General features: G+C 55.9%; 5 protein-coding genes across 8 annotated transcripts in view; 4 read left to right on the plus strand and 1 right to left on the minus strand.

Moving 5' to 3' along the window:
* Positions 1 to 4,397, minus strand: part of CCDC102A (coiled-coil domain containing 102A) — a 12,286-nt gene extending 7,889 nt beyond the window's left edge. Inside the window, exons 1-2 of the mRNA XM_054570264.1 lie at positions 3,804 to 4,397; positions 1,483 to 1,709 (exon numbers count right to left, since the gene is read on the minus strand). Coding sequence (XP_054426239.1) covers positions 1,483 to 1,709; positions 3,804 to 4,397 — 821 coding nt within the window. The remainder of the gene's footprint in view (positions 1 to 1,482; positions 1,710 to 3,803) is intronic.
* A 17,206-nt stretch (positions 4,398 to 21,603) lies between these two features.
* On the plus strand, positions 21,604 to 30,828 carry ADGRG5 (adhesion G protein-coupled receptor G5). Its single transcript, XM_054570277.1, has 11 exons — positions 21,604 to 21,667; positions 21,880 to 21,958; positions 22,593 to 22,761; positions 23,340 to 23,474; positions 24,207 to 24,323; positions 25,729 to 25,881; positions 26,536 to 26,657; positions 26,880 to 27,148; positions 27,817 to 27,934; positions 30,083 to 30,360; positions 30,716 to 30,828. The coding sequence occupies exons 1-11, from the start codon at positions 21,604 to 21,606 to the stop codon at positions 30,826 to 30,828; spliced, it is 1,617 nt and encodes a 538-aa protein (XP_054426252.1).
* A 27,180-nt stretch (positions 30,829 to 58,008) lies between these two features.
* ADGRG1 (adhesion G protein-coupled receptor G1) lies at positions 58,009 to 96,420 on the plus strand. Of its 4 annotated transcripts, none has more exons than XM_054570373.1 (14): positions 58,009 to 58,078; positions 83,273 to 83,371; positions 83,890 to 84,312; positions 85,885 to 86,020; positions 86,652 to 86,799; positions 87,393 to 87,524; positions 87,834 to 87,950; positions 88,177 to 88,222; positions 88,471 to 88,574; positions 89,344 to 89,462; positions 91,260 to 91,528; positions 92,606 to 92,714; positions 93,182 to 93,450; positions 94,872 to 96,420. In XM_054570373.1, the coding sequence occupies exons 2-14, from the start codon at positions 83,308 to 83,310 to the stop codon at positions 95,000 to 95,002; spliced, it is 2,067 nt and encodes a 688-aa protein (XP_054426348.1). In that variant the 5' UTR covers positions 58,009 to 58,078; positions 83,273 to 83,307; the 3' UTR covers positions 95,003 to 96,420. The 4 variants fall into 4 exon arrangements, with proteins under 4 accessions (XP_054426348.1, XP_054426346.1, XP_054426344.1 ...); XM_054570371.1 differs by lacking the exon at positions 58,009 to 58,078 and adding an exon at positions 65,575 to 65,682; XM_054570369.1 differs by lacking the exon at positions 58,009 to 58,078 and adding an exon at positions 65,926 to 66,140.
* A 2,967-nt stretch (positions 96,421 to 99,387) lies between these two features.
* ADGRG3 (adhesion G protein-coupled receptor G3) lies at positions 99,388 to 115,600 on the plus strand. Its single transcript, XM_054570278.1, has 12 exons — positions 99,388 to 99,457; positions 103,487 to 103,667; positions 107,383 to 107,521; positions 108,994 to 109,140; positions 109,914 to 110,048; positions 110,556 to 110,598; positions 110,808 to 110,905; positions 111,065 to 111,177; positions 112,350 to 112,630; positions 112,820 to 112,913; positions 114,023 to 114,297; positions 115,491 to 115,600. The coding sequence occupies exons 1-12, from the start codon at positions 99,388 to 99,390 to the stop codon at positions 115,598 to 115,600; spliced, it is 1,686 nt and encodes a 561-aa protein (XP_054426253.1).
* Positions 115,601 to 123,363: 7,763 nt separating this feature from the next.
* The window catches only part of DRC7 (dynein regulatory complex subunit 7), a 16,788-nt gene continuing 2,025 nt past the window's right edge, over positions 123,364 to 138,126 (plus strand). The window contains exons 1-14 of the mRNA XM_054570265.1: positions 123,364 to 123,560; positions 123,938 to 124,112; positions 125,079 to 125,204; positions 125,874 to 126,068; positions 127,740 to 127,898; positions 128,982 to 129,200; positions 131,565 to 131,693; positions 133,383 to 133,455; positions 134,318 to 134,446; positions 134,624 to 134,752; positions 135,805 to 136,025; positions 136,849 to 137,064; positions 137,616 to 137,726; positions 137,812 to 137,922. Of these exons, the coding sequence (XP_054426240.1) occupies positions 123,364 to 123,560; positions 123,938 to 124,112; positions 125,079 to 125,204; positions 125,874 to 126,068; positions 127,740 to 127,898; positions 128,982 to 129,200; positions 131,565 to 131,693; positions 133,383 to 133,455; positions 134,318 to 134,446; positions 134,624 to 134,752; positions 135,805 to 136,025; positions 136,849 to 137,064; positions 137,616 to 137,726; positions 137,812 to 137,922 (2,190 nt within the window). The remainder of the gene's footprint in view (positions 123,561 to 123,937; positions 124,113 to 125,078; positions 125,205 to 125,873; positions 126,069 to 127,739; positions 127,899 to 128,981; positions 129,201 to 131,564; positions 131,694 to 133,382; positions 133,456 to 134,317; positions 134,447 to 134,623; positions 134,753 to 135,804; positions 136,026 to 136,848; positions 137,065 to 137,615; positions 137,727 to 137,811; positions 137,923 to 138,126) is intronic.

The raw sequence follows: 138,126 nt of genomic DNA on the forward strand, positions 1-138,126 counted from the left end.
AGTTGACCCATCAGCAACATGGGTTTGAACTGAGCAGGTCCACTTATATGCAAGTTTTTTTTTTCAGTAAATACCAAGTCAGCCCTCTGTATTCCCGGGTTTTGCAGGATTTTTGATCTGTGGTTGGGAACCTGGATCCAAAGGGCCAACTCCACGTAGAACCTCAGTGTCCGAACTTAATTCGTTCCAGAGGCTGTTTGAGAACTGAATTGTTTGAGCCGGGAGATGTTCAAGAACAGACGTTTGACGGTATACGCGTTGTTCTATGACATTTTATATAAGGGACTCGAGCACCCACGAATATGGAGGGACAGCCATGGTTAGGTTTTAGGGAGTCAAATCCCATACATGGATTTTCAATTGCAAGGGGCTCGGCATGTCTAACCCCTGTGTTGTTCAAGGGTCAATTGTACATATATTTTATAAATTCTTTTCCTTCCTACTTTACATTTCAGTTAGTATGTTAGGTTGATTTTTGTTTGTTTAAATAGAAATCTGTTGCCTCATGGTTCTGTAGGCTAGAAGTCCAAGATCAAGGTGCTGGCAGGCCGGCTCCCCCTGAAGGCTGTGAGGGTCTGCCCCATGCTCCCCCCCGGCTCCTGGTGGTGTGCTGGCCTTCTTTGGTGTCCCCGATGCTGCCCGGTAGGAGCATCACCTTGATATTTGCCTTCATGGTTATATGGCATTATGTTGATTTTTTAAGAAAACCATGTGTAGCTAGGTTATCCTATCTATGCATCAAATATCTAGATGGGAAAGGGGGCGCTACAACATACTCATTATAATCTAGTGTGTGCCCTGATCAAGGTCACTGGTGGCCTCTGTGTTCTTTATTTCAATTATTTTTGTATTTTTTAACTACTGATTTTAGAGAGGCCCATCTCACCGACTGCAGGCCCATTCCCGGACCCAGCCGCCACCCTGCCATCTCAGACTCAACACGTCCAAAATCAACTTCGCGGCCCCTCAACCTCTCTGTCCCTCCTTCCCTGGTTAAACGTTTGCCCATGGCCCTTTCTCCCCACCAAAAGGCACTGTATTTTGCCATGTATAATGTGCACCTTTTTGCCCAAATTTCTCAGGGAAAAATAAAGATGCACATTATACATGGGCATAACGATTACACGTGATGGGTGTATAATAGTCCCGAGTATAATGCGCACCAAACCGTGGGTGCGCATTGAACACAGCGAATATGGTAAGTGCCACAAGGGCGAGGACTTCTGGCCTCATTTATGGCTGTAGCCTCACAGCCGAGCACAGTGCCTGACGCAGAGCAGATGCCCACATGTATTATCGGAATTAATACAAATGAAACGTGCATGGGGTCCTCGGGTAGAGCACTAATGTTGCACGACTCGAGCCCCAACAGTACCATTCCCCGTCAGCGTGTCTCATGTTCTGCGACAACCGACTTTCATTCTGTGATGCTAAGGGTCCCCTGGCCTGCCCCCTGGCCCCTGCCTGCCTCCCAGGACTCACTCGCGTTCCTTGAGCAGCACCTTCTGGGACTCATCCAGCCGCAGCCGTAGGGCCGTCAACTTGGAGGCATCCTCCTCGATGGCGGCCGTGTCCTCCCAGGGCAGCCGGCTGCGCTCCTGGCGGCCTGAGCTGCCCCGTGGGCCCCCGGCCCCTACGCTGCGTGCCTCCCAGCAGCCCTCGGGCTCCTCTGGTCTGCTCTTCAGCAGGTTCTCCACCAGCTCCAGCTCCTGCGGGGACCAAGGTGGAAGATGGACCAGAGCCTGCTGAGCCCTCTTGGCCTTTCCCAGGACCTGGGTCTGGAATCATCTCGGTGGGTAACCTTGGGCAGGTCGCACAGCCCTTCTGGGTCCTGGCTCCCTTTTTTTGTAGCCTTTCTCTCCATCCTAGAAAGGGAAGGACACAGCCTCCTCTGGGCCTCCCTGTTCTTGTCCTGGAACGGCACGCCGAGTCTGCCACCAAGGTTCCCTGTATCCTGGAAGATTTCTTAGGACAGGTGGTGAGTTCCCTAGCGCTTTAAGTATGCAAACATATGGTGAGACACTGGTGTGAATCAATGTGGAAGCAGAGAATTCCTACAGTGAATAAAAACGAGATTCCTTCCAAAAGAATTCCGGCTCTAAGACCCCATTTTTTCCAGGGCAAACGCTAAGACACCAGAGCTAAGCGACAAGATGAAGGGTAGGGCGGCCCTGCAAGTAGAACTGGCTCCCAGACAGGAAGCTGTGGGGGGTTATTAACCCAGTGCCAAGCCCCCTTCCCTTCCTGAACCCCCTTCCCCTCCACCCCAACCCTGCGCGCCCTGAAGGCCTGCCTTGACCACAAACCCCAGACACCCAAGGCCTCTGTTGCAGCCTGGTTTTCCCATGTGAGTGGGCCAGCCCCTTGCCCGGCTGGCTCCTGGTTTCCCTGGAACAGTGGCTCTGATGACTCCCCAAGGAGTGAGATTCTATTCCTCCTGTAACTCAGAGTCTGGGTGGGGGCCTCAGGTGCTACCTGGTCCAAAGCTCTGTTTCTTAAACAGGAAAACAGGGAGGGGAGGGATTTATTCTGGGCCACAGAGCAGACAGTGGCTGGGCTGGAGAGCAAACTCAGACCGCAAGCCCAGGGCCCTCACTGCCGCGCCTGCCACCTCCTGGACTGTGGCAGACAACCAGAACAAGGACAGGACAGGAAGAGACCGCGGGGCTGGCTGACAGGGGCTGTCGTGGTCTGCCCCAAAGAAGAGCAATGAATGCCACCTCCAAACACCAGGCAAACCTGAGGAAGAGGGGGCGTCCGCTACCAGGAGGTAGCGGTGCCCACTCTAGCCTACAGGGGTGAAGGGAGCAGGGCAGGGGAGGGGTGGGGCAACCAAGAATCTTACCTAGAGTCTGGGGATGGAGCTAGGAGCAACCTGAACTTGGACTCTGTCCCTAGACTGCCTTCTGCTGACAGGCCTGCGGGTTCACGGGAGGCTGCCCTCCACACCCACCATCGGTGCTCCAGCCACACTGATCATTACCATGGACTCTGGAGTTCCCCTGGGTTCAGCTCCCCAGCAACTTGTCACCAGCTGGGAGACATTGTTCCTTAACCTGTCTATGCCTCAGTGTCCTTCTCCATAAAGCAAACCCCTCCTGGGGTCACTGTGAGAATGACCTAGAAGATGCCCATGCAGAGCTTAGCGCTCTGTGTAGGTGCCCACTGAATCATGGGAGCCGCTATTGCCAGTTCCCAGACTCCCCGGGCGCCCTCTGCCTCAGCGCTTTTGCACAGGCCATTTCCATGCCTGGAGTGCCATGTGCACTTTTCACAGCTAATTCCTGTGCATCCTCCTAGTCTCTGTTTAAACGGGACCTCTTTAAAAGGAGAGCTTCTGTGCAGCCCCCTCCCTAAAAGCTGGATCTGTGCTCCCAGTGCCCTCACAGGCCCCTCCACCCCGACCTCTCTTAACTGATGCTTGCTATAAATGTTTACCTCCCCACCCTCAATTCAAGTTGATCCAATGGATGGATTCAGCGCTGCTACTAATAGATACTTGCCAGGGCAGGTGCTTAGATAGATCCCACTCCTGCTCAAAATGAATGATTCCCTGGTTCTGTTGACTGCTCAGGTGTGAGAGTGGAGGGACCACCAGAACCCAGGACTCTCTAGAAGCGAGGTGACCTGGAGCCCCACCAGGTCGACCCACAGGAGTAAAGCCTCCTAGGGCACCAAGCCCTTACCATCCTCTTGCTGAGCCCGGCAGCCACCACCTCTGTGCGTAATCAATCAGCCCGGTCCACTTTCAGACCGAAGGGCTAAGGCCCTCCCTGCCCAGCAGCCCCGCCTCCTCCACACACCTGGCTGCTCGGGGGCCTCTCTGACCCGACATCGCGCACGGGCTCGTGCTCCCGCTCAGGCTCCGTCTCGGGTCCATCGGGCGTCGGGTCAGTGCCTCCTCGGGCACCACGGAGCCGCGCCAGCTCTCGGCCCCGCGCCTCGCACTCGCCCTGCACCTCCTGGCGCTCGCGGCGGGCGCCCGCCAGCTCCTTGGTGAGCGCGTCCAGGCGCTGGCGCAGCTGGCGCACTTCTTCGCGCGCGCGGTTGCGCTCTGCGCGCACCTTGCTCCACTTCTCACGCCAGTTGGCAGTGCAGTCCGACCACCAGCGCATGGTCTTCTCCATCTGCGCTGCCCGCGCGCGTGCCTCCTCCAGCTCCCGCAGCCTCAGCTCCTCGCGGCTCTCCCAGTCCCCGTCCGCAAGCAGCGCCGAGGGTGCCGGCGGCAACGGCATGGCTGGGGGCGGCCCTGGGGAGGGCGTGCCGCTGGGCGGCGTGGGAGGCAGCGAGTCTGCTGGCCCCATGCGCTCTGGCGACGGGCTGCCTAGGATGGTCAGGAGGCTCCCTTTGGACAGCTGCGGGGACTCGGCCAGCCGGGGGCTCGGTCCGTGGCTCATGGTGCAAGGAAGTTCACGGGCTCTGGACTTGAACTTGGGCTGGACTCAGGGGCGGCGCCAGGAACTTTTGGCGTATGTGATACCACTGTGCATGATGGCCACCTCTACCCACTGCTCTCCCGGCCACAGGATGGGGGATGCCTCTGGCACCTGTAGGAGAGCACATCATTATTAGACCGTGGCCACCGTCTGTCTGTATCCATACGATCAGCAATGGGAAGGGCATAACCGGCAGAGCGGACAGCATGGCCAAAGGCGGTGGGAGACAACGGCCTGCTCCAGGAGGACCCCTGTGCCGCTGGAATGGTGAGCTAGGGTCTGAAATCACTTCCTCACTGGCCACCAGACTCCCCACTTTAGTGGCTTCAGTCTGCAGCAGCTGACCTGCAACCTTGATCTGCTGTCCCTGACCTTCAGGCCCCATCTCCAGCCTGAACACAGCATGCTTCCATGCTGGCCCTCCTGCCTCTTCCTAAGTGGGCCTAAAAGCATTTCTGAGACGTCACTGCCTCCTAGAAGTCCTCCCGGGCCATCTCAGGCCAGGGGGTCAAACCCTGACCTGTCCCTATCACTACACTAACTAACCTTGTTGTACCATTAATGGGAGTCCCTGTGTGCTCCCCACTCTCACTGCTGTGAGTTTGCTCACTGCTTTAGTCTTAGCACATGATGACAATGACAATGGCATTTGTGGAGGGCGGGTTACAGACCGGGTACCATGCCTTATGTGAATAATTTCATTTATTTGTCTCAACAGACTCAAGGGAAATTAGAGACATTTACTAGAGAGGAGAGGAAGGCTCAGCAAGGGGAAGACTCAGAGCAGGTCCAGATACGGTGCCTTCCAAAGGTAAACCCTGGGGAGGGCTTGGTGAGCACGCAGGCACCGGTGGTACGGTGGCAATAAATCAGCGTCTATTAGACGGCGGGGCTGCGGTGACGTGTCAAGCTGTTACTCATGGGATGCATCCCACTTAAAATAAATGAGTCACATGTCCCTCTCTGTCCCTAACCTGCCACATTCTCCCTCCATGCGGCCTCATTTTGACCACCTTCATCAGCCCCTTGAGACATTCTGAACTCCATTCCCCACTCCGCTAACTGTCCTTCCCACCAGCACCTAAGGCCCTGCCCTGACCTCTCTCTTCCTTTTCTGAGTGACCAACCAGAGTACTGTCTCATCGCTGCCTGGCCAGCCCTCTGCGGCAGCCTTTCCAGTCTCTAACCCCCTCGCTCTTGGCAGGTCATCTGACGCCAGAATTGGCTGTGGAAAGTAAGCCCTGAGGCTGGCACTGCCTCCCTGCCCTGCCCCCAGCCCCAAGGTCCCCTCTGCTCTGCCCCTAAGAGGAGAGTTGCTTTAAAGGCAGTCTCTGGCTTAGTAGACATGATGCTGGGAATTATAATTTAATAGTTCAAGTTTAGGACATTGGGGTATTTGGTGATGCCTGGTCTCCCCCCGGAAGTCCCCAGACACAAATGTGTGTGTCTCAACTCCACTAACACCTGCCCAAAGTTACGCACCCAGACGTCTGTTCCAGTTCCCAGAATACCACCAACTCCCCAAAGGACCCCGTGCAGGCTGAGCACCCTCTCTGTGACTCAGTCTCTCGACCTGTGCAGGGAGGTCGCTGGCCTTGATGCCATGTGCCCTCACAGACATCAGTGCGCACCTAGGCACACTGCAGACACACACCCACCTTCACATAAACACAAAGAGACACAGGCAGGAATGTGCATACTCGGAGGTCAACCCAATGCACGCAGGACTGTACCGATGCATGGGAAGATGCTCACCAGCAGATACAGAGTCCCAGACACACCTGACACCTGAAGACACACACATGCCAACACATGGATGGGCACACACAGAGAAATGCAAAGATACTCACTGCTACGCAGACGCGCACTCATACACACACAAACATACAAACGGACGGGACGTGCACTCTCCTCTTCCCATTTTCCTGGCCAGGCTCCACGTGGAGAAGCTCTTGGAAAAGAAAAACAATGTGAGAGCCTGCGGGGGAGGGGAAGGAGGCAGGAAATCCTTGTGCCAGCCTGGCAGCCGGGGCTGTGCTAGGAATGAGGGCTGCTGAGGGGGTCCTGTCTGCCGGGCCCTTCCTGTAGCCCCTAAACTGAGGGTGGCGGGAGGGGGCCACCGCCACATCCTCTCTGCCTCTGGGAGCTGCCAGGCCTGGCATGGGCTTGGCAGGAAGGGGGCGGCCTGCTCCTTGCAGGAATCCAAGCCTGTCGCGCAGGGGCAGAGCGGGCGCCACCCAGGCCCCTAATGGCTTCCAGGCGCCCATGCTAAAGGCCGGGGTAGGCTCCAGGCTCAGCTCCTGTTCCCCTTCTCAGCAGCCTGGCCGGCCCTTCCTGGGGGCTGGGTAAAAGGAACGACGGCAGAAAGGACAGACAGGCTGTGAACGGCCCTCCTGCTTGTCCTTCTGCAGACCCAGGGTCCCTTGGAGGGTGTGTATGCACATTTGTGGGAAGGAGTGGGAGTGGGAGGGTCCCCAAGGTTGGTTTTTCTGGAAAGCTCATCCCCCGGCCCACCAGGAGCCCTACACACCCACGTAGATTCTACCGGGGGCTGCCAAGCACTGCACACCCCGCCTCCCCCCCCCCCACCCCTCTCACATAACACAGCCTTGGGGACAAAAGCTCACACACAGCCCTGGTCACGCACCACGAGCCCGATGCATCCGGCTCCAGCTGTCCTGCCCTGCTGCCCTTGCCCAGCAAGTTCAGTGCCTTCTTCTTCTAGGCTGTGCCTATATATGTGCAGGGTGGCCTCCTGATTCCCGCAGGGTGTCACCACCCCTCAAGGAGCAGGTCCACGAGGGTCCAGACCCCCAGGTCCCAGGGACACTTCCTCCCCCAGCCTCCTCTCTCCTGCCTTCCACCGGCCACAGGGGTCTATTCCTGCTCTAACCTTCGGGAGTTTCTGCTCCAGCTGCACCCCTCCCCCGCTCTGGAACACTGACCCCCCCCAACCCATCCTTCAAGCTCAGTTCCAGCACCTCCAGGAAGTGCCTTGATCTCCCCAGCCGCACGCCCTGCCCAGGAGCACAGCCCTGCAGCCCTCTTCTTGCAGCTCAGGCGCCCGCCCGCCCGCCCGCGCAGGCGGGACTCATGCCACCCAGAGCTTCTCGGACAGGCCCTGAGTTGAGGATTTGCTTCTGTCCGACAGGTGGGGTGCAGAACGGAGGCTGAACTGAGACGTGCACCCCCTTAGCTGGGCGGCAGGGCTGAGTGGGGCACAGAGCTGCTGAACCTCAGCCCCGCAGCCATCCCCACTGCCCCAGACAGCTGCTGGCCCACCCCAGGACAGAAACGAGAATGTTCCGATAAAATACTCGCCTCTGGCTACGCCCTCATCAGGTTTGCCCACAGGAAGTGACCGGTGGTTCCTGCTGCTTGTGGACCAGTCTGGAATATCTCTCCCCTCTTTGTCCATCAGCAAACTCCTACACATCCTTCCAGAGCCACCTTCAGTTTCCCCTCCCCTGGGATGCCTTCCCTGACCCCTTACACAGATTACGTTAGTGCTCCCAAGGCACTGGCACCTCCCTGTTCTTCAGCAATGGCCACACTGTGACATTCACAGGGCACCATGGTCTTGCTGGCTGTCAGCATAGGGCCCAGCATACAGCAGATGCTGCATAAATGCTTCCCCGGCTACGGGTGAAAGATGGACAGTTAGGGGTTCCTTTGCATCCAGGGAGGGTTGACCATCCTAAGGATCAGGAGTCACTTTGTGGCCATGCTCTGAGCCAGGTAAGTTTTTGAGCCTGTCTGTGGCCAAGGTCAGGGTCAGAGGTCATCTCATGGACAGGTCAGGGGTCAGGCCTCTCATCATAGGAAACATAATGGGTCCATAAGGGCACAACTTTGTGTTTTGTCCTAAGCGTGTTTAGATGACTTTCAATATCCAGTGAAAGACGCGATGCTGAGGCTGGATGGGGGCCAGGTGAGGGGACAGGGGTGCGCCTGGAGGCCCACCTCCTCCCTCCAGCTCAGAAACCCCCTCTGTCCTTCCAGAGCCTTTCAGGTGGGGATCTGGGGCCGGCCTATGGCCACAGGCTGGCTGCGGGCAGGGAGCGGAGCCCAGCAGGAAACCGCAGAGGACAGCCTGATTGGATAAGTGCAGGGTCCAAGGCTGGTCAGCCCACAAACTGTGGGCACCTGTCTCTCTGACCTGCTGCCTGGGCTCCAGCCACTGGACCTCCAGGAGAGGACTGAGGGGATGGAGGAGGGCGAACTGCGTCCACAGGCTGGACCTGAGCCCTGGGGGTCGCCACCCCTGGACTGTCCCAGATACTCCCATGGCAGACGGAGGAACCACAAAGAGAGCCTAGATCACTGATTAGAACTCCTTTCTTTACAAATGGCCCAACTGAGTTCCCAGGGACCAGCCACTTGCCCACATCCACATAAAGGACAAGCAGCAAAGTCTGTGTTGGAGGGGAGGGGGCGGGGTTTGAGGAAGCTGGAGTGCTGCGATTGGATGTTTCTCCTCCTAGGTGACGTCTGCTTCTGGGGCACCACCACAATGGTGTCCTCAGGCATCTGGCCAAGTGGCCAAGTGGCCAACAGGGCTGGTATGGGAAAGGGTGGAAGCTCCTCGTGGGGACCGACCTCAGCTCTGGGTCTCTCAACCACTTCTTGATCTATTCCTTCTTGCACAGCAGGCACCCACTAGTGCCAGCTCTGCCACTGTTATGCTGTGTGGTATCTGCAAGTCTCTGTCCTCCCTGGGCCTATTTCCTTACCTGTACGTTGGGAAGAGGCACTAACAAGATTCCTAAAAGTGGTTGGACCTTGTGCCAACCTGAATCAATCGAACGCCACAGACCTAACAACCCCCACTTATAATAGAGAAATTGAAGCCCCCGGTGGGGGAGTGGGCTTGGCCAGGGATCACCCGTTGGCATCATGAGAACGGTGGGCAGCTGGGGCCCACTCCTCTCTCCTTGCACTTGGCCATCACTCCACCTGCCCCAACACCTTCCAGAAATTCGCTTTCTGTCCTTTCCAAGGCCTGAGTCCCCTTAGTCCGAACTTCCTAGCCCCCCTTCCAGGGCTGCCCGCGTCCAGCCACCGGCCCCGCACCCCCTAGCGGCGGGCGGAGGGCTGCGGGGGCTCCCGGGCTCTCGAGGCTCTGTCCCGCCCACCATACCGCGCGGTCCCCATTGGCAGCCTAGAGGGCCTGGGGAGGTGGCCCCGTACCCCCATTGGCCCACGCCGCCCGTCCATCACGCACTCGCCATGGTGACCACGTTGGGTCCCCCGGGAGAGTTCCAAATTCCGCCCCCGCCCGATGCCCCCTCCCGCCTCGCCGAGCCCACGGCATTCCGCAGGCGGCCTTATTTCCCCCACCCCCCAACCCCGCAGCCCCTCCACACCTGAGGCCCAGGGGCCCAGGAGCTGGGGGAGCCTGGGGAGAGGGATAGGAAGTTCTGCTCTGAGTTAGGGGTTGCTGCGGACGCGGGAACCCCCGCTGCCCCCCTCTCTCCAGCTCGTCCCCAACTTAACTCCTTCCCTCCCGCGGAAGATTCGCGGCCTGGAGGGGGTTCCCGGGACGCGGTGGCTTTCCGTCCTGGCACTACCGCCCCAGCTCACCTCGGCCGGGGACCCTCAGGCTCCGGACGTCCGACCCGCCGCGGCTGGGCGGAGCGGGCACGGGGCTGGCTGCGGCCGCCGCCGGGAGGGCCGAGGGAGGGCCGCAGAGTCTCCTCCTCCCTCCCGGGGGGAGGGGAGGGAAAGGAGACGGCCGCGGGGTGGGGGCGGTGGGGCGCCCGGCAAACTGCGGCCCGGCTGCGACCCCGAGTTAGATGGGGGCACCCGTCTAACTTGGGGGTGAGGGGCGAGGGCCTGGGCACCGGGCTCTGCTGCGGAGCGGGCGGGACCCCGACAGAGGCCCCACCCCTGCATGGGGGGCCGAGCAGGGGGGAACTGGAGGCAGGGGCTGGAGACCCCGCGGGGCTCGGCTTTCCCGCCTCAGACTTCCCGCAGCAGAAGTGGGCACCGCCTGTGTCGGCTCGGCACATGGAGCGTGCTTACCGACTGTTCACTTTTGTTAACTGCTTTTTGCCTAGTGCCAGCTCTGCTACCTAGTGGACGGGGAGCAGCAAGTCTCTCCCGCCAGCGCCCAGAAGCTTTGGGGTTTCCTGCCTCACTTAGCAGTGGGGGTGGGGGTTGCGAGGGAGTGTTTTCTGAGGTTTTGGCAGGAGGGGCTGCAGACGCTGGGAGGGCCTCTTACCACATCCTGTATCCCGGAGGGCAGATTGAGGTGAAAAGACAGAGAGGATCAAAAATCCAGAGAAAGAAGGTGAGAGGGAACCTGGTCGAATTGGGACTTTACGTCAAAGATAAAAAATGCTGAAGATAAGTTAGTTTTCACCTATGGTGAACAATATTTAGATTATGAGTGCAATCATGCACCCATCAGAATGACCGAAGAGGCCGCTCTTTGTGACGAAAGGGTCTTTTTTTTTTTTTTTGCAAAAATATTTGAGGGTTTCACACACACGCAAGGGTCATTCTGAATCCTTTAATGGTCAAACAGTTCTCCGAAAGGGCGTGGTCATTTTTCTTGCAGAAGTTCTCTTTCTGTGTGGTTAGCTGCTGCTCCATTTCTATGGCTTTACTTCCATCAACTTCATGAAACCCCACACTTTTTTGGAAGATTTGCAGCTTCACTCTTTTTCATTTGCTTTGTATTTGTATGGTTAAATATTGATAGCACCAGACACCTAGAGACAGATTTGGGTGGGGATATGTGATGTCTGAGAAGGAAGCTTAGGGTAAGTCTGGGACCTATGAGGTTGAGATGTAGACTACCCAGAGGACTGGGAAGTCCCCATTTTAATGCTCAGGGAGCCTGTTGGCTCAGACATAGCCAAAATCCCATAGCCACTAAAGACAGCCGTGGACCAAGGGCCCAGAGCTCCCTACGGTTTCCAGAGGCCAAGTACAGAGGAGGAGGAGGAGGCTGAGTTGATGATGAACAGAAACTCCAATTATAATACCATCACAGTTGGGTCTTCCTTCCTTTTTTTTTTTTTTTTTTTTAAAGATTTTTATCTATTTATTTTTAGAGAAGAGGCAAGGGAGGAAGAGAGGGAAAGAAACATTGATGGATTACATCTCCCACGCCCCCAGCTGGGGACCCGATGGGCATCCCAGGCATGGGGCCTGACTGGGAATCGAACCAGCAACCTTTTGGTTCACAGGCCACTGCTCAATCCACTGAGCCACCCCAGCTAGGATGGGCCTTCCCCCTTAAGACAGAGGAAGCAAAATAATTGTCCTAGGGGTGTCTCTTTCAGGGTGTGGTGTGTTAGGGAGCCACCTTTTCTTAGAACTAAGACAGCTGATGGTAGCCTTGACAGTTCTGCTTTATATGCAGCCTGTGAGCTGGGTGTTGTTAACATGTCAAAATGAGATAGTAAACATCGGAAAGTCAAATGAAAGGCTCAGGGTCACACAGCTGGGAGGGCTCAGAGCCCAGATCTGACTCAGTTTACCACGATCGCTCTTTTTCCTAAAACCAAGCCTTCAGGCAGCCCTCAGGATGAAGTGTTGATCTGGTGCCAGCCTCCCAGTGCCCACCCCCAGCTCCACTGTGGGGCTCCCTCCCCAGCTCAGCACAGCGGGGTTTGTAACCGGGGCCTGTGCCAACATTTCCTACACTTCTGTAGTTGTCTGTCCTGTACCTCTGCCACCATTTTTGCCATCAACACATAACACTTGTGCCATTATTTACTTAGTGGGGTTTTTTTTTAAGTCATTTTACTTTTTAGAATGTTCATGTATTTTAGGAATAGGCCATTTGTATTGGTTGGCATAGATGGGAGAAAATCATAAAATAAATACCACGTCAACAAATATCTTCGATCCGGCGCGAAACTTTTTCTTTGTTAAAAAGGGACATGACATGAATGCCCATCCACGTGCAGAGCTGTGTTACTCACAGTTGCCGAAAGCTAGAAGCAACCCAAGTGTCTGTCGGTGGACAGATGGATAACTAAAGCGAGGTCCATACCTTTAAAGAAATATTATTCAGTCTTAAAAAGGTAGGGAATCATGACTCATGCTAAAGCATTGATTAACCATAGAGATTCTGCTAAGTGAAAGCCAGCCACAGAAGGACAAATACTATGTGATTTATAGGCAGTCCCCAGAGTAGTTAAATCTGTAGAGACAGAAAGTAGACTGGCGGTGGCTGGGGGCTGGCGGAGGGGAAGGGGGACAGAGCTGCAGTGTGGGAAGATGGAAAGTTCTGCAGGTGGATGGTGGTGATGGTCGCGCAGCAGTGTGAGTGTGCTTAATGCTGCTGAGCTGGAGGCTTAAAAAATGGTTAAGCTGATAAACTTTATGTTCTCGTGTATTTTGCCACAATTAAAAAAAATCATTAAAAATAAAATACATTGTAGCGCTGACCAGCGCGGCTTGGTTGGGCATCATCCTGCAAAGGGAAAGGACACAGGTTTGATTCCTGGTTGGGGCACATGCTTCGGGTGCAGGTTCCATCCCTGGTCGGGGCACGTGCAAGAGGCAACCGATTGATGTTTCTCTCTCATGTCGATGTTTCTTTCCCTCTCTTTCTCCCTCCTTTCCCCTTTCTCTCAAAATAAATAAATAAAATCTTTTAAAAAATATGTTGTTTTCTATGTCCAATAAGATTTGAAGAGTGGGGCGAGGGAAGGACGTAAGGTCGTAGTAGAGAGGGTTAGAAACAACTTACGTCTCAACAGAGGCTTCGCCTGGATGTAAGCAGGATTAGGAAAAGTATATGAGTTTTCCAAGGTGTGACTCAGTTTATCTAATGTCCTGTCAGGGATCCCGCCTACTGTCCTCTCACAGATCCCCAGGGCGAGGAGCCCCCGCGTGGAGGGACTCTTCACTGGGGATGGTGTGTGGTTCTCTGAGGGCGGGGAGTCGGTGGTGGCTTGCCCTCTTCCTGCCCCAGGCGCTGAACTAGGAACTGGTATGCCTCCTAAAGCTGAAGCATCTGGATTGTTTTACAGAGGAGCTGGAGGTGGGGGAGCCTTCCCAGAGGAGGCAGGAGCCCTGCAGGACAGATAGGAGCCAAGGTACTGCCTAGGTACTTGGGAGTGTCAAGGCTGCGACAGAGCCGGGAGGTGGGTCTGAATACAGCAAGCCCATCCAGAACTCGGTGGCAGTAGAAGTTAGATGGGGCTGGACCATGAAGGCAGTAGGGAGCCACTGCTGGCTTTTGAGCTGGGGGGAGTCCCGGGACCTGGAGCGCAGGGCCAGGGAAGAAGCACCCCCAGCGGAGGCGGCCGGCGCTGCTGGCACAGATCCCGGATGGAGGAGAGACGGGCTTTGGGGGGAGCCTCCTCCCTGGCCCTGGAAGCAGCCGCCTGGGCTCTCAGACAGCCCGGGAGGAAGGCTGCTGGGGCTGCAACCCTGGAGGTGGCAGGGAGACCTCAGAAAGGAAGGGCCTGGAGGTCAACGCCAGGGTGGTCATCGCAGAAAACCAATGTGCGGACCCAGCGGGAGTGTGTCCGAAGGGTCCGGACACAGGTGCACGGGGGTCCTGCAAAGCCTTTGCACCGCAGCTGCTGTTGGAGGGCCTGTGCTGCCCCGAAACCGCCCTGCTCTCCAAGCAGCAGCAGGCTCCCCTCTCCCTTCTCAGAGAGGACTGCTGAGCTACCTGCAGGCTGCGCTTGAACTGATCCTGCAAAGCCCCGGGGCGGAGGCAGAGCAGGGCCAGCTCTTGGGGCTGTGCTTGGGCTGACGTCGGAAGGTCCCCAAGCTGGGGACAGAGGAGAGACCATGTTGGGACCTACCTTCTTTCTCCTTGTTGCTACACCCACATCCCACCCCTCCACCCCCAGCGAGGGAGGGGAAGCACGCTCCTAAGTCAGAATTCTCCCAGGAGGTCTGGATGGGGCCCAGACAAACAAGAGCACTGTCTCGCCACAGGCACGCACAGACGCCTCTCCCTGTTCCTTAGGGTCCTCTGGAGGAAGTGGCTGGTGCAGGACAGGCTTGTCCAGACCCCTGGCTCAAGGAGAAGCTGGCCAGCCGTTTAGCCGCACTGTTCTGGCCGCGTTTTCTGAGCTCTGCTCCCAGCGAGTCCCGTCCCCGGAGGGCTCTGCTGCTGGGTCAACCTGGGCCCAGCCCTTGTCCACGCCAGGCCTAGGGCTCCCCATCTGTGAGGAGTGCTCCCCATCTGGAGCCCTTCTGGTGGCTTTGCAGCACTGCCTTCTCTAAGCCCCACAGTTCCCTGTGAGGTGGCGCTGTCATGATCTGCACTTTACAGAGGGGGAACTGAGGTTCCAGTGCTGGTTGGGTGCCCGTAGCCACCCATCCTATGAATGGTGGGCTGGGCGTTTGAACCCAGGCAGCCCGACCTGGTCCTTGCCTTGCCCTCCGACGCACGGCAGCAGAGTGGCAGGCAGACGGCGGCGGCTCCTCAGGGCACCCCCGGGCCTCTGTCCCTCACTCTCCCCCGCTCTCTGCCTTCCTCCGGCTGTTCCCCAGCAGGCCCTGGGTGTGCCCCTACCCGGTCCTTGCCACTATCAATCTCATCAATTGGCGGGTCAGGCCGGGGTCATTCTCTCTTTCCTACAGATGGGGAAACTGAGGTCCAGAGAAGTGAAATACCTTGCCCAAGGGTGCGGAGCTGAGGTGGGCCTTGGACTCGGTAGGGTGCCATGTTGGCCAGCCTTCTTCCCTCTCCCCACGGACTCCCGGTGCCTGTTCGCCTGTTGTCAGCTCTGGGCTTGGAGATCAAGGGGTGAGCTGGGCGTTGCTATCACTGCAGAGGAAGCAAGAGGCTTCTGTCAGTGAAAGAAGAAGTGGAGTGAGAGTGTGGTGGGCAGGCGTGCAGTGAAGGGAGCAGAGAGGCTGCCCCAGCACAGAGGTCCCTGGCTCGCCCTCCTTCCCCTTCCGCCAGCGCGCAGCAGCAGCCCGGCAGGCAGGCAGCCGCAGCTTCGCAGGTCAGCCCCTCTGGGTCTCTCTATTCCCCGCTTCCCTCAGCTCTCTGTCCCCCTTTGGAGGTTCCCCAGCAGGCACTGGGCACGCCCCTGCCCAGGTGGCAGGCCCCTGCCCCGGGGGCACCAGGCTGGGGACTTCCCCGAGAGCAGCAAGCTGTGTGCCCACTTTCATTCCGTTCACCAGTTTCAGGGCTCTTAGAAGCAGCTTCAGATGTAGGGGAATGCAGAGATCTATGATTTTTAAAAAAGGCAGTTTAAATTCAGGGGTGGTTAGGAACTGGGTTCAAATCTTAACTCCCCCTCTGTGGCCTGGAACAAGTTATTGGACCTTTCTTTTTTGGATCTCAGTTTTCTCATCTGTAAAGTGGGGCTAGTCCAGTAACCTGCACCTTAGGTGACAGGAGTGAAGGTCTCGCACAGAGTTTGTACGGGGGAAATTGGAGAAGGGGCAGTTCCTCTCAGGGTGACCTGGACTAGAGCCTGGGGACAGAGCGTGCCAGGGAAACGGCTCTGGTGCTGGCTTGGTCTCAGACTCCCTGTTGGGCTTTGGCGAGGCCTCGCTTTCTCTACCTGTGAAATGGGCTAATAATAGCACCTGCCAGGGCTTTTCCTGCAGAGACCCCGGGGCCAACCTTCACCCAGGCCAGGGCGAGGCTGGAGGTGGGGCTCTGGGGCTCGGAGGCTCCAGCCTGCAGCTGGCAGGGTCAGCTGTTTGGAAGGGGCAGGTGGGGCCACAGACAGGAGCCTGGCTGGCTCCTCAGGCCCCGGTGCTGGTGGGGAGAGGGTGGGCTGTGGGGGTGTGTGATCGGCTCCAGGAGGAAGACAGGAGTTCCCAAGTCTGGAGCTCAGGTGCCTTCCTGGCCGGGGATTTTGGGTCAGGCCTCGATTCCTGGGCATGCGGATCATGGAAATGGTTGCTTGAGTCTCTCTTCCTGGGAAATAGGTCTTCTTGGCCTCTTCTCACAGATGAAAAAACCCCAGGCACAGAGAGGTCACGTTCCCTCCCCAAGGTCACACCCCAGGCACTGAACACCAGAAGTGGTTATCAAATTTGCATCCTCCAAAGGCTCTGTGCTGTGCTCCGAAGTTCTCCTAATCTCTCCATGGGCTAAATAGGGTTTGAGGCGTCCACACGGCAGTTCAGCCACCCAGCCACCTTTGGGAGGCTGCCACGCAGCGGGGACAGCATCTGACTTGGAGTCCGGAGCCCCGGGCTGGAGTCCCAGCTGGACCGCTGGGCTGCCACAGGACCCCAGGCGCACTCCTGTGTGCTCTTCTGTTTTCCCACGGCCACTTGGAACCGTTTTGGAAGTCAGGGCAGGGGTTCCTTTTTCCTGAGGGCACTGCACTGTGAATTGCAGGGTGATGGGTTGATGGGAACGGTGAGCGGTGAGCGGTGGCCTCTGGAGGGATGGAGATGGGATGTGGGGCGCTGCAGGCAGGAGGGAAGACTGCGGCTTGCTCCCGGGAAGCGGAGTGGAAGTCACGTGTTCTATCTGGAGTGCCTGGAAGGGCGTCACTTCTGCTTTGGCCTGCTTTCCCCAGCAGGGCAGTGAGGTCAGCCTCCTCTTCCCTCTGTGTCTGCCTGGCACCCGGCCTTAAGGTCCAGGCCCTGGAGGTCAAATCCACACCACTGTCTGGACCCCAGTTTTCTATTCGCACTGTGAGAGGATGGATAAGGCGGCCCAAGCGTGCACATCTGCACTGTCGGGTCCTCAGCTTTCTCACCCGAAACATTTCGAGTGGTTTCATTCAGTGGCTCCTTTTCAAACCTTTTCCCTCCCTCTCTTCTCTGAGGTTCTGAGAGGGGGAGTGACTAGCCCAAGGTGACACAACCAAAGAAATAACAATCCAACACTCCATGGCTCCAAAGATTCTGTTCTTTTTTTAAAAATAAACACGTGTTAATAAGTGATGTGAAGACAAATGGGTGCTCACCGGGAAAAATAAAACGGAACCGATGTCTTCCACTGCACTTACTCCAGGATGATGGGAACGGACTGGAGATTGCAATGCAAATAACGAAACCTGAAACGTAGTAGAAGACCCTTAGAGTTCCTTCATAAGGCCAGTGCGGGGAAGGCCTTCCCCGCTGCTACTCAAAATACAGAAGCTGAAACAGAAAATACTGGTAATTTTCATTACGTAAAAACTATACCTACTTCCACATGGCTAAAGGACCCCTTGTAAGGTCAAAAGGCAAACGACAAACTAGGAAAAAATATTTGCAAGTCACACAATAGACAAAGAGCTAATTTTCCTATTACGTAAAGATTTTCTAGGAGATGATACGGAAGAGTCTAACCCAACATGAAAATGGGCAGATGAACCCGGACATACTAGCAATTATTCAAGCACAGCCGCGCTGTCTGTTAGAGCAAAAGACTGGAACCCGCACACATGGCTCTCAACAGGGGACTGGTTAAATAAACGGTGGTTTGTCCCTGCAACACTCGTCTGGGTATGGGTATGGAAAGCTCTCCACGTTGTGTTTTCACGTGAAAAAAAACCAAAGTGCAGAACAGTGTATAGAATATGTTACTAAAAAAAGTAAAATTGTCTTAATTGTTTATAAGTATTAACCAGTGAAGCCAGTTAGAACAAATGTTTTCTTGGTGAGAAGGTTTATTGTTATTTTTCCATCACAGTTGACATTAAATATTATGTTAGTTTCAGGTGTACATCATAGTGGTTAGATATTTGCATAATTTAGGAAGGGTTCCTCCCCGTAAGTTGAACACCCATGTGCACCGCACATTGTTACTATGGTGTATTGACTGTGCTTCCTATGCGGTGCTTTGTATTCCTGTGTGGGAAGGTGTTTAAACTACAAATTCAATTTCTTTCATAAATAAATAGTTATTAATATTATCTATTTCTTCTTGAGTAAGCTTTAGTAGTTTGTATCTCCTAAGGAATTTTTCCATTTCACCTAAGTTATATAATTTATTAGCATAAGGCGTTAATATTATTCCCTTATCGTTTTTGATGTCAGTTGGTCCTGCAGGAACAGCCTCTCTTTCATTGTTGATATTGGTAACTGTGCCTTCTTTCTTTTTTTCCTCGATCATTCTGGCTAGAGATTTATCAGCCTTTTAGTTCCAACATTTTGGCCATTTCTGGGCCCGCTTTTGTTGTCTCTTTCATCTCCTTACGAAGAGCCTTTTTTCTTTTTCTTGATTTTATCTGTGGGTGACAATCTTTGAATATGAGGCATTGTGTGTAAAAGAACAGTAGTGAGTGAGGTAAAATGTATTTATACCCAGAAATGGATGCAGTTCTTATGTTATGGCTTCAGTATAGGCCACTGGGTCAGTCTAGTCTGCAGTAGATTTGGGTTTAGGTTCTGTTGTTGCTTCTGTGCACCAGAGGCTCCAAATTTCTCCAGGGCTGGCCTGCCACTGCTTTGTGCTTAGCATGAGGCCTTGAGCACCACCAGGGTATCCTCAGTATCTGTGTCCACTGTCAGTTTTGTGTGTATGCAACACAGAAGTTATCACGTTTCACGTTCGAGCCCCTCTGGCAGCGGTACTGCTGTTGCTTGTTACCTGGTGCAAGGCTTGCGGTAGAGGCTGGGGATTCTTGGTTCTCTCGCTCCAGCCTCAGTCTTAGGCAGCCTTGTACCTGAGCCCCAGGCCTGGGACTAGCTTAGCTTTTCTGATTCTCCTTCAGTGACTGACAACCTCTGCCTTTTCTTCAGAGCTGGTGCTAGACGCAGGCAGACTTCCTGTCTTTCACCTCCGGGGGCACCAGACTCTGTCACACCAGAGGAGTCTTGGGTGTGAGTGAGGTTCCTGCCTCTCTCCTAGCAGCAGCCACCCTCTGTGTTTTATCAGTGGACACTAGCGGGTTTCACGCTCCTTGCCAGTGGCAGATGGCTTTTGCCTAGTGTCACTGCAGGGTCTGGGATAGGTAGGTTTTTCATTTTCTGTATATAACGGGTTTTTCTCCACCAGAGGCAGCAGACCTTTGCATGGTAGCAGGTCAGGGACCTGTGGGACGAGGATCTCCCACCCTAAGAACACCAGGGTGCAGATGTCTCTCTCTAGCGGCAGCCAATCACCACCTGTACTCATGCATGGCTCAGAGCTCAGATAGCTTGTCCAGGTACTCGTGCTCCACCCTTAAGCCTTGGCAGGTCCTCCTGCCTGTCCCCCTGGGGCTCTCTCAGGTCTCTGCCCTACCCCAGTCATTCTTGTGAACATCCTGTAGAAAACTGTGGGAAGAAAATTGTGGGAGTCCCTTTGTATCTGGGACTCCCAGGGTTCTGAACTGCCATGCTAGTTCACAGTCTTTAAGAATTCATTAAGGTATCAGTTGTTTTCTTCTGCTTTTGTGGCAACTTCCTCTCCCTTCTTTGTTATGTAAAAGGTGAAACAGTTCATCCTTGAGGGGTTTATTGGCCTCTGGAAATCAGTTTACTTGGTTACCTCGTGACTGCAGCTCTCTAAAGGGCTCCAAAATTAATTTTGTACATTATTTGCCTTTTTCCATCATCATGATGGGAGTGATGTTCTCTTGTGGCTTTTCTACATCGTAAATGGAAGTCAAAAAATTTTAATATGGTTTTTACTCAGTTAAAAAAAATCTCCCATTCCATGTTTTCATTTTGACTATATAAATTGTGTCCCCGATTAAATAATTTGTGAAGCAAGATGACGTTTTCTTTCTTGTACAACTTGGGTTTTTTGAAATTAATGGCTTGTTTTTATTTTTTCACTTGCAAGCTTTTTATAGGGCATTTCTTCAAATAATTTTCTTCGCTGTTCAAAGCTGTCAGATAGCCTGTCTATTCTATTCCTCCTTTTATTTTTTGAGACCTTCTTTCTGGAGCCCACTTTCTGGACTAGTGTCCCCTCATCCTGCTGTGCAGCCATCAACTTGGGCCTTCTTTCCACCCATTCTCTGAGAAGTAACTTCACTGCTCCTCTGGTACTCTATGTCTTCTTTCATGATTTACTCCCTCATTTTGTTGGAGCAGATCCTGCAGCAGCTTCCTGAGAGAGTAGGTATGTGTTTTAAAATATCTAGTGATCCTTGGCTGACCATTCATCTTTAAAAGTGAAGCTTCGCCATAAGTTTGGCCCTGACCATTTTATTGAGGATCGTCGAAATGTCAGTAGCTACGTATTATACCGTTCTTGGAATGGTCAGTCCTTCAGAGAGGAATTTTCTCCTGCCTTGGGGCATCATCAGCAGAGCCGCTGTGGTCTTCTGGAAGCTAAGTGGAAGGGGAGGTAGAGAGGGGATCTGCCTTCCTTTTTCCTGTCCCAGAAGGGCACGCCACCCTTGCCCTCAGATTCTTTATCTATGTGCACCAGGAAGTGAGCTTATTTTGGGGTGGCGTTGCGAAGGGCAGTGTGGCAAGAACGGTGCCAGAGGAGATCTGGGGACCGAGGTGGTCATTTTAAAGTCTCACAACCAATAATCCCCTTTTCAGCCACACCCTCCATCCCCGCCTTGAGAGGTGCCCGCTGCCTCTACTTCTCAGGGGCTTCAAAGTTGTGAGGCTCGAGCCAGCTGGCTTCTCACTGTCCCTTCTCCCACGCCCACAGCAGGCACTTGGAATCAACATTTTAGGGCTTGCTACGTTTATCACCTGCTTTGTGGTCTCCCGAGTTTTGCTGACGTCGCTCACCCACCATTGCCTTCCCTCCCGTTGTTGTGTCTTTGTGGTTTGGCATCTATTTTATTCACTCACTCTCATTTTGTTGGAGCTTCAGGGGCTATAACCATAAATCTGCTGCCTTTAAGCAGAAGCCTTTATTAGTTCATTTTAAAACTGAGGAAAATGAAGGCAGAGAGGGCAAGATCCTTGCCCAGAGCTCACAGTGAGTTAATGACAGAGTTGGACAGGGTTGCGTGTTGCTTGCTCCCAAGCAACCTTCCCCTGGGTGAGGTCAGGGCCATGGGGAAAGCCCCCAGAAGGAGCATCTTGGGGGAGGTTGGAGGGGCTCAAGCAGAACTGCTCGTGGCCGGTGATACCAGCCAACGGGTCAAGGATTCTAGATTCACAGGGACCTGGCTCTGGGCTGCCTCAAGCAAAGCAAGACTGAGCCTCAGCCTCCTCATCTGTAAAATGCAGGAGTAATGAGGACCAAGTAAGGTGCCGTTTGTCCTACCCTTGGGGCATGCCAGACACCAAGAAGTTAGAGGTCACTCTTGGACCTTGACGATGACAGCGGGTCCCTTTTCCAGGGTGGGAGCTGGTTGCTGGAGAAGACCTGGCTCAGGACATGAGTTCCCATGCGGCCCTTTTCCTCTGCCTATGTCTCGTGACTTCTCAGAGTAGGGCAGAAGGTAAGAGGGCTCTGCTGAGCCACGGGGGCAATCCTAGCCCAGACCCGGGAAAGGGAGTGACCTCAAACCAAGGGAGGTTGGAAGGGCCCCTTGGGGCAGCAGCTAGGTGGGCTAGCGGTCTCAGGCTGGGGTGGAAGGCCCATAGGCCGTGGTGAGGGAGAAGCAGCTGTGGATAGAGGCTGAGGTGGGGACACTTGACTCGCTCCCCACAGAGAGAGAGCAAGAAGCCTTGAACTGGATGAAGACAATGGAGACGTCCATGGAATTGATCATGCTCACTGATACTCCTGAGTGAGTTGCGGGTCCTACCTTGCCTACTGAGAGGCAGCTGTGTCTCCCAGTCCCAGCTTGCCCTGGAATCAGTGGTTCAAAGTTGGTCTAGTGTAGACCATTACTTCATTTATTCAATGTTCATTTACTGAGCACCTATTATGTGCCTGACACTAGGCTCTGGAGATGCAGGATAGATGCGTCTCTCTGCCCTCACCAAGTTTACTGCCTGGTTGGGGACCTTTAACCATGGACATCATAGAACCAGGTGCAGAATCATGGGTCTCTCTACATATTTCTTGGAAGGGGCTCTAAAACTTGGGCTGGACTCTCAGAGCCTGGGACACAGAGGCCGAGTAGCTCTGGGTAGAGGTCAATGCTGATGACTGGCCAGGGAAGCCTGGGGACTATGGGGCACTTCAGTCAGTCAACAGGGAGCAGCCAAGAAAGGCTTCCTGGAGGAGGTGTCAACAAACTGGGACATGAACGAGAGTTAATCAAGAGCAGGGGTGAGTGAGGTGGGGAAGGAGGAGTGTGCCAGGGACACCGAGTGTGCAAAGGTCCAGAGGTGGAAGTGACAGGAGTGTGGGGTCGGGGAAGCCCTGCCCACTCAGTCTGTCTGGGACCCTTCTCATCCTCCCCCCCCCGACTCCAGGTCACCTTACAGGCTTGTCCGTGGTCTGGAGCAGAGACTGCTGGATGTCAGCTTGAAGGACCACAGTTTGAGCTTGCAGACAGACACCATTCAGGCGCTGGCATTCAAGCTGGGCTGCAACTTTACTGGCCTCTCACTGAACAGTGAGAGCCAGGTCAGAGATGGCCAGGTGGTGAGGGGGCTGGTGTCTCCATCCCAAAAATCCTCCAGAGGTGTAAGACCTGAACCTTCCCCAGGATCCATCCATCCCGCTCCCGACCAACTGGGGCCCTGTTCTAATAGCTATGAGTTACCTTTTCTGTAAAATGGAACTGATGCTCCTCATGTGAATGAAGAAATGAGGGCACTTTATGGCCCTTCTAAGGCAGTGCCCCCTTCCTGCTTTTGCAGGTCTGGGGGGAGGGGTCAGGGGCAGCAGCGGGAGAGGCCAGAGAATCTGAGCAGCTTGGAAGACGCTGGTGCAATTCCTGCTGAATGCAAGGGTGCTGGGTATGCGTGGGGGGAAGGCGGTGGAGGGGCCCCGTCCTCCCCGGGGCCCGCTGCGCGGGGCCTGAGCAGCCTGGAGAGAAGGCCTGGGACTCGGGACGTTTGGGAGAAGGTGCGGCCTGTGAGGAAGGTTCTGCAGGGGGAGGCTCTGGGGAAGGAAATGCTGGGAGAAGGTGGAGAGAGCTTCGCAAGGGGCAGGGAGAGGGAAGGTGCTGGGGCCAGGCTTGACACCAGGCTCAGCAAATCGTTGGACCTCTGCAGGCCTGGGCCAGGCCCCCGCACGCCATGCAGTTCCCGAAGGAGCTGACCCAGAACGCCTGCAAGTCTCGCCGCCCCAGGGAGCTGCGCCTCATCTGCATCTATTTCTTCACCAACCGCTTCTTCCACTTCTTCCGGGTTAGCACCATGCTGGGCCCGGGGGGATGAGGGCGGGGGGGGGGGGGGGGGGGGGTTGGCGCTGGCCCTCTCCCAGGGGTTCTGCAGGTACCCAGGCCACCGCCTGCGCTCCAGGGGGGACCGGCATCAGTGGGACCCGCCCACTGTGCCACCGGAGCCACCGCTGCCCCTCTCTGGGCCTCAACCTTAGCTGAATGGTGGGAGGCGCACTTATAATGTGCAAATGAGACCTAAGGAACCTACTTCTGTACGTGCATGTCCCTGGGCCAGAGACAGACAACAGGGCCACAGGGCCCTGTCCTCAGAGATCTCTCAACCTTGACAATTAGACTAGGATCTTAGAGACTTAATTTTAGCTCAAGGTTGGTTATAACCATAGAGATACAAAGCAATGGGTGAGCCAGGGGAGGCTGTGGATATTCCCTGTGAGCAGTCCAGGAGGGCGTCTGGAGAAGGTGCCTTTTAACCTTGGCTGTGGGAGCAATTAGGATAGTGGTGAAGCGGAAGGTGCATTAAGCAGAGAGGAGGTGGAGCAGGAGGGTGGCGAGAGGACAGCTTTCCGAGTGGAGGGGCAGCGTGTGCAAAGGCAGGGGCTCGGCCCACGTGGTACACAGGAGAGGCGTGGTGCTCGTCTCGGCCAGGAAGGATGGCCTGGAGAAGTGGGGGCTCTGCGACCCTGTCCAGGTCTCCTCCTGTCCCCTCCAGGCACACCTTTTTCTTTTGCCCTTCCAGGATGACAACAAATCATTTCTGCTCCATAATTATGTCTTTGGGGCCCAGCTGAACAACGAATCCGTGAACAACCTCAGGGAGCCAATCAACATCAGCTTCTGGCACAACCAAAGTCTGGTACTTTGAGGACGCCACCATTTCTACCCCATCCCTGCCCCCCTAAGTCTGTCCTGCTGAACATTGGTTCAACCAAACTCAAACTTGTGGGACCCTCTTGAAAATGAACTGTTTTAAATCCATCATACTTTGAAAGTTTGTGCCAAAGAAATAAGGGAGAAGCTTTTACTCACGGCATTAGTCAGGATTCTTTGAATTGCACATGATAGAAAATGAACTCCAGCCAACTTAAGCACAAAAGGGAATTTATTGGCTCATGTAAATGAAATGTCCTGGGCTGGTCTCTCGCTTCGGGCACGGCTGGATGCAGGGGCAGATAGGATGCCACGATAGCTCAGTCTCTCTCCATCTCTCAGCAATGGTTTCTTGCCTTGGCTCTGCACTCTGTGGCAAGATGGGAGCTGAAGTGCTGGACTTTCTTTCCCTCTTCTCAGTGGGCTCTTTCTCATGAGTGCAAACCAGGGTCCCAGAATGGAGCCCTAAAGGCCCGCCTGTGACTGATAGGAAGCCTGGATCATCGCTGTCCAGGAGGATGGAATGTGTGCATCGGCCGGGCCTGGGTCACATGGCCCAGGGACCAAGCTGGATTTATCTGACCTGCCCTTGTGGGAAGGTCCCCAAGAGAAGTGCAGAGGCTGATAGGGGAAGCAGGCAGCTGGGCCGCCGGGTGGGCAACCCTGCAGCCCCCTCCCCTCTGCCCCCAGCCTCCCTGACAAGGCCGGGGCCTTTATGCTCCGGCCCTGTCTTCCCATCAGCCTCTTCTCTGCACTCTCAATTTCACCTTCATCCTTTCCTTTCACTCCTCTGGGCCTTTGCCCCTGTAGTTTCCTCCATCTAGAATGTTCTTTCTCCACCTCAGCTGCAATCCAGCGTGTCCTCCCAGGCCTCAGCGCCCCGGTTGTCCCTGCCCTCCTCAGCGCTTCTCTGCCCCTTCTTCTGTGGGTTTCCATGGCACTACCCCACCCCTCCTCCCTCATGGCTTGGTGTCAGGGTTGTCTGTGGATGAATCCTACTGGAAAGGGTCTCGCCCACCATCGCTCGTCACAGGGCGGCGGAGGAAGGGGACCGCTGACTCTAGGCACCTACTGAATAGGCCGGAACTGGGCCCTCAAGATGCCTCATTGCCTTGCATTTTTCCACTATCCTACAACTTGGTATAAACAATCCCATTTTGCAGATAAATAAACCGAGGCTCAGAGAAACTGTGTGACTTGCTCACATCACCCCCAGGGTCCACGGTGGAGGTGGGGCTAGACTCTGGGTCTGCTTGAGGGCAAAGCCCAGCCACTGCCTAGTAAACTGTCTACAACGGTGCCATTGAGTCACCTTTGGCTCCCACAATTTCCAGCCCCTGATCCCTCCCCTGAATCCCTTGGAGGCATCCAACTCCGACATCTCCCCTTAGGAAGGCTACACGATGACCTGTGTCTTCTGGAAGGAGGGAGCCAGCAAGCACTACTGGGGTGTCTGGAGCCCTGAGGGCTGTCGCACGGAGAAGCCCTCAAATTCCCAGGTGATCTGCCGCTGCAACCACCTCAGCTACTTTGCTGTTCTCATGGTACGTGTGCATGCAGCCTGGGGCCGGCGGTCAGAGCTGCAGAAGGCCCTGTGCTCAGGACAGAGAAACAGGGCCAAGGCTAGTGTAGGGAACAGAAAACCCAACCTGAAACAGGCTCACAGGGACAAAAAAGAAACTTACGTGTTTATGTTCCCGAAAAGGCTGGGTTAGGCTTCAGGCATGGCTTGATTCGGGGGCTCCATATCAGCTAGACAGGCCTCCTTTCCTACTAGCTTTTAGGCCAGTAGAATGAGAGCTTCTCTGACCCAATCCCGTCCGCCAGAATCTTGCAATTGAGTCCCACCAAGCCTAGAGTGTGTCACATATGTACCCCTTAACCAATCACTGTGGGCGGGACATGGGAGGGCTCTGGCAGGCCGGGAGGGGTACCCCTGTGCACACACAGTGGGAGGCGTGGTGGGCCCACCCTTGTGTACAGACAGTGAGGGAAGACGGGCTCTCACAGAGGAAGGGAAGTTGGGAGTTGGGAGGAAGGAAAAGCCACTGTGTCTGCCATGTCTATTTGAGCCAGGGCCATGGTGAGGATTGTGGGGCAGGGGGGCTTGGAACTGGGGGCTTGGAAGGTCTCTCCCGATTGAGCCTGGGGGAGGCATTTCCATGCGTCTGGCCTCCAGCCCCCCTTCCCTCCCGCAGCAACTGTCCACAGCCCCGCTCCCTGCAGAGCTGCTGGAGCCTCTCACGTACATCTCCTTCGTGGGCTGCACTATCTCCATCATTGCTTCCCTGCTCACTATTCTGCTGTACTTATACACCAGGTACCCCCCGCCCTGCCCCGGTGCCAGGCCCGCCCGCCCGCGGCTGCTCAGCGCTCCTTTTTCCTTCCCACTTTGTCCGCCAGAGTGGGAAGGGCTTCTCAAGGGGGCAGGGGCTGCGAGGCAGGAGATGTGTGTCCCCGTCCACGTGTGTCTGTGAGCCCAGTGGGTGGTGCTGCCTGGGTGATGTCCCCAGGCCACCAAGGGCAATGCTCCCCACCTCAGGAAGAAGGGTGACTCCCTAACATGCATCCACATGAACCTGCAAGCCTCCGTGCTGCTCCTGAATGTCGCCTTCCTGCTGAGCCCCACAATGGCCGTGCCTTCGGTGCCCGGGGCCGCATGCATAGGCCTGGCCGCCATCCTGCACTACGCGCTGCTTAGCTGCCTCACCTGGACGGCCATCGAGGGCTTCAACCTCTACCTTCTCCTGGTGCGTGTCTACAACATCTACATCCGAAGATACGTGCTCAAGCTCTGCGCCGTGGGCTGGGGTAAGCCCGTCTCCCTCTTCTCTTGCTCCCTGAGACTTCCAGCTGGACGGGGCGCCTGCCCCTGCCTGGCCTTCCCTTTCTCTTCCTCCTCCTCTCAGTGACCACTGCCACGGCCACGGGTCATCGTCTCTGCCAACGACCACCACCGCTTCCTACATTACTGTTACTGCTGCCACCTCCTCACTCTCTACCACCGTCACCTCCACCGCCACCACCTTTGCCCCCATAACCGCCTCTGCCTCCACCACCATCGCCTCTGCCACCACCTCCTGGTCACCACCGTCCTCTCATCCTTGTCTTCACCGCTACCTGTGGCACCACTGTCATTGTTGTCCCCAGGGCCCCCCTCACCCCCTCTCTCTGTTCCTCATCTGTTCTCCAGCCCTCTCTCCCATTAGCTCCCAGCCACCACCTCCCCAGTGTGACCACTACTGCTGCCACTAGGGTCCCATCCCAGAGATGTCACTCACATCACCTTGGAGAACAGCCTTCTCAAAGGCTAATCGCTCTGAGGTTGGACCACGTGACAGGGCCTGGGGGCTCAGAACAGTCTCTTTTCCCACCCTGTCCCTTTGCCCAATGGAATTCTGTTTCAGAGCCCTAGGGACCCACAACTGGCCTGTCCCTGGGGTCTCCTGACAGATGCCGGGCCTCTGTCCCCTCCGCAGGGGTCCCAGCCTTCCTGGTCCTGCTCCTCCTGGCCGTGAAGAAGTCAGTTTACGGGCGTCACACGATCCAGCTCTCTGGCAGCCTGGGGAACAGCACGGGCTCCCTGAACGTGTCCATGTGAGTGCACGCCTGGCGGCGGGCTCCCGGCCCTGGCAAGGGTGGCTTCCGGGGGGGCTTTGTCACAGCCCTTTCTGCTGGGCCCGATAGTCTCCTGCGGGGCAGGCTGGAGTTCCATGTCAGCTGATTTTAGGAAGCCGTGGCCTGGACTCCGGCGCCCATTCACGGGCCTCCAAGGCCTTAGCCTCCTGGTAACACGCCGCTGCCGGCCGGCCTCCACCAGCTCTCGGGCTCTGTGGTGGGGCTGGGCCTGACCCTGAGCGTGCTCCTGTCCCACCGCTGCGCATCAGGCCCCTCTGACCTGTGCCTGCCCTGGCAGGGACAGAGCCCAAGTCCCACTCAGAGCGAGGGGGCTGGGCCGGCCCAGGGATGGGGCTTAGGCACATGTAGGGGGAGGGGCAAGGAGAGGCGGTGGACTCCGAGGGCCTGGGGGACAGACTCTGTGGCCCCTTTCTGTGCCCTAGGACACCAACCCTCTGCGTCTCTAACAGCCGATGCAGAGAGAAAGCTTCCCAAACCTCTGTTGACCCCTTTTCCTTGCTCAGCTGACACAAGGTCGCTGAGGGCTGACTCTGGCGGACCTTGTGTATTTGCATTTAATCCTCAGGACAAAAAGCAGGGTTCTACTGCCAGCCCTTGTTTACAGAGGGGGAAAGTGAGGCACAGGCAGCTTAAGAACCTTGTCCAAGGAGACCCAGCTGATCAATGGCAGAGCTGGCCCCCAACCACTGTCCCCCTTGGCTTCCTGAAGCGAGGGCTCTAGGCCGAGTGGGGCCGAGGAGAGGCTGATTCCTCTACTTGTGACGGCCGGGCTGGCTGTTCAGAGGACATGTGACTTAGGACTCTTAATACCTGTATTTTATGATATGTGATTTGGACAAAAGAGCCACTTCTATGGGACAGGGGGCCCCTTAACACTGGGCTGTCAGAGAACCTCACCCTAAGAACCAGCTTCTCACAATCTTCATCGCCTCTCCCTCTCACCGCTTACCCTGGACTTTGTGACTTTCACTCCGCTGCATTTAAAAAACTCTCCCTACATACATATGTGTTCTTTAAATTATTTTTAAATGTTAATGTCTTTTTTAATTGAGATATGAGTGACATATGACATCATATTAGTTTCAGCTATACAGAATAATGATTCTATATTTGCATATATTGCGAAATGATCGTGACAATAAGTCTAGTTAATATTCATCACCGTACTTAGTTATTGAATTTTTTTTTCTTGTGATGAGAACTTTTAAGATCTATTCTCTCAGCAACTTTCTTTTTTTTTTTTTTTAAGATTTTATTCCTTTATTTTCAGAGAGAGGGGTAAGTGAGAGAGATGGAGAGGGAGACAAACATCAATGTGTGGTTTCCTTTTGCACGCTCCCCACCGGGGACCCAGCCTGCAACCCAGGCATGCGTCCTGACTGGGAACTGAACAGGCGACACTTTGCTTCGCAGGCCGGTGCTCAATCCACTGAGCCACACCAGCCAGGGCTAAAAAACTCTTGAAAATAACTCCAGTGCCCACGGACCAGACACTGGGTTAATAAATGTGGTTACCGGGCCATGAGAGGGAATGATCCATGACCACACTCATGAACTTGGATGAAGCCCCAAAATAATGTTCAAGGACCCTTGTGACTGCAGTGGCAGGAGCCTGAGCAGGTGACTGTGACCGTTAGGGGCACAGGCTCTGGACTGTGGGGCTTCAAGTCCCACTTTTGCCTTTTGCTGGTGTGTGTTCCTAAGCCAGAGCCTCAGTTTCCTCATCTGTAGGATGGGGAGGATCACGTACCAGCCCCACAGGGTCATCATGAGAACTGAATGGACTAATCTGCCCAAAGCATGTGACACAGTGTCCGTCAGGGTAGAAGGCAACACCGGTCATGAAGGTGTCTTGGGGAGGCAAAGGGCTGGAAAGGAGGCTTATGGGGGCTGCAGATAGGGGGGCCGAGGTGGCAGGTGGGTCCTATCATGGTGGCCTGGCTGGAAAGCTGGGCCCAGGACTTCGCCCCTTGTCCAGTCAGACAAGACATAAGAGGTCTGGGCTGGGAGACCAAACCAGGCTCGAGAGGCGGTCCCCAGGCCCAGGGCCTGCAGCTTCCCCCAGTCTGGCCCCCCGAACCCTGACCCTTCGCCCCTCCCCTGCAGGTGCTGGGTGCAGAGCCCTGTGGTACACAGGGCCCTGGTCTTAGGCTATGGTGGCCTCACGTCCCTTTTCAACCTGGTGGTGCTGGCCTGGGCACTGCGGGTCCTGCACACACTGAAGGCTCGATCGAAGGCACCAGGCACCCGAGCCTGCAGGGACACTGTCACCGTGCTGGGCCTCACCATGCTACTGGGCACCACCTGGACCTTGGCCTTCTTCTCCTTCAGCATCTTCCGGCTGCCTCAGCACTTCCTCTTCACCATCTTCAACTCACTCTACGGTGGGTCTTGTGGGTGGTCTGGAGGAAGCCCTGGGGGGTCGTGCACACCTGCTGAGAAGCTCAGGCCGGGGGTGGGGTCAGGAGCTGACAGCTAGCCCCCTGACCAGCTGGGTAGGGGCTGCCTCCTCCTGGAGGATGAGGGGCTGCCTTGTAATCTGCACCCTCTGGGCTCTCAGTGGCCGGGTCCTCCTGCCTCTACGCTCTGCCCCTTCTGGCCTCCAACAGTAGGGCATTCTGAGAATTACTCCTGGGCTTCAGAGAAGCCCAACTCTCTCTGACAAGGAGGCCCCCCAATTCTGGGAAAGGCCCCAGGATGCCCCCATGACGCTCTCACGGACCAGCCTTTTGCTCGCAGGTTTCTTCCTCTTCCTGTGGTTCTGCTTCCAGAGGTGTTACTCCAGAGAGGAGGCGGAGGCAGGGGCAGAGGCGGAGATGGAGGGGTTCAGCTCCTCCAAGATGACACAGTAGCCTGGACCTCTCGGCCTGGAGCCCCCAGCCTCTCTGGCTGCGTGCACCCCGAGGCCCTGGCTTCCACCAGAGAAGATGGCAGGCCAGCTGCTGTACTCCAGGGATGCGGTGCCCTCTAGGGGGCGTTTCACCACCATGGCTTCCCCGGGGCCATAGGGAAATGCCCAGAATGCCCTTGGCATTCTACTCTGGGGCAGGTCTACCCCCACCAGGGGACAGCAAACTCGGCCCTGGTGCTTGGGCCCAGCTGGCCAGGCCGATGGACAGAGCGCTGGCCTGGGATCAGGAGGCCACGTTTCGAGGCCTGGCTCTGAGGATGACTGTAGGACTTGGGGCTTGTCAGTTCTCATAGACCGTCAGTTTCCACATCCGACATGAGTCACATGGCTCTGGTCCTGCATAGCCTAAGAGTTTTGTGAAGACTGGATAAGGCTGGAAGGAAGAGGGCCATAGTGAGCCCCATTAACGCCACCTGCCTGCTGGGGTCAGGGTCCCAGGCAGCCTGCTGGGCCCTACCACCTTCCTCCTGGCCACGTCCTGGCCCAGGGCCAGGGCTTAGGGACCCACTCACTGTCTGAGACCTTACTTGCCTATGCCCAAAGACTTTCTTCCTTTAACCGCCCCCCCAAAGCTGTGGTGACCCCAACGCCATGCCCACTCTCCTCAACGATCAGACAGCCCGGTCCTTCCCAGAGGCTCCTTCTCCCTCCAGTGCTCTCAAGTCTCCCTAGGCCATTTAGACAGGGGCCGGAGCCACAGGGCTTCCAGGGGTTAGGAGGGGAATGTCTCTTTCCCCTACACCTGAGCCAGATGGGCCCCAATGACTCGGTTATTGGACGATTGGGTAGAACTGAGTTTCCCTTTAGGCGTGAGGGTATGGATTCTAAATCCAAGCCCTGGCCGCAGTTGCCCAGAATCACCATTGCCCTCGACCTGTATGTCAGACCAAGCGGGAAAATCATGAAGCCAGAGCCTTTCCCAGGATGCACACCAGGGGGCGCTGTTGGCTTTTGCTCAGAGGCGATTGGCAACAAAACTGCACCGCGTCTGGAAATGCTGAGATCACCTGTCTGTGAAGATGACACACCAGAGGGGAGAGGTCCTGCTTCCAGGATTGCGCCTGCTGAGTGACCAGGAGGAGGAATGTCCGCACTGTTCACACAGCTATTTGTCTCTTTACCAAACACAGCGGCCCGCTCTGGCTCTTGGGGTCTTGTGCTCTGGGCTTTCCTGGCCCTAGCGCAGTGAGCCGGTATAGGCTCCAAGCTGCCAGACAAACTGTAATGACCTTGAATGGCACAGGGAAGGAATTAGAGCTGGAGCCAGACTGCACAGGCTCAAAGGCCAGCTCTGCCACTTGCTAACTCAGTGACTGTGGATAAGCCACTCAATCTTTTTGTACCTTAACTTTCCCACCTGTAAATAGGGGTACAGTAGGACTCACTTTGGAGGTTAAATAAAATAATCTATATGAAGATTAAGTGCTCAACAAATGGTTATTATTGTTATCGTGGTATTTTTGCTATTATTACTAACAGCGTCAGAGGAGCCTCTGAGGCCAGCCTGTCTAAGCCCCGGGCCCAGGTCTGCGCATCCTCACAGGCCCAGCCGCCCGCTGGGCACCTGGCCACCTCCTCCGCCTCTCCCCAGAGCGGCCTATGCTCTATAGTCTAGCTGGCCTTTTGTTATTTTAGGAACATTCCCCACACAACGCTGCCTGCGTGCTGTTGCCACATGTCCCGCACCCTTCGATCCCCTGACTCCTGCTCTATTTAAATACCCGATGGCTCCTGTATCGCTTCTTCCGTGGAACCTCTCCAAGTGCCCCGCAGAGAAGGTGTCTTTCCCACTCCGACTCCAAGCAGAGCGTACCCCCACTTCTATCAGAGTGATGGGAGTCCCCCAGTTTAGGTTTAGCCCAGCCTTGACTTGGTCCAGGCTCCCCAGACCTTGGAGTGGTTCCTATTCCAATCAGGGTGCGAAGGGATCATGGGAACTTCCAGCCCCTCTCTAGGGCGGTACCGGGGCACAGTGACCCAGGCACCTGGGCAGCCCAGTGAAACAGGACCTTGCCTGGGACCTCCCTTTTCACCCCCAGTCGGGGCCTGGCTTCCTAGACCCTGCCAAGGGCTACTCAAGAGAGGATGTGGCCGTGGCGGCTCAGAGTGGGTCCGGTGGTTCCAGGAAATGGTCCCAGGCATGTGGTCCTGAGACCCACTGGGGTCCGGGCTCTGGGATGCGGCCACTTCCTGGAAATTCTCCACCGGATGCGGGGGCAGGGATGAGTGAATTTTATTGTGTGTAAATTTACTTCAATAAAACTGACTTTAAAAAATGATAGAATAAAGAAAAACCGACAAATCTACCATCAACATGGGATATTTCAAATGCTTCTCAATTACTGATAGCAAAGCTGGAAAATGTTGACCCGTATATAGATTTGAACAACGTGAGTACAAAGCTTGATCTAATGGACATTAATTGAATTCTGTGTCCTGCAGTCAGATTGTTCTCAAGCACTTATGGACCATTTAAAAAAATTGATTGCATACTGGCTTTGAAAGCAAGCTTCCAAAAATTTCAACAATAGATATTATACAGAATACGTTTTTTGATCTCAATGCAATGAAGTTAGATAGGAATAACAAAAATATAATTAAACCCCCCCTGTATATTTAGAAATATGTCACAGGGATAAACCAATTGACCAAAGAACAGAAAGGAGAGTCTGGAAACAGACAGAGGAATATCTGAGAGTGGAGCTTGCAGACCAGCAGGCCGGCGGGACACTTGGGTACATGAAGCAGGTCAAGTCCTCTCCTACGAGGGAAAAAATGTGCAGTTGAATCACTGCTTTACAGTGTATTCACGAAGCAGGCAGTGAAAGCATAGTGCAATGTATGAACAAACTTGGGGGTGCAAACATGGCACATTTCATTATTAATTTTTATATCACATTAGACTCTCACACCTTTCACCCCCTGCAGGAGCAGGACGTTCAGTTTGTCATTTGCAGAGGAGGCCCTTGAGTTAAATGACCATCTGGGAGACTTAAATTTCTCCTGGAAGGAATCCGGGGAAAGGGCCTTCGGTTCAGCCTCAGCCCTTCACGGTCACTGCTGCTGCCCTTGTTCTCAAACCCATGGGGTCTCTGATGCTGGCTCTGGCTCTTGCCCTACCCCTCCCAAGGCTTCCTGGTTTCGGGGGAAGCTTCGCTGAGACACCTCAGGCTTTCCTTCCAGCTGTCCCCAACAGTGGGAACCTCTGGTCTCAGGCAAGTCCTGGCTCTGTCCCCACAGCCCAGGCCCCCCGGGCTGCAGAAACAAAAACTTCCCCAGAGCAGGCGCCCGGAGCCCAGAGCCTGGAGCCCGGAGTCTGTGGGTTGGTGATTTCCTTAGGCGGAGGTGTTAAGTCAGGGTGAGGGGTGTAACCCTGCCCAGCAGGAAGGTTTCTTCCCCCAAGGGGCTTCTAGCTGAGACCTCGTGTTGCACAGGGTTGGACAGGGGAACAGGGAGGGGAAAAGTGTTTGGGGTGGAAGCTTGGGGTTGGGAGGTGAAGAGAGAGAAAGAGAGAGAGAGAGAGCAAGAGCAAGCTAGTGGGCTCGGTGGGCAGGGTGGCGGTGGGAGGGACAAGTGAGAGAACCGCAGGGTAAGGGGGGTGGAGGGAGGGGGGCGACTCTGAGAGGTGCCGGGAGGGGGACCCTCCACAGGCGGGATGCCAGACTGAACATCAGGTTGGAGGGGGGAGTCATCAAAGCCGGTACTTGGGGTCTTGGGTAGGTGGGGTGACTTGTCTCTAACTTGGGTGGGGAGCCCAAGAAGAAAGGACAAGTGGCGTGTGTGTGTGTGTGTGTCAGTTTTACTTATGTAATTGTTGACTATTACACATTAAAAAGATTGTGAACTATAGAGAACATACAGGATATACACACAATTTAACAACAATTAGAAAGCAAATCCCCAAGTGACCACCACCCAGAAGTCTCCAGGCCTCCGCGCCACGCCTCCCCGCGCTGGAGAGGGAAGCGTCCTGGCTTGTAGAGGAACCGCTTCCTCACTTTTGATAGTTTTACCACTTGAAGCTGCATCACTACACAATAGAGGTCTGGTTTTGCCTGTTTTGGAAGATGGTACAATATGAACAGAACCCCCTCCTTTCAACTCACCGTTCTGTGTGCTGGAGTCATCTGGGTTGTTGCATGTAGATACCGTGTATCTGTGTTCATTGCTCTATGCTCTTCCCGGCAGGACCGCCCTGCAAGCTGCGAGCCCATTTTCCTGCTGAGGGCCGTTTGGGACATTCTGCAAGTTGGGCTGCTCTTGTCAGCAATGCTCCAGCAGTACTCACCTATGTAAGGCGTGGTGCATATGTATATATATGGTTCTCTCCAAGCTATATGTGCAGGAGATTTTCTGGGCTATAGGTGGTAGGTATCTTCAACTTTCCTGGATGTTGCCAGTTCTCTGAAGCAGTTAAATAAAGCTGGAGTCCCACCCAGACTGGGCAACTGTTCCCATGACTCCCTGGTTCCACACTTGGCACTGCTAATTTTTAGTAATCTGTTGAGTGTGCAGTGGGATCTCATTGTTGCATTTGTAAGTTGCATTTCCAAGGCAATTGACGAGATCGAGCCCCTCTTCGTGTATATATATTGGCCAGTTGGATTTCCTCTTATTTTTTTTTTGAAAGTGCCTATTCAAATCTTTTGCCTGTTTTCTATTGGGTTGTTTGTCTTTGTGACAGATGCTTCTGGTGCCAGTGTCGCTCTGAGTTCAGCCACTGTGTAGGACAAACCACCAGTGTCAGAGAGCCTGGTTTTCCTCATCCTACCCCCGGGGCTTCCCCAACATTGTGGAAAAGACCCGAACGGGGGTGCTGGCTGATGGGAAGTCGGCAATCCAGCTTCCCGTCCTTCAGGGCAACAATTCTGGAGCCCCTGAGGTCATGGAGACCTCACTGCCTTCAGCGGCAACCTTGATAACGCCCTTCTATTGGGGCATCTGCTTACCTGTCCCGCTGTCCCCACCACTCACTGCTGCCTCTGGCAGTTTCTTCTACACACACTGCCCTACTCAAGGGCTCATCCTAGGCTCCCTTCTCATCTTTTTCTTATTGATGTGTAGCCGATATTTACATATTCTGGGTACTACTCCTTTGTTATATTACTGCAAATTTATTCTCCCTCTCAGTTTTTTTTTATTTTTTTCTCATGAGCCTTTGATAAACAGAAATTTTTCCATTTAATTTATTCTCATTGATTTAACTTTCTTTTTACAGAAAAGATTTTGTGTTTAAGAAATTCTTCCTTACTTCAAAATCAGGAAGACACTCTTCTATGTTGCCCAAAAGTTTTATAACTTTTCACAGTTAGAGCTGTCATTTACCCACAACTGATTTTCATGAATAGTACGTGCTAGGGTCAAATATTGTTTTTCCCACATGGATACTCAACTGTCCTAGCACCATTTATTGAAAAGTCAGCTCTTTCCTTAATGCTCAGAAATGCCACCTTGGCCATAAGCCAGGCAGCCACATATGTGTGGGACTGTTGGTGGCTGCTCTAGTTTACTTCTGCACATCCCAATTAAGTTTTAGAATTTTTTTCTGAGTTTTGCACATTTCTGGTTAGATTTATTTTTAGTGACCGGACATATTTTGAAGTATTGTCAATGGTAGTCGTAATAGTTATCTATTGGCATGTAATGAATCACCGCTAAACTTAGCGTCTAAAACAACAAACATTTACTGTCTCCAGTGTTTCTGGGTCAGGCACCTCGTTGGGCGGCTCCAGCTTAAGGTCTTTCATCAGATTGCAGTCAAGTTGATGGCTAGGGCTGCGGTCTCACCTGGAGGCTTGACTTGTGGAGGGGACTCACAGGGCTGCCCAAGGACGTGGCAGCCAGCTTCCCCAGGAGCAGAGGAGCCGAGAGAGAAGGGGACGTGGAAGCCACGGTCTTTTAGTAACCGAATGTCAGAAATGACATCATGTGTTTTCTGCCATATTCTATTCATTAGAAATGAGTTACTAAATGTAGCCCGTGCAAGGGGAGGGGACTACCTCGAAGCATGGCTACCTGGACGCAGGGGCATATGGGACCAGCTTGTCAGGACTTTTCAATGATTTTTAAAAAAATTTATTGTCTAATTGTGGCTACTATATAGTATTGTATAACGATGTTTTAATATTGATTTTTGTATCCAACCTTAGTAAACTCTAATTAATTCTAATAGTTTATCTGTAAATATTTTAATGAACTCATCATATTATCCATGAATGATGACGCTTTGTTTTTTCTTTCCAATTCCTGTATGTTTTATTTCTTCTCCTTTCCTTACTGTACAGGCTATGTCTTACATAACAATATTGAAGCGCTGTAGTAAAAGCATGCTTCTTTATCTCGCTACCAATTTCGAAGAAAAAAATTTTTGACAGTTTCACCTTAAAATATACTTGCTATAGGGTTTTTTGGTTTTGTTTTTTTAAAAACACACCCGTGGTGCGGCACCCGGGGCCCGGAGCGGGAGCTTCAGGGCGACCAGGTAACACCACCGCCGGCAGGGTGTGAGCGTGGGGGCTGCGAGCAGGTGAGCAGGGGACTGGACCAATGCGGCACTTCTCTCTCGGGGTTACGGGAGGTCTCCAGGAGGTCCGCCCCAGCCAGCGCGTTGGCCAATGGGAGCACGGTCCTTCGAGGGAGCAGCCAATGGCGAGCGCTCTCGAAGCGCACCTGGAGCGCTTCTTCCGGGTGGCCCATCACTGGGCTCCGACAAGCGGTAGCTCAGGGGAGTCCGCGTTCGCCTTTGATGTTTATGTATCCACCTACTGCTTCCAAGTTTTGATGATTATGAAAAAAGTTGCTATAAATATCTGTGACTTTTGATAACCTGCTGTCTCCCGTACGGCTGGAGTTCAACAAGGCATTAGACTTCATCCCATCTGTTTTCTTTACTCGGCAAAAAGGGACTGAAACCCTGAACTTTTCTCCAAAGGGTAAAGAAAGGGGAGGAAGGAAGGTAAAAACGAAGGATGACATTACAGGACATGGCCAAAGGGACTTTGCAGGTGTAATTAGGGACACAGACTTCAACATAGGACTATTACCAGGGATTACCTGTGTGTGCCCAGTCTAATCACACGAGCACTTTAAAAGCACATTTTCTCCAGCTGGACTCAGAGATGCAAGGTGTGTGAGGGATTTCGCCTGCTACTGCTGGAGAGAGCGCAAGAAAAGCATGAGAAAGGAGACCCGCAGCCTCTAGGAGCAAAAATCAACCTTGGCGGAGAGCCAGGAAGAGAGTCGAGCTTAGTCCTGCGATAAACCGCACAGAATTGAGTTCAGCCAAGAGCTTGGATGTAGACTAGTTCCCAGAGCCTCCAGAAGCCCTGCAGACCTGCGAAGTACCACGATTTCTAGCCAGGCAGAGAGCCAGCTGAGCCATTCTGAGCTCACTCGACCTACACAGCTGTGAGATAATAGACGGGCTTTGTCTGATGCCATGAAGCCATGGTCATTCCTAGGGCAACAGAAGAAAATGAAAGTGTAAGTGTGAAATAAACAGACTTGTACCCACTCATAAAACGAAACGAGACACACCCGTTATCAGATTGAGAAAGTCCTTCCCCATTTCTAGTTTGCTCAGGGTTTTCTTTTTTTTAATCATGAGTGGATACTGGGTTTTGTTGAGCATCTATTTTGTGTATGTTTCAATGATCATTAGAATATTTGCCTTTGATCTGTTAATGTTGTGAATTACGTTGTTTTTTCTAATGTTAAATCTACCTCACAAAAGACAATTTTGATTTGTTGCTTTTCTTAATTGTATGTTTGCTTTCTGTTTTGTTAATTTGTGCTATTACATTTATAATTTTTTGCTCCTTTTTTTAGGTTTAATTTACTCTTCTTTCTCTAACTCCTTGAAATGGATGCTTATATAATGAAGGTTAAGTCCCTATTTGTTCCTATATATCCTATATATAACATATATATTTCCCTATAAGTATTACTTTAGGAAAATTAACTACTGGTTTTGAATGGTAATGTTTTCATTATTGTTCGGTTAGAAATTTAAAAATTTTATTATTTATTAACTTGAGAGAGAGAGAGAACATTGATTTGTTATTCTACTTATACATGTATTCCTTGGTTGCTTCTTGCATGTGCCCTGATGGGAGACTGAACGTGCAACCTTGGTGTGTCTAGGACGACACTCTAACCAACTAAGCTACCCAGCCAAGGTGAAATGTTTTTAATTGTGATGTCTTCTTTGACCCATAGGTTATTAAAAAGAATGTCTTTAAATTTTTCAAAATATATGGGGATTCCCTAGTTATAAAATTATCTCAATGATTTAAATCCCCTGAAATGAATTGAGATTTGTTTCATTGCCCAGAATACAGGCCATATTAATAAATGTCTGGATGTTCTTGAAATGTGTATTTTAACAATTGTCGTGTGCAGCGTTTTTGTTCATGTTTGTTAAGTCTAGTTCATTAACTGAGTTTTTCAAATCTGCTATGTCCTTGTGTACATTATGCCATTGAAAAAGGAGCCTTAAAATCTATTTAAAATCTCTAAGGAGCCTATTATGACTCTTGATTTGTCTATGCTTCCATGGAGCCTCAGTAAGTTTTGCTTTGTATATTTTCATCTTATATTATTAAGTACATATAAATTTAATTTTATGTCCTCCTAGTCCAATGAACTTTTATTGTGATCTTTATCTCATCTCCAGGGCTTTTTGCTTTGAAGTCTATTTTGTCTTTTAGGAGTATAGCTACATCAGTTTTCTTTTTTTACAACTATTTAATGTTATTACTTTAAACTTTACTCTTATGTTTTAGATGTGTCTGTTCATTTTCAAACAGCATAAACCCTCCCCCACACACATCTGAAATTCTTTGCCTTTTAACTAGATAGAGCATTTAGTCCAGTTATAGTTAATGTAAACATCCATATGGATAAATTAAATGTAACATACATCTGCTGCAAATATTTAGAATGAAACCTGTCATCTTATTTTGTGTCACTTCTCTTACTCATTTTCATCTTTTTCTTTTCTTTCTGAGCTTGAAAAATTGTTTGCCTGTTTTTTATCATTTAATTTTATTCCGTTAACTAGTTTGTAATGATATACTTTGTTTCTACTCATTCACTGCAGGAGCTGACAAGCTATTTCTGTTAAGAGCCAGGTAGTAAATATTTTTAGCTTTTTGTATCACAGTCTGTCACACATTCTTTGTTGGAATCTTTATAAACTTTTTAATGTGTAGAAGCCATTCTTAGCTTGCAGGCCACACAAAAGCTGACTGCAAACGGATTGAGTCCTTGGGTCAGAATGTCCTGACCCTTGATTCAGTGTTTACCCTAAAAATCATAATAAGCACGCTTAATTTATCAAAGTCTAAAATTAATCAAAACCTTTACCCTTCCTCTGGATAACACACTGATATTAGAACATTTTGGTTCTACGGTGTTTACTTCCAATTCCCAATTTATGTCATGTTGTCTGGCATTTTCATTAAATATTAAAATCTGCTAGACTTTATTATTACTGTTTTATACAGTTAATGTTTTGTATGTTTTCACACATATCTACCCCTTTATCTACTCTCTATTCTTTTTTTATATCTTTAGGCTTCCATCTAAATAATTTTCCTTCTGCCTCAAGTACTTATTTTAGAGCTTTGTGTAGTGAGAGTTTGCTGGTGATGAACTCTCTCAGTTTTGGTTTGCCAGCAAAAAAGCCTTTATTTTGTCTTCATTTTTGAAAGATATTTGAGCTGACTATAGGTTATAGGTTGGCAGTTATTTTGTTTCCTAAGATTAAGTATTTTATGCTACTGTTCTCTCATTTCCACCTTTGCTGTTGAGAATGATCTATAAGTCTAATTGCCATTCCTTTCAAAGTAAATTGTCTTTTCCCTCTGGCTGGTTTTAATATTTTCTCATTGTTTTCATCTTTCTGTTAAATGTCAATATCTTTGTATATATTCTGGTTGGGATTTTCTGGGCCACTTGAATCTGAGGACAGATAACTTGCATCAATTCTGGAAAATACTCTTAAGTATTCAGTCACTGTCCTTTGCTATTTCTTCTGACCCGTTCATTCTCTTTCCTTAGGATTCTGCTTAAATATAAGTGAGATGTTTCTCTTACTAATCCTCTATGTTTCATACACTCTTATCAGTATTTTCTATCTTCCTGTCTTTATGGAGTACATTCCAGATAATTTATTCAGATCTATCTTCAAGTTTGCTCATTTTCTCTTCTACTATGTCTAGTCTGCTGCTAAATGTGTCCATTGCATTTCTATTTTAATTGACATTTGTTTTAATTTCTAAAAGTTTTCTGTGGTTCTTTTTCAAATACGCCATGCTTCTTTTTATAGTTAACTATTCTCTGCATATATTTTCAGCTTGTTCACTTTTTTCAAAAGAAGAGTTATTTTATCCCCTTTGTCTGATCATTATAATATTTGCAATAACCATGGGTCTGCTTCTGCTCACATCCCTTCTTGTCTTCATGTACTTTGTCATCTTTGACCTTGTTACAGTCATTGGCTTTGAAAAATTATTTGTGAGACTTCTCACAATGTCTGGAGTGAATGTGGTTCTCTTTGGCCTTGCACTTGTTTCTGATACGCAGTTGGGACAGTTATAGATGGAAACATTTCGGACCATTATACTAGGGGTGGCAAAGTACATGAGCAGCAGCCTGTGGCTACCAGTTCTCGGAACTGGCTTCTTCCCCTTCCGCTTTGCTCCTGCTCCACCCTGTTCCAAATCACTTTCTGGGGCCAGAGGGAGGGGCACGGTTCAGTTCTGGTTTGAGGTAGGGTCCCAGTTTACAGGGAAAGGCTTGGCTTTTCTGCTGTGACTGGCCCTTGGCCTTCACTTCTATGCTGCTCTCTCTGAAACCCCTGAACCTAAGCCCAAGCATGGAGCATCTGCAAACACCTCTAATACAGAAGTGGCTTTGGTGGTTCTGTCATTTCGCTTACATCTTTGGGTTTATATTTCCCCTTTGAATTTGGCCTGCTGTTTCTCCTTGATCTTTTGAACCCTTCAGCACCTTAAAACATTTTACTCAACACTCTAAACTATGTTCCATGGGAAAAGCAGGTTCTGCCATCCCCAGCCATGGAAATCGCAATATCAGTTTTAGATTCACTGAATTTGAGGGTCTAAGGGGACGTATCCATCAAGTGGCTGTATCATGTTGAGTTGCATAAAAGAAAATGTTGTTTTTGTAATGTCCGTTTCTACACATGTCCCACCTGCAACTTGTCATCATTTCGGTGTTACCGTTGCAGGGAATCTCTGTTCTCTGCGGTGGCGTGAGCAGAAGTGAATTACCTACGACGGGCAGGACCTAGGAAGATGAGGTGACTTCCTTTCCCTGGGGAGGCAGGTACGTGGACTCCAACTCCCCGACCAGTGGCACATCTCTCGGGGACCTCTCCTATGTCCACCTGTCCCCACACAGTTGTCCCAAGAACCTCCTTCCTCCTCCTCCCCGGCTGGTTTATGAAGTGGGGGCTTGTGGTGGCTGGTTAAGAGCAAGGGCCCTGGGGCGGGGCCGGCCGGGGGGGTCCCAGCTCCCCGACGCCGGGGTGATGCGACCCCGGGGAAGCGACCCAACCTCTCCAGGCCTCAGCCTCCAGATCTGCAGCGTGCGCGTGGTCCTCACGGGAAGCACCTCCCCGAGTTGAGAGGAGAACAGAGTTAATCACTGGAATGCCCTTAAGAGAATGCATATAAATAATACCTGTTTTGAAAAATGGAATCGTAAAACAGTCTCGCATTCCCCTCCAAGTCAACGGAATGAATGGACACGATACTACTCTTGTGCTTGCTCTTCTCATCTAGTGCAACACCTTCATTTTGGAGATGAGAAACAGATTCAGAGAGGGCAGAGCGTCAGCCAGAGCCGCTCAGCAGGCCCTGGCTTCCTCGCCTGGAGGGTGGCACTCCAGGTTCTAGCCCCAGCTTTGCCACTGCTGCGTGGCTGTGTAACTGTGGCCTGTCTCTTTCCTCTTTGGGCCTCACTTTCCCCATTGGTGAACCACGAGGAAGGGCCATTCATCCCTCTGTCTGCCTCCAGCTCCATCTGACCTTTGGGGATGAGGGCGCTATAGCCAAACGCCAAGGTCTGCGTTGGAAGGTTCAGGGGTTATGGTGACTGGGAAATCATTAATTAGCTGAAGCTGCCTACAGAACCCACAAACTTGAGAACGACAGGGCCCCAAACCAGTTGCCTTCACACCTATATCTCTAACAAGGGTGTTAACCCAATAGTTGGCTTGGGTGAGCAGCTTCTTGCGGAAGAGGGGTGAGCAATAGCTCTGAGGCGCAACTCACTGCGGCCCTCTGTCTTGCCTTCCCTGAGCTGAGGCAGGCTCTGGCCTCCAGCTCTGGGCTTTAAGCCAGTCCCTGCCCCATTCTGAGCCTCGGTCCCACCTCAGGGAAAAGGGAGAGGGGACACTGTGCATGAATTTCAAGGGCCCCACCGGCCCTGCCCATCAGGCCTATCAGGGTGTGATGGTCCCTCCGGGGTGTGGCCCGGATCTCCACGTCCACTGCTGCAGGGGAAAGGCAGTGTTAGTGCAAGGACCCGGCCCCAGCCTCCCACTGTTCGTCCTCTCTGAGCCTCCAAGCTCCTCCCCTGCACCTGCAGGGCTGGGAGGGTTACGGGAGCTAAGCCGCCCCGCGCCTGGCACCGTGGATGTGCCCGGTATTGCAAAAAGTAATTCCCACCCACCAAGGCTGCCTCTCTGCCCCTGCCAGGCCTGGAGGGCTGGAGTTAGCTCCCAGGCCCGTCCAGGTCTGGGTGTCCACGCCCAGAAGGAGCCTCTGGTGTGGTGGTTTCAGAGCAGGTGCCACGGTTCCTGCTCTATGGCCAGGGCTTCCACACACCCAAATCCTGCGGGCCCTGCTTCCAGACCGAGCTCCCAATCCGTTCAGTTAGCCTGCAGGTGGTTCATTGCTCCTATTAGCAACACAAGAAGATTTTAATGAACAACTAATTAATTGGTGGCTGCAGAGCCACTTCCTTCAGCATGGGCTGATTTTATTAACTACTCTGTCACTGGGACAAAGGCCGCTGTCTCCAAGGTCTGCATCTTCCAAGACGCTAGGGGAAATGAAAGGTGGCTGGCTGTGTTTACAGAGAGCAAGGCCAAGCGAGCCAAGCAGTTTATTTACAAACCGCACCTCATTCAGTCCTTACAATAAAGTATTGTTATTCTGCCTATTTCACAGGTGGCGGAAGTGAGGCTCAGAAAGGTTATTTTCTTCCCTGAGAACCCAGAATTAAGTACCAGTCTGCCCGACTCCAAAGGTACGTTCCCCTGGAGTGGCCCTCCAAACACTCATCCTTTCTTCTCTGGATGGAAGGCCCCAGAACCTGTGAGCAGAGGGGCTCTTGCAGGAAGAGGGTGTGTGGGCTTTCCCCACAGGGGGTCTGTTCCCCAAGCTTCAGGGATGAAGGCGGCCCCCCGGGCCCTCCGACCCTGGGAGGCTGGCTTGTCCCCCTCCGAGAGGCTGTCTGGCCCCTCAGAGCACAAGCCTCCATTTTAAGTTCTGGATCCTTCCTCGGCTGCTCACTTACCTCTTTTGTATCTGGTTCTCCCCATCAGGCAATATCAGTGCGATGTTAGATGACACAGGAAGAGTAATTTTGACCTTTAGTCTCATCAATAGCCTTTTGTTAATTCTGGCATGTGACCCTGGCTGCTTAACACAGGGGTAGCATGTTTTCTTTTAAAAGCAATCATTTTGCATTGCATTTAAAAAGATCCATAGATCTAAAAAAAACAAAACAAAACATGTGAGGTAAATAATTGGCAGATTTGATTTGTAGACTTGGAGAAAAACGTCAGAATGAACTTGCCTGGCTGACGTTGGGGAGACCCGGCCTGGGTTACCCACCATCTTTTAACCAAACAGGTCCAGGGAGGTGTCTGTGAGCCCCAAGAGAGAAGTCCTTTTCTGGAGGGGAAGTTGGCCTTCCTTCCCAGCCAACGGGCTCATGCAGCAGCTGGGCTATGCGCTCCTCTGAAAATGTTATCAGTGTACTACATGCACACGGTTTGAGAAGAACTATGGTTGCCTGGGCTGGGGGTGGAGGGGAGGTTGACAGCAAAGGGGCACAAAGGAACTTTCTGGAAAGATGGAAATGTTGTATATCTTGATTGGCGGTGTCTGTTACCCAAGGGTACACATTTGTTAAGTCATTGGCCTGTGTACACTTAAAATGTAGAAATTATATTGTAAGTGTAGAAAGCTAGTTTGAAAACAGAACCCAGGCTGAAGCCACAAATATTGTATTTATGTCAGAAGCCACTCAGATTCACTGTCCATTCTGCGTTCTCAGACCTGTGCTTTGCTGCCCTATCGTATACGCTAATTCATATTTAGATAACATTTCAGCTGTTCTCAGAGTCAACATTTACAGTTCTGCCATGTACCAGTCACAAGAAGCCTGCTTGAAATGTCAGAGAGTTACATTTGGCAAAGGGACATCACAAGTCATCAAAGAAACGATGGATCAATCAACACCTGTTGTTGGGACAATTGGCTCTCTATTTAGGAGGAAATACAATTAGATTCCTACCTCGCATCCTATACATATATGTGAACATTCCCAGTGGATTAAAGATGGGTGGGTTAAATGTCAAACAAAACTATAAAAGTATTAAAAGAAAATATAAGAGGATATATATTTGTTTTTGAAAACTTTATTTATTTTTAGAGAAGGGGAAAGGAGAGAGAGAGAAAGAGAGGGAGAGAAACATTAACGTGTGGTTGCCTCTCACATACCCCCTACTGAGGGCCGGGCCCACAACCCAGGCGTGTACCCTGATTGGGAATCGAACCAGTGACCCTTTGGTTCTCAGGCCAGTGCTCAATCCACTGAGCCACAGCAGCCAGGGCAAGAGGACATATTTTTTACAAATGTTAACTAGAGAAATCTAAGTCATGAAAGCCAAAATTCATAAGGAATATGATCTTTAACTAAAAAATAATGTAAAACTTTCTATGACCAAAGACACCAAGAATTTTTTCTAAAAAGCATGCAGTAGACCACCAGAAAATACTGCCCCGTATGTGTTAACAAATTAAGGATTTTAATTTGAAAAGAGGTCCTATAAATCAGTAAGAAAATGAATAGATCAGTGACAAAAAGCTAAATTAAAAATGGGCCAAGGACGTAAACATTTGGTTCACACGAGAGGAAACAAAAATGGATAAGAAAGTTAGGAAAAGGTGTTTGGTCTCCTTCCCAATTATAAATGGGCATGCTGAAACAATGATATCGTTCCTCAGTAGATCAGCAAGAGTTAAAACCCAGCAGGATGGGCATGAGAAAATGGGCATTTTCTTACAGTATTGGAGAGAGTCTAAACTGGTACCAGCTTCTAAGGAGGGCAATTTAGCAGTATGTATAAAAGTTTTAATTACATAAACTCTGACCCAGCTATCTCCCTCTTAGGAATATCCTTTAGAAATAACCACACATGTGCCCCCAGATAGATGTGAATTGCTGAGAAGCATATTACACTAAAAACTGGAAACGCCTGCATTTCCTTTAATAGGAGGTTATGGGTAAGTAAATACTACGTTCTGTGCAGTGGACTTCTGGCATCAGTTAGAATGAAACGGAACTCCATGTACTGATCTGGAACAATAGTCATAATCTCCTGGCAAGAAGAAAGCAAGGAAGCAGCACAAACGGTGTATAGCTGAATAACCCTGTTTCTGTAAAACAGTTGCTTGTATGAGTTACAGGTTTATACAATGAGAATGTCTCACAATTATACAAGCCAGCACCAGGGAGTGACTATTACTCACATTTTATAGATGAAGAAACTGAGGCCAGAGTGGCTGAGTAACTGGCCCCAGGCGGCACAGCTTGTCAGTTGTAGAGCGAGGATTTGAACCCCAGCAGCCTGACTCCAGAAGGGGGACCCTTGCCCTTATTTTGGCTTCATTGGCCAAAAATGCTTCTGTTAGCAGCGCTGGCCTCTCAGAACAACACTGGAAAGGCTGGAGTCACTTTTTAATAAATACATTTAATAAAGAGATATTAATAAACCTGAACTGGTAAAAAGGACTTATCAAAAGGTCCAGTTTCCTGCAAACTGCCCCCTGAGAGGCAGCCAGTCCAACAGTTGTCGTTCATGCGGCGGCCATGGGCAGAGTAATAAATAACGCGCTTCTACTACTGTTTCCTGATGTATTATTAACCTGGGACATTTTCTATTGACTTCTGTAAGCTCTGGGAAAAAAGAAAAATCAGCTTAGGGTTGGTTTTTTTTTTTCTCTTTTCTTTTCCTGTTACGGTGCTTTAGTTGCTCTGACTCCAGCAGGACGCAGGGCTGGGCGCCTCACCATTTTGCTGCTAGTAGCTCTAGGCCCCCTGAGGCCCAGAGTCTAACAGAGGCTTGCCTGAGGTCGCTGCAGGTTGGATGGGAGGGGGACGGGACCCTTGTCCGCGTGTCTCCGGGGACTGGCTGTTTCTGTGACACCCTGTGGCCCACCTCCCTCACTCTGGCAGAGGCGCGGCCTGGCCAGGGTGGGTGGCGCTGGCTGAGTGCCTGCAGGAGGCTGGCCTGAGCCCTCCTGCTGCTTGGAGGCAGCGGCTGCTTGTGGAGCTGCTGGGGCAGCAGCCCCTGCGGTATCTGGCCAGCCAAGCGTTTCAGTCTCCACTGCCGATGGGCGCAGACTTTGCCCCGTTGCGGTCTCTGCCTTCCACATCACAGTTCCCGGGTACCGCGCACCTCCGGGTCAGAGGCTGAGCCACTGACCGAGGCCGGTGGCGACGTGGGGGCCTGACACCGAACACCCTCGGGAAGAAAGCCCCACCCTCTGCATTTCCTAACCCTGGAGTCAACTGGTAGGAGAAGCTTGAGAGCACTCCCAAAGCTGGGCACCACCCCAGACCAATCAAATCAGAAACTGCGGGGGGAGGCCATGAATCGCGATGGGGAGGAGCCCAGAGAGGACCGTGGCTTGCTGGTGCTCACACAGCAGCTGCGGGAGGAGAGCACAGGGGCCTGTGCCTGAAGGCCTGTTCGGTGGTGGGAGCCATGAGGAAACTAGGGCTGGGTGGCTTCACGGCTGTGGGAAGAGGGGGAGGGGCAGCCTTGCAGAAGGAACGGCCTGTGGAGGAGGCCGCAGAGCTGTGGCTCGGTGTGTGGGTTGTGGGATGGCCTTCCTGGCCTGACCTAGCACGATAAGGACAGGAGGGGAGGGTCAGGGACAGCCATGCGGGGGTCCGCATGGACGGTGTTCCAGCCAAGCCCTCTCCCCCGTCACTTCATCCTCAGCAAGAGCCACAAGTGGGTGGGCGGGTAGGGGCGGGGGTGGGGGCGCTGTGCCCTTTCAGAGATAGGGGTAGGTGAAGAGTTTGCAGGCAGGGCTCTGAGGGAAGGCGCGGAGGAGGCAGGCATGTCGGGGAAATGTGGCAACGTAGCCCCAAAACCCAGTGCAGCCTCATCCCCTGAACCAGAGTGTAGCAGGCTCTGCATCTCCAGCCCCAACAATGGGGGTGGCTCTGTGGACCTTTCTTTCTGTCTCACAGCACATGGGGGCATCATGAGAGCAAACCTGGCAGCTGGGGGACCAGGACCCCGGCGAATGGGCGGATGGCGGGGCTGGGGAGCGGGGGGGCAGCAGGCAGGGTTGGCACAGAGGGGCCTCTCAGAGGGGGTGGGGCGGCGCCTGGCCGGGCTGAGCCTCTCCAGGCTTGCCCTCTGCCTGTCTGGTCCTCAAGCCCCCTCCGGAGTTCCCCAGGTTCCTGCGGAGCTGTGCAGATTCGGGGGCCAGGCCCAGGCTGCTGGGCAGAGGGGCCACGGGTCGGGGAGGAGCTTGGGACACGCGATTTCTGACCCCTGCTCCGTCCCAGCCTGCCCCGTCACAGGCGGGCTGAGGCACGGCCGGGGCCGCAAGCCCCAAGCTCTCCCTGGTCCCGCAGGCTCGGCCGGGGCCAGAACGCTCCTTGTGCCCTCAGAGCTGGCGGGCCCCAGGGCTCAGTGCTTTGGGGGCTCTGAGGCTGGTGTGCGTGCTGAGCCCACCTAGAGGCGAGGAGCCTGAGGCGCAGGGGCTTACCTGTGAGTGACCGCCCGTGTTTGGGGCTCTCGCCCACCAAGCTCTCCTGCGCCCTCGGTGGGGAGGCGGCTCCCCGGCCAGGCCAGGCTCTGTGCTGGGTGCCCTTGCCTGCAGCCCCCTCCCCGCTCGCTGCTGCCCTAGCCCTCCGGGCCCCACAGAGAGAGCAGGGCCGCGCGCCTGGGGAGGACCCTGGCTTTGTTCTTCTCTGGCTGTGGGAACTGGGTGCCTGCCTCAGTTTCCTCATCTGGAAAAGTGGATAACAGTAGTGTCTATATGGGGGTCTGTTGTGGGGATGAAGGGGTTACTGTAGAGAAGCACTCAGAATAGCCCCTGGCCCGCGTAAATGTTGCTGTTACCATGATCTACCTTTGGGCAGATGAGGGCCCTGAGTCATGTGGCCACACTGAGCCGCAAAGGGAATCGGGATGATGTGTCTATTTGGGGGGCAATGAGCCCAGCTAAAAAGCTGAAGGTCTAGTCTTCTAGAAGAAATGGGTATTGGGGCACAGCCAAAGCGTTTGAACTGGGTCCGTGGATTGCCTGCTTGGGGCCCTGGGTGGGGTCTGACCCTACAGAGGCTTGGATTGATTCTTAAAGGGTTTTAAATCCATTTGAAAGCTAAAGGTCAGGGCCCACTGGGCCCAAATCCCCTCAGGTGACAGTTGGCTGGCGCTGGGCAGAGGTCCCCAAGATGACCTAACTCTCCAGTTCACTGCAGCCTCCCACCCCACTGCTCCCTATTGCCCCCCCACCCCCACTTCCCTCTTGCTCTCACCAGCGTGGCCTGCCTGGCCCCGGGGGCACTGCAGCCTGTGACTTCTGCTCCAGAACAGCCATTAGCTTCCACAGACAAGGAACCGAGACATGGAGAGGAGAGGGACTTGTCCAAGGTCACCCAGTGAGCCTGGACCAGAGTTCAGGTGCCAGCTCCATCCTGCAAACTCAGCTTGTGTGCTTTCTGCCACACCGGTCACCTGAGGGTCTGCCAGCTGTCCACATGCCCAGAAGGGATGGGTGGCCCGGTGGTCAAGACAGTAGGCATTAGAGCCTGACAGGCCAGGGTTCAAATCTCCGCGCTGCCACTTTCCAGGGCGAGTAACGCCTGCTCTCTGGGTCTCCTGTTTTGTTTTGTTTTGACCGTGACTATGTGACCTGCGGTCACAGGAGAAAATGAGGTGCCCGGTCCTTGACACCTGATAGCAAGCACCTCCTTAAATGTTGCACCCTTGGCGCGTCCCTCCATCCATCCTGCATAGGACACACTGGTTATTGGGACAGGAGAGCAGAGGCAAGTTGAAAAGCAGGTTGTAAGGGTGTGGCAGCCCCTTCTGAGTGACCGGCTGACTTCCCTCCCTTGGGGCTGTGGCTGGGGAGGGGGAATGCGGAGGGGACCGAATCTCTGTCAGCCACAGAGGTGGACCTAGGTCCTGCTGCCCCCAGCTGCCCTAGAAACACAGAGGCCCTCTGAGTCAGGAGCCGTGCCCGCCGCCTCCTGTTTCCTCCGCTGGAGCTCGCACAGGTTTTAGTTCTCATATGAATGGGCCTAACCTCAGAGGGCGCTTGCTCCGTCTCCTGTCAGCTTTTTTGTCTCTCCAGCTCCGTGAAATGTCATGCATCGGGACTAGCCACAGCGTCCGGGGAGCAGCTCCCGCTGCACCCCTCCCCACCGCGGCTCGACATGGGGTTGCAGACTCTATTTATACACATCACAGACACAGATACTTACAGGTTCTGTTTTCATTGCACAAAAGACATAAGACCAAACATAATGGAAATAATTCTAAAATGGAAAGAAATACCCACAGTCCTACCAGTTGACTTACCGTTCTAATAGCACCCAATCTTCACGGTGGCCTCTCTCGTCCCTGCCCCCTGCATCCTTTAGGCGCAACTCAGAAAAACCAAGTCTATAGCCTCCTTCATGCTCTGCAGAGCATTTCTGAGTAGCAGCCCTGCCTCAAAACAAAGAAACAGACCCTGGGGTCATGTGGCGACATCACCTTTGTCCCCTGCTTGTTATCACTGAATTTAGTACTTATAAACATTTTTTTTATCATGACCATATGACCATCAGGTGCAGGTGGTCAACTGTCCCTCTTTGCCAGGGATTGAGGCACTTCCTGGACCCAGGACTTTCAGGGATAAAGCAGGGAGAGTTCCAGGCAAATAGAGATGTTTGGTCACCCTCGGGGGCAGAGCTTGGCTGTGCTTTCCGAGCCATTTGCTGGTGCTGGGCACTTGGGCTATTTCCAGCCCTGGGTCGGGCAGGCTGGGTAGGTCCGTGACCACAACAGTATCCTTTCCTCAGGAGCTGGGTGGGAGGAGATCTGGCTTTTGGGGTTCCTCAGAGAAGAAGTAAAGGACTTAAACCCAGCTTTCCTGGCCTGTCCCTCATCTGAGCTGGCAGGAAGTTCAGCTGGGGACTTGGGACAGGGATGAGCGGGGGACGAGCCATTGTGTACTGGATCCTGCTTACACCGGCTCTCAAGGGCTGGTTTGGTTGTTAGATAGAGCCACTGTGTTAAACTGTGCTTTAAGAATGAAATCACATAAACTTTATATTAAAGATGGTAAATACTCAAAATAAATTACTTTCTAATTATTACATCACACTTGGCTACTATCTATCATTATGGGTTGAATTGTGTGACCTCGCCCCCCGCCCCCATTCATATATTGAAGCCCTAACCCTCAGTGCCTTGGAGCATGACCGTATCTGGAGACGGGCCTTCACAGACATAATCAAGTTAAGATGAGCTCATCATGGTGGGCTAATCCAGTATGACTGGTGTCACTATAAAAGGGGACATTTGAACCTAGGCGCACACAGGGAGAGTGTGATGTAAAGAGGAGAGCAGAGGTCGGGGTGCCAGAGGTCGCCAGCAAACCACCAGAAGGTAGAAAAGGAACAGATTCCCCCTCACAGCCCCCAGAGAAGACCAATCCTACCAAGACCTTGATCTTGGACATCCAGCCTCCAGAACTGGGAGACAGTAACACTCCGCTGTTTAAGCCGCCACCCCGAGGTACTTTGTTACGGCAGCCCTGACGAACACCCCGAGGTACTTTGTTACGGCAGCCCTGACGAACACATCACCCATGCTCCTGAGGTTATCAGCGTCTATTGTACTGGTAAAGTGGAAACACCAGAGAATGAGCCGGGGCTCACCTTCTCCCAATTCAAGATGCAGTTCAATGCATGCATCTTGAAACCGGCCCTGGTAGGGGTGCTTACACCATGGAAATCTGCAAGTGCTACAGGTCAGGCATTAATTGGTGCCGTTCTGTTGGTTGTCCAGACAGATGCAAGAGAGTGGTGGAGAAAATGTGAAGAAAGCACATTTAGCCCAGTGGGTCATGCCTGCGGTAGTTACATCACACATAGCACAAAGAAAAGCCCACAAAAAATGGAGAACTATTGTCCCATTCGGGAATGTATTCAAAAGCTATTATCTGAGTCAGCGAGGATTCCAGTAGTTGAGAACTGGTATCCAATTCAGCAAAAGATCGCTGACGTCACTGAGAACAAGTGAAGTTCCAACACATGCCTTTATCATTTCCCCCTTTTGTCTTGTCCGTGTCAATGAGGGTATCAGTCAGGATCCCTGTCTGCCCAGGACTCACAGAGGCCGTTGCTACCACATGGCAGCTCACGCTGGTGAGGGGTGGGGGCGGCTGGTTTCGGCCTGCGCCGGACTGAGGGGCTCGAGCCTGCAGAGTGTTGCCCGGTGGATGGACAGACAGGCTGCCTCGCGGTGGGGGAGATGGACGCCCGCCTTCCAGCTCTGTGGGAACCAGCCACTGCAGGTGCACTGGAGTGTCTCCCCCCTGCAGGGGTGGGGGGCCGTTCCGCTCTGCCCTGGGGACTTCTGCAGGGCTCCTGTGTGGTGCCAGGGGAGGCGGCTTGACTTGGCCTTGCCCAACAGCCATACTTAAGGGCTGCCTGCTTCTTCACACTGAGCTCGTCGCCTGGCTGAAACTTTGTACAATGCTGTTCCTTCTGCCTGGCGCGCTGTGCCCCAGGCAGACTTGTTCCAAGTCTGGTTCCTCCTCATCCACCAAGATCTGGTTACAAATGTTGTCTCCTCCAAGAAGGCTTCCGTGATTACGTGGCTGAGTAAAGCATCTTCATTGCCCTTACGTCATATGTAATTATTTGTTTTCATACTTACTGAATTACTTGACTAATTCATTATTTCATTGATTTTTGTTTTTATCCCTCACCCTATCAAGCTATATGCTCCATGAAGGCAGGGGTGGTATCTGTCTCACAGAGCCCAGAGTAAGGCCTGGCACTTCGTGGGCACTTGGAAAATGTTTGTTGAATCAGTCAATGAAATACATTTACTGAGAAGCTGCATGACAAAGGCATAAATCTATGGAAATGGGGAAATGGTCCAACAGAGCTGGGGGTTCAGATCCCGCCTCTGACACGTATGGGCCATGCCCTCTAGGATGAGTTACTCTGTCTCTTTGGGCCTCAGTCTCCTTGTCTGTAACAGCAGCACCCCTTCATAGGATTGTTCTGGGGATTCTATGGAATCAGTCCATGCGGAGTTTAAGGCTAGAGCCTGTTACACAATGAGGCACCCGAGAGCCTTAGACATTAGTATCCTCGTAGGTAAAGAGCGGCAGGACTTCTGAGGTTCCGAGGTTCAGAGGCTGATTTCCTGCAGAGGAGGACGGGATAACTCCCAGAGGGCTTCTTGGAAGATGGGGCATTTGAACTGGGCTATAAATAGGGGTGGTTGGATTCTCCAGGCAGAGATGGGGGTGGGGAGACCAGGAGAGGAGCAACAGCCCTGGTCCCGTTTTGAGCCCCGGGGGCCGGTCAGCCTGCCCTGGGCTGTGATGGACGCCCTCGGTGCTGCTCTCTGTCCTGGGCCCGCAGCCGCCTGCCCCTGGGTTTGCGCCCGTTTTCTGTTCTGAGTCTGGCCGCTAAGTAGGCAACGCTAAGTCAGAGAAGAGGGGGAGAACCATGAGGAGGTCCGGTGCCCCGACCCCAGCCCTGTAGAACTCAGTCAACTCGACACAAGCCAAACGTGGAGGGGACCTCTGGGACTATACTAGGCCAGCTCCCGCGGTGTCACGAAACGCCAAGGATGTGGCCTGACGCCACTGACTCATGTGGGTTCAGGCAAGCCGCGCTGACTGTCTGGGTGGCTCTCCTCAAACGGGGAAAGGCACGCCTCCGGGTTGCTGGCACGGCGAGCTGAGGCCTCCGGTTGGCACAGCGCGCTTCAGAGTGCTCCCCGGCCCCTCGTCTCCTTGTGAGGCTCATTTGAACACATGGCAGGATGGGCGCTCTTATTGTCCCCCTTTCACAGGAGGGGTCTCGGGGGCTCAGAGAAGGGCCCTGAGCCGCTCAGCACCTTTGCCAGTGAGTGGCAGACCCAGGACTGGAGCCGGGCCTCCTGATCCCCACATAGGGCGCAGGCGGATGATCAGGTGTAGACAGAGCCTAGAAGGTGAGTGTGACCCAGTATGCAGGTGATGGAGAGCATGATGTCACCGTGGGAAGCAGGGTAATGACCGTGGCTATCTCTCCTCCTCTTCTCTGAAGAGGGGAAGCCCACCCCAGCCCCGTGAAGAGGGGGGGGGTGCTGATCTTAGGGCCGGCTCCCGAGCTGTGGGCTCGGACACCCACAGCTGGCCAGGGACGTCACCTTCTTCCAGATGTGGCCCAAATGAAGGAAGGTTTGCCGATTGTTGCAATGGAAGGAGCCAATTCCATTCAATGGAGAGGCCACACCGGAGCCCAGAGGATTTAAATGCCCCTCTGCGTTTGGATACGGCAAACACTTACTGAGTCCCTATGTCATGTACCGGCCACCAGTGGAAGCGCTCCAGCATTTTCTCGTTTAACCTCACAACGTCATGGGTACAGACGCTGTCACCCCCATTTTGCAAACAAGCAAACCCAGGCTCAAGGCGGTAAACTGTCTGGAAGTAGAGCAGGGACCCTTACACCCCGTCAGTCACAGCTCTGCTGTCTGTCCTGTCGGCAGTTTTGTTTTGTTTTTTTAAACACAAGGTCCTGGCCACTAGTAGTTTTTCTAAATATCAGTTTAGTGAACCAATATGTGAATTAGTAAAAAAAAAAAAAAAAAAAATGGCTCACATGAACAGAAAATGATTTTAGAGCCCATTTAGTTCTCCCCATGAGTGTGGCAGGTGTCTTCTCTGCAACACTCTGGGTGAGTACTTCCTTGATTTCTCCTAGAAGCAGGGAGCTCACTCCCTGACTTTGTGAGAAGGACTAGCTCTTAAAGGGAGCCTGAAGGCTGAGCCTGAGACGTCAGAGTGCCCTCCGTGCCCCTCCACACTTCATCCTCATGCCCAGGTAGGGAGGGGTTCTGCATGTCCTGAGTCTTCCCACTGAGTGAGAGCAGTGTGAGCGAAGGGAACTGGGCTTACCCCAGGTGAGAAAAAAGGCCACACACACATTAAAAAGTGGCTCCTGTCCTGGCTGGGTTGCTCAGTTGGTTGGAGCATTGTTCCATACACCAAAAGATTGTATGTTTGATTCCCAGTCAGGGCATATGCCTAGCTTGTGGGCTTGATTTCCAGGGGGCAAAGTGGGGGTGTGTGCAGGAAGCAATCTCTCTCTCTCTCTCTCAAATTAATAATCAAATTCTCGGATGAGGAGTTAAAAAAGGTGGCTCCTGCCTCATAGTGTATACTGAGGAGTCGAGTATACCAGGGACCTGGAGACCAAGCTCCCCGCCCCACAAATGCTCCTCAGATACCTGCCCTGGCAGGGCACCTTCCTGCCACATTCCTATTCTTCCCTTCGCCTCTGAGAGGCCAGCAGGGCAAGGGCATGTATTTCTGCATTTAATAGGTGACCTGAAGTGCAGAGGCTCAGCAAGCCTCCCAGTGCACCCAGCAAGGGAGCGCTTGAACCTGCGGCTCCAGCCCCCGCCCCGCCCCTGCGGCTTGCTCAGCAGGGCTCTGCGATCGCATCCCTGCCAGGCACCCGAAGGGCTGGGCGGGGTGGGGTGGGCGGACGGAGTGTGGGTGTCAGGAGTGGGGTAGTCACCGATGGGTCACTGGGACTCCCCTGGTGTCCTTGTCAGGGTGGGCAGCATCCCTGGGCCCTCGGGGAACTCCGAGGCTTGGGCAGGAGGCTGTCTTCCTGTAGCCCCTTTTGTTCTCAGACACTGTCTCTCTTGGCGCCCCCTCATCTGAGCTCAGCCTGTGGGGGCGGGGGGGACACAGTATGCCGCTGCCCTCGGGCAGAGTAGAGGTAGTATTGGCAGCTGGAAATTTGCCAGGAGGAAGATGGTGCCGGGGTGACGTAGGGACTGGGAGCCCCGGTGGCTCCGGACTAGCCTCTAGGTACGGGTCTGACCTGTGGCCGGGAGACAGACCCAGCCCCAGGACTGGAGCTCTCCGACACCTCACCGAGCCTGGGTCCATCTCTGCTCCCACCTGTCCCTCTGTCCACCTACCCTTCCTTCGCCTCCTTGGTCTTCTCTCTCCTGCAGCTCCTGCATTCACCTAGGCCCACCTCCTCCTCGTTCCGGAAACACGCCAAGCACTTGCCCACCACAGGGCCTTTGCACAGGCCATTCCCGCTACCTGGGATTTTCTGACTCCAGGCATCGCAACTCTACCTCCCTTGCCGCATTCAGTCTGTGCTCAAGTGTCACCTCCATCGTTGTTTCCCTCCCCCTGCTTCATTTTGTTCCTAGTTCTTACCATTGAATAAATTTTATATTTATTTGCTTGTTAATTTATTTATTGGCTGTCTCCCCCGAGCTCTAAGAGGGCAGAGCTGTTTATATTTTGTTCGCTGCTGTGTCCCCAGTGCCTGGAACAGTACCTGGCACACAGCAGACCCTCAATCAACCCTTTCTAACTGCATGGCTGAGTTCATCCACTGGTTTGTCTGTCCATCCATCCATCTATCCGTCCATCTACCCACCCATCCTCCGTTCCTTCTTCCTACATTTTCTCTTATCCCACCAGTCACCCGGAATTTCCCTGCACCAGACCCTGAGCTGGAGCATGGGTTTGGTGATCTGGCAGGGCACACACCTAAGGAAGACAATGCTGACACTGGGGGATGGATCCCAAGTGAGAGGACCCCCGGGAGCTTCTGGGGACACATGGGATCGGGGGGAATTTCCCAGAGCGCAGAGACGCAGTGCCTCGTGGGGGCCGGCCCCTGCCTGACATAGATTTTGTGGAATGAATCAATGGCTTCTAGCAAGAGTGGCTCAGTTGTCAATGTTGGGGACAGTAGGGGTGGAGTGGGAATCGGAAGCCACCTGGGGGACTGGGAGCCTGGGTGTGAGAACTTGGAAAAGCTCCCTCCGGAGAAGTGCTGGTTTGTGGGAGCCAGAAGCGTGGCGCGGAGCTGGCCGGGCAGGGCTGGGGGCCAGTGGTCCGGGGGAGGCTGAGAGGGGTGTGGCCCGTGTCTCCGTGGGGGCCTCTTGGGTGGGACAAAGCCTGCCTGCAACATTCCCCTTGCAGCCCCTGGGACACCTGAAGCAGCTGCCCCGTCCCTGCCCCCGCCCCGTGTCCCTGTTCTTGCTTTGTGTCCTGCAGGAGGCTGGGTGTTCTGGGAGCAAGCACCGCATTCCCTGCCCCCTATTCCCCACTCCTTTGAACCCTGCACCTCCTGCCTCCAGCCGTCTGTGGACTGTTGTCTTGTTTTTATTGCAGGCAGGTGAGTCTGGGTCCAGACTTCATGTGGGGTCTGAGCTTAGGGAGGAGGCAGGAGGGAACTCGCAGAGTTGGTAATTACATGTGGGAGCAGCACCCCCCCATTGCCTTGGGGGTGCCACCGAGGCTCAGAGACGTTCAACAACCCCCCACAGGCTCACCCAGGATCCGTGGATGAGCTCATAGCCCGCGGGTCCCTGAGGAGAGGTGCCAAATGCTCTTGGAGGGCTAAGGTGAGGGGTGAGGGGTGCTCAGCACCCAAGGGGCCAGGTCAGCTCCTGCATGGAAACCCAGGAATGAGAGAGGGAGGTGGCAGCCGTGCCCGTGGGGCTAGCCGGAAATAGTGCAAGACGGACAGGCGGAGCCTCCCTGTAACCACGCACCCAGACAAGTTCAGACTGGGAGCCGGGAGCCCTGGGAGGAGGTGGAAGGGGAGGAGGCAGCTTCTGCAGGCAACACACGGAGGTAAGGAGTTACTGTTCCTGGTGGGGTAGGGGGTGGGAAAGGTCAGCAGGGTGTGGCTTCCCAGTCTGGCCCACTTGAACTTGACTGGTTCAATGACCTGAAGGCACCTGCGAAGCCCAGCCCTGAGCTGCTCAGGGTCCTGGGCTGCTTGGGAGGCCCTGGCTGTCCTAGGGTGGCCCCTTGTTGCTCTGAGTGTGAGCTGGGCACGTTCACATGGTGGCCCTGGGAAGCTGGCTGGGTGTCTGGTGTGTTCCCAGGGCCCAGATGAGGCGCTGCGGAGGGTCGAAGGCCAGGGTGAGGCTGCACACCCTGGGGCTGGGACGGCGAGGCTGAGCCTGTGCCGCTGTGATCCGTGCTTCTCCGTCCCCCAGTGCCCTGAGCCTGTTTCCTGCTGGGACCCATGGTAAACCGGTTTGGGAGCAGGTTGGCCTGGGTTGTTTAACTTTTGACAAGGAGGCAGAAGGCAGCCTCCCCTGGTCAGCTGAGTGGAAGGGGCAGGGTCCAGCCCTGGGGTGTGTGCCTGCCCTGTCTGGCCAGCCCAGGGTCCTTCGGCCTCGCCCCAGCCCTTCACCCAACAGCACAGCCCTTCCTGCCCTGGCTGCGAGAGGCAGGAGCTGAAAGCCAAACTGCTTGTTTCCCAACTGGCCGCTCATCTTCGCTGAGCCAGGCCACTGCAATGAGACTCCTAAACAGTGGCCAAGGACACGCCAGGAAGGGGAGCCGTGGTGGAGGAAAAGGCCCGGCCCCTGCCAGTGCCCGCTGTGGGACCCTGGGCCAGGCCTTGCTTTCTTGGGCGGCTTCCTCACCTGCTGCGAGGGAGGTGGGCAGAGGCAGTGGCCTGAAAACAGAGCCTGGAACAGCAGTCCCCCACCCCCCGCCCCAGCCCCAGCCTCCCCCGCTTGCCCCCCACCCCCTGCAAACCCTGTCTCCTGGCCCCACATGCCAGCTGGACAGAGGAGGGTGGCTGGAGTTGGTAGGGCCCTGGCGCCTGGCCAGCTCCGCCCCTACAATGTGGCTCCCTGGGGTGCACGGGCAGAAAGGGTCCCGCCGCCACCCTCCCCCCGGCAGTTCCCTCTGTTAATTAGGCCACCCCCGCTAATGAGGAGCTATCATCCTTTCTCCATTACGCCTCCTGAGCCATCTGCGCCCCAGCACTTAGCGGGAGACCCGGGGCACCCTGGCTGCTGGGCAGAGGCACGTGCAAAAGGCAGCGCTCTTGGGAGGCATCCCAGGGCAAGGCTGGGCGCACCACGGGCTTTGCGCGAAGGTCATCCAACTCCTCCTCCTCACGTGAGGAGGTCAAAGGCGAGATCGTGAGCCCTGCGGACCCTATGGCAGTTGACGGAGATGGCACATTGTCACCCTCAAAAGACAAAACAAAGTTTGCCATCTCTGCACACGATGTACAGTGTTGCCTTGTGGGTGTCACTGAATCTCTGGGCGTCATTTGCCTCCCTTGGCATATGAGTGACAGCGCATCCCCTTTCCCCATCCCGGTCCAGGGTCTGGGAGTGACCGCCCGACAAAAGGCTCCTGGACCAAGTCTCGGGCATCGGAGCCAGAGCCACTGCTCCCCAAACCCCAGGGCAGGGCTGAGAGAGCCACCGAGAGGGTCGCAACCGTAGTGACACCAGCAGCAGCTGAGATGGCCTGTCTGGGACCTTGGGGCCAGGACAGGGGGCTCCTGTGGAGGAGATGGAAGCCTCTTCCTCTCCCTGCATGGGGAGAATTTGCATTTGAGAGAGACCCCAGGAGAGAGGCAGCGCCTGCTGCTGTCTGACCTGCCAGACAGGCCCTGAGCCTCCGCACTGCACCTGCGGGTGCTGAGGCACCCACAGACAGCTCAGAGCTGGGAAATTTGATGCCGGGTCCCACACTGCTATTTAAGGGTTTGGAGGAAGTGCTGCAGGGAGCCTAGGTGGGGCGAGGAACAGTTTGGGTCTCCCTTAGGCCTGGGCAGGCCGCCAAGGGGCCCCTTGGGAAGACCAGTTCTGCCACTGCCACACCCCGAGGAGGGGTTGCGCTTCTGGCTTTGGAGGCTGAGCCCACCCAGCTCCAATCTCCTGAGCTGCGGAGGGGTGATGCACAGAGGTGGCTGGGGCCTCGCCAGAGAAACCCAGGCCTCTGGATGCACGGCCGGCCCTGCCCCGGCCTCCCGCGGCGGCGGTGGCGCAGGCTGACCAGCATGGGAATGGGGAAAGGGCTCGTAGCCCCTCTTGGGTGGGCCCATCCTTGCTTGGTCTCAGGGACTCCGGAAGGCTGGGAGGCAGGAATGTGGCCACAACGACCTCCTAGGCCTGTTCTGGCTGGATCCAAACCTCCTGCCAAGTGCATGCGGGGGCCGGCCGAGGTCAGACATTCCGTCATGTGTAGGGAGAGAGGGCGGCTGCCCTGTCTGCCCTCTATCTCCGGTAGCGGGCACCCCGGCGTGCCCGCCTCCTGGGGAGGTCAGCAGGGGTGGTCTGGGAGGCGCAGCCAGCCCAAACTCTATCTAAGGACCTGCATTCTGTAGTGTCCCCTCCAGCAGGACAGGAATAGGGTGACTGTAGTGGGGGTGATGTCTGTCTGCCTGCCTGTCTGGGCTGGGCCCAAGGTCACTTCTTATTGGCAAGTGGTCAACATGCCATTGGAACCAGGAAGAGGGAGGCCAGCCTTAAAGTCAGACCCTGGCTCCAGCCCTCTGCGACCTGGGCTGGCCCCCCTCCCTCCCCGAGCCTCAGTCTGCTCCTCCAGCACACGGAGCAAGGCTTCCTTGACAGGGTGCAGGAGAAAACACCAAGTCACTTGCCTTCCACACGGCCAGGGCTCCACAGGGGCACAGGGGCTCCGGTCTGACACCTTCAGGGGAAGGAGTAGACAGAAGTCCCTGCCGGGGACAGGTGTTGACCCAGGAGCCTGCCTGTCATCAGGGAATGACTGGCTCTTCCTCACAAGCCCCCGGACCTCAGCAACCTGATCCAGGTGAATGTGGGTGGGGCCTCTGCCTGGGCTCAACCCTAGAGAGGGAGCCAATGAGGTTGAGGCTGTCCTTGGATCTCCATATAAGGGCTCAGAAAACTGCCTGGGACCTGGGCCTTTCGCCAGCCTCTTGTACCCCAAGCGTAGGCTTGCATCGCCATTAGACTTGCGCGATTTTAATGGCCAACAGTCCTTCCTGCTCTTCCCGCTTCTTGGGTTCGTCAGGCTCCCTGCTTCTTCTCCAGCTGGGGGATGAGCGGAGGCAGGGAAGGCGGGCCTGGGGCACAGGGCACACAGCTCCCTTTGTGACTGTGGCTGAGTCACATGGGCAATGCCATCTCCCTGGGCCCTGGGGCTGCTGTGATGGGAGATGGCGTGATGGGGTGGCTGAGGCTGCCCCCACGCCTGTGGCCAGGATGCTTTCCCACGGGAATGACAGTGGAGGTGGCTGGGAGCATCGGCTGAAGAGCACGCGGTCTGGATCCCAGGACCAGGGTTCAAGCGCTGCCTCTGCTGGTGACGTGTTGCGAAGCTTTGGGAAGGCTCTCTGAGCCTCAGTTTCCATCTCTGTAAAATGGGAACAGTCATCACTGTTTCCTAGAAGGGATACTGGACATGAAAGGGCTTTGTATACTGTGGAGTGCTGGGCTTTTTGGCATTTGTGTTGACTTTATTATAGTCATAATTGTAACTAAACAAAAACAGAGGTTTGGCTACGTGTCGCCACAAAAGCCAAATGCGTGAGACAGATGCTCGTGCAAAAGGAAGGCGGTTTTATTCAGATGCTGGGTGACCTGGGAGAATGGCGAGCTCTGTCTCAAAACCCATCGTCACTCTGTGCCACGGAACAAGTCCAGCCAACCTCGGCAAGACCAAGACAAAAGCCAGTGGCCAGAGTTCCTGCTCCATGTTAAGGCACAGCCCTTTGGAGCACGCAGGAGGCTGCTAAGCAGACTTAGGCCCCATCCAGGCGGCTCAGCTTGTTTCCAGCTGCGATCCATTTCAGGCTCCGTCCTGGATCCCGCGTGTGGAGTCCACACGGCCATGGACCATGCCGCTGCCAGAACCACATGGTCGCACGCTCGTCACCAGGTGGGCAAGAGAGAGCGAGAGAGGCTCCCTCCTGGAGGCCATGGGCCACATGGGTGCTAAGGCCACATGGCCATGGAGCTAAGGCACTGTGCCAGTCATAAGCCAGAGAGCTTCCTTGTTCCCCTGGGATTATATCAGCTGGGTGGGGGACAGACCAGGAGCTTTCTCAAGATGACCAATCAACGTCCCAAACTTCCGTGTGCTTTGAGTGGGTTCACCTCCCAACCGATCCCTTCCTTCCCCAGTCTAGACCGACGGGTCTCTTTGGTCCAGGACCTCCCTCTGTGCCATTCTGATTTCTATGGCATGTGTGCCTGTCTTCCCCTGGAGCCACCCCCAATCTGGTACTGGAGGGGGCAGGGTTTTTTCCTCTATCCAGTTGTCTTGGTAGCTTTTCGTTCATTCAGAGTAAGAATCTCCCCCTGCCACCACGTTGGCCGAAAGGAGAGACTCCCCAGTCCTCTAGAAGTCGGTTTTATAGTAACATCATAACATTGTGCCAGGTGTGGTTCTCAATGATTTACAAGGCCACTCAGCTTGCAAGGAGAGAAGCCTGGACTTGAAAGCTCTTGTCCAACAACAGGTCACCTCCACGCAGGCAGCGGTGGCCCGTGGCCCTTCTCACAGGGGGCCCAACTCACACCACTCTGGCTGGAGGCTTAGAGACGGAGAAGGGTGAGGCCTCCAGGAACAAAGCCGTGTCCTCCCCCTTGCCCGGGCCTCCGACCCAGTGGGCTCCGTGGGTCTCCCCTTCTCTTACCCTGTCCTGGGGTCCACACGTGCTCCCAGATCCCCCGCCCCCCCGGCGGTCCCATTACGATCTCATTTGCAGGCTGCTCTGAATAGGAAAACGCTCGCAGATGCACCAGGGGCGCTCCTTCGGGCCTGGGCCTGGTGGCCTCATTTATTCTTCCTGGCGGGGCTGTTGTCATCCCCACTTGAGTCCTCCCAGCGGGCAGGGTCGGGAGTAGAAGCCACTTGACCCGAGTCCAGAGTAAGGGCTTCCAACTTCTCACTGCAGCGTGGCCCCCTCTTCTGTCCTTGAAAGTAAAAGCCTCCCTGCACTCCCCACCTTGTCTCTGGCTGCTGTTACTTTCAGTAACGCACATCGATGTTTCTCTCCTTCTCTTTCTCCCTCCCTTTCCCTCTCTCTAAAAGTAAATAAATAAAAATAAATAGATAGATAAATACAGACCCAGCCAGGGCTCTGGGGTCAGCGCACTTGGTCCAAGCCCTGGCTCTGTCCCTGGTGGGCACGGCCAGCCCCTCCCCGCTGCGGGCCTCCGCCCTGGTTCTGTGATGCGGGGGTAGCGACTGTTGTGTGAACCAGAGGAGGTGATAACTGTGAGGAATTTAGAAGGGCCTAGAAGGTTAGAGCCCACACCTCAGGCTGCCCGGCCACACACCAGCTGTGTGACCTTGGCTCCGTTACCTTGTTTCTAACGTCCCAGAGGGTCCCTGGCCACAGGATGGGGAGGGAATTAGAGTAACCACGTAAAACAGAGGGTCCCGCACAGTGACCCTAGGGACACAGCGGCTGTTCTCAGGCCTGTCAGTAGGACTAATGGTAGGCAATATGGTGATTAATAATAAGTTATTTGGATTCTCTCCTTGGACTCCCTGAGCCTTCTGGGAGCTCTGTGGTGCCAAAAACTGACTCCCTGGCATCGCCCTGATGTGAATCAGACCTGGAGCTGGGCCTGTTCCCCACCCCGGAGTCCGGCACAGTGCCCAGCACATAGTAGGTCTCTGAGAAGCCCAGTGGGGAAAGGGCAGCCAGAGCCAACTGCAGCCCTGGCCAGGCTGCCTCATAGGCCTTTCCTGTGTGGCCCAAGTGGCAGCTGGCTCCAGGTCTCTGTGTCCCTTGCTTGGGCGGCCAGCACGGCAGGACCCTGCCATGTGCAGGGAGTGGCGCCTCCAGCTTTCCATCTGTGCCCTGCTGGCCAGCACCCCCTGGGGGTGTGGCTGGGGGCATAGCTGCCCCGCAGGCCCCAATCCCAGGGAACAGCTGAGGCTGCCCCACCTAGCAGGTGGCCCAGCCCTGAAGGACAGACCTTGGGGAAACTGAGGCGTAGAGGTGGTGACTTGCTTGGGGACATGATATGTAAGGGACTCCCCATCCTTTCCTGGATAACTCGCTTTTGCTCCCGTGTTTCCCGGCCCCCCATGGTGGGCCGGCCCCTCCGCCCTGATCATGGAACGTCCACTGTGACCCTCGGAGGGAGCGGCAGGACAAGCACCTGCGGTGCCTGCTCGTCCCGGGCAGGAGCCCCAGTCTGGGCGGCCCGCCAGGTAGCTTTGTTGCCCCCTGCAGCCTGATTTGTGCAGGTAGGTGAGGGGTATCCTCCACCTGCAGCAACCCCGGGCCCCCAGGCTGCCTGCAAAGTTCCATTCGTGCTGCACTGGGTGGCCTTCCTCCTCTTTGAGAGCAGGGCCCCGCAGGTTCCTGAGCCTGAGCTCCGTGCGGGCCTCAGCCCAGAGGCCCGGAGAGGCTGCCTTCGGGAGTGACCAGGAGGGTCAGTGCGGAGCCCGGCTGCCTGGTTTCCGTCCCAACCTTGCCACTTCTGGTTGTGTGACCTTCGGCAAGTTAGTTCCCTTCTCTGAGCTTCATTTCTCTGTTTTGTGCTCTCCCTTCCTCATCGCCACATTTACAGCAAATATTTTTCGAGGGCTCATCAAGTAGCAGGCACCGGTCCGAGCAACCCGTCCCCCTTCCTCCCCCCGCCACTGTCTTGTGGTGCAGTAGCCATAGTGTGAGGGAAAAGCCTGGAATGTAATAAGTGGTCAGTAAGAGTGATCACCGTTGTTATTGCTGTTGTTGTCATCACTTACCCTCGTAATGTTGTGAAATCCTTACAGCACCTGTGACTTACAGGGACGAGGGAGGGCAGGAGTCCCAGCCACCATGAGCCATCAAAATCCCCCTGACTCCCGGGACCTCAGCAGAGAGAGCGAGCTGCTGACAGGGGCCAGTGACCACAACGGGGATGGGGCTGTTGGCCCATGTCCAAATTTCCCTCTCTGAGCTCTGAGCTTTTAGAGCCACCAGGAATGAATGGTTCTTCACCTGGGCCTCAGTTTCCTCTCTGGCCCAGTAGATGGGCTAAAGGATGCCTTTTCCAGAAGCCCTTGGGATCTCAGAGCCCAGCGCTTGCGTCTTGGGATGTTGACACTGTGTGTGCTTGGGGAGCACTAAGATGGGTCCCGTTGCTGGGAGGACCGGAGCTCAGGGAGGGCTCAAGGTCAGGTGGCCAGCTGTGCACGGACTGGCTGGCTGCATGCCAGGTGCTTGACACCCCTCCCCCCAGCGCCTTCCGCTCTGCCGGTCAGGTCTGCTGCCAAGGAGGTTGGACGCTTTCAGGAAGGGGCAGTTGTGTCCTAGGCTTGGGGGTGGGGGCAGCATCAAAGCGGCCTGTTGCCGTAGCAACCCTGGCCTCTGCGGGAACTTTGGGGAGAACAGCCCTGGGGAAGTGGCAGATGGAGAACGAGGAGGCAGCGATATCCCTGGCCAGCGCCTGTCTGGGGAGCCCGGCACCTGTCTGCCTGGATGAGGGGTAAGGCCGAGGTGCCCCCTTGTCCATTGCTGAGTCATAGGCATCAGGCAGGGTCGCTGCATCAGCTCGTAGCCCTGCCCGCGCTCAGCCTCCCTCTGAGAAATCCGTGACTCACTTTGGTCTGTCCTCCTCAGCCGTGCTGGGGAGGAGGGAGGAGCCCATCGGGGGCTGGAGGAGGCACCCCCCCCAAACAAACCCTCACACTTCCCCAGGCTCCTCCTCCTCCTCCTCCTCCTCCTCCTCACTGGCTGCCTGCTGGCCCTGCCTGCCCTGCCCTGCGCAGGAGCAGGGCTGGGAGCCTGCCACACGCGAAGGAACGGGAATGAAGGGACGGCTCCCGGCTGCATCACGGCAGACAGGTTGAGCCTTGGAGGTGGATCTTGAGAGGCGGTTCAACTGCCTCACCCTCCTTGGGACCCTCCTCGGGACCCTCCTCGGGACCCTCTGCCTGGCACCAGGTACCAGATCAAGGAGGGAGGAGGGATGGAGTGTGTGTGGCGGAGAGAGGGGAGGCGGTATAATGGGGAATTCGGAGGTCTTGGTATTTGGGTGGGAGGCATCCGGAGGAGCATTGCTGTGCTCTCTAGGGTTAGGGGCAGATGGATGGGGGAATAGATCCCTGGAAAGGGGGCAGGGCCCCAGAGGATGGAACTCTCAGAAGCACTAGTCAGTAGTGAGCTGGGGAAGCTGAGGCTTACTGGGCACAGCCAGCAGCGGGCTGCTCCCTGAGGGGCGAGGTTGCTCTTCGCACTCGCTCCCAGATGGGAGAACCAAGGCTCTGAGAGGGCAGGTGGGTCACCTGCGGTCACGTGACAAGCCTGGGGCTGGAGACCCAGGGTCCCGCCTCGGGAAGGAGAGGCTGCCGCAGGAGATGGGGCACCCGGCCCCTGAGGGCTGGGTCTGAGCCCCCAAGGGAGCTGAGGGCAGTCTGACTCTTCGTCACACACGGACCTCCTTGGGAAGGGGGTGATCTTGGCTCTGGGGTTTGAACTCTGGGGGCCACAGGAAGACAGATGGGGAGGCTGACTGAGGCTGAGAGCTGGAGAGTGCGCCGCCCAGGAACCACCAGGCCCCAGGGCTCCTGCCTGCTGGGCACCGATAAGGCCTCCCCTGCCCCCTCCCCCTAGGAGCTACCCGATCCCACCCTGGGGAAACTGCTGGTTCCTGTCCTGCCCCCCTCCCCTACCAGCCTCCTTCCTGTGGTACTGAGCTGGGGTCTCCCAGGGCCCCATGGGAGGGGGCTGGTGCTCCTTTTCCTGAGGAGGGTTGGAGGGCCCCTCTCAGCCCGCCACCCCGCCACCCCACTCCCACCCTGCCTGGAGCAGCTCCGGCCTGGGTGGGGCGGGGGATGGGTGGGTAGAAATAGCCTTCGTGCGTCTAGAGAGACAAGGAAGTTACACATGTAAACATTTCTTGAACACCTACTGTGTGTCAGCTACTGTCCTAAGGGTGAGGGACAGGGCAGTGAAAGAGACAAACAATGTGTCTCAGAACTCGTAGTCCAGACCCAGAGCCAAGCCCTCAACAGCCCTCCTCCCGCCCCATGGGTACCCTGAGGGCAGAGGGCTGGTTCCTTGGGGTGGAGACTGAGTGGCATGAAGTGTCTCCAGTCCAAGAGAGCCACCAGCTGCTGAGTTTGTTCCCAGAGCTGAGGCCGGGGTTCCTGTTGGCGAGGGGACGGGAGTCTAGGACTGGGACTAGCCCTTGGGGCCAGACCTGACCCCTCCCCACCCTTTGCTGCAGAGATTGACATACAGACCCACGTTGGTCATGGCAGCACGGTGGCCACCATGCCCTCCCCCTCTCTCTGGGCTTCAGCTGAGAGTGTCAGGTCATGAAGGACATCCATGCCATTGTGGTCTGTGAGGGAGACCACACCTGCAGCTGAACGGGCCTTTCAAGGTCCATCTTAAAGTTCTAACCTGCCTGCCGTGGACCTGCTGGGAGGGAGCCCTGTGTGCAGGCTGGGCTCCCAGCTCCTCTCCTGCGCCCGGCAGGGCAGGCGGGCGGGCAGGCAGGGAGGCAGGTGTGGTCTCCGAGGCAGCCTGTGCTGCTGTTGCCCCAGGCCCCGGGGCAGGTGCCAGAATCTTGTGGGGGACTCAAACAAACAAGACAGTTAGGATCAGAGGCTGAGGAGTGAGATAAACTCGCTGGTGGAGGCAGGAGAGAACTTTCTGACCTAGGAGAGCTGGGGCGCTCCGCAGAGGATGCCCAGGCTGGGCCTGGGGACCGGTAAGGGCGGCGAGAAGGGTCCTAGCGTGTGTGTGAGGGCGGCTGTGGGCATTCCTGGAGGAGGAAGCTGTGTGGGAAAAGTTTTGGGAATGGTAGAGCCTCGGGGAATGGGGCAGGAGATGGAGATGGAGACCTGGCACGTACGGGTCATCTCATGGGGGCTGGAGTTCCAGTTTGGCAGGTACTAATCTGCCCGCGGGGGAAGAGATGGTAGGACACCTTGGGCAGGACGGGGCGGGCAGCATTTTTGGTGCAGGGCTCAGGCTTGTGATCGAGGGACCGTGTGTGGGTGGTGGGAGCCGTGCCAATTTCAGGGCTGTGGGTTGGCTTCTGCACAGCAAGGGTGAAGAGTCAGGGGCAGAGCTGGGCGGGGAGTGAGAGCAATGTGTCAGCATAGCGCCAAACCCGGTGCTACCCTGCCCGAGAGCTTTAGCAGCTCGCTCTGTACCCTCAACTCCAACTGGGGGTGGCTCTGTGACCTCTTCTTCTGACTCACAGCAGATGGGGCATCATGTGAGTAAACCTGGCAGCTGGGAGACCAGGACCCCGGGGAATGGGCAGATGGTGGGGCCGGGGGGCGGGGGGCAGCAGGCAGGGTTGGCACAGAGGGGCCTCTCAGAGGGGGTGGGGCGGCACCTGGCCGGGCTCAGCCTCTCCAGGCTTGCCCTCTGCCTGTCTGGTCCTCAAGCCCCCTCCGGAGTTCCCCAGGTTCCTGCGGAGCTGTGCAGATTCGGGGGCCAGGCCCAGGCTGCTGGGCAGAGGGGCCACGGGTCGGGGAGGAGCTTGGGACACGCGATTTCTGACCCCTGCTCCGTCCCAGCCTGCCCCGTCACAGGCGGGCTGAGGCACGGCCGGGGCCGCAAGCCCCAAGCTCTCCCTGGTCCCGCAGGCTCGGCGGGGCCAGAACGCTCCTTGTGCCCTCAGAGCTGGCGGGCCCCAGGGCTCAGTGCTTTGGGGGCTCTGAGGCCGGTGTGCGTGCTGAGCCCACCTAGAGGCGAGGACCCTGAGGCGCAGGGGCTTACCTGTGAGTGACCGCCCGTGTTTGGGGCTCTCGCCCACCAAGCTCTCCTGCGCCCTCGGTGGGGAGGCGGCTCCCCGGCCAGGCCAGGCTCTGTGCTGGGTGCCCTTGCCTGCAGCCCCCTCCCCGCTCGCTGCTGCCCTAGCCCTCCGGGCCCCACAGAGAGAGCAGGGCCACGCGCCTGGGGAGGACCCTGGCTTTGTTCTTCTCTGGCTGTGGGAACTGGGTGCCTGCCTCAGTTTCCTCATCTGGAAAAAGTAGTTAACAGCAGGATCTATGTGGGGGTCTGTTGTGAATAGGGAAGCATTTGGAACAGCCCCTGGCCCATATAAATGTCAGTCTTGCCGCAGTCTCCCCCATTGGGCCGATGGGTGCACCGAGGCCCAGGCATATCCTGTAATAGCTTGGGGGACTTACTCTGCCTCCCCGTAGGATGCGGTGGCCACCTGGGCTGCGGGAAGAGCCTTGGCTTCCACCCCCAGCCTGACTTGTGCTTTGGCGGGGCGGCCTGTGGACGGGGCCTGTGCTCCTGGGCTGATACCAGCTCAGGCTGTTAGTGGTGAGCTTGGCAGCTCCAGGCTGGCGGAGATCGAAGCTGAGGGCTGGAGGAGCTGGCAGAGCTTCTGGGAACCAGGGGACAGGCCTGCGCATGAGAAGGAGATGGCCTGCGGGTGGGGCCCTCAGTGTCCTGCAGCCAGCCCAGCTCCAGTCCCCTAAAGGCCGGACGTTCTGCAGCTGATGGCTCCAGTGGGGCTCCCCCGGCTCAGGGCCGCTTAACTCAACCTCGGATGAGCAGCAGGGAGAGAGCCACCTTTGCCAACTCTCAGTCCCTTCCACCCTCATCGCTCTAGGCCCCCGGGGGTAGCTTGCTGCCCGAGGCCCCAACCCCCTGGACCTCAGCATCCTCACCCACACAGGGGGTGGGGGGTGACATTTTCACCATGGCAGGGCTGTTGCTGGAACGGTGGGGCAATCAATCGCGGCAGGGAGTGGACTCAGCGCACCGCGCGCCTGCGCGAGCTCCTTCCTAAACTTGAGCTGAAGGCTTTGTCTTTGGGGTAATGGGGTGGTTGAGTTAGAACCAAGTTCAAATCCTTGAAAAGCGACCTTGAGCAAGCAGCTTGAGACCTCGAAGCCTTATTACTTAGGCTGGGAACTGGGATGGAGAGACCTGCAACCCCCGTGTCTAAATGAGCCCGTGCAAGGGCTCACCGTGGCAGCCACATGCTGCAGGGCCCACGGGCAGGGGAGCTGTCCTCAGCTGTCCAAGACCTCGGCTCCTCCGTCGCCCCGCGCAGCTGTTCCCCTGGGAGAGGCAGCACAAAGTGCAGAGCCCTGGGGCTGCCCAGCTCTGTCCCAGCCCTGTCAGCTGTGTGAGCGTGAGCAGCTGCATCAGTCTCTCTGTGCCTCGCTTTCCCCAGGGAGCCACTGCGTCTTCAGCGCTGAGTACAGTGCCTGGCACAGTGTGGTGATGTTGTCATTGCCACCGTTCTGGGCCAGCCCCAAACCCTTCTGCTAGAGAGCAGCGGCGAGTTTGTCCCCAAGCTGTGGCCCTGTCCTCCCATGATGTCACTGGGAAAGGCGTGACCAGAGAGCCTGCTGCCACGAATCCTCTGATCCAGTGGGGTTCTGATCTGCTGACCTGAGTTGCTCTCCAAGACGGGGACTCCCTGCTGCTCCCTGAGACCCAAGGTCGGACCAGCTTGGCCACTGGCCTGGGCCTGCCGGGGAGGCCTGAGTTCAAGTTGGGCTGGTTTCCCAGGACAGCCCTCTGTGGTCACTTCTCTGCCAGGCTGAGTTCCCTTGGCCCCTGGGTTTCCTTCTCAGTGTCTGACAAAGTCTGGCCCTCAGGGTGTGGCTCTGTGGCTGGCACCCTATGTCTCTGACCCTATGGCGGGGGGACAACTGCTCAGACCCACCTGCTTTGGTGGTGACAAATGCAAGGGGTGAACCCCAGGGGCTGGCTATGCTGGGGGCAGCTGAGTCACATGGGGCCTGGCACCCTCTGCCCTCTGCTTCTCCGGCTGCGTCACCCTCTGGGCCTGCGTCAGACCCTTGGGGCAACTCACAATCCAACGCCCTACCCCTGGTGTGTGCCGCTTCACTGCCAGCAAAGGCTCTCCTTCAGTCCCAGGTGCTGTGGGTCCTCGGAGATTCACGTTTTTATCCTTATTTCACAGAGGAGGAAGCAGGTCCCGGGTCCCCAGGCCAGTCAGAGGCTGCAGGGGCCCGCCTCTGGATCCCCTACCTTCGAGCCTAGACCTTTCCCCGTGACAGCATAGACGATGTCCCCGGTTGAGGGAAAGTGCTCGCTGTCTCTGCGGGAGCTTGGGTGTGGCAGGGGAGGCAGGGAAGGGGCCCAGGCGTCATGTGGGGTTCTCCACGGCCCCTTCGGGCCCTGAGCTTCTCCGGCCCTGGGGGTGAGAGGCGCCCAGTTCCCGCCTTCTTCCCAGGGATGGAGTCCCGGACAGCGCGTCGGTCACTCTAGCAGCACGAGGCAGCGTTTGTGGGCAGGTGAGGCCCCCACCAAGGCTGTCACCACGCCCGGGCTTCCACCGTGAGTGCCTCCGACAGCATCTCCGGGGGCTCCCACTGGCCTGCCCGCCGCTCAGGGAGCTGGATGGGAAGCACAGAGGGAGAGCGGGGCCCCAGGGAGTGGGACCAGAGTGCGGGAGGAGTGGGGGAGTGGGAGCGCCCTAAACCACGAGGGAGCTGATGCTGCCCCCTCCCCGCCACCTGCTCTCTGTGATCCAATCGCCTGCACCTGCGTAGGGGCATCCCTAACCTTGAGGCCCTTCCCCCTCCCGCCCGCATGCACATGACATTGCCCTTGGAGAGCCAAGAAAGGGGGCAGGACCAGAAGGAATCCTCCTGCGGTTTTCTCAAAGCTGTGCTTATCCTATGTCCGTGACCGTGCCTGCCGCGCCCTCCTGGGCTCTGCTGCCTGTGTGCACGTCCCAGGCCAGACGGGCAGCGTCTGCTCTCCAGCTGCTGGCTGGGTGTCGAGAAGGCCCAGGTCTCGGTTCCTGAACTGGGGAGAGGGAGCCAGGCCCGGGGGCAGCACGCACGGCCAGCTGTGGTGGTGGGGGTGACAGCAGCGCCTCCCCACGGAGACTCCGCAGCAGGCGCCAGCACACCCGGGAGCCCTGCCTCTGCTCCCCACGTGCATTTGGGGAACCAGAGTGGGAAGCTGCAGGAACTGCTGTCCAGGCAGAATGGCGACGTAGGGGTGAAGCCCGGGCCTCCCGGACCTGCGTGTCTACCTCCCAAGGGTAGAAGGAAGTTCGTGAACGCACAGGAGGGTGAGGTGGCAGAAGGTGGAGGGAGTGGAGCCGGGTTGCTAGCTGGTCGTTTCGGCAGTCCTGCTGCCCCCGAGCCTGTTATCTGACCTAAAGTGAGTCTTGTCACTTCGTGCCCCACCTCCACCCTGGCCAGCGGTCTCACGGGTGTTCAGTGAGGATGGTCAGTCTCTTTGGGGGAGGCGTGGCTCTGGGCAGCAATGAGCTGTGAGTTGTTGTGGGTGTTTTTGTTACTACAAGAGCTTAGTGGCTGTGGGTGGGACCCAGGGTGCTGCGCCTCTGTCTCTGTGCGGCGCTGCAGCTGGCGAGCACCAAGTGTGTGTGAAAGGCCGGGGTGCCCCTCTGTGCCCCCGCCCCCCACCCTGGCGCCCCTGCACCGCCGCCCCCTGCCAGCTCCCTCTAAGCACAGGATCTTTGATCCCACAGCGACTGCCTCCTCTGGCCCAGCAGGCCCTGGAATCTTTTCCAGGACAAGGTTCTACCGAGAACAGCAACTCCTTTCTTTGCTTTCTCTTCCGCTTCCCCCAGGGGCCAAAAATAGTGCCTGAATGGGACACAGCTCTGGGCCAGCAGCGAGACAATAGCCGCCTCCTGACCGAAGCAGGCCTCCTGGCCCTGGTCCATAGGTGGGGGCGGAGGTGTGGGGCTGCATGGGCACCCTGGCCCCGTGGCCCCAAGCCCTCGCTGTCTTTCCCATGACCTCGGTCATGAATCATCCCAAGTCCCCTCCATTCCCTTGGAGTGTGCCGGCCAAGACATTTCCCCACGTGTTCTGGGAAAGAGCTTGTAGCTGCGTGGCTGAGACCCTGGGCCCTTAGCCTCCTGAGCAACCCAGCCTGTCTCCTGTTCTGCTTCTGGTCTGGAGCCCAAGGCCTTGGTGGTGGTGCCCACCCCTTGTCCTCCTGTGCCCTATCTGACACATGGAGGCCACCCCCATGGCTCTGAGGATCTTTTCCTTTTGACTCAGTGGGACTTCCTGGCGGTCCAAGGGATGTGCCCTCTGGGGAGGAAGGGAGCTCCCTGTCCCAAAGGTGACCTAGTAAAGTTTGGACGTGCACAGGAAGGGAGCCAGGATTAGTCAAGCTGCAGGCCGGCATTGGCTTTGATGTCTTCAAATCTCGGAGGAAAGCTTCGCTTGAATTCCATACCCCTCTGTTACCAGCCAGGTGGCCTTGAGCAAGTCACTTTACCTCCCCAACCCTCTGTTTCCTCATCTGTATGCTGGGTTCAACGGGGCTGACTTTGCAGAGTGGTAGAAATGGACCTCGGAAATGCTCGGTGTAGTGCCTCGCACACAGATGGGGTTTCAGAAGCTTGGCCTGTGTTCTCCTCTGGTATTTATTCTGGGACATATAGAGTAAGGTCTGACCCACTCTTGGACCCCAGGGAGCAATGGAAAAAAACTGGGATTTTCCAGCCCCAGCGTTCACTCAGAATAAAGATTCCTGGTGGGCTGTGGCAGTCTGGGAAGGCTTCCTGGAAGAAGTGGCTCCTTAAGCAGTTTCCAGGAAAATATGGTGCACATTCTATACTTATGGCAGCCGATATGGCAGCTTGATGGGGGTTCAAGAAGTGTCCAGCCTGGGCTGAGATCAAGGCCACAGGCTGGCAGCCTCTAGAGGAAAATGCAGCTGACTATAGCCATTTTGAGTCACAGGGTTAGTATCTCCCCTCCACTGGGTTCTAAAAAGGTTTGGGTTTAAAGTCAATGTCGACAAACTTAGATGGGCAAGTGCTCTCCGTAACCTACTGTCCTACACCCTGCCCTTCCTCCTGACAGCTCCCAGCCTGCGCTGGCCAGCGTGCAAGTCCAGGGCACTTGGGTAGGCGACAAGTTAGGGGGCCTGTGCTGTGTTGGGTCGGAGCCTGGCAGTGACGTAGTTCCTGAAGCTGCCAATGGTTGCCAGGGGAACGGTTGCCAGGGACTGCTGTCACCTGCGCCCCTTCTCCCGCGCTGGCTGGCGGGCTGGCGGCTTGCAGCCCATCTTCCCGGGCTACCCCCTTTGTTTGAAGCTCCGTGAGAGTGAGGGGGCAGGGGCCGAGGAGGCTGGGCTTCAAAGTCTCCCTCTGGCTTCTTGAACTGGGAGAAACTGACCCAGCGCCCCAGCGGCCGCAGCCTGCACGCAAGGTGAGCCCTTGGTTCACGCGTTCAAGCCCTGTCTGCATTTTCAGTCCACTTGATTCCACAAAGGAATCCAGGTTCGTCTCCCCTGCGACCCTCCTCCCCTCCTCCCTCCATCCCTCTCACTCCTGGTCCTGCTCATCTCTTCCCGCCCCCTTCCCTTTGCCTTCTTCACCCCTCCCCTCCTTCTTTTCCCCTCTACCTTTCTCCTCTCCCTTTTCTTCCCCACACCCTCTATTCCCCCTCCATCCCCGTCCCCTTCCCCTCCCCTGGACTGTCCTCCTCTTCCCTCCGTTCCCCCTCTTCCCCCTCCTCTCCCCAACACTGAGAGCATAGCCAATGGGTGTGGCGGGGAGAGGCTGGGATGGCAAGAGGACCCTGGGGGGTTCTGAATGCTACTTTTAGGAGAACTGGTTTATAAAACAGCTTTGAGCAGAGCAAGGAAGTGGTTTGGGGTAAGGTCCTCACACCTTCCCCCCCAGTCACACCCCAGCTAATGATTATTCTCTGCCCTTGGGTCACATCCCCACACGCAGAGACAAAGGTTCAGGACCTGCAGATGACAGAGCAGAGGAGTGGAGCAGGGATGAGGTCACCTGGGAGTCCCGTCAGCCCCTAGGACTAGGGCCCTGGGGGGTATTCAGCATACGCCAAGGAAACACATTTTTTGAAACCTCTTTTACTGTGAATTTTTAAGCGAAACGCTCTTTATAGTCAGGTTAGGTCGAGGGGAACAGGCAGCGAAATCGAGGGCGTGAGTTCCGGAGCCTGGCCCTGGGGCCGCATCTCACCCCCACCTCTCTCTGGCTGCGTGACCTCCAGCAGGTAACTTGACCTTCTGGGGCCCTACTGGGGCCTCAGTTTCCTTATTTATTAAACGAGTATAATGGTACTTGTCTCATAAGGTTTGGGGAGGATTAAATGGGTTAGCTGGCGTAAAGAGCTTAGAATCAAGTCTTGCCTTTTCAAAGAGCTTAATTAACATCTGCTGTGTCCCTGGAGGCAGCGCACAGCCTGCCCAGGGAACGTGCAAGCAGCGGTGGGCTCTGCGGAGGCTGTGCTGCACGCTCAGGGGGCTCGGATGGGGTTCTGTTCTGCCCGCCCCTGGACGGGGCTCCAGGCACAGTGTCCCAGGTCTTGGGCCTTGAGCCCTAGCCTGGCCCAGCCGCCCCCCGCCAGAGACCAGGGACCCGGGACGTGGGAGAGAAGAAAAGAATCGGAGGGCTGGTGGCCGACTTCGGGAACACTAAGGGCCCTGTACAAAGTGAGTGGGGAGGTAACGGCTGGCCCTGCGGGCCTGCGGGAGTGCAGATGGGGAAGGGGAACTTCGGCCAGACAGCAGAGGTCCGACGGTGGTTTGCCAGATGAGGGAGTCTGACCAGGAGGGAGGTGGAGATGACCCGGCCCTCTCTGCCCTGGCTGCCGGCCGGGAGGTAAGCAGGGCCCATCCCTGTAAACTTGCCACTGTGAAGGCAGGCAGGGCATGGGGCTCATAGTTCCTAACCCAACAAGGAGGATGCTGAGGCCCAGACAGGGACAGTTAGCCGCGCAGCTGGTTCTGGACCTTGTGTGTCTCACTCTTGCCACCCCTGTTCTGGGGCTGGGCGTTCTGCTGGCAGGTGCTGACGGGGGTGTGCCATGGGGTCTTGGAGTCCAGCCTCATGGCTCCCTAGGGGTAAGGCTGAGGGGACCTGGCCGTGGGCTGCGGGCTGGCCTGGAGCATCTCGTGAAAACCCCCGGTGCCTGAGCCCCACCCGAGGCTGGGCCGGATCCGGGACCCTCCTCATCCCGCCTCCTCCTCCTTTGGGTCTAAGTCTCCTCAACCCGCATATACTTCTGAGAGGCTTTGACTCTCAGCTCCTAAGAGCTCTCGCATCCTCATTCTCTCCCTCTTTCCCTCTCTCCTGCCTTCCCTCCCAGTTCCCACATTCTAAGCATCAGCTGCCTGAGGCAGGGCCGGGGGCCCAGCTGGCTGTGGTCAGCTTTAATGGAACGGCCAACCTGGGGACAGGGCTGGCGGTGCTGTTTCCCCAAGAGCTGACAATGCCGGCTGCAGGGAGGCGGGATGGGGCCGCGTACACCCCAGGCTCCCCGGGACCTCCTGCCTGGAAGTGCCAAGGGTGATGATGAGCTGCCCTGGGGACTCGTGCAGCCTAAATGGCTCCTGCAGCCCATCTCGTGCCAGTTAATGGCCTCTGGGGCAGCTCAGAGGGGAGGGGAGGGGCTGGGGGCCAGGAAGGGGAATGCCGACAGGCTTCACGTCTGTGCGGTGTCAAGATTTCTGAGAGCTTATTCTCATGGTGATAATCGTCCATGCAAAAAAAAAAAGGAAGCACTATGACATTGGACAGGGAAACTGAGGCCAACCACACTGTGGATTTTCATCCTACGGAACTTATCAGAGCAAGATCAAGTTGGGGCTCCAACGCTTCTCTAATGTGGGAAGCGGTCCTTAGAAAGTGCCCAGCGAGTTCCCTTGTGGTCGAGCCAGGAAGGCAGCCTCGGAGAAGGGAAGGGCTCCGGAGGCCGCAGCGGCGCCAACCGCGGGCTTGCAGGCTGGAGGCACTTGGGCTCGCGTCCTGGCTTGGCTGCTTACTTGCTAGGAGATCTTGAGCATCACTCCACCTCTTTGGACTTCAGTCTCCTTATCTTTAAAGTAGGGCTCTGAGAGCATTTGCTTCACAGAGCTATGAGGAAGACTGAGTGACAATTTGTGGAAGTGCTTTGCGAGACACCAGGCTCGAATGGAGCCCTTGCCCTTTGGGAGCTGTCCTCCCCCTCCTCTTCCTGGATTCCGGGGTCGTTTCCCTTTGCCAGAGAGCCCCCGTTCACCCCATAACCCACCGGCGTTCTGCCTGGCACCTTGTGGCTGGAATCCCATGGTTGTCAGATGAGGGGGTGGGGCTGGTGGCTCAGGGCAGTGAGACCCTGCACAGACATGTCGTGGGGCTGGTATCCCAGTGTGTGCAGAGGCTTGGAGGTGGGAACGCCGAAGCCCAGGCTCCTCTCTGATTGGCTGACTATATGTGTACCTCTCTGGAGTCTCCTAAGCGGAAGCGAAGGCTCCAGTTCCAGATGGAGTGGAGCGGGCCTCAGGGTGGGCGGCTCAGGAGAAGTCAGGGTCCTTTCACGCAGGCAGGGAGCCTCCTGGCCTCCCCTTCCTCAGCCCCGCAGGGCCAGGGCACTGAGGGAGGTGAGGCCACAGCCGGGACAGCCCCTCAGCAGGTCCGGTGCAAGAATGTGAGACTTGCCCTGGGCAGTGAGTGAGCAAGACTTTGGCATCTCCAGTCTCCGGGGGAAGGCTGCTTCCTTAATTTTTATTCTCTTTATTGTAGAAAAATTCCTGAAACCTGAAGTCACTCCGTTTCTCCCAGCAATGACAGATCACTCTTCCTGGGGGGGGGGGGGTTCTCTGTGTAGTCAACTAGCGCGGACCTCAGGCGCCCCACTTTTGAGCAGGGCAAGAGGGAGGAGAGAGGCTCAGGGTCTGCGAGCGGTGTTGCCAGGAGCCCTGGGTAGGGGCCGTGGGCTGCGAGTGAGGTGTGGCTCTGGTCCCACTGAGGCAGCCCTTCCACTTGCTGGGTGCAGGTGTTTCTAAGGCTGACTTTTATAAAATAGCTTTGAAACCACTGGTGGAGGGTCCTCTCGGCCCTGCTCCCCACCCCTCACTGAGGAAACATCTGCAAATGAGTCCCACCCTGTTCTGATCTAACTGCCATCCCCCACTGGCCTCGGAGGCCTGTCTGAGCGCCTCTCTGTTCCTCCTCCTCAGAGCCAACCTGCCCCTGTCCCAGGCTTCTCTCTCTTTCTCCTCGGTGCTCCCCTGCATCCTCACACATGCCTGGGCACACACATGTACAGGCAAACACACGGGCATGCACACATGCAAACACATGCACGAGCATGCAGGGTGTGCACATACGTGGGCACACACACAGCATACTTACACGGTCAAGGTCTCATCCTCGCCCTCCCCAGCTCCTCCCCCGCCGCTCTCCTGGGCCAAACCCTTGCTTCCTAAGGCTCTCTGCCCAGCGCTCAAGGGGGATTGCCAGCTGCTTGACTTTGTCCCCCACCCCACGCTCCCAGGGAGCAGCTGAGGACCAGGGCTGGAGCAGGAAAGCTGAACTGGGTCTTTTCCCTCTGTCCCTCCCCCTAGAGGGGCTAGGCCAGGCTCATGCCCGAAGACCCACAGGGGTCCCTCTGCCCTTGGCCTTCTCACCATCCACGTCCTCCTTCCGCCAGCTGCCTTCGGGAGGGAGGCTTCTTCTAGGCTCCAGAAAGCATGACACGTCATCACCCCCAGACTGAGCAGGGGCTCCGCCGGGCACAGGTTGCCTGGCCCCCTCATCCAGGCTCTGCCGTTTGCCAGTTGAGTGATCTGGGGCCAAGCCCCACCCTTCCCTGACTCTCTCTGTAAAATAGGGCTGCTGGTTTTATCCCAGGCTTGTCACCCAGTGGTTCCCAAGCCTGCGGCGTGTCAGTCAAGGGGACGCTTGTTAAAGATCCCTGGTCCCACCCTAGATGTGCTGTGTCCTACCCTCAGTGTGCAAGGCCTGTGAAAGTGCATTTTGGTCAACTCCTGGGGTGGGGTCGGACCTTCCCCCCACTGGCAGGTCTGGGTACCCCTGATGTGAATTCTTTGATGATGGGGGACATGCATACAAGGATAAGTGTGGGCCATGGGAACCGCTCCCCTGACTCTAAGAAATCAGAAGTTAATTCTGATGGGGGATGGGAGGTTATGTAGAGCTTCAAGGAGAGGGTGTGTCTTAAGGGACTTGTCCCAGGGATGGGAAAGGCGTCCCTGGCAGAGGCACACAAGGCAGGGCGTGGTCCACAGTGTGTGTAGAGGGAAGGAGAGGGCAGGAGTCGGGGACCGGGCCTGGGACACCTTCCTGTCCGGGACGGGTTAACTCCAGAGCCGCCCAGGTCCTGGCCACTCAACTCCCACCTCCATCCTCTGCGGAAATGGCTTTTCCAGGAGCCTGGGCTGGGCTCCGGTGACATGTGGCTGCGCATGGTTGGCAGAGGAAGTGACTCAGGCCCCCCGGGGAGAAAGTGAGGTGCTGGCATCCTGCCCTTGGTCCCCTCCGTCACCATGAGGCCAGCAGGGCTGGCCTGAGCTGGAGCAGAGCCCCTTCCCCTGGGCCCAGACAAGCCCGGATCCTCAGGGACCCTGTGAGGTGGCCCCCATTGTGTCAAGCTGGGCCGGGCCGGGCCGGGCCGTTCTGTTCTCTCCGTGTGTTTACGGAAAGCCTGACGTCAAGGGCAGCTGCTGTGGCAGGGGAGCCGCGGGCGGGGCTCCTGGGGGGCTAGGCCCCCAAACCCTCTCTCCCGGGGGGGGAGCTACCGGCACAGCCTGTGCTGCACCCCCTCCCCACCTCCTTTTCTCCGCTTTTCTTTGGGGATCCTCCAAGCCAGGGGAGTGCGCACTTTGGGGAGCTTTGCCAGCAGCAGGTCTGCAAGGCGTCCTCTTGAGTGAGACCCGGGTCCCCTCCGTGACTCCCCTCCATGGAACAAAGAGCCCTTCCCTCGCCTCAGTCTCCTCATCTGTAAAATGGCAAAGCTGTAGGACCAGCCTGGCAGGGGCCCTGGCGGATTTCTCGTGACAACGTAGAGGGTGCTGCTGCTGTCACCATTGAGGCGCTGTCGTGAGACTCTCCTCAGCCCCTCCCCAGCTCTGGCCAGTGTGCTGGGTGAGGTTCCAGGAGGGTCCGCCTGGGGATCAGAGGTTGGCTCTAAGGGTGTTTGATGGCCCAGGTCCGCCCAGCTCTGTGGGTCCACAGCTCCAGAGACCAGGGACCTGGCTCTGGCCACGTGGTCCGTGCGGAGGTTCACGCACGGGGTTCAGCCTTCAGAGCACAGGCCCCCTCACCACCTGCTGGAGGTGCTGGGAGTGTGTCACCTCCATTACTGAGACTGGCTGCACCCTCCGAGGGGGCTCCATGGGGTGGCAGGTGGGATGGGCAATGGGAAGGGCTAGAGTGTGGGGGGCTGGGGGAAGCGCCAAGCGCACAAATGGGACAGTGCCCTCCCCCTGCCTGATCCAGGTTGGAATCCCCTCCTGGTCCCCAGCCTGCTCCTTGGTCCCTTGGAAGGTTCTGCGGACAGCCCCAGGTCCGGAAGGACAGCAAGTAGGGAACTTTTCTGGGTGGGGTCTCCGCCTTTCCATAGCACTCCCGGAAAGGAAGTTTCATGCTCTAAGAATTTCCCGGCAAGGTGCTGCAGAGGGTGAGTTGGCCGGGAGGCCAGGAGGGCCAGGCACGGGTGGGGCGGGGCGGGGGGGGGTGTGCAGAAGCAGTGAGGGTCTGGGACAGGGGCAGGCATGAGCTGGTCGGAAAGTGCACAGAGATATTTAGCTGACACAGGTGACACCTACTGCATGCATAGCCCTGTTCTCACGTCTTTATGGGCTTCAATTCATTTAATTCTCACAATGAGTGGTGGGCTTGTTAGTCCTATTTATAGATGAGGAGAGTGAGGTCCAGAGAAGGTGAGGAACTAGCCCAAGGACACGCAGCTAGTGACTGGGGGAACTGGGATTTAAACCCATGTAGTCTGACTCCAGAACCTACCCTACTGAAGATGATTAAAGGAAGCCAGGCGGCCTCCCCCCGCCCCCGCCCCATCACAGCCCAAGACCGTCCATGGGGACAGAGTTGTCCACCTTGGAGTGGCTGCTCAAACAGCCAGGGTAGAGTGGGGATGAGCCAGGAAGTGTCAGGCTCGTGCAGTTAAGCACTTCCTTGTCTGTGTTTGAGTTTCTTTCATGGCACACCATGGTGGTATAGCCCCTCTTGTGCCCCTCCAGTGATGGGGAGCTCACTCTCTGGCTCTGCCTTTTTGCTCTCAAAGGCCAACCCAGGAGGGTGGATGTGAAGGATAATTCTACCCTTTCCTGGCACCTTGTCTACTGACAGTGGTGACTCACTTTGGAGGTCAGCCTGCCCGAGAGATATGCACATCCCGGCCAGCTCCACCCTCGCTTGCTGTGTCATGTCATTGGTCCTCCCTAGACCTCAAATCTAAAAGCCAATTCTCAAAGTGATCTGTGAGCTACAAGCTCACAAGCGTAGAGTAGTCGTTACAGCAAGTGGTGGAGTGGGGGGAGGCTGGGAGAGGTGACATTTGGGTTGGGAGTCTGAGGTAGACAGCAGCAGAGCCTGGCAGAAAGGAGAAGGAAAGATGGGGTGCAGGAGGGACATATTTATGCCCCGGATGCTGGGTTTCCTTCTGCTGGTCTGGCTGGAAGAAGGCAGTTTCCAAAGGAACCAAAATGCTCAGAGAGGCCACAGAGTAAATCCTTCAAAATCACAACCTAGGGAACAGGGGCGATTCCCTAAAACACGTTCACATGCTTTCCCCAAGCTGTCCTGTGATGCCACCGGAGCAGGCTGATAAGCCCGGCTGACCAATGATGGGACTTACGAGGCCCAAGAAATTAGGGTTCCATTACACATGGTAGGACATATGAGACTGGCTCCAACTTGAGGGGGCCAGGTTAGTTTGACAAAGGCTCGGCCAAGGCAGGGCACAATGACTTCCTGCCTGGGTTACCCCTACCTTCAATACTACCCTCAAATAGTTCCTCCAAAAGCCACCTCTTCCTGGAAGCCCTCCTTGGTTGAATGCCCCTAGCTTGCCAAGCTGCCCTTTGTCTGGCTTGTGGCAGATGATTGCATCTGTCACCATGACCGTATGCAGCTCCCCACAGGATGAGGATACCTGTCTGCATCTGTCACCACCTGGCTTGGTCACAGGGCCAGGTGGGAGGGGGGAGGACCAAGCTACCCAGCATCTTTCTATGAGTGCTAGGCACACAGGTCCCCTGCCAGGCACTGCAGTTCTGACCAGGCAGGGAAAACTGGGCTCTGGGGTAGTGCTAGGCAAGCCATTTAACGCGTGGACCTCAGTACAGCCCGCTTCCTGGGGCTGGAGCGAGAGTTAACACTGGTCTGAGGGCGGGGTGAGAGAGCACTGCCTGGTAGTTAGTCGGTGCTCAGCTCATAGAGGCTATGGGGGGTCAGAAGATCCTCCTCTACGCTGGAGTGCAAGTGGAGGTGAGGGTAGCTGGGCCACCCTCTACTTGGGCGGTAAGGTGAGCGTCTCCCCGCCAGATCTGGACATCCCATTGCCGATCCAGCTGCCCCAAACCCCGGGAAATTGGCTCCCCTTGGTGGTCATAGTGGGAAGCGCCTTTCCACTCCGGCCCCTGTAGAGGGCGCCATGAGCACGCTGATCGTTCATTCTTCCTCCTTCACATGTTCACCTGCCCAGTCTTGGTCCAGCAGCCCCCCTGCTCTAAGCCCTGTCCACAGAGATGGATCAGGAGGACGCTCCCTGGCTGGCTGAGGAGGGAATGCACCATCCAGCACCTTCCTGGGAGGCTAACAGAGGGGACCCTGGCCAGCGGTGGGAACAAAAGGAGGCCAGGACTCCCAACAGAGGGACTTGAGGAAGGCTTCCTGGAGGAGGTGTCCTCTGAGCTGCATCTCAGGGATGGTGATAGTGAGGTTCCAGGGGAGACCTCTGAGAGCCCCCTTTCTCCTGTGTCCCACCGAGGCCTGGAGCAGGCACGGTGGTTCCAGATGGTGCTGGGGAGCCTTCCTCACCAGATTCTAAGATTAACCTATCACCGCTGGGTCCAGAGGGAGGTACAATTATTGGACCCCATTTCTGTGACTTATCCAGGGACATGCGGCAAGCAAGAGGTGGAGCCAGGAAATGAACGTGGCCAGGCTCTGGACAGCCACCGCCTCTTGATGCTCAGCTTCGGGCAGGTCTGGGGCGGTCCACGGACTGTTTCCACACTTGCCCCCCGCCACCTCACATCCCACATGCTACGCTGGCCGTCCCCTGTGCAGGGCTGGCCCTCTGTGGGGCAGGCTGCTGACCCACACTTCTGGCGTTTTGCAGGCAGTGACTTCTCAGAGTGACTTCTAAGGAGGAAGATGGCTGGCCAAGGGCTGGTGCACACAGTGCTGCTCCTGCTGGGTCCGCTCCTCCTGGTTCAAGGTAGGCTTTCCTGGGACTCATGTTCCCGGGCCCCATGCCCAGGACGGCGGCAGGACAGCTGCTCGCCCCTCTGGGCAGGCACAGGCTGGCAGACACAGCATAGCAGGTGGAGAAACGAGAAGGGCACCCATTTTTACCCCAGGCAGATGTCGTGCCCGCGTGCACCGTTTGGGGTGGGTAGCAGGGGCTGGCTTTCGGCCTCACTCACCCCCAAACCAGCACATCCTTGTGCCGTGCGCGGCCTGCACAACGGTCCACAGCAGGCTTGGCTAATTAAATACCCTATTGCTATCTGAGAATGTTTTGCCTTTGAAGTTGTTACTAATTTTGAGTTTGTTCTTGTCATATTTTGAAACCAGTTATTTTTGATGGGGGTAGACTCAAGTGTTTGTAGGCCCTCTGAGGTACAGGCCTTTGAAGTGTGTGTGGGTCCCAGGCTCTGGGCTCCTGTGCGCTGGGCCTGCCCCTCTCCCGTGGCTTCTGCCCCAGGGTCTCACCTGCGGTCTCTGCCTCCGCAGGTGTCCATGGTGGGGGCTTCCGGGAAGACTTCCGCTTCTGCGGCCAGCGGAACCAGACGCAGAAGAGTGCCCTCCATTACAATCAGTCGACAGAGCTGCACATCTCCATCGAGAACTCCGAGGCGGCCCTCACAGTCCACGCCCCCTTCCCTGCAGCCTCCCCAGCTTCCCAAGCCTTCCCGGGCCCCCGGGGCCTCTACCATTTCTGCCTCTACTGGAACCGCCATGCTGGGAAATTGCACCTTCGCTACGGCAAGAACGACTTCTTGCTGAGTGACCAAGCCTCTGACCTCCTGTGCTTCTGGAACCAGCAAGAGAGCCTGGCCCAGGGCCCCCGGATGCTGGCCACCTCTGTCAAGTCCTGGTGGAGCCCCCAGAACACCAGCCTGCCCAGTGCGGCCGGCTTCACCTTCTCCTTCCACAGTAAGCCAGGCGGGAGGAAGAGCTTGGGCAAAGGCCCTGAGGCAGGGAAGGCAGGAGAATGCAGGAAGACAGTGTCTGAACGGGCCGTTCGCAGGTGGAGCTTGGTCTGTGCTCACAGGCAGTGGGAGCCACTGAAGGTGTCTGAGGAAGGGGAGAGTGTGGCCCAAGGTGTGCTTCAGCAGCTGTGTGGGAGGGTAGGGGTGAGGGTGGAGGGGGCAAAGTCCCCTCCAGAGGCTGCAGGATAGGTCCAGGTGAAGGGAGATGGGGACTGGGCAGTGTGGGAACAGGGAAGATGGAAAGAAGGGACTAGCTGTCAGGAGCCAGAGGAAAAATTCTGCTTCATCATCATCATCATCATCATCATCATCATAGGTTGTTTGTCCCCATTTCACAGAAGGGCAAATTGAGGCCCAGAGAGGCACAAAGTTGCACAGCTAGTAAGTGAGGGAACCAAGACATGCGCCCAGCAGCTGATGGGCAGGGGTGGGGTGGGGAAGAGCCAGAGAGGTCAAAGTTCAGGATCACAGTGAGACTGACCCCAAGGGACGAAGACAGTGTGCGCTGCCTCGGACGTGAGAGGTGTGACGTGGCCCCTGTCTCCCGTTAAGTGCTGGGTGGGGGCAGGGAGGAGAGGGTGGCTAGCAGGAGCTGGAGGCTTTATTGGGGGGGCAGGTCTAGGATTTTCCCAGTTCTGTTCCTCCAAGGCAGACTCCAGTTTGCGGTGGGAGTTTCCGGGGGGTAGAGGGTGGGGGGCACCACACTTTGAGTAGTTGTTAGCAGCTCCAGGCCCATGAGAAAGCAGGGGGCAGGGGGCAGCAGCAGCGGGCCGGCGTCTGGCCCAGGTGCCGTCCAGTGCAGCGGGCAGGGCTGCGAGGGGGTACCTCACCCCCAGCGTGGGATTCTGCCCCAGACTGGGGGGGTTTAGGACAAAGTCAGGCCCTGCTGCAAATCATCATCCTGAAGAACAGACCTGGCCTGGTCTTATTAGGCCTATAAAGAGGTTTTTAAATAAAAACATGAGCCAAAGGTTTCAGATCACTTAAAAATCAAGTTTTCTCCGTATAAACTCAGATGTGGCTACCCAGGGCCCCCCACTCCCCAACATGTATCTGTCCCCATCTGCCTACCTCATCAGAGTCTCATCTGACCACTATGGACACCCAAGCTTACAGTCCTGGGGTGCAGGGTCTCCCGGTGGCGGGCCTGGAAGCTGGGCTCAGGGCGGCTGGGGGTGTGGAGTCTCCAGAGCTGCCGCACGAGCCCCCAGTCCCTCTTGAAGGGAGCTTGGCTGGGCCAGGGCCTTGGAAGGGCTCCCCTGTCTCCTGTGTGTACTCAGAAGGGCATCTGGGGGCGTGTGTCCCATGTCCCCCTGCTGGGCCTTCAGTTGCTGGAGGTTCCATGTGACAGAGCCCCTGTCTGGCTGGCTGCATCTCTGAGTGACTTTGGGGAGTCCACCCCACCTCTTCCATAAAATAGGAACAAATCTTGCAGAGTCAGGGGAGGATTGAGAGGCTCATGAGTGTGGCACAGACCTTCAACCAAGAGCCTTCGGTGGCCTGTCTGTCCCCCCAGGTCCTCCCCAGAAGGCCTCCCACAATGTCTCCTTGGTGCACATGTGCGAGCTGAAACGGGACCTCCAGCTGCTCAGCCAGTTCCTGAAGACTCCCAGGAAGAACTCCAGGAGGCCCTCGGCCGCCCACGCTGGCCAGTGAGTGTGGCTCTTAGTGGGGGGTGCGGGTCGGGGAGAGGCACTCCCAGGTCTGGACCTGGGCGAGCCAGGGGACTGGAGTCGCGGCCAGGGCGGACGCCTTCCTGGGGCTGGCGTGCTCTGCTGGCCTTTCCGCCTCCCCCGGCGGCCTCGGAATGTAGCCTGCAGGCCAAGCCCCACAGCTGCCCGCCCGCCCCAGTCAGCACAGGTCGCTGCGGCTCCTGCTGCCCCCCAAACACACGCCCGAGCCCTCTCCCCAGCAGCAAAGGAGGGGCCATTTTACAGCTCGCCAGGCTGCAGCCCAGAGGTGGTTAGGGCGGGTCCGTGGCCACAGAGCCGGTCAGTCCAGGCAGAACTGGGCCCAGGATAGGCCCTTCCCCACACCCCTCCTTTCCTGTTTGCCGGGATGCTCCTGCTTCCCCTTTCCCTCTGCAGGTCATTCTCTCGGTCCCACACTGGTTGGGCCATTTGTCTCTCCTGCCCCCTCGTCTCTCCCCTGACCCTCTTTCCTGCCTCGTCTCTCTGCATGCCTCTTTCCTGCATATCTGCCCCAGTCTCTCCTCGCCTCTGGCTCCCGCTCGCAGCCCAGATCCGTCCCCAGCAGACACCCACCCTCTCTTCCCCCTGCCAGGCAGCTGCAGAACCTGGAGTCAAAGCTGACCACCTTGAGGTTCACAGGGGACGCCATGTCCTTCAAGGAAGATCGGGTCAACGCCACTGTGTGGAAGCTCCAGCCCACAGCCGGCCTCCAGGACCTGTACATCCACTCTGGGAAGGAGGTCAGAGCTCGGGATCGGACAGGCCAGGGCAGGAAGCAGATGTGAAGGCCGTGAGCACGCCCCTCCCTGGCCTCCCAGGGCCAGATGTGTGCTGATGAGGAAGGAGCCAGGTCCAAAGAATACCCTCAGTCAGTGGCTGCTCCGTGGCCCTGAGGACCCTTCCTGGCACAATGATGGGGGCAGGGGAGGACCTCCTCCCTGCACTAGGGGCTCCTGTGGCACACCCATGTGAAGAGGAGACCAACCCCAAAATGCCTGTGCATGTGCCCCAGGCTTGAGACCACCTCTTGAGTTGGCCTGGTGAGCTGGGCGCCACCTGTACGTACCCCACCACACCAAGATGCTGTAGGCAGCCCAGACAACAGTCTACACTGTGATTTTCCCAGGCTGTCCGCCCCTGGGGCCCTGGGCTCTAACCACAGAGCTCCCCAGCTAATGCTGGCGCCCAGCGAAGGAAGGGGTGACAAGCGCTGTTGCGAGCGAGGCATGGCTTCCTGAAGGGGGCGTGCTTGGAGACAGCAGCATCTGGGCCGGTGTGTGGGGGCGGGGCGGGGGGGTCTCTGGCTGAGCCCCGATGGCACCCTGGCCTGCAGGAGGAGCAGAGTGAGATCCTGGAGTACTCGGTGCTGCTGCCCCGCATGCTTTTCCAGAAGACTAAAGGCCGGCGGGACGAGGCTGCCAAGAGACTCCTCCTGGTGGACTTCAGCAGCCAAGCCCTGTTCCAGGTATGGGGCCCTCATCCTGGTGCCTCGCCCACCCCCAGGGAAAGCAGCGTCTGTCTGATGGAAAGATGGAGGGAAGGCATGGAGCCCAGCTCCCTCCTTCAGGAGTCAGAGCCTTTCCGTGCAAAGTCAGGAAAGAGCTAAATGGTATTGTTCTCACTGCAGTGTAAATGACTACATGGGCAATAACTGTTTCCAGAGGGAGACCCAGCATCTCAGAGACAGGAGCCTGGGGAACCTGGGGGACTTCTGGGCCTTTCTCCTCAGCCCTGAGCCCCCTCCCTACTCTCTCCCCCAACCCCGTATGTCTAGGACAAGAATTCTAGCCAAGTGCTGGGCGAGAAGGTCTTGGGTATTGTCGTGCCCAAGACCGAAGTGGCTAACCTCTCGGAGCCCGTGGTGCTCACCTTCCAGCACCAGCCGCAGCCGGTGAGTGTAAGCAAACCAGCCGAGGAGACGACGGTCTCTTATGGCCATGTTTCCCTTCCCTCCCGCCTCTTCTGAATCACTAATGTTTAACAAAAGGATTGAGCGGCTGGTGGAGGGTAGCAGCCAGTCGGTCCAAATGGGGTGGTGGCCTGACACCGACTTCCTCGGTCTGGCCCGTGACGGGGTGGGCTGTAACGGGATCCCCTCTGCCTTCTTGTCCCTACAGAAGAACGTGACTCTCCAGTGTGTATTCTGGGTTGAAGATCCGGCATGTGAGTGTGGAGGTCCCTGTACTGGGCAGGTGTCTGGAGGAGGAAGGGGTCCTGGAGGGTGGGGGACGTGGGGTCAAGCAGCGAGGGCTTCCTGGAGAAAGGGGGGCTTTGAAGAAGGAGCAATGGCAGGTGAGGGAGCTGCCAGGGGGAGCAAAGGCTCAGCAGGGTGCTACCATCATGCATTTGGGGGGTATGGTGGGGTCCTGGGGGGCCGGGCTGGACAGAAACCCCTGCTCTCCCCTCCTCAGTGAGTGGCCCAGGGAGCTGGAGCAGCGCCGGGTGTGAGACCGTCCGCAGAGAAACGCAGACCTCCTGCCTCTGCAACCACCTGACCTACTTTGCAGTCCTGATGGTGAGCGGGCCCCTCCTGCCCCACGGCCCTACGGCGGGCCGGGGTCTTGCAGTGTGCTGGCCGCTTCTCAGGCCGCGTGTCCTGCATTCCTCCCAACAAGCCCCAAGGTGGCTCCTGCTGTCCTCCCATCTCATAGATAATGAAACGGAGGCTCAGAGAGGTTAAGCAATCTACCCGAAGTCACACAGCTAATAAGTAAAAGAGCTGGCCTCCAAAGCCCTTGCTGTGGATTGTCAAGTTTTGATGCACGATAACAGGGTAGATTCCCGCCCTAACCAGGAATTCTGACTCCACAAGCCTGGGGCGGGGCCAGGAATGTGTTTCTAAGGAGCCCATGAACAGGCACCGCGGCCCTAGAGGTGGGCATCAGTGCCCCTGTAACCTTAGAAGCTTTGTGCCCCAGGCTCATGTTTCCAGAATCTTAGGCCCAGCCTCTGAGGGACCCGAGTGGCCTTCAGCTCTTCCTGGGTGTGGGTACTTTCTCCCCACAGGAAACTTAATCCTGTGTTGAATGTTGTAGAAAAATAATCAGCACCAGGACAGACGAGGGTTATCAGGTGAGGGTTCTTGACCTGTGTGGGTCTGGGACCCACTGGAGAATGTGGTGGAAGCCATAGACACCCCTCCCATAAGAAAAAGGCGCTCACGGGCCACAGTCTGCTCAGTTCAGGGAGGGATCTGTAGACTCCCGAGGCCTGCCCAGGGACCACAGGTTCGCCCTGCATCTGGGGGACCCTGAGGCCAGCCCTGACCCATCTTGTGGACCCAGGTGGCCTCCATGGAGGTGGACGCCGTGCACAAGCACTACCTGACCCTCCTCTCCTACGTGGGCTGTGTCATCTCTGCCCTGGCCTGTGTCCTCGCCATTGCCGCCTACCTCTGCTCCAGGTAGGACCGGGGAGGGACCGGAGGGCAGAGGGGAAGGACCCCTCCACTGGGGAGGCCTGCCCTGGAGACTGGCAGCACTGGCCGGGATGCGTGAGGCCGTGGGGGCCGTGGGAGGTTCCGGCGGCAAGCCCTGGGGGCTGCGTCTCCTCCTCGGATCCGCGATGTTTGGGTGACAGCATCTGCCAACTCTGTTAACTGCCAACATTGACAATTGGGAGAATTAGCATAAGACTCTAGATTTCTGCCTTTGAGTCATCAGGCATGGTGCCGCGAGGGGCACGTTTAATGTGATGATACTAATGATACTAATTGACACATCAAGCTTCCTGCATGCCATGCACTGTTGCCAGTGTTTTCCGTGGCTGAACTTGGCTCAGCCTCTCAAGGGCCCTATGCAAGGGAGCTCAGAGAGGGTGAGAGACTTGCCTGAGGTCATGCAACAGGGAAGTGGTAGAACCCAAGCAGGCGGGCTCCAGGTCCCCCAGGCCTCCATCACCGGAGCTAAGTGGCCGCCCCGCCCCCTTCTCTAGTGTCTGTTTTGAGGTCTGATCCCTCCCAAGCGTTTGAGTTTGACCTTTCCCCATGGAGGCTCTGCCGCCCCCGTCCTCTGGGCGTCTGAGGAAGGAAGAAGCTCCATGGGAAGCCTTGGGTGGAGAGAATGCCTTCACCCACCCTCAGACCCGCTGTGTGTGGGGCTCTGGATTGTCAGTGCTGGGCAAGGCCTGAGTTGAGGGCCACCTGCAGTCAGGGCCTGGGTGCCTTTGGCTAGAGGGGAGACACCGTTTGCTCTGTGGGACACGGGAGGGTACTCACTGTCATCGACTGGGAGGAGGGAGCCGTGCACATGCGTGTACATAAGAGGTTGCGCCATGTGTGCCCACAGCTGCGCACATGGTGGGGCTGGAGTCGCTGATGGGGAGGGCCAGCAGGCAGGCTCAGTGGAAGGCTGGGGACAGGGCCACAAGCCCCCCAGCACCTACCCGTTGGTCACAAATGTACCCGAGGACACAGGGACAGGAAGCCTTAGGGCCTGAGCTTCTTACCTGGGCCGGACACTTTGTATTAGTGTAACCCTCGCCCCGGCCCTGTGCGGGGGGCCATGCTCCCTCTCCATGGTTGAGTAAACTGAGGGGGGAGGGGCAGCCCGAGGCGGGGCGGGGCGGGGCGGCCGTGGGGGTCCAGGACGGGGACCCTGGGGCCTGAGTGTTCTGCTGTGCCCTCTGGGAGAGGCAGTGGATGGTGCGGGCAGAGCAGGGCTGGGGCGTGGCAGTGGGGGTGGGGGTGGGGAGAGGGTGGGAAAGGCCTGCCAGGCCCTGGATCAAGTAGAGTCCTGGGCTGGGGCTGGGCCTGGGATGTGCAGATACAGACTTGCAAACCTGAAGACACACAGACTCCCACACCCCATGGTCACAGGCTCACAGACACACAGTTGTGCAGACTGGTGAACACAGCATAGGAGGCCTGGATTCTCCAAGCCAACAACAAATCCAAAGCCTCTCCCCTCCGATTTTGGGAACATCTGCTTGATTGTAGCGGCTGACTTGTTTATTTTGCTCTGTCTGGCTAAAGCTGCTATGTGCCCGTGGGTGCTGGGCACATAGGTGCACAGGGACAAGTGGAACGGGGAGCAGCCTGGCTGCAGCCATAGGAGTGTGTGTGTGTGTGTGTGTGTGTGTATGTGTGTGTGTGTGTGTAGCCTGAGAAGGCTGCCTGGAGGAGGAGGAACAGGTACTCACTTTCCTTCCCCCACTGGTCACAGGATAACCCTTCCCCCTTGCCCTCCCACCCCCCACGCAGGAGGAAGACTCGGGATTACACCATCAAGGTGCACATGAACCTGCTGCTGGCTGTCTTCCTGCTGGATGTGAGCTTCCTGCTCAGCGAGCCGGTCGCGCTGACAGGCTCCGAGGCCGGCTGCCGCGCCAGCGCCATCTTCCTGCACTTCTCCCTGCTCGCCTGCCTCTCCTGGATGGGCCTTGAGGGCTACAACCTCTACCGCCTTGTGGTTGAAGTCTTTGGGACCTACGTCCCTGGCTACCTGCTCAAGCTGAGCATCGTGGGCTGGGGTAAGTCGGTGGAGGGTGTGCATGGGCGCCCAGACCCGCTTTGGCTTCTGGCCCGACACAGCACCCGCTCTGCCTCTCCACCTCCCTCTCTCACTGCTTCCTTCTCCCCTACCCCGTGCTCAATGGTCTTTACCTTGATTAGGTCAAGGTCCCCTTTAGGAAGGTGAGGCAATGAGCCCTGTCTCCAAGAAACACTTATATATTCTCCGCGTCACTCACTCCTCCGCAAGGGAAGTTTGCAGGCAGAGCGACCACATGCGGACCTGCAGGCTGCGCACTGCTCAGAGGCACTCAGTTCGGGGATGAGGGGGGCTGTAGTCCGGTCTTCCACTCTCCTAATTCCCCCAGCTAGCGGTGGCCCTGCCTGCGTGTCCCCCTGAATCTCTGGTAAGAGACTCCATGCCTCTGGCATTTGTTCTCAGCCAGTGACAACCCCCAATGCCCTCCTGGCCCAGGCCTCGCGCATGTCAGATCTGGAGGCCCAGGGGCACGCGCTGCAAGCCCTTTGTAAATGGCGTGGGCACACCGACCTCCTCACGTCTCTGACCCAACTCGCTGCTTCTCCTGTGGTTCTCACTCGGCCTCTTCTTGGCCCACTCCGTGACTTACATGGCGTCCCTTCAGAGGTGGCTCTGTGCCACGACCCAGGTGTTGGTGGTAGGCGAGCCCCGCAGGGAGCTCTCCATCGCCACCTCATGGACAAGGTCAAGGCCAGGGCAGACATCCCCAGGGGACACAAGTCCGGATCTCCCTTTGAATTGTCCCCCACCCTGCCAGAGTCATGGTTGCTTCTCCCATTTTCCTTGTGGTGTCCAGCCCCTCAGCACGGACCTGCAGGTCTTTTCTCCTAAGGGCCCCCAGGACGGTGAGGGGGCAGGGGTAAGGTCGGGAGACTGGGCTTCCTCTGTGGACACCCACACTGCAGCGGGGAAGAGGAGGGTCCAAGCTTGGAGGACCTTCCCCAGGCGGGACTGGGTGGCTCCGGGGTATTGGCCTGAGAGAGGTTCTCTCTAGAGGGCGGGGGAGGGGTGAGCCTCCCAGGGTGGGAGATGGAGCTCCACGCTTTGCTGTCCCCAGGCTTCCCCATCTTCCTGGTGACGTTGGTGGCACTGGTGGACATTAACAACTATGGCTCCATCATCCTTTCTGTGCACAAGACTCCAGAGAGCGTCATCTACCCTTCCATGTGAGTGGCGGTGTGCGGTGAGGGCAGGGATTTGGGTCTCGGGCACTTCACCGTGGTACCATCGATATTATTACTTGCTTCACATTGTTCTTAAGTTGTCTAACGCGGTAATTTAAATATATTTTAAAAAACTATGGTATCAGCTACAAATCGGAAACCAGCATCACTGTCAAAAAGCGAGTAATTATAAAAATAAACAGGGGGCTGGGCCACGCTGCTGCTAAGTGCGGGCCGAAGGCTGTGACCCGGAGGCTGGCTCTGTGTTGCAAATGGAGACCAGCAAGTGTTTGGGGCGTTAAAAACACCTTAGCACCAAGCTGAGCCTCCCCTTTGACGACAGAGGAGGAACACAGGAGAGCGGAGAAGAGGGGGCCTAGGTGTCGAAAGTTAGTGACCTTCTAACGCCCCGTGCCAGCCCGGCCACGCCCGGGCCACCCTTCTCTGAGCCCTCCTGCCCTGGCCCCCAGGTGCTGGATCCGGGACTCCCTGGTCAGCCACATCACCAACCTGGGCCTCTTCAGCCTCGTGTTTCTGTTCAACACGGCCATGCTGGCCACCATGGTGGTGCAGATCCTGCGGCTGCGTCCGCACACCGAGAAGTGGCCCCACGTGCTGACCCTGCTCGGCCTCAGCCTGGTCCTCGGCCTGCCCTGGGCCTTGATCTTCTTCTCCTTTGCTTCCGGCACCTTCCAGCTCGTTGTCCTCTACTTCTTCAGCATCATCACCTCCTTCCAAGGTAGGCATGGCCACGCAGGCTGCCCATACCTGGAGCGCAGGGCAGGGAGTAGATGACCCAGGCAACCCTTCCCTGGGCCTCAGTTTCCCCATTCATAAGATGGGAGCATCATCCGGGCCGCAGTCAACAGGTTGGTATTGAGAACCTACCCTCGGCAGGCCTCGAGCTAGGCGCTGGGGCTACCACTGTGAGCTGGTTAGGTGATGGCCTTGCTTCGTCTCTCGTAGGGGAGACGGGGTGACAAGCAGCAGGCAGCCTTCAAAGGGGATCTTGGAGAGCAGGGAGTAATAGTGATGGACAGTCTGGGCTGCGGAGGGTGGCCAGGGCGACTTCTGCATATGAGACATTTGAAGGCAACAGGAGGATCCAGCCAGGGGGAGAGCAAGGGCTTCGTTACTCGAGTGTGTTCCGCGAACCAGCAGCATCAGCACAGGGCTGGTTAGACATGTGGACTCTGCCCCGCCCCAGACCCCCTGAGTCAGAATCCACCTTGTAGCACATGCCCAGGGGCTCAGGGGCACACTGCGGACTGGGGAGACCCCGCCGGGGCGAGGAGCGCCCCAGGCAGCCACAGAAGCAAGAGCAAAAGCCCTGAGGCTGGAGCTGTTGGTGTGTTGGAAGAACCGTGAGGCTGAATGGGGCTGAGGCGTAGTAAGTGGGGACAGAGAGGCTGGAGGAGGGTGGAGGGAGGAGCGGAGCGCCTAACTTGAGGACAGAAGGGCCCCTTTCCGCTCTACCTGCAGCCCTCCGCGACTGCCCCCCCTCCCCCCATCGCTCACACACACTCACGCACACATGCCTCTGTCCCTGGAAGAAGTGGGTGGGGAGGCGGACTTGGGCAGCAAGGCAGGGAAGGCATGGCCAGGCCTAGGGCCACACAGGGGCCGTGAGGCTGGCCTTCCACACGGGGTCTCCATAGGATGAGCATTGGGAGTGAGAGGCCAGTCTTTCTTTCTCGCCTGTGACATGAAGGGGACTCTGTAAGGATTATAAGTGATGCCCATAAATCCACACATTTACTGGGCTGTTAATAAATCACAGTATAATTATTTGGAGAAGAGTGATATTGAATGGGTGATAGCGAGTGATTAAGTGGATAGTCTCCAGAGCCCAGCCACTGTCATTTGATTCCCAGCTCAGCCAAGTCCCCGACCGGCCTGGGCCTCAGTTTCCTCCTTTGTAACACAGCGTGGCACTGAATGGGCCTGGCCTTGTAGGAGTGTCAAGAGAGCAAAGTGAGAGGGCCCACCGCGAATCGCCCGGGGCCTGGCATGTCGTGGGCGCCCCGGGCACCTTGGTGTAGCCTGTGTGGAAGGGAGGGCAGGGGCAGAGCGGAGTCAAGGCGACTCTGGGAGGGAAAAGCGTGGGGGTGGGGGGACTGCCGCCAGCCTGCTGAGCTCTGTGTCCCTGGCTACCCGCAGGCTTCCTCATCTTCCTCTGGTACTGGTCCATGCGGCTGCAGGCCCAGGGCGGGCCCACCCCTCTGAAGAGCAACTCAGACAGCACCAGGCTCCCCATCACCTCGGGCAGCACCTCGTCCAGCTGCATCTAGGCCGGCAGCCATCCACCCGGTGCGAGGGAGCAGAGAGGCGGCCTCTCCCCGCCATCGCTCGCGGCCCCTGCAGCTGGGCCTCGCTGCTGGCAGGTCAGCCGGAGACTTGAGAAGGCCCCAGGACCTCAGAGGGTTGGGGCTGTTGCCACAGCGGCCGGACTCCCAGGCTGGGCCTTATGAATTGGGCCGCAAATCACTCGACGCTCAGTTCAGCTCACAAGGGGCTTTGGAGTGGCGGGACCTTTTTCCTGGTCACCCTAACCTGAGGCTGAAGGCCGGTTGTCACTTAGCGGCGCTGGGCTTAGCCCTCGTGGCTGGGGGCTAGGAGCCCGCAGGCCTCGGAGTCTGGTCGTGGACCTGGGAGACCCGGCAGCACCTCTGGTTCTGCGCCCTCACCCGGAACAGAAATGTGCCATAGCTATGCTGTTTCTGGTGACCACCGTGAGCGTACTTTGCAGCCACTGTCATTTTAACCCAAGGGTGGCACTCAGGGCAAAAGGGGTTGGGGCCGAGCTTCAGACCGCTGGAGAAGGAGAGCCCCCCGCCCCACAGCACAGAGCAGCGGCTGTCCTGCCTCTGAGCCCAGCCCACCCCCTCCCCTCTGCTCTCCCAGCCCGGGGTCGCCTATTCCAATGGTGTATTTTGGGTCATAGTTCCCAAGAACTGCCTGGTGCCTGCTGTAAACCTTTCCCTACTGTACGGGCCTTTGCCGGCCCCTGACTCAGGCTTCGTATATGTGTTCCGGGCTAGGTCCATTTGTCCATCTGGGCCTCTCTACAAGCTGCATCACCCTTGCTCACCACTGCCAAGCCCGTACCTCTCAGGGGACCTCAGCCTCTCCCATAGGCCTTTGGTAGCAACAACCGGGGAGCATGGCAGACTAAGTTTGTTTCCACCCCAGCACTCTGGAGACTGAGACATAGCTCCCCTGGCTCAGAGCCCACCACAGTGAATTCTGAACGCAGATGGCCAGGCCTGGTCACTCCCACTGCGAACTGTCAGTCTAGTGTGTGAGGCATGTGCAAGACAAGACCTCTTGGAGCTGCAGCCATTGGGTTGGGGGCACCATATGCCTGGCTGGGAATCCAGGAAGACTTCCTGCAAGAGGCAGTATTTGATCTAGATCTCAGCCTTAAAGATGGGGAGGATTTTCTTTTTTAATTACTAATTCTTTTGTCTTTGGTATTAAAAATAAGTACGTGTTCTTTGTAGAGAATTTGGCAACTGTAGAAGAGTGTAAAGAAGAAAATAAAAATTAGCTGTTGTCATCACTGAACCAATGTAACTATTTTGAAGGGTTGCCTTCTCAGTCTTTTCTGCTCCTATTGCTGGTCCGTAATTAGGAAACATGAATGAGAGTAGAGGACCATGTGTGAAAAAAAATCTACAAGGGGGAGGATAACAGGCTACTTGGTGGGGGTATTAGGGAGGCAGTGGGGACCGGTGAAGTCTGGTCAGCGGGAAATGACAAACCCACACCGAGGGAGCGGCTGCTACGCATCTGCAGCTGGCCACTGCCTTCAGGGGTGAGGGCGCATGAAGCCAGGCCGCCTGCCTTTTATGAGAAATGAGAAATGCAGATTGTGGTGTGTCAGATCCCTTCATTTTAACATTTTGGCTAATCCAAAGAATGTTGCTGGCCCAAGTCACCTTGGAGGGCCAAATTCAGCCCACGACTGAGCACGTGATATATGCAGCCAGTTTCTTGACCCGTGTGAGGTGGGCGGGCTGCAGGAATGAAATGACTGAACTATGCTTCCATCACTGCCTTAAGCCTTTTTCGGTCAAGTCTCCCCTCCCCGTCCCGTGATGGGGGCGAGGTGGCCACACACACTTCTCTCCCTCCTTGAGAGCAGTCGCTTTGATCACTACTGTTTGCACCCAAGGCTTCAGGGGCGGCGCAGGCCTGCCACGTGCGCATCCGCGCTTTCGCCCTCCACAGCCTCCTTCCTCTGCTCCTGGCTGCCCCAGGGCCCCAGGCCGGGAGGACTCATGGGTCTCTGAGGGGGGAGGGGAGGGCGCAAAGCCACCTTGGCAGCCCAGGGGAGACTGGCAGTGCCCCTGGGGAGTGTGAATGTGGCTCTCTGGGGACCCGCACTGGCATCTCTCTCAACCCCTCCTCCTCCACTCCTGCCTCTTCCGCTGGCCTCTGCCTCCACCTCCCTCCCACTCCCGAGGACTAGGCAGCTAGTGCGATCAGAGGCAGCTCCCCTCTCACAGACCTCTCGGCCTCCCCAGAGGGCCTCCCAGAGCCCCACCATTTGGCTAGAACTGAGGGGGCACCTCCCCCCATCCCCAGAGGGAAGAGAATGACCCAGCGCCCCACCCCCTCACCCAGGGACACAGTACTTTCCTCAAATAAATTCTCTGGAAGAATTCAAAGAGCTCTCTTGAACGTCTAGTTTCTGTTTTCAAGGGCAGCTCAAAGAATGGGGCTGGGGTCCCGGGTTGCATCTTCTTGTGACAGGCCCTGGATGCGCCACCAGACACCTTGACCGTGGTGGCTCTTCTCATGCACTTCCCTGGGCTACGGGACTTCGGGCAACCGGGCCACTCTTCCCTCCAGGACATGACCAAGTTCATGTCTGGAAACATCCCTGCGGAGTGGGGGCTGGGTTGGAGCAGGCCAAGGGGTGGACGTGGGGCGGGCCTGCCAGAGGCCCAAGGCCTTGCCCCTGGGGACAGGAGCCCCTGCAGCCCTTCACACACGCCGGGTGGGAGGTGGCAGAAGGGAAGCTACTGCTCTGTCTGTGCTGGGATTTAAGGGTCCCGGGGCTCTGTAGGTGGCTCCGGGTGAGTCCGTGCGGCCTCGGAAAGGTCGTCCTCCCGCTGGCCCTCCCTGACCCTCTCTTGCCACGTTTCCTGCCTTCCCAGGTGTGCGGAACACTCTGGGACCTGTCTCCCTCGGAGGGCCCGGGGGTCAGGACAGCTCTGCGGGGGGGGGGGGGAGGCTTAGCAGTTGACAATTCACAGAGCCACTGTCCACCGTCGGGGGTGGCGCTGCTGGACGGAGAGGAGGGGCAGGCCCCATGGATCCCGTCTGTCATTCCAGCCGTCCCGGCAGAGGCCTGGGGCCCGCGCTGGATCCCTGCCTGCCACCTCTGCCCAGTGAGTGACCCCAACATTCCCTCCTCAGCCTCCCTTGGGCCCAGACCCAGCAGGCGACCGAGTTCTGTCCAGACGCTGTGTGGGAAGGCGTGGAAATAGAGGCCGGGCAGGGCTGGGCGGGCCCCCGCCAGACCCCCAAAGCCAAGCAGGCCCCGCTCTGGGCCTGCGAGCTGCAGGGGTTACTGGCAACACCCACCTTTTTGTGGGGGTGCCCTTTGCCTTCTGACCAAGGGGCGGTGGGACCATGCCCGGGGCCCTGGCCTCGCCCGCAGGCTTCTTTGGGGCCCCCGGAGTTGGAGCCCGAGGGGCCAGCCCCTCCCTTCCTTCACGCCGCACCCCGTGTGTTTGCTGCCCGACTTCCTGCCTGGGCCTCCATGGCAATAATTTCACAAATGATAATCAGAACATGATAGTGATGACAGTCACCGTGCAAACTGACCAAGTGGTTCCACAGGCTCCCCCTTGTGGGCTCCCCACGTGCTCCGTGGGAGGCCCAGCGTCACGGACGGCTCCGGAAAGCCCAGCCAGCTGGGCCAGGCGTCAGCCCCGGCCTGACCGACCCCCAGAGCCTACGCCCTCGTCCCGTCCCCCGCCCCCTCCCATCCTGCCTTTCCTGTTTTCCAGCCTGGTGGGACGGGGCCAGGGCCCCCCGCCTGGCTCCTTCTCTTCTCCCAGACCCCCAGCAGGCATGGGTTTGAGCCTGGCCTTGTTCAAACCATGGGCGTGAGCAGGGGGCCGTGAGTGTCACCCTCGCCTTCACCCTCATCCCTATAGCCAGGCTGTGTGCCCGGCGTGGAGTGGGCCTCCTCAGACCCCGAGCCGGTGCTGGGAGGCAGCCCATTGCTGTGTGCTTTACAGAGGAGGAAACAGGTGCAGGGGGCCCCAGATGGTGAGAGGAAGGTCTGAGCGAGGTGTGCCTGACTCCAAAGCCTGACAGTCTGAGAATAGCTGCCCCGCGGTCTGCCCCGTGCACTGTGCAGAGGACCCCAGCCCCACTGCCCCTGCCAGGTGGGCGGGGCCCTGGCGTGGGGTCCCTGGGGGGGTGCAGCGGCTCCCACCGCAGGGGGTCACAGGATGGGGTGAGGCAGGAGCACCGCCCAGCTCCCCACACCTTTCACAACCCACCCGATGGCGCCATGGAGCAGGAAGAGTTACAAAGAGGCCACCGGAAGCTCTGACACTGCCCTGGAGGGTGGGGAGGGAGGGCCCTGAGATCCTGGGACCAGAGGACAACCGCAGCCGCGGGCTCCCGCCAGTGCGGGCAAGGCTGGCCCAGGATGGGGACGCCCAGGCCCCTGGAGGTCTGGCTCCTTCTGCTCCTCCTGCTCCTCACGCCCCTGGCCTCAGGTGAGCAACTGGTTCCTCTTCCCCTCCTGCCAAGCCTGGGAGGCCCAGTGACAGGGACAAGGGTGGCGTAGACAGTGGGGGTGTCTGCAGCCTGTCCTCCGAGGAGCCCGCCCCGAAGGTCTGAGCGCCTTCTCTGGCCTAGTCCTTGAGTTCGATGTCATCCTGATAAACTGTGCCCTACGTGGGCTAAGATCCCCTTGGCTTGGCCAGTGCCCTGGAGGTTGAGGGAGCTTGGAGAGCGTGCCCCACTTCCCCACCTGGACTGTGTCTCCATGACAGGCCTGGCACTGGGACCCAGGGGGGCCCTGGACAGGCTCTGACCTGCCTGGCTTCTGAGCTCCAGGGGCGGGGGTCGGGGGGAGAGGTTGGGCCGCGCTGGAGGCTGAGACCGGGCAGGGTTAGCACAGCCCTCCCACCACCCACACTGCCCACCGGCTCCCTCTCCCTGTCCCCACGAGGGCTCTGCAGTCCTCAGTCACCCACGCCAGGGACACGGCTCTGCTGCCTGCTTCACTCTTTGCCTTACACACATGTGGCCGTTCTCCTGGGCCAGTCAGAGGGCCCCAGGCCTTGCCCTTGCTGTCCCCTAGTGTCGCCCACCTGGCCAGCTCTCACTGTCCTTCTTGCTGCTCCGTGAAGTCTGCCGTGATCCCTCGGGGGGTGGGGGTGCTCCCTGCTCACTGCTGTCATCTCAGCGCCTTGCCAGCTCCTCAGTGGGTGGCCCTTGTGCCTGTCCCCCATGTGTCTGTTCACAGGGGGTCATGTGGCTTTGGGCTCATGGACTAACCGCTTTGGGCTTCAAAGAATTCTCTCCTTTTCAAACTTCGGGAGATTCGGTGAAGTGCAAAATTCAGTTTCTGGCTCAGAAAAAGGTGAAAAATGACAGTGCTGTCCCTCCAGTGGCTGGGGAGGTGCCAAGCAGGCCGGCAGGCAGCGCTTGATGGATTAATTGATTAATAACCAAGGGCGGCCGTCCTACGGTCTCAGTGGGCATCCTAAGGATGCTGGGCCCTTCACCAAAGCTGCCATTCGCTGGCTGGGCTTTCGAGGCTGCCCCGAGCGGCCAAGTTTACCCTCTGGCCGCGTGGGTGGTCTGTCTGGTTCAGGTAGACAGTCTGAGAATAGCGTGCGGAGTCTCGAGAGGTTTACATCTAGAGATGAGACTCTTTCCTTTGTGTGTATTTATGGGTTAGTGGCCCGTTCGCCCATTCATTCATTCATTCGTTCGTTCGTTGGTTCGTTTGTTCATTCCTTCATGAAGCTCTGATGGTGCCCTCTCCGCAGCACCAGGCCCTGCACTGGTACAGCCCAGGGTCCCTGCCCTCAATAGGCTCACAGTCTAGCAGCGACGGGGCCTTCAAAGGAGCCCAGGGCATGATAGGCACCCAGCCGGAGGCAGACACACTCTCATAAAGGGACACTTTACAAAGGTGTAGGAAGGGGTAGGGGAGCCGCGAAGGGGCCTCAGGCCAGGGAGGCTGTGGGGGCCGGGGAGAAAAGCAGGCAGGGGTGGGGAGCCTTGGGGAGGGCCGTAGGGGCAGGAGGAGTGGCAGGCACCACCCTGCCCTCCGACCTCCAGCCTGCCCTCTGACCTCCAGCCTGCTCCCCATTTGAATCTAGAGGAAGCGGTCCTGGAGGCCGGCCCTGGGGCACAGCAGACGGGAGAAGGGTGGGGCGCCCTCCGCAGGGTGGGGCGCCCTCCGCACCCTGGCCTGCGACAGGGTCTCCTTGTCGAGGCTAAATGCTGTCTATTCTTCCAGAAATAATCACAAAAACGGGATTTGATCATCTCAGCGCTAGGTGCTTATCAACAGCTTCACAGGCGTGACAGCGCTAAAGCTGACAGCGGGCCAGGAGGGGCTCTGTTCACGCCTGTCACAGCACCTGTTCCTGACCCCTGGGCCATAGGGCAGGCCCAGGCCCACGCGCACAGCAGGACCCCCTCGAGCAGACAGCTTCCTGCCCTCCCTTTCCTCCCCTTCCTCTCCCTCCCCTTCCTTCCTCTCCTGCCCCTTTTCCTTCTTTCTCTTTTTCTCTCTTCCTCTGTTGTTTAAAAAGCAAATGTGGATCATATTATAAACACGCTCATCTATCATGTGCTTTTTTCCTCCATTCAACAATGTACCATGATTATCTTTGTAAACTAACAGAAATAGAAAGTTCCTTTATAACCCGCTTTATGGCATTGACCCACATAGATCTCTATCTGATCATGATAAAAATACACTCTAAAATGTCATTTTTTTTTAACTCCACATTTACTCTAACTTTGGTCTGCCATTATCTTGACCATGTGTTTAATTTTTGTCTTTAAAATGAACTAGCTTCTTTTATTGTGAGAGTAATATCATATGGGGTTTAAGAAGATATCCAACACTAGAGAAGGGTATGAGAAATGGAAGGTCCGTGTGTCCTGGCCCCTCCCCCCGGCCCTGCACACCCCAAAGCTGGCCCCCCGTAGCTCCCGACGTGCCAGTGGGAAGGTGAAATGCCACTGACTGGTTAAGACCCCTCAACATGGATAAAGGATTCGACAAAGCTGTTCACGCAAATAGACCTACCAACAGATGCTCAGCCTCCTCCCTAAATGAAAACGAAATTCAGTTTCACCCCTCGCACTGGCAAAGATGTTGGGTAAAGTCTAGGATTCTGAGCATGTGGGTCGTAGTCGTGCTTGGCCACTTAGGGAGAAAGCTACACCCCTTTCAGAAGGAAATTCAATAGTACCTAGCAGTTTTTAAAGCACATACTGCTATATTTTGACACAGCAATTCCTATGATAGGAATGTTTTCTATGACAAAGATGTAAACAACAGTGTTCAACAAATGTAAAAGTTCAGTAACGATTCTAAATGTTCACCATCAGAGGACCAATTGAATAAGGGTTTGATCACCTGTATAATGGAATCGTATGCAAATATATAAAGAATGAGATATGTCAATAGGTGCTGATGTCAAAAGCTCTTCAAGGGATATTGCTAAGTGACTCCCTCCATGTAAATTTTTAAATGATTTAATATGAACATGTACACAGAAAACTTCTGGAAGGTTATGCAATAAACTGTTACCGTTGGTGAACTCTGGAGTGTAACTTGGGACCAGTAGGACTGTTACTTTTCATTTTGTGTCTTTGGACACAATTTAATTTTTTAAAACTTTCCACACTTTTATTTAGAAATAGAGAAATATACAGACACATTCATTCATCCAATGTAAAAAGATACAAATAGTTTTTCAAGGAAGTTCTCACATCCTGGAATAAATACTACTGGCTCTTTGAACGGCTACAATGCTCTCTGTCCTTTATAGCTATGATCTCTAAACTTTCCCAGCACTTGCAAGGAATGTATCATTAGCCTCATTTGGCTGATGGGAAGATCGAGGCTCAGAGAGTTTAAGTAACTTGCCTGAGGTCACACAGCTCCTAAGTGGTCCAAAGCTTCCTCTCCACCCCCTGTACCAGGTGAAAGGGGACCAACCTAGAAGTCACGAAAGCTGACCTGTTGTCCTGGGGCCATCCCCGACTAGCTGGTGACCTTGCTCATGTCACTATGTCCCAGGGGGCCTCAGTTGGCTGTATTCTCTACTCCCCCCAGAAGGTAGCCATGAGGGTTGCAATGGGAATGGGGGAGAATGAGGCAAACCGAGACCAATACATCCAAGAGTTATACCATGAGGCCACACTTGCAAGGGCTTTGGAAAGTCTGATGTAGAACAACTGCAGAAAAGCCTGGCAGACTCCTTGGAGGAGGTGGCAAAGGGTACCACCACTAACATATCAAACCTTCTATCTGGAGAGCCACAAACCCAAGTCCTTCATACACACTTTCTCCAATGCATCCCACTGGCCCTGTAAGATGGGGGGTAGTATCTCCTTTCACCTTGAACATGAGGCCCAGGGAAGTTGTGAGTCCAGCTCAAGTGCACACAGTTAGGGTGACTGGAAGGAGCTGGAATTCCAGCCCATGTCACCAGACTCTGGAGCCCTTGCCCCACCCAGCGCATTCACACTCTGCATCCCTCCTGTAGGTGGGGAAAACATCACAAGCCAACCTGTGTCAAAAAAATTCACCGAGGAACCAAGGAACGTCTGCCTGGGGCTCATCAATAAGGGCCATTACGGCCCCTTCTATCTTGAGAACACTGCCCAGTGCTTCAGAACGTGTGAACAGTTGAGCAATGAATCCTGTAATCTGGGAAATTTGCAGAGGTAACTAGGCCTTCTGAGCTGGAGCAGGACTCCGGGGCTCCTGCAGAGGTGGGGAGGAGGGAAGGGATGGAGCTATGCACCCCCAAGCCCCCACAAACTATTGCTCTCATTTTGTCCTTCCGCCTTGTTGTTTGACACATTCTCCCCAACCGGCCTCCCGAGGCCCCTCTGATCCAGTGGATACAGAGACAAATCGGCCCCAGCCACTGGGAGGCGTGGAGGGGCAGGCACAGGCCCAAACACTGAGAGCTGCTTGTGTCACACATCCTGGCAGCACTGCCAGCCTTTGTGGTGGTAGCTGTCCCGTCGTGTGAAGCGAGACCTCGCCGTGACTTCAACTTGCTTTTCACAAAGCACTCGTGTGGCTGAATGTCTTTTCTTGTGCTTGTTAGCCATCGGTGTAGTTACTTTGGTAAAATAACTATTCAGTTCTTTCCCTCCCTTTTTAAAGAATTGGGCTGTCCTCTTCTTATTGAGTTTTAAGAACTTTGTATATATACAAGTTTTTTAAAACCAGATGTACGATTTGCAAATATTTTCTCCCAGCATATGGATGTCTTGTCATTTTCCTAATGATATCTTTTGAAGATCAACACATTTAATTTTGGTGAATTCCAGTTTAAATGTGTGTGTGTATTTGATATCATATCAAAGAAAATTTCATCTAGCCCAAGGTTACAAAAGTTTCCCCCTAAATTTTCTTCTATAAGAAAATGGTTTTAGCTCTTATAATTGGGTTATACATTTGGAGTAAATTTTGGGGGGCACAGCATGAGATAAATGTCTAACTTTATATTGTTAGCACCAGTATTTTTGCATCTGGATATCTAATTGTTTTGGCACTATTTGTTGAAAAGTCTATGCTTTCTCCATTGAATTGCTTTTGGGAGGGCATCACACTGAAGAGCTAAGTGGAGGCTCCTGGAATATCTTCTCCCAAGATAGTAAACCAGAGACAAAACTACATCCCTGCAGAGATGAATGCCACCAGGAAAGATTTGAAAGACACGGAGGTGGTGATAGCCATTCCAACCATTTAACTCATCAGAAGTCAGGTGTGTCTTGGAGAATGACTGCGGACCATCATAAACCGAATCACGCGGCAGGTCCAATTGCAGCTGCAGCCGCAGATGAATATGTTTCCTTGAATAAGTCAACACAGCCCCTGGTGATTAGTATGCAGCTATTACATGCCTCACACTTTTTTCTCCAGACCAGTTGTCAAGGACTGCCCGAGCAGTTTATTTTTGATTGGCAAGGCCAACAGGATTCTGCCACAGTGCTTCCTTGAGACTGTGTCTATCCTCCTGGTTGCTGTCATGATATACTTCATAGAGACCTCACGAATCTTGACATTCTACAGAGCATCGCTGGCCCACTACATTGACAGCATCATGCTGATTAGATGTAAGGAACAGAAAGTGGCAAGTACTTAAGATGTCTTAGGAAGATATATGTGAACTAGAGGATGGGAGAGAAACCCCACAAGAATTCAGGGGGTCCCTCACCTCATTGAAACTTCTGGGCATTCAGATGTCTAGAGAATGTCAAGACATCCCCTCCAAGATAAGAGACAAGTTGTTGAATGTCACACCACTTATCTTGAAAGAAACAGGCACATGTGGAAAGATAAGTATTAGACAAAAGAAATTTGAGTAGCTATATTAATATCAGACAAGGAAGCTGATGCTAAAGGGGTATCAATGTTGTAATGAAAAATTCTTTGGTATATCTATGCTTTAGACTTTTTAAGTGTGTTGTATTTCACAACTAAAATAATTTTTTAAAGTGCTTTGAAAACCAAATGAGGAGATCTTTCTTTGAGAAAGTAAGTTGGGTTGTTTGATGAGGCCATAAAAAGTTTCAGTGCATGAGATACACACACACATGCACACACACACACACACACACAAAGTAAACCACGCAAATATGTGCAAATATGCTTGTTTATTTGGGTAATTGTGTCTGTGTGTACACACGCACACACACAATTCACTATTTTATTTGGTAACAATGACAATCACAATACTTATTTGTTTAGATTTTTAGAAGGTAAATAAAAGCTAGACACAATTGATGTAGCTCAATCAATGGATTTGGACACACTCGCTCCACTGTTTCTGGCTCGGTGGTGTTCTAATTGCCTGCTCTACCCAAGCATATTTGCACATATTTGCATAGTTTACTCTCTATATTGTGCAATATTTTTTCTGTGGTTTCTTTGGGGGTTTTCCCCTTGATAACTGAGTGTTCAAAAATGATGTCAAACTAAAAGCCTCCTTTTGTCTCCCTGGCAGGCCCTCCATAGCTATTCCTTTCCAATAGCCTTGACCTGACTGCATGTGCTCCCTCCCTCCCCCTTCCCTCTCATTGGTATCTCAGCCCTTCCCTGGGCAGCAGGTCGTAGGACTCCAGGTTTAGGAAAAGAAACCCTGCATGCTGTTGGGTTTCAGCACCACGGAGAGCACCATGGACTTGGCTTCACCCTAATACTTTAGCTCAGGGGAGGGAGCTGCCGTAAAACAAATGCCATTTAACTTCTGTGTGGTTCCCACAACAGCTCAGTTCCTATAAGTCAGTTTTCATACAGCTCAGTCTCCAAAGACTGAATTCCCAGTATGCAGTTAGCACTCAATAAATATGATGACGTGCTCACTCACCCAACACAGTGATCATCCCACAGTTTAAAATACTCAGAGGAGTTTTTCCAAAGATACACAAAGACCAATAAGCATGTAAAAATATGCTCAACATCATTACACAGTAGGGAAATGCCTGTTAAAACCACAATGAGATACCACTTTATACCCAGCAGGATGGCTACAATTAAAAACAAAATGAAAAATAATTGTTGGCAAGCATATGAAGATATTGAAACAGACATTGTTGGCAGGAAAGTAAAATGGTGTAGCTGCTGTGGGGAACAGCTTGACAATCCCTCAAGAAGTTAAACACAGAATTACCATATGGCCCAGCAATTTCACGCCTAGGTATAGACCCAGAACTGAACACAAGTCTTCAAACAAAAGCGTGTATGTGAATGTTTACAGCGGCCTTATTCACAGTGGCCCAAACATAGGAACAACCCAAATGTCCATCAATGGAGAAAAGGATAAACAAAATGTAATATATCCATGCGATGGAATACTATTCATGCATAAAAAGGAACAAAATACTTTTACATGCTACTACAACATAGATGAACTTTGAAATGTTATGCTAAGTAAAAGAAGCCAGGCACAAGAAAAACCCAGGTGCCATATAATTCTGTTTATATGAAATATCCAGAATGGGCAAATTTATAGAAACAGAAAGCAGATTAGTGGTTACCAGAGGCTCGTGGAAGAAGGAAAAGAGTGACTGCTTAGTGGGTACAGGGTTTCCTTTGGGGGTGATGAATTGTGCCCTTTAAAGTGGTTAAAATTATACATTTTATGTTATGTGGAGTTTATCACAAAAAGATAAACACATGAACTACTCAGAGGAACTGCTGGCTCGAACCCCTTGGGACAAGCTTGGCTTGGTCCCATGCCGCCCTTCTCCCTGGCGATCCCAGGGTCTTTCCTGTGATATTACAGGTCACTCCTTCTACCCCCAGAGCCTGATGAGCATCGCCCACGGTCTCTGTCCTCCTGCCATCCAGGCTGGGGCCCAGGTGAGTGGGTGACTCAGCGTGCAAAGCCCTACGTGGCTCCTGACCCCTGGCTCCTTGCAGATATTGGCTGGACTACGAGAACTATCTGGTGGAGCAGAGTCTAGAGAATGCAATGAATTTGTCTTTTCTGAAGGCTTTGGTCAAGAACGTCAGCACCAACATCTCAGAAGACCTGCACTTCTCTCTGACCCCTTCTCAGGTGAAGAGCTCCCCCCACCCCCCACCCCCCACCCCCCACCCCCCACCTCTGGCTTGTTTTCCTCGGGCACATTTTTGAGGATTCTCAGAGAGTCGTGGTCTGTGCTTGGTGCTCATCAAAACTTATCCCTCCTCTGTCCCTTTAGGCAGGGCTCTGCCACCTTGCTAGAGGGTGCTAGTGAGTTCATAGATGCATGGACCCTGGTAACATTATCTGGGTTTCTAGGATGAGACATTTGAAAGATCATTGAATTGAGTGTGAGGAGATTGAGTTCTGGTGCCTGATGGCCCCCTGCCCCATGAGAGCGAAAATCCCTGGAGTCCAGTAAAATGAGCTCCATGGCTCCTTCGAAGCCTGGAGCTGCTGTGAGCTCTTCCACCCAGGGCACATTTGGAACAAGGGCAGCTGTGCTCAGTGGTCTTGCAAAGGGCTCAACGGGCAGACTCTGGATTTACATTTGTCTGGATTCAAATCCCAGCTCCGCCCCTGACCGGCTCTTGTGATCTTGGGCAAATTACATAACTTTTCTTAGACTCAGTTTTCCATTTGTAAGGCGATGGTAGTGTTGCCCAATTTCAAGATTATCAGGCGAGCAAACAAGATGATTCACAGGGAGCGCGGGGCCCCGGCGAGGGCGGGGCCTCCTTCCGGAGTGAAGCGGGCGTGGGAGCGCAGGCAGCGGGCAGGCGGGACTCCGGGTCTGCCCGAGAAGGGGAGATGGAGGCTGGCTGGGGCGCGTTCTCAGGCCTTTCTCTTGTCCTCCAATCAGCTGAGTGCTCTGCTTGGGGTGCGCTCTGGCTCCAGAAATCACGTGTCCTTTTGACAAAGGTGCGGGCGGGGAAGGAGTAAGCCGGAGTCCTTAGCTCCAACCCGTAGTCCCCTGTAGCTCTGCCCGTGGGATGCTCGGGAGGCAGGACCAGGTGGGGTCAGCTCCAGGGAAGAAGTGAGGTCCGAGGTCACACAAGACGTGCTTTGCATTTGCCAGTGAAAGTTATTTTAATATTTTGAGCATCCTTTGCTTTGGCCTTACTCCTCCCACTTATTCCCAAGTCAGAAGAGACAATATCCCCATCACGCCTTACGCGGCCACAGGGGTTGTCGGGACCCTGGCCACACGTGCACCACAGCTGACCTTCCCCCACACCTGCAACCTGAACTCGTCCAGGTGTCCTCTCTTCACAGCCCGCTTTCAGCCTCACAGGTAGCCACGCAGGCCCCTTGTTACGGCCATTCTCCACACTGGGAAGACGGAGGCTCTGTGCCTGCTGGGATTTGTCCAGGGGCTCGTGGCCTGGGCTGTGCCCCCCAATGTCCTGCCTCTCAGAGCTAAGGTCCTCAGGTGCTACCCCTCCACCCGGTGTGCCTCAGTTTCCCTTTCCCCACGGCGAGGGGGGGGGGGCGGCAGTGGCAGGACCTGTGTTGGGGGCTGGAATCCCTGGGTAAAGGAAGGGCCTCTGGGTCTGTGGTTGCAGATTCTGGGGCAGGCGCCGGAGGACAAGAACAAGTTCCCTGACAGAGTCCGGCTGCCCAGGAGCCTGTTTGCGTCCCTGCAGGGCAGCAGGTCGGAGGTCCGCTTGGCCGTATCTGTCCTGGACATCGGGTCGGGGAATCTCTTCAAGGTGCGGAGAAGCTGGGTGGAGGCCCAGGGCAGCCCAGAGGTTCCCCAGGCAGCGCTTGGACTTACCCTCAGTGGATTCTTCCCTGAGGGACCCAGTGGGGATGGCGGAGGGGATGAGTCTCTGGAGGTGTCCCCCAAGCAGCCCACGGGGATCCCAGACCCGTCTCTAGAGCCTATGGACTTCAGACTTAGGCTGGTCCCACACACCTGTGCCCTTGGACTTGTATGTGCATCCCAAGTGGGCCCCTGTCCCCCGTGGGTCCCTGTCCCCGCCCAAATGTGCATATGAGTTCCTATTCCTGATGCACACATAATCCACGTGATCAAGTGTATCCATGCCCTTGCAAATGTGTCCCACGTGTGTCCCCAGACATGTATCCGCTCACAGGCAGACAAACGTTGGCCTAAGTGCTGTGTGGTCAGGTGCTCACCGCCACCCCCCGCATAGGCACCCACTGTCCTCCATTTGTGCGCTGATTTTTCTTCGGGCCCTGCGCCCTCCAGTGAGGAGGGCAGAGGAGGCCTGGAGGCCAGGGAGGGAGAGCTGTCATGTACATGGCTTTGTGACCAGTTTGCCTGGAGTGTAGGGTCCGCCCTGGCCCGGCCTGAGCGAAAGACTTGGGGAGCAGCAGGCGGGATCCCCCCTGGTCCCCTGGCCTCAGACTTTGCCCTCCAGGCACGGGCCATGGGACCTGGAGGCTCCCAGGAAGCCCGGCCACGGCTGAGTTGGGACAGCCCCGTCTGCAGCCTGACCACCCCCTTTTCCCTCCCCAGGGCCACAGACTCAGCCGGGAGAACAATGGCAGCGTGTTGAACAATCGCCTGGTGGGCTTGAGTTTGGGCCGCATGCACGTCACGGGGCTGAGAGAGCCTTTAGAGATCACCTTCTCCCACCAGCGACAGCCTCCTGTGAGCACCCCTCCCCCTGCCACCAACCCCTGCCCAGGCCTGGCAGTTGCTCAGGGGCTGACAGGCATGTGGGCCCCTCGGGGCACAAGGACGGACATGCGCAGGACTCTGCACCGTCCACCCTCCACATCCACCCAGGAGGAGCCATTAGGGCCGCAGACACAGTGGTGCCCAGGGGTGCAGGCCCACCTAGTGCACACATGCCCCCGTGCCTCCTGGACCCCTCCCACTCACATGCTCACAGAGGTGCACACAGGACTTGGCACGCCCGCGGGCATACCCGCAGCATTGCACATCCACCCGCAGACATGCAACCCTCCCGCACCCCTCACCCTTCATGCACTGTTCTGGGGGCCATCAAATGGTGTGGCTCCTGTTTCTGTGGGACCATGGGGTGTGCCTTGCTTTCTGCCTAAGGCACAGGCATGCTGAGACAAGGCAGCACGCTGTTCTCCCCTCTCCCAACCTTCCCCTGTCTCTTCCCTGACTCCCATTCTCTGGTTTCAGAACATGACCCTCACCTGTGTATTCTGGGATGTGGCTAAAGGTAGGGCCTGGAGGACCTTCTCTGGGTAGGACAGGTGGGGAGGGTATGGGCTCCCTTAGGGATGCAGGGCTCTACCAGCAGGGCCCCTCCCTTCCTCTTCGTTCCGCCCCCCCCCGCCCCGCCCCCCCCCCGCCCCGCCCCGCGCCCGGTCTCGTCTCTTCCTTTTTTCCTCCCTCTCTTCCCTTCTAATCCCCTTCCCTCCTCTCCACGGTCAACAGGAGACTGGTCTTCCGAGGGCTGCTCCACAGAGCTCGGAGCCGAGGGGACTGTCTGCCGCTGTGACCACCTGACCTTCTTTGCCCTGCTGCTGGTAACAGCCCACCCACCCTGATCCCAGCAGCTCTGGAGGTGCCCGGGGTTCCTGTCCTGGGGAGGGTGGTTCCTGGCAGGGGCCAGGGCCTTTGGGGGTAGGTGGGCCTGGCCTGGCCTTCAACTGATGGGGTCCTGTTTGTGGGGGGGTCACCCACAGAGGCCGACCTTGGACAAGGCCACCGTGCAGGCCCTCACAAAAATTTCCCAGGCTGGCTGTGGAGCCTCCATGGTTTTCCTGGCTTTCACCATCATCCTCTACACTGTCCTGAGGTGGGTGAGCCCTCCCCGCTCCCTGCTGTCCTCAAGGGCAGCAGTGGACGGCCGGGAAAAAGGCACCTGGTTGTGCAAAAGTATCCTGATATCCTCTCCAAACCTTCGTTTCCTCATCTATAAAATGGGGCTGGAGGTCGAAATGCATTGGGGCCATTTCAGTTACAAGTGGCAGAAGCTCAGCTCAAACTGGCTTAAACGTAATAAGGAAAGTGTGGGTCATGTAACGGAAATGCCCAAGGCGCGGTTGGAGCCATGACTCCGTCCTCAGACCTTGAGGTCCCTCTGCTGCTCGCAACTTTGCTCTCTGCTTTGTCGGTCATGTCAGGCAGCTTCTCCACACTCAGGGGCCCCCGGGGGTCCCAGGCGTGCATCACAGCATCTTAGCTGCCTGGACAGTTCATACCCTCCCTACACTGAGTCCAGAGCTGAAGTCTTTAAGTTGTTTTTTTTTATTTTGAAATGTCTGTCGACTAACAGGAAGTGGTGAAAATAGTACATAGAGCCCCACGCTTTCTTCATCCAGCTTTCCCCAAAGATGACATTTCACGTAACTCCAGTACAATATCAAAACCAGGAAATCGACATTGGTACAGTGTCACTACCTAGAATCGTTTTTCACGAGTGTGTACGTGTTCTGTGCAGTTTTATCCCACGTATACCAGAGCTGAGTTTTACTGATCTAATCCAGGCCACGTGCCCATGACTGCACTGTGGTCGAGGGACAGGCTCCACTGATTGGCCAGGCTGGGTCACGGGCCTACGCTTGGGTTTGAGCTGACAAAGGGCCAGCTCCAGTGACAAGGGGAAGGTAAACAGCCTGGGATAAGGGGTATTCAGAGACAGCCCCCCCCCCCAGGAGGAAATGCCCAAGGAGAGATCTGAAGACAGAGTAGGGAAAGCCAGTGAGAGCAGAGGAAAGAGCAAGGGCAAAGCCTGGGAGGCATGGAAAAACAGCATGCATTCAGGGAATTGCAGGTTACGCAGTATGGCTAAAGCACCCAGGCGAGGGATGAGGCCAGCAGGCTCTGAGGGGCTTCGAGAGGGCTCCTGGGCCAGAGCCTGAGGCACTCACACTCTGGATCCAGCAGGAGTGGAACAGAGGAGGTGGATGGAGAGGCCAAGGGAGTCCGTGGTCTCCTGCAGCCTCTCACTGGCCCTTCTCCCCCAAGGCTCTCCCAGAAGAGGTTCGAGTCGGAAGATGCTCCCAAGATTCACGTGGCTTTGTGTGTGAGCTTGTTCCTCCTGAACCTAACCTTCTTCATCAATCTGGGGCACAGCTCAAAGGAGTCCCTTGCCACCTGCTGGGCCCAGGGGGCCCTCTTCCACTACATCTTGCTCTGTGTCTTCACCTGGATGGGCCTAGAATCCTTCCACCTCTACCTGCTCGTCATCAGGGTCTATAACACCTACTTCGGGCACTACTTCCTGAAGCTGAGCCTGGTGGGCTGGGGTAGGTGTTGCCTGGGCAGGCAGAGGGCACGGCTGGCCCTGAAGGGGCAGGGAGAGGAGCCGCCTCGGGGAGAGGCGGCTCCGCCTCTCCAGTAGGCTTGGGGCTTGCAGGGTGGGCAGCTGGAGGGGGTTTTGGAGGGGGGCATGTCACGGGAGTCGCAGCAATGCCATGCCTCCTCCCCCGACCCAGGCCTGCCAGCCCTGATGGTCATCGGCACTGGGACTGCCAACAGCTATGGCCTCTACACCATCCAAGACCAGGAGGGCAGGACCACACTGGAGCTGTGAGTGGTGGCCGTGGCAGCAGTAGGGACATCTGGTCCCCGGCTGCACATATCGAGGGAGGTGGGGAGAGACACGAGTCCTGGGAGGAGAGACAGAGCAAGTCAAGCCAAGGATCCTCAGATCCAGCTGGTTCATGACCTGCAGGAGTAAACTGAGGCCCAGAGAGAGGAAATGCAATGAGTGAGGGGTCCTGAGAAGCAGGAGAGAGAACTAGACCAGGAGGCAGGATGCCTTGCTTTAGCCTGGCCCACCACCAGCCCATATGGCATTTTGGGACAAATTTTTAAAAAGTGCCTCTACCCCTAACCTGCCGTTCTGGGCACTTAGCTGGATCTCAGCCCTACCTGCCCCCTCAGCCCGGTGCCCTTGTGCAGTGCGTAACCTGCCCCACCCTTCCCAGCAGCCCTGGTCCTCTCTAGGCTCTGCCTCTGAGTTGCTGTGTGACTCTGGGCAAGCCCATGCTCTCCCTGGGCCTCGGTCTCCTCATCTGTACAATGCGGGGCACGGGGCGTGAGGTGGGCTGATAGACATGCTCTTTTGCGCTTTTCATCCCTGCAGTGCAGGGAGCAGGGGACAGAGCAGAGCCCCTCCCAGGGCACCGGTCCCGGGCCCACATCTCTGTGCTAAGAGGGGCTGGCGGGGCCTTGGTGCTGTCCCTGGGCCACAAATTCAGGGGCTCCAGGGCTCCAGAAGGCAGTAACCAAGTGCATGTGGTGGCCTGGGTGGGGACTGCAGTAGACTGGCAGTCACCCACTCATCTAAAGGGCAGCTGCCAGGAGTATGGTTTTCCAAGAAAATCAGGAAGATTTTTATGCCAACTCTCCTCCTTTTTAAAGGATGATCATTAATTCAGCCTTTTTACAACATAATGTGGAGCAAACAAAACATATCTTTGGGGCCAAATTGACCCTTTTGCACTCACTGGTCTAAAGAGACAGCGGACTGGAGCCACTTGAGAGCCCTTCCCCAGGAGAGCGGGGGACTGATGGGTGGAGGCAAGGAAAGGAAGGCATCCTCCTGGTCATTGAAGGTCAGCCAGGGAGGCTGTCCAGGGCTTGCTGGTCAAGGGGTACCGGGCCCAGTCCCAACAGCCACCCGCCTCCACCAGGTGCTGGTTCAGTAAGAAAATTGCCCTCTACATCGTCGTCCATGGCTACTTCCTCGTCACCTACCTTTTCAGCGCTGTGGCCCTGGGCCTCGTGGTCTGGAAGATCTTCACTCTGTCAAGCGCCACAGCAGGCAAGGAGAAGCGGCAGAAATGGAAGGGGGTCCTCACCTTGCTGGGCCTGTCAAGCCTGGTGGGCATGACATGGGGGCTGGCCATCCTCACACCCCTGGGCCTGTCTACCATCTATATCTTTGCGCTGTTCAACTCCTTACAAGGTGAGGCTCCTGGTCCAGGGAAGGCGGGGGCTGCCTGGTCTGTACCAGGGGATGTTGGGAGGTGGGGAGGGAGTGATGTGTGAGGAACAGGATTCTACTCAGGCCAGCTCAAATCAAGGGCACTTATTTTAAATATCCAGGGCTCTCCCCAGAACCCCAGGGCAGGAAGGCTGGCTGACCTTGTGGGAGCTGGTGCCAAACTCAGGAAAAACCACCCAAACCAATGCAGACACTTTCTCCATCTTTTTTCTCTGGAGCCACACGTGGCCTCTCACCTTCTTCCCTCTGTAGAAACTCCTCCATCCTTCTCTCTCTGCTGGTCTGTTCCTACCCATGGCCCCCAAATGGCTGTTCAATGTGGTCGCCTCCACCCTACTGACCTTCCAGGTCTAGTGATTACGGTCTGATTCCGTCTCTTCTGTGTTCTTAGGAAAGTCAGGATCTGATTGGGCCATCTTAGTCAGGTGTCCATCTCTGGCCCAGTCAGCTGTGACTAGGAGGCCACAGCCACGTGATGTGACGGCCACATGACACGGACAGAGTCTCTAAGGAGTTGTGGAGGCGGGAAGGAAGTGATTAGTGGAGGAAGTGATTGATATGTCTGCTTCCTGCCCCTATGGGGTCCTTCCTCTGATACCCCAGCAAAGGGGCAGGTGCCCAGGATGTGGGTCAAGGTTTCCCTGTGTGCGCCTGTCCTCTTTGGTCCGCACACATTTCAAAGAAGCCTCCCAGCCTGCCTGTGAGAGAAACACCCCCTGCCCAACATTTGGTCTATAGTCTCATCCCGTCCACGGAACCCACATGCCCTGGACTCAGCAGGTGCAAGCCCACAAAAACAGGCCTGGTTCCCAGTGCCTCATGAAATGGCATGGCATCGTGGCCAGGAGCCCTGCGGACAGGCAGACCTGGATTCAAATCCAAGTGCCACTCGTGACTCCAGCAAGTCACTAGGCTCCTGGGATCCAGTCATCTGTACAGTTGGGATAATCCCACACTGACCTCACCACACTTCACGATGAACAGCTGAGATCATGCACGTGGGGAACATTAGGAGGCCTTCAGTATGCAGGACTGATTTTCCTAGAAGTTCTCGAACTTTTTCAGTGGGGCTACTTCTGCCCGGGCCACTGCCGGCCAGGCCGCCCGGCTCCCCGCCGGCCCCCAGGCTCACGCGTTGCCTCTGCTCCCTGCAGGCGTCTTCATCTTCTGCTGGTTCATCATGCTCTACTTCCCAATCCAGAGCACCGTGGCCTCTTCCGGGATGGCCCAAGCTGAGCAGACCCACACTGTGTCACACGAATAGGGGGCTGGCCCGCACTCTGGACTCAGCTCCAACCCCCTGTGTGACCTTGGACAGCTCCTGGCCTCCCTCTGGGCCTCATATTCTACATTTGTACAATGTGGTTTGTAGGGTGGTGGGGTGGAGGAGATGGGAACCAGGTAGGACCACGTGACCTCAAAGGTCCTATCCAGATTCACCTCTGGTCTGAGAGGTCACAAATCCAGGACTACAGGCATCCAAAATTCCTACAATCCTGGGACCCCTGCCCGCCAGAGAAACCCCTCCTCCCTTCCGCTACGCCCCCACCCCCACCTTCCCGGCAAGGCAGCCTCTCTGCCATCGTCCACCCTGTGGCCTCAGAAAGGGCCTGACCCCAAACGGGGGCATCTGTTGTTGGCTCAGCCCCTTAAAGGAACCCTAGCCTCTCCCTTCCTCCCTCTTGTCACAGCCTCACCACCCTGCGGCTGCCTCTGGTGAGAGTCACCTGCTCAGGCACTGGGGTGGCTGTGAACTGGAGGTTTGTTTTGGGGGAGTTGGTCCTTCCATCTCGCCCGTCCCTGGGCTCAGCCTGTCCCACCACTTAGGGGGCTGCCAGCCCTCCAGGTGTCGGGGACACTAGATTTCAGAGAATGCCACTTAGCGGGCGGGATACTTCAAGCATTCGGACTGCCACGTGGGTGGCTTGACCTCTGATCTGTTGTCACGGTGGGCTGGGGAACCAGGGCTGCACGCACCTGAGGGCTCAGGGGCCAGGGCAGGGGAGGGGGCGGGGCTGAGCAGAGAGAGGGAAGTGGCGTCTCCCCTGGAGTCTGAGCACCCCCAGAGCAGCACAGTGGCGGCCTCGCTCACCCGTTCAGCCCAGCCCCGGCGTGTTCGGGGCCCTGAATAAATACTTGCTGCCAAATAGGTGGATGTACAAGTCTCGCACCAGCCTGGTCAGGCCCTGAGCCAGGGGAGCGTCTCAGGACAGATGCCACTTCTAGTGGCTGGACCTCTGTTGTGTCACAATCATGTGCTGGTTTCCTCAGGAGGAAACAAAAGGAGACAGAGATAATAGAGCTAGAGGAAGAGATGCAGCGATGAGAGAGATTAACAGACAAACCAGCACAGAGAGAGAGGGATAGGTGCAGAAGGACCCCACCCCCAGCAGAGAGCACAGAGCACTGGCATTGGTCCCCTTCCCTGAGCCCCACCCTCACATCCCTGTCCCACGTCTCGCCTTTACTTACTAACCACTGGGGGGAATCCCACCCCCTACCCAACCACCCCCTCGCCAGTGGGCTTTGGAGAGGGTCACACACCTCCTACAGATGACAAGTTATTATAATTAGACCCTCCCCACAGCTCTGCTGCCAGCCCCCCGCCACCGCCCCCCTCAACACAGATGGGAAACAGATGAAAGACGGGAAGGCAGGGGACTTGTTTTAAGCAAGTCACTCTGTTCCTGGAAGGGAAGCCCTAGGGTGAGGACATTACTTCAGCTGAGCCACGTGAGTAGTTTGTGTGCCCTCACTTGGTGGCCCTGGAGGCTTATCTTCCCAGACCTCTGTTTCTCACACCAGAGATCTCTGCTCCCTCACCCCAGAGCCTCAGTTACCAACCTGGGCTCAGGAAGAACAGCGTCTGACAGTGTCTTTTTATTCTCAAACCCTTGCTCCGCTCCTTAGGGGCTGTGTGACCCTGAGCATGTCCCCGCACCTCTCTCAGCCTCAGTTTCCCCACCTGTAAAATTGAGATCAAGTCCTTGCCTCATCCTGAGAGTATTAAGGAAGGTGATAAAAGTCAAGGGCCGGTCACCTGATTCAGCAGGAGTTAGTTGGCTTCCCAAGAATCTCTTCCTTGGCTTAAAGAAAAACCAAGTGGAGCCCTGTGTAAAGCATGACTCCTGCAACCTGCCCATGAACGAGGAGGGGCGTGGCGGTCACAGCTCCCTTCCTGGTTCCTTTTCACAGCTCTGCCGCTTGGGCCAGCCCTGAGCGGGGATGAGGCACGGGGCCATAGCCCACACAAGGCTACCCCGTGAGCTGGGGCGACACTAAGGCTGGAGCCCCCCGGGCGGCTGACACATCCTGCCGGAGCGTTCCCTGGGGTCGGGATTGGCCGCCTCGTCCCTGACCCCCTGCACCGCGGGGCCGTGGTTTTCCCAGACACGCTCAGTGGGAGTCACAAGCCCAGGTGAGCTGGGTCGCCTGGTGTGGACGGAGAGGGTGCAGGGAGCCATGGCTCTCCAGCCCAGGGCCAGGCGAGGGCAGAGGGGACGGAGCCCCTCACTGCCTAGCGTCGCTGCCAACGCAGCTCTGACTGCCAAGCTGAACACTTGCTAAGGCCAGGCAGGGCCGTGGTAAAAATGCACCCCAAGGCCCAGCGCGAGTGGGCAGGGGTCCCCTGTCACGGGACCATCACAGTACCAATGCAGAAGGTGGGCAGCCTGCCGGGTCCAAATTCTACCTCTGCAACCTGCCTTGGACCCATTCCTCATCTACCGAACCATTAAAGCTGGGGTGGCAGTAGCTGCCCCACAGGGTAGATGACAAATTAAAGGAGATGCTGACTGAGAGGGGTGCCCAGTGCCTGGGCCACCGGGCCTGGCAGGAATGTGGCTGAGCCAGAGCTTTTCCCTGGCCATCCCCTTGTCACGCTCGGGCTGCCGTGGTCATTGGTGCGCTGCGGGCGGGGGGCGGGGGGGTGGCCCCCCATCCCCACTGTACCTCCCTGATTCTTTCTGTTCGACCCCAATCTTTTCATTCCTAGTATTTTTTATTACAATATAACAAACACACAGGAAATAAGAAGACCTACTTACTCTGAGCTCTCAGATACATAACAACATCAAAAATAAAAATTCTTCACAAATTAGTCTATGAATACAATGCAATTTCAATAAAGATTCCAAATGATTCTTGAAGACTTTCCAGAGGTTATTCTAGTATTTATATGGGGGCATATAAACCTCAAATAGCTAAATCAACCTTAATGAAAGAGAACATAGCAGGACGGCTTGAACGGAGGTTCTTTAAGAAGTTATTACAAGACCATAATGGTAAATCCAACGTGGGGTCTGTGCAGGGATAGGTATGAAGGCCAGTGGAACAGAATAGAGGGCTCAGTGGCAGACTCAGGTACACCTGGGAGACTTAATACATGACAAGAGCGGCATCACCAAGAAGGATGTATGGTCTGACGAGGGTGTGGGAAAATTGGTTCATTACATGGAGAAAAATAAAACAAGGTCCCTACATAACCCCTCATCCAGAGGTGGGTTCCAGGCAGATGAAAGGTCTAACAGGGGCGCCAGGAAGTTCATGTAGGAAAATATACTATGCAACCTAAGGGCAGAGAAGGACTTCTCAAGCAAATGTTCGTAAGCACAGAACATCAGACTCAAACCTGGCAAACTTAATTGCATCAAAATTAAGGTTTTCTGTTTAATGAAGAACACCCAGGGAGGTGTTAGCAGACATGGGCTAGAGGACGGGAAGATATTTGCAACCTTGGAAACCAGAGACTAACCTCAGAAGTCCTGCCTGTTGAAACAAGACGTGCCCAAAGCAGAGAGAAATGCGTTGAGGTTTTAAAAGGCAGTTCAGGAGATAAAAACGCCTAACACTAACACATCAGCACATGAAGACATTTAAAAGCAGAGTGATCAGAGAGATGCACGTTTCAGAGGGATGCATGAAGCTGACAAGTGTTAGGAAGCCGCATAACAGTATCAACGGCTTGTGGGGGTGGGGGCTCTAGGCTCCCTCCAGCACTGCCGACGGTGGGGAGCACATAGGTTTCCCTACCTGGAGGAAAACGGGGTGCTGCTGCTGACCCAGCCATCCTGCTCCTGGTCATTCACCCCAAAGGAACTCTCTTACAGGTCTACAAGGGGCAGGACCAATGGCACGCGTGGCATTGTCTGTGGTGGAAGGGAGTGGGTGGCAGAGCAGGGTATCCGTCCCTGGGAGAGTAGGGAGGGTGTCATCGTGAATCCGTGCCGTGGACGCGCAGCAGCACAGATGGGCCTTAAAAACCGTGAAAATCATAACAGAAACAGGAGATCTGAACACAAGATTATTTACACAAATTAAAAACAGCAGCATGCAAAACAATGCTCCTTTTGGCGGGGGGTGGGGGGTGGGGTGGGAATACCCATCAGAAAGGTTGCCTCTAGGGGGCAGGGAGTAGAAGAGGGTGTAGAGATAAAAGCAAAAATATATATATACAAAGGAAATGAGATGGTGCCTGGGGAAACATGAGAAAGAAGCCACGTTCTATTCCACCAGCCCCACGTGTCCCTGGCTTCCTGCGTCCTTGTCCCTCCTGCCCTCTCCCTGGCAAACATCCCGGGAGCTAATCTCAGGGTGCGCACCAGCACTGATGTCCGCACGCTGTCTCCTGAGCTTTCCCTCAGTCTACCTGATCCTTCACATGGTATTGTTTATGACTGCATACTATTCCAAGCAGAAGAAAACAATCATTGTTATTGAAACTGGAGGTGATTCCTACCTTTTAACCAGTAACAGCTACCATGGAACCTTGTCAGGACATCTGCAGTATTTCCAGCATTTTACCCACCTGGAACCTGCATAGGGCCACGCTGTAACTTTCGTGGGTCCCTTTATCCAAAAACAAAACAGCAACAATTATATTTTATAACCACATTAGTACAAAGATGAATATAATCCATCGTGGACTCCTAATTGTATAGTCACTATTAGTCCATTTTTTTCTCCTGAATTTAAAAGATATTAAAATGAAATATTTTCATGGGCTGCTAACTTAATGGGTAAATTGTCACTGTCCTAAATCAGAGGCCCAGCCTGGATTAGAATCCAGGACTCAGGCAGCCTGGCTCTGTCCGCCATGATGGGCCCCACACTGGTTTCCGTCTGTTCTGAGGAAGGCCACTTTGTGCCCTGAGGTAAGGGCAGAGGTGCCCTGGTAAATGTTTAACAACCAACCAGCTTTGCAACAGCTGACTGTTACAATTTCAGGAATGTTGGTGAGCCAGCGGACAAACACAGCCATTGTTAAAAATTAAATTGTAAAACTGCCGCCCCGGTCGTCTGAGCCCAGATCTGGGTAGTGATGGAAGACTACATTTCCCAGAAGCCTCCTTTCCCAGGTCAGGCCCTCCGCTTCTGAAAGCTGTTGCTATGGAGACAGACTAACAGATCGTACAGGCTATCCTCAGAGGGGTGAGAGGGGACTAGGGGACGAGGGCGGGGGGCGGTGGCTGGACCCTGCCTGGCAGGGAGAGGGTAGGGTGGTAAGGGGCTGCTTCTGCCCAGGGGCATTCAGCCCTTACCTTTCTGGGGAAGTTTTCTCGGGCGGAGGGGCCATGTGTTGAGGAAGAAGAGTTTGCTTCTGGGAAGGAGGGTGCAGAAAATGGCCTGTGGGGGTGGGGAAGGCGCTGGGCCTCTGGGCAGGATTCAGGAACCCTCCAGGCAGACTGCTGCCCCCAAACGGCGCTGTAGCTGATGAGGCAGCCCGATGTGGGGAAGGACATATTGCAGGCTCTGATCCAGCTCTGCCCCTGGACAGGGCCCTGGGACCTCGGCTCAGGCCGCCTGTCAGCGCCAGCCCCGGTCGGAAGCCCCTGCTGCCCACTGAGTCCTTGGCCCTCTCGCCATCCTACTTCTCTCTTCACTCTCCACCCCGCACCATTCTTCTGAGACGTCTCCATCTCATTAGCCCTTAAACGCATGGGTTTCGGAAATACAATGGTTCAAACCCCAGGCCTGCTACTTCCTAGCTCTGTGACCCTAGGCAATGAGCGCATTTAACCTCTCTAGGCCTCAGTTTTTACAGCTGCAAAGTGGGCTTCCTAACAGTGTCTGCCTCACGGAGTCATCGGAGGAGACACGAGATCCTCTCTGTGACTCCCTCGGCAAGCCCAGCGCCGGAAACACAGCGGGAGCTCAGTGACCTGTGAGCGCCTCGCGTGACGATCGCTGCCCTCTCTGAGCTCATCGTGCCTGCGCCCAGGGAGCAGACAGATGGGCCAGATGGGCCATACACTTGGCTGGTGGGCACAGTGGGCAGTTCACCTGCAGGGAGCAGACCTGCTGGACTCAGGGCCTCAGCTGTGAGGTCGAACCCCTGGGACTCGGCTGGACTGCCCTTCAGAAAGGTGACAGAGGCGCTCAGCCCCCTCGAGTCCCACTGAACGTCAGAATTGGACAGGAAACATCTGCCCCTCCTTCCGCATTACAGAAGGGGAAACTGAGGCCCAGAAAGGGGCAGGGAGGGGACCAAGTGCCCAGCTGGAGCTACGTGCAGAGCCCATTTCCCCCCTGGCCAGGCTGGTGGTGGGTGACCTGCCTCCCCAAGAGGCCCAGGAAGCCCAGGCAGGGGCTGTATCGGGGCGGCGGGGCCCAGGTCTGCCTCCAGGTCCCTTATGCCCTCGTGGCCCTGGCCACCCCAGGGGACAATGACAAATCTGGGGAGGCCCCGTGCTTTGCTCCCCAGTTCTCACTACTTCCCCACCACCACAACCTGCACATTGGGTCAGTGTTCCTCCTCTTTGGGCCTTTGCCCTGTTTGTTGTAAAAAAAAAAAAAAAAATTGAGGTTGGGGAATGAAGACTGGAGCTGGGAGGCAGGAGGTTGGTGGAGCAGCTGAGACTGTGTAACAGGAACCTGCTTCAATAAGCAGAGGCTGGGTTTTCTCATATGCGGGGAAGTCTGAAGGTGGGACTCAAGGCCTCCCGCTGTGTCCTCACTCTGCCGCCCCTAGCGGGCAGCTTTGGTGACCCCGCGGTCATGTGCCGGCTGCCCCACTTCCTGCTTTATGCCCCTGTCCCAGGCAGGAAGAGGAGAAGGGCAAAATGTCTGTGCCAGCTGGGCTCATCCCTTTAACGTGTAGCAATTTTGACTCACATCTCAGCAGCCAAAACCAGGTTCAAATCACACGGCTAACGCTAGCTGCAAGGGAGGCTGGGAAGCTGAGTATTTCAAACCAGGCACATTGCTGCCCCCCAATAAAATGGGATTCTTTTTATGGATGTCGGGGCTGGATTTTTAGGTAGGCAATTAGCAGGCCCCCTCAGGGAGGCTTGGCTCTGTGACCATGACAAGGCCTTCCCCAGGGCACGTGAGCCCATACGGCACCTCAGCGCGGCTCCCAAATGACCTCATGCTGCAGGATGACACAGGGCTTGGCCAGGAGAGTGCACGCACACCCCCACACCCCTGCCCCCTGTCCAGGTGCCTTAGTGGCAGCCCCACTCTTGCCCCCTCTGGGCCTCAGTTCCAATTATGGTGATGTTACTTTTTTTTTTTTGGTCATTTTCCACGTCACCACCTTGCTATTATGAATAATTTTCCTTTAGTCAATTCACTTATGAGGGCTAATAAATATATTTAAATAGGAAGCTTTGTGACACGGCAGTAATCCCTGCAGCAATCCCTGCAGCATCAGCATTGTTTACCATAAAGAGAAGATACAGTCGGAATAAATACACGAGAAGGCAAGCAATGCAAGTAAGTTTGGGCTACCCTCTCCTGCCCTGACAATGGCTCTCTGCCTGTGGCCTGCTCGTCTTTGTGTTGAAGGGAGATTTGTGAGCACAGGAACGGTGTCCCAGACACATCAGCATCAAGGAGACTTTTTCCTTGATGGAAAGGAAGTTTAAAGGAGACATGCTTCCTCCCCCTACGATCTAAAGCACCAAGACAGCCACCCCTGGGACACAGGTGGTCCTGGTGGTCCCTTCCTCGGCGGAAGCCAGAGGGCTGAGTGCATTTATCCCTCCTGCAGAGGCTCCGCCTCTAGGCAGCCAGAGACAGGCCAGGATGGAGGTGCTGAAGGAGAAAGTGGAGGAGGAGGAAGCAGCAGAGCGGGAGGAGGCGGCTGAGCGGGCGGAGAGGGGCGAGAAGATGATGCGGCCGCAGGAGGCGCGGAAGGAGGAAACCATCATGACTCAGGAGGTGCTCAGAGATCTGGAGAAGAAGCTGTCGGATGTTGAGATCGCCGTCCCGGAGAGGCCCTCGTGAGTGTTGGGGTGGGGGCTTCAGGCCCAGCAGCCCCGGCGAGGGTCAGGCAGGGCTGTGCACAGTAGGAGCTGGGCCGGATGAGGTGCCCGGGTGGGGAGGCAGGACCAGAGCGTGGAGGGAGGTCGTTAAGAGTGAGGGCTCTGCCTTCAGAGCACGTGGGCCAGGTCTCCACTCTGCTGTGTGACCCTGGGCAAGTCACTCAGCCTCTCTGTGCCTCAGTTCCTTCGTCTGTTTAAAAGGGCAGAGGCTAATAATGATACTTCCCTCCTAGGTAGCTGTGAGGATGGATGGCAGCTAAGGTGGACCGAGAGTTCCCTGAAGCCAGGCCTAGCCTCACGCAAACTAATTAATGCCACTCCTCTTACGGGAACAGGCTCGTTACCCAGGACACTATCGACATCTCCAAGCTGCCTCTTTCCTACCAAAGCAACACGCCCGGGGAAGAACACCTGCTGCAGGTGGCAGACAACTTCTCCCGCCAGTACAGCCACCTGTGCCCGGACCGCGTGCCCCTCTTCCTGTACCCGCTGAACGAGTGCGAAGTGCCCGTAAGGCCGGGTCGTGGCGAGCAGGGCGGGGGGTTGATGGCAGAGGGTGGAGGGAGGTGGGCCCACGCACAGCCCTGTCCTGGGCCAGAGCCTATAGGTAGGGAAGAACAAAGACATGAGACAAAATGACAAGACGGGCCCCAGGATCTGAGCACTGGACTCCTTCCTTCCAGCCCAGTGACCCAGGCACATCCCTGCGTCTCTCTGGGCCTCAGTTTCCGCATCTGAAGATGGAATGGCAGAGGATGAAACCCAAGACTGTACAATGGCAGTGCAAAGACTGGCTATTTTATTTGGCCCACATGGTGGTTTTTAACCTGGGTGTTAGCTGCCAGCGTTTGAGGCTCGGTGATTGTTATACAGAACCCACTTGCGTCTTTTCTTGCCCGGTGATCCCCGGCCCGCGTTCCCCAGGCCTGCGGCCGGCTGCGGGGCCTGGCCGGGGTCTGCCCCGTAGGTGGGGCCACTTGAGATCTGGCGCTGGTGGAGCCTTTTTCGAACCCCTGGGGAGACCCTCCCCAGGTGGCTGAGCAGCCCCTGAGGGGCTCTAGTAGTACAAGGTCCCCATACTGGGCGGCAGACCCAGCTCTGCTGCTGTGAACCTGAGCCAGTCAGCGCATGCCTGGAGACTCGGTTTCCTCCTTTGTTAATAGGACTTGTCTCGCAGGGTTGTTGGAGACCGGGGAGGCGATGCCAGGTCTGGTGGCACTCAGGGGGGCAGTGGTGATGATGGGGAGGCGCTGATTCATCACCGGCATCTGGGGACAGCACAGCTTATCCTGGATCTGGGCTGGAGGGGCTTTGAGGAATCCCTCTCTCTAGCTTCCAAGGCACCAGGGAGGAGCCAGAAGCCCAGAGAGGCCTAGGGAGTGCCCCTGACCCTACCCCGAGCTCTCTGGCTTCCTGGGAGTGCCATGCTCTCCAGCCAGGTGGGATACCCACCCGGGCCCTCGTGTTTCCCTGCAGAAGTTCGTGAGCACCACCATCCGGCCCACGCTGATGCCCTACCCCGAGCTCTACAACTGGGATGGCTGCGCCCAGTTTGTCGCTGACTTCCTCTCCATGGAGCCCCTGTCGGACCCTCTCAAGCCGGTGAGTGCCGCTCTGGGCTGCATCCTCGGCCCGTGAGGCCTAGGAGGGGGAGCCAGACAAATCTGGAGAAAAAAGCCCCGGCTGTGAGTCTGTTTGGGGGCGCGGGGGGGAACAGGCCCAGAGAGAGGCAGCCACTCACCTAAGGTCACATGCCAAGCCTGGGCATCTGGCTCCCACCTCTTTGCATCTTTTGCCCCTTTCTGCCTCTGGAGTCTTCCTTTCATGACTTCAGGAAGTGGGGAAGGGAAAGAGTGAGCTTCTGACCAGCTCAATCAGCTTCTCATTGAGAAAGGAGGGAGGGAGGGAGAAAGGGACAGGTCTACAGTGAAGGGTCAAGAAGGAAAGGCTGGGGGAGAAGGAGAGGGGAACTTTGGAATAAAATCATAGAATTGCCCATCACAGCACATCAGACCCCAGGCTTCTGCAACGCACGAGGTCTTTCCCACAGGAAGTCCACAGCCCCTGAAAATTATAGGCAAACATGGACGACTCTTTCTGGACATGGGGTCTGTGGTTTTCATCCCGTTCTTAGCAGGCTCCCCAAGCCGACAAAGGGGAGGACCCCCGTTGGGGCCCAGCCTGCGTGGGCACTAGCACCCCGCCCCAATGCGTGGGGAGGGCAGGCTCGGGGCAGCGGTCCCGTGGCACTGACCCGCCCGCCATGGCCAGCCCTCGCACCTGTACTCGCCGACCACGGTGCTCAAGTACCAGAAGGGCAACTGCTTCGACTTCAGCACGCTGCTCTGCTCCTTGCTCATTGGCGCTGGCTACGACGCCTACTGCGTCAACGGCTACGGCTCGCAGGACCTGTGCCTCATGGACCTGACTCAGGAGGTGTGCCCACTCACTGTGAAGCCAAAGAAGGTAGGCTGGGCTCGACCCCCGTCGCCCTTAAAGCAGGGTGTCCCTGCGGCCCCTCCCTCGCCCCCTCCCTTGCCACATGAACGCAGCTCCATCACCCACTGCGGATTTCATATTTCACACCACGAGTGATTTCTCTGACTGCAGTGTCTCAACGCACTCAGCCCAGGTCCCCATGCTGGCTGTCCCCCTCCCCGTGTCGCATCTCAGTTTCAGCTCCTGCATTCCCCACGAGGTACATTTTTGTGAGTGCCACAGGGCTTATACCTTCAGTCAAACTCTTCCAAATTTACCCGGCACATTTGATAAAAGTCCGTCCAGCCGTGTTCATCTAAGGAAGAAACAGATGCATGGACAGACATTTAGTTACGTCTTCTTTTCCCCCCTCCTGGGTAAAAAGGCCCCTTTTTAGCAGCAAAAAAGAAAAAAGAAAAAAAAAGTCACTCACCCTTCAGCAGGGGGTGGGTGTGTTTCTGTACCTGTTGACTGAGAGGCCATATTAACCAGAGGCTGCTGTGAACACGAGAACCTCTCTAAAGTGAATTTCATTTTAGGAGCCATAAAAGCATCTCTTTGTCTTTGGAAAGTAACCACACGACAGGCAGAAAATGCTTTTCATGAGCTGGGTAGATTCCAAAACTCGGTGATTGGGGTCCCACTCTTGTGGGTGGCCGCAGCTCCGGGCTCCCAGGCACCTGGGCATGCGGCATGGCCGCGGGCGCCTGCGCCACACTTGGGGGGGCCCAGGGGCCCAGGTGGGGCTCTGGCGGAGGGAGGCACCGCGTGAGAGCCGTGCTCTCTCAGGCCCACCTCCTCAAGGAAGACAGAGTCTCCTCTCATCGCTTTCGGCCTCAAAGGCCTCTGAGCTCACACTCAGGCCTCTCTTCTCAGCCAAGATTTTAATTATTAAAATAATACCTATGCTAATAAAGACAGAGAACTCTGCAGTGTATAAGCTGCTGTCATGTCCACTGTCTTGGTTGTTCCTCACAACGGCGCTGCGTGGTAGGCACTGTCACTTGATTTTACACATTCCCAGGGTCACACGGCTGGTGCATGGAGACCCAGGGACTGGGGCCTGCTCGGCTGACTCTCAACCGTGGACATTCGCTGCTCTCCCTCCTCAGTGCCACAAGCCCACTTCTGTAGCCTCTGTGGTGTTTTCTCCTGGATTTCTCTCTCTCTCTCACACACACACACACACACACACACACACACTCTTTCTCTCTTTCTCTCTTTCTTCTCCTTCCTTGCCCAGCAAACTGTTACTTTACATCAACATATGAAACCCTCCAGTTCCAACACCTGAAAAATCTGACTCCCAGCGACTGGCCCCACTCTCTGGACCCCATCCATCCGGGTCGGCATAGCCAGTCGGGGGTGGGCAGCGGGGGGGTGAAGGAGAGAAGACCACATCTAAGCACCAGCTCTGGTGGGCGCCCCCCACGGGCACCTTCCTGCCTTCACTTCCCCGAACAGGCCCGGGGGGGGGGGGGGAAGGTTCTTACCAGCGTCATTCCAGTTTTCAGATGAGCCCGAGGTTGGGGGAGGGGGAGGGCCTGCCCAAGGGGCCCGACAGCCTCGGGCTCCAGGAGCTCCCTCAATCCTCTGGCCTGAGGCGGGGAGGTGGGGGGTATTTGTGGCAGCTGATATTCTTTTCCCCTTGGGTGACAGATAGTCCAGGAGAAGGAAGCGGCTCCACCTAAGAAGTATGCCATCAGACCCCCCCGGGACCTGAGCAGCAAGTTTGAGCAGGAGCAGGAGAGGAAGAAGCAGGAACAGATCAAAGCTGAGGAGGAGAGGCAGCGGAGGGAGGAAGCGGAGCATCTCCAGGTGGGTCCCCGTCCTGAGCCCTCGACCCCCAGCTCAGCTCTCGAGGAGGGAGTTCCAGAAGCAGCACAGAGACACAGTCATGGAAGAAATGTGTTGATGGACCCCGAGGTCCAAATCCTCTCCTCTGCCTTTCAACCATCCCCACCCCCGACCCCCACCCCGCCTAGCCAGGTGGGAACCTCCCACTGGCGGTCAGCGAGCTTCTGGTGACAGATTTCTCACATCAGCGCTCTGCTGCCTGGGGCATTTCATGTGGGGCAGTTCTGGTGTCCTCCTAATTCCAGATTCTTTCACTAAAGACCTACCTACTTACACTCTCCTGTCCATCCTCCCAACCATCCTCCCAGCTCTTCTCCCAACACCCACCCTCCCAGCTCTCCATCCATCCTCCCACCCCTCTACCCATCCTTCTACCTCTCCATCCATCCATCCATCCATCCATCCATCCATCCTCTCACCCATCCACACTCCCCTCCATCCATTCATCCTCTCATCTTTCCATCCATCCATCCATCCACCATCCTCCCATCCACCTTCCCATCCAACCATCTACCCATCCATCTATCTATCCTCCCATCTCCCCCTCCATCCATCCACCCACCTCTCCTGCCCAGTCACATTCCCATCTTCCCTTTTACTCTCTTTTCCTCCCTCCCTTCTTTTCTTTTCTTCCATATGGTATTTACTAAGCATCTCCTCTGGTTCAGGCACTAAGGATACAACAATGAACATGACACAGTCATCCTTCTCCCAAGGGAAGCAGACAAAGAAGCCATATGGTGTCCCACTACCTTTTTTTGGATGAATTCTCACCCAGAGTTCACAAAATCCCAGCTACCTTAGAGCTCCAAAGGGCCCAGTTAATAAACCCCAGGTCGAGCTAGTCCCTCCTATTTTATTGATAAGAAAACGGGCTCAGAAGTGGGGTGATGTTCTCCAGATCACGCGGCCAGCCAGTGGTAGGTACAGTCTGGATCAGAACTCAGCTCTCCTGGCCATTCCCCAGCCCCAGGGAGCTGTTCAGGCCGCTGACTCCCCTCTTCCCACCCATGTGACCCTTGGTCACCCCCCTCCTCTGTGCAGGAGCTGGAGATTGCGAACACCGACCCCCTGCATGGCCTGCGGGTGCACTGCTGGGTGCTGGTGTTGTCGGGGATGCGCGAGGTGCCTGAGAGCTTTTTCATCGACCCGTTCACGGCCCGCAGCTACAGCCCCGAGGACAACCACTTCCTGGGCATCGAGAGCCTCTGGAACCACAAGAACTACTGGATCAACATGCAGGACTGCTGGAACTGCTGCAAGGTGCTGGGCAGGGGCTATTGGAGCGGGGACGGTGAGTGGCCCGGGGGAGAGCTGGCCACCAGGCCAGGAGGGCTTCAGCCTCCCCTATAGTCGGGTCTCCGCAGCCCACCCCTGTGCCCATGAAAAACACTCTGATGCGATTATTGTCTCTCTTTTGATTTGCATATCCTATAAGATGTGGATTGGTAGTGTGTATGAATGGCTTTTGGAAAATGTCATGAAATGCAACGTACGTGGCAGCAGAGTGCCACTCGCCCTCGTGTCAGCTCAATGGATTTCCATGAATTGGTATATAACAACTCAGAGCCCCTTATGCAAGTTAAAAATACACACGCACGTTTGAGGGAAGGTCATAACTGGACACAGGGCGACTTTCAGAGGGTGTGGGCGATGTTCTATTTCTTGATCTGGGCGCAGCAAACCAGGGCATGTCCAGTTTATGGAAGCTCATGGAGCTATGCACAAACCAGAAGAGAGACAGGCTCCAGGCTCCCAGGCCAGTGCTCTTTCATTTTTTTCCAAGTTCCTCCCTTTCCAACGGGGCCAGCTTCCCAAAGGCGCATCTGGGGCCCTTTAGTCCCTCTTCCAAAGCGGCCCTGCCCAAGGCACGGCTCTTGCCACTGTGGGAGACGGGCAGAGCTGATGCAGGTGTGTTCCAGTGCAAGTCACTTTGTGTGCAAATCTGGTGTCCCCAGATGGAGAAACGTCTGCCTTCATGTCAGGAGGAACAGCCCCACGCCCCCTTGGCCTCCCTTGGTCTCCGAGTCCAGGGTTGCTCAGCCCTCACCGACCTCACAGGGTGGTGGGAAATAACACTTAGTAGGTGCTCATGAGAGTCAGTCCCTGGCCATTGAATACATGTTAGCTATTGTCACCCTTATTTTATAGAAATAATGTCTCCCACACCCCACAGATGGGACAGAGCCGAGACGGCCCTCCCCCAGAGCCCAGGCTCAGAACTGCCGTGGCAGTCAGTGCCCTCGGAAGAATTATGGCCATCGAGAGGCTGCGACAGTCCTCCTTTGCCCCTTTTCCAGGCCAAAGAGCCTGTCTCCTGCCTCCCCTCACAGCACGCCTTAGACTAATGCCAGGCAAAGCAAATTTATGGCGGGGGTACCAGAAGCTGTGAGATGGAAGGGTGGCCTGGGCAGAAGTGAGGCCAGAGGAGCAGTACTGTGTCACCAAGTGAGGGCGCAGAGAAAGGGCTCATGACTCTGGCTGTCACTTTGACTGCCAGGTGAGCAGCGAAGTGGCTGCTTTGTTCCTTCATAGAAACTTGCAATGGCACTGAGGGCCCGGAGCGACGATGAGGCTCCACACAGAGACGGCACGACCCCCCACACTCACAGACATGGTAGCTGTCCATCCCGTTATGCTTCTCCTACAGAGATAGAAATTTAAGTAGCAAGGCCCCCAAGTACTGCTTACTACCTACAAAAGTGACCGAATGGAGGATGTGACTGAAAGCAATACCACATCCGTACAGTTTGGTTCCTCTCCACTAAGCCTGGACTGTCCACAGTCACCGCTACGTCCAGGAGCAGCGCTCTCTCCCTCCCTCCCCCACCGCCTCCTCTCCTCGCCCCCCCATCTCCCAGCTGAAGTGGAGAGACACGCAGGAGCCCCCCAGGACTCTGATGCGACAGTGAGGAGGCGGGTTAGGCTGGCTTCAGGACAGCTACATGTTGAATCCCCTTGTGGGTGGCTGTTCTTAAGGCTTTGCCCTCGCTCTGGGACACTGATTCTGGGGATGGCATGACACCCTGAGGAAGCAGACTGGGAGACGGGGTGCTCCCCGCCTGCTGGGATTTACCTGGCAGGCGAGCCTGGCTCAGGTGGGCTGGGCAGCAAGAGGCGGAGGAGCCATGCCAAGGAAGAGAAAACCCACCTGCCTCCTCTGCACAATTGCACATGTTGCTGCCTAGTTCCCTTCTCCCCGGTGTGAGGCGACCCTGTGATGGGGCCTTTTTTCAACCTGCTACCTCCCCCCGCCATAAAATCTCGCTGGTCTGCACTTGCTGTCATCACCACCTGGACGCCCCCCAAACAGTGCAGAACGACCCCACGTCCAGGCCTGTCTCAGGCCAGAGTTCCCAAGTCTTCCACAGAGTCCGACAGCGGGAAGTCTTCCTGGGGAGACCGAGCAAGAGAAAGGATGTTCCAGCCCCGCCACAGGGCCTCGGTTCCCCTGCTGAAACGAGGAGGGCGTGGACCTGGGCCCGGCTCAGACGCCAGCGCTCTGCCCGCCTGAGCCAGGCCCAGGCCCCCCTCCACTCTGGGGGCGGCCCTTTCCCCCCACCCTGTGGAGCCGCAGGAGAGTGTGGTGGCCGTGGGGTGCACTCAGCCAAGCCCCTTCCCCATCAGGACCTAATCTTTGATCTGGGAGACCCTGTGAAGTGGGAATACCTGCTTTTGGGAACCGATAAGCCTCCGCTGTTCGTGACTGAGGAAGAGGATGACAGCCTGAACGACAACGATGACATAGAAAATCTGGTCAGTCTCATCCTCCGGTGGGGCTGGGGGAGGAAGGGGAGGCTTCCCGCGCTGTGTTGCCTCTGGCTGGCCTGACAAATGTCCCCACTAGCAAGCATGTACATGGGAGAGGACAGTCCAGATGGACAGATTATAGATTCCTCAAAGCAGAAGGGCCTGGACTGTGTCCTCATTTTATAGGTGGGCGAGCTGAGGCCCAGACAGGTCCAACCACCTTCCCAGAGCCCCCACAGCGGGGTAGGGGAGGGCTGCGGCCTGCGTTCGGAACTCCTGGCCCACACACATCCACCCTGTTCAGAGAGGACGCCCCTTGGGGCAGGGTGCTAAAGCCCTCCCCACAGGCCCGGGGGACCCGGAGCCGGTCATCCCTCGCTTCCAGGTCTTCCTGCATAGCCACTCGGATCTCCTCCCAGCACTTCCAGGCCTTTCTTGTGCCTCCCCTTAGCCCTTCCAAAGGCCGTTAACCTGGGGCCTTCCCCAAGTCGGCAGCCTGACTTCTCTGATCTCCTGGCCCCCCAGGCAGGTCTGCAGGAAGCCCTGTGTGGGCAGGCCGGGGGCCCAGAGGCCGCAGGCATTGGCTGTGACACCCTGGGCAAACTTCCTCATCACCGGAAGCTTCTGCTTCACCATTTGTGTGCACAAAGGAGGAGTGGAGCTAACCATGGTCGTAGAACTAACAAGAGGTGTATTCATTTGCTAGAGTTGCCACAACAAGCACCGCAGGCTAGTGGGGCTTAGACAACAGACGTGTGTTTCCTCGCAGCTCTGAGGGCTGGAAGTCCAAGACCAAGGGGTCAGCAGGGCTTATCTCTTGGGGGCCTCTCTCCTTGGCCTGTAGACGGCTGCCTTCTCCCCGCGTGCTCACGCGGTCTTCCTCCCTGTGTCCAAGTCCTGATCTCCTCCCAGAAGGATCCCAGTCCTGTTGGAGTAGGGCCCGCCCTAACGACCCCATTTTAGCTGAATTACCTCTTTAAAGATCCTTCCTCCAAATATAGCCACATTCTGAGGCACTAGGGGTTAATTCATAGGAATTTTGGGGAGACGCAATTCAGCCCATAACAATAGGTAACACTCACATGGCCCTTACTAAGCGCCCGTACCTAGGTGCTCAGCCTGAATTAACTTATCTAAATCTTCACCACCACCAGGGGAGGTGGGCACTAGCATTATCATCCGTGATCATTTTCAGCCATGGTTATTATCATCCCATTTTACAGATAGAAAGACTTACACACAGAGGGGTAGAGTAACTCACTCAAAGCTACACAGCCAGCAAGTGACAGGGCTGGGATTTGACAGTGCAGCTCTGTAGTCTGGGATCTCAATGGCGACCCTGTTTTACCTGCTGGGACTGCTTGACGACAAAGTTGGTATTATGTGCTCGCTTGGAAATTGTAGTTAGCGTATTCCGTGTCCTTGGCGACTAGAGACAGTAAATCCCAGTGCACAGCCGGCCCCTGCTGGCCGCCCAGCAAGATGAGCAGGTGGCAGAGGTCCGAGCAGTAACCTTACCTTGGGTCACTCCAGGCCAGGTCAGAACTGCCTGGGACTTCTGGCCCCTGGGAGAGCTGACAAGCCACCCTGGTTTGGCCTTGGTTGGGGGCGGGGGGGGGGGGGTGGACAAGACAGAGGTTCTGCCTGTAACTTCTGACCAGTACCAGCCCGCCCCGCCCCCGTCTCTCCCAACAGGGCAAGGAAGACCAGGATAAGAGTTTCGACATGCCACACTCGTGGGTGGAGCACCTTGAGATCTCCCCAGAAGGCACGCGCACATCCCGCGCACTCCCCTCCCCAGGCCTCGGTCCCTGGGATGGTCTGCAGCAATGGCCGGGCAGGGACCGCCAGCAGAGGCTGCCCTGGCCCCTCATCGCCACCCCTCCTGCTTCCTGCGGCCCCCTCCTCGCTTTTCCTTCCTGCCACACACACCAGTCTGGCGAACAGGAAGGGGGGCTCGGTTAACTCAGGTGGGATGAGGGAGCGTGGGAGGTGAAGGAGGCTCCAGGACCAGGACACAGTCGCCCCTCTCCCTGGCCCCATCCTGCTAGGAGGAGGCCGGGCACAGTACCCAGGTGGCACAAGGGGCAGGAGAGGCAGGATCAGGGAGGGGCAGGCCAAGAGGGCAGGACAGGGGTGCTTGTGCCCCGTGCTGGCATCTGCTGGCTGCTGAGGGTCCCATCTGGGAGTGCCAGACCCACAGGTGGTATAGGCCACAGGCTATTCCAACAGAGTGGGAAGGGCCAGACAAGGTGTCATGAGGACCCAGGGGATGAGCACCCAGCTCAGCCCTGGGTGGGGGGCTGGGGGATGGGTGGGGAGAAGGGGCTTCCAGGAGAAGGGGTCATCTGAGCTAAGCTGTGAAGCATCAGAAGTCAGGTTAGGGCAGGAGCGGGGGCCTGGCCGCAAGTGGGTGGAATGCCAGCGTGCAGCTCAAACCTGAGAACTCTTCCGGGGCAAGAGCCACCGCTGGTGTCATTGTCCTCTGCCCCCCAGGAGTGGGCTTGGGGCCTTCAGGAGCTCAGCAGACAGCTCAGGGGGCGGTGGCCAGAGGAGTGGCTGAGCAGAGCTGGGCCTCCCTTCCCCTGGTCTGGGGCAGCCCCTCACCCCAGTCCCCTCTGTGTCTGCAGCGTTCGAGACTCGCTGCCCAAATGGGAAGAAGGTGATACAGTACAAGAGAGCCAAGCTGGAGAAGTGGGCCCCGTACCTCAACAGCAACGGCCTCGTGTGCAGCCTCAGCACCTATGAGGACTTGGAGTGTAAGGGGGCAGCCCGGGCTTGGGGAGCCGGTCTCCCAACATGCTGTGGGATGTTGGGCATGTCCCTCACGCTCCTTCGGTGCGAGTGTGGGTCCTGCTGGCCCCCGTGTGCTGGAAACGGTGGGACGGAGGTGGGGCGGCTGGCCCGGCTACAGCCAGCGCCCGCCTGCCCCACAGGCACCAAGGCTTTGGAGATAAAGGAGTGGTACCGGAATCGGGAAGACAGGCTCGAACTAAGGCACATAAATAAGGTCACAGGCCTGATCGTCGACTACTTCAAGCCGGGCCACCCCCAGGCTCTGCGTGGTGAGTGGACCCCACTGCTGGGCCAGCCAGGGGCCCCGGCGGCGCCTCACACTCTCCTTAGAGCAGCCTCCATGTGCCTGGTATGTGGTGGGAAGAACCCGTATCTGGGTATCGACAGGGTTCTTTGGGTGGCAAGCTACAGATGCTGCCCTGCTTCCCCAAGCAAACCAGGCGAAGGAGGTCAGGGGAGCTCAGAAAATCCAAGGAAACACGACAAGTTTCCAGGAAAGTGAAAACCAGGGCCAGCTGTGGATTCTATGGTTGGAATCAGGCACACAGTGGGGCCACATTTACAGAGGGGTCATGGTGCTGAGCAATAAAACCAACAAGTGCCTTGACAAGGGCATGGCAGAAGGTGGAGGGTTGGAAGCTGTGGACATGACCATGAGCCCTGGGCAGAGGGGAAAGCATAGGTCTTAGGAGAAAATCAGCAGCCGTAACCAAGAAGTCACAAAAGGAAACATAGGGTCAATATACGATCTTAAAAAAAAAAGGAAAAATCAAAAAAGGTCAACCTCACTTGATGGCTGAAATAAAAATAAATAAAACTGGATGACTAAGGGGCCATCGTACCACCCTCAGGTTATCAAAGATGAAAAAAATAGTCCTACAGGGAGTGAGCACATGCGCAAAGCGGCCGACAGTTGGCCCTGCCATTGCTGGCAAGACAGCAGATGGGCACAACTTTTCTGGAGGGCATTTGGGCAAAATAATCAATACCAGCCTTAAAATGTTTATGCCTTGTGACGGCAGTTCAAAGGCCAAGAATTTGTCCTGAGCAAATCATGGGCAAGAACTTTTTTTTTTAAATGTATGATATGCAGAGGTTCAGCATGGCATTGGTTTAAGTAAGAAAGAAGCTGGAAACGGCCGAACTCCCCAGCAGTGGGGGCTGGGCTTCAGACCTGAGGCACAGCCGTGAGCAGCCGCGGGGGAGCCTTCTCCCTGGGGCCTGCGTCGGGGCGGGGTTACCCAGCCGGTGGCCAGGACTCCCCGTGCTGACCAAGCTGCCTCCCCCACCTGCCTCCCCCACCCCCTGCCGCCCACCGCAGCGCACTCCTACATGTCCATGCTACCCGAGATGGACCGCGTCATGGAATTCTATGAAATGGCCCGTGTAGACGGCCTGACCAAGCGGGAGGAGACGCCCAGGACGATGACCGAACACTATCAAGGACGGCCTGACTTCCTCCTCTACCGCCATGTCAATTTTGGGCCCCGGGTCAAGAAGTTGAATCTGAACAGTGCAGAATCAAACCCGCGGCCCATAGTGGTGAGCATTCCCGGGGCCTGGGGACAGGGTGCTGGCCAGCCCTGGCAGGCCGGTCGCCCCAGGATGGGGGCAGACCGACTGCAACAGCATCTTTCCCAAGCGACCTTTCTCGTGGGTGCCCTCAGCCACCAGGCCAGGGAGGTATTATTTCCTTACTATTATAAAAAGGGTACATTCAGACAAACATTTAGAATATGTGGAAAAATATAACTATATGGAAAACATAAAATATAGAGAGAAAAAAGTGAAAAATATCTCAGAGTGTCATCGCTCAGATATGACGACATAATACTGTATAGGTTTGGTTTTGAGAGTCTTTTCTAACTTACCTGAAATGTGTACATGAAGATAAAATCCCTGTATTATGCACTTAACATTAAATTGTGCATTTTTTCCTCCATATCATTACAAATTATTTGACAAATGAGTTTAATGGTTGCATACCAAAAAAAAAAAAAAAAAGAAAAGAAAGAAAAAAGAAGGAAAGAAAGAAAAAGAAAAATAGCTCTTTCTAATATTAAGGTATATCTAGGGATAGAAGAGGCTGCCTGGAGAGGTAGTGAGCTCCCTGTTTCTGGAGGTGAGCAAGTGGAGTCTTGTGGAGGGAGCTAGAGAAGAAATTAGCACCACTCTGGGCAGGAGTGGCTTGGCACTGAGAACCACTGTCTGGCTACGAGATGCTGCTCCACACGAACCCCCAAATGACCCTAGACCCCAGTGTCCCTGAGAGTCCCTTGCTCCCGCCCTCGGGGGCCCGGAAGAGATTCTCCCCCACCCCCCCGCCCATCCTATGCGTGTTCTGCCTCCTTCCGCCCCCACCCAGAAAATCACGGAGAGGTTTGTCCGCAATCCCGCGAAACCTGCGGATGAGGACGTGGAGGAGCGAGTGTTCCTGATCTTGGAGGAGCGCATCCAGCTGCGCTACCACTGCCGTGAGGACCACATCACGACCTCGAAGCGTGAGTTCCTGCGGCGCAGTGAGGTGGACAGCAAGGGCAACAAGATCATCATGACGCCAGACATGTGTAGCAGCTTTGAGGTGGGCCTGGGGGCCGTGGTGGGCAGGGGCAGGCGGGTGGGTGAGGACAGGAACGGGGCCCTGCGTCGCGTCACATCAGCTGGGGAGGACGGAGACGGAAACTCTGAGTTGCCAGCCTGCAAGTTCGTCTCCCAGCCGGAGACCCTTCTCTTTGCAGCTCTTCTAAGAACCCTCCCCTTTCCACCAAGACAGCCAGCCCAGCAGGTGGGGGCTACTCTGCACTGTTCCTACTCCCAGAGCCCTGGGCAGAGCAGACCCCAGATTCCCACCCCAACACTGGAGCAGCCGATCCTCCCACTGCCACCAGGCTGGCTTTCCTAGTTCAAACCCTTGCTCTCTCGGCACAGTCTTTTACTTCTCTAGTTTCTCTTCTAGTATTATCTGTGTTTTTAGATGAGGAAACCGAGGCCCAGAGAGGGTAAGCAACTTGCGTAGGGTCACACAGCTGGAAAATGGCAGGGGGAGATTGGAACCCAAGTAGCCTGGCTCCAGAGTCTGTCCACACCCCCAGCTGCTGCTGCCTCTCTCTGTGGCTCTGGTTCCCGTTCCAGGTGGAGCCCACAGAGCACACCAAGAAGCTTCTCTACCAGTACGAGGCTATGATGCAGCTGAAGAAAGAGGAGAAGTTATCCAGACATCAGGCCTGGGAGTCGGAGCTGGAGGTGGGGTCCCACGGGAGAGCGGGCAGGTAGGAGGTGGCAGGAGTGGGGGGGCCTTAACCACGCCCTCCTCCACTTTCCAATTCAGGTGCTGGAGATCCTGAAGCTTCGAGAGGAAGAGGAGGAGGCGCACACGCTGACCATCTCCATCTACGACACGAAGCGCAATGAGAAGAACAAGGAGTCCCGGGAGGCCAGGGTGGGCCTCGCTCCCTGACCCAGGCCCTGGCCTCCGGCTGGGAGAGGATGATTAGGGATTCTGCCTGCAAGGCCTGTAGAGGGGAGGACATTATTGGCACCATTGTGGTCATCCTTGCTGCTGGGCTGACCGTTTCTACGTGTCACGGCCAAGAGCACGCAGGAGCCAGGCCAGGTCTCCCCCACCTCCAGGGACTGTGGCCGA

This window comes from Pteronotus mesoamericanus, unplaced genomic scaffold (genome assembly GCF_021234165.1).
Source record: "Pteronotus mesoamericanus isolate MK-2021 breed Mesoamerican mustached bat unplaced genomic scaffold, CSHL_Meso_final contig_202, whole genome shotgun sequence".
Taxonomy (NCBI): Eukaryota; Metazoa; Chordata; class Mammalia; order Chiroptera; family Mormoopidae; genus Pteronotus; species Pteronotus mesoamericanus.

Bases quoted from the DNA above. Each gene is read 5' to 3' on its own strand.
- ADGRG5 (XM_054570277.1), top strand. From the start codon at position 21,604: ATGAGTTCCCATGCGGCCCTTTTCCTCTGCCTATGTCTCGTGACTTCT. The intron at 23,475-24,206 runs GTTAGCACCATG...TTGCCCTTCCAG, and splicing joins GCTTCTTCCACTTCTTCCGG to GATGACAACAAATCATTTCT. The intron at 24,324-25,728 runs GTACTTTGAGGA...ATCTCCCCTTAG, and splicing joins TCTGGCACAACCAAAGTCTG to GAAGGCTACACGATGACCTG.
- ADGRG1 (XM_054570373.1), top strand. From the start codon at position 83,308: ATGGCTGGCCAAGGGCTGGTGCACACAGTGCTGCTCCTGCTGGGTCCG. The intron at 87,951-88,176 runs GTGAGTGTAAGC...TTGTCCCTACAG, and splicing joins TCCAGCACCAGCCGCAGCCG to AAGAACGTGACTCTCCAGTG. The intron at 91,529-92,605 runs GTAAGTCGGTGG...TGCTGTCCCCAG, and splicing joins GCTGAGCATCGTGGGCTGGG to GCTTCCCCATCTTCCTGGTG.
- ADGRG3 (XM_054570278.1), top strand. From the start codon at position 99,388: ATGGGGACGCCCAGGCCCCTGGAGGTCTGGCTCCTTCTGCTCCTCCTG. The intron at 107,522-108,993 runs GTGAAGAGCTCC...CTGTGGTTGCAG, and splicing joins TCTCTCTGACCCCTTCTCAG to ATTCTGGGGCAGGCGCCGGA. The intron at 110,049-110,555 runs GTGAGCACCCCT...CTCTGGTTTCAG, and splicing joins CCCACCAGCGACAGCCTCCT to AACATGACCCTCACCTGTGT.